We start from the raw sequence: 144,179 nt of genomic DNA, 5'->3' as shown, positions 1-144,179 counted from the left end.
TCCCTGGTGGCACAGTGGTTGAGAGTCCGCTTGCTGATTCAGGGGACGCAGGTTTGTGCCCCGGTCTGGGAGGATCCCACGTGCCGCAGAGCGGCGGGGCCCATGAGCCATGGCCGCTGAGCTTGCGCGTCCGGAGCCTGTGCTCCACAATGGGAGAGGCCACAACAGTGAGAGGTCCGCGTACCGCAAAAAAAAAAAAGTTATGTATGTAAGGGCAATGAGATGTGATTGAACATGGTATATTTGGGACAGAGCGAGAAGTCTGATATGGGTGAAACCAAGAAAGTGGAGATATGTAAAAAGACTGGAGATAAAAGTTGGGACCCTATTATTATATAAAGAGCCTTGTATGGAATCCTAAACATTTTAGAATTTGTTCTGTAGGTTGGTCGTTCCTTGGCTAGCTGCAAAGTAATTACAAAGAGTTTGAAAATTCATATGTACATACAAATATTTTAAATAAACAATTACTAAAGGCACAATAGAGGTTTTTAAGAAGTGAAGTGAGATGAGTAGATTTCTTTTTAAAAATACATTTTGAAGCAATATGGACAGCAAACAAAAGTGGAAAGACAGGAAGCAGGGGGAAATATAGAAGGCAATTGTAAATCTAACTGAAAGATAATGATGACTAGGCTAAGGTGAAAGAGAGTGTTACATATAGATCATGGAAAAGTACTCAGGGACTACGTCATAAAGAGCCCTGTATGACATGCTAAGAGTCTATATGCTATCCTTGAAGTATTGGGGAGCCAGTGAAAGTTTTTGATTGTTTGTTTATATGTTTGGCGACTGAAAAAAAAATGTACAACCTAAAAGTTGAGAATTATGTTTTATTTGGCAGACATACTGAGCACTTAAGTCCAGGAGACAGCCTCTCAGAGAGTTCTAAAGGACTGTTCCCACGAGGTAAGGGAGGAGCCAGGATATGTAGGAGTTTTTGCAAAACAAACAAACAAAAATCAGGTACTTGAACATCAAAAGATTACTGCTAATTAAAGAAAAAAAAAACAGACTTCTTAGCTCTTTTCTATGTATGGGAAAATGCAAGAGTCTGGGCTCATTTAAATCATTCCTTTGTTATGCATCTTAACTATCTAGGGCCAGTATCCTGTTTCTCTCCATCCTAAATGCCCTCAGGGTGCACAGTCTGGGTGCGCAGTCTGCTGGCTTCAGTGGCTGCTGGCTTGATGGCCAACATCTTTCGTTTACTGATGTAACAGGTGACATTCTTTGTCTACATGTTTAAAGGACAAGGGGAGGGGGAGAAGGCAGAAAGAGTTTCCTTTTGAAAGAGTACAAAAAAACAGCAATTATGTATATTCCTACCACTCAGATTTACTCCTAATATTTTGTCCTCTTTGCTTTCAGTGTTTGTTCCTATATATAAACTTCTTTTGTAAAGTCACACAAGCAATACATGAACACAACTGTCCAATAAAAATCACAATGCTAGAGCTAAAAAATATCTTTAATCTACCTTTTACACCCTACTCCTTGGATGTAAATATTTTTATAAATTTAGTAGGAATCCTTCAAGTCTTTTTAAAATATAATTTTAATTACTAATATGTGTATCCTTAGAAAATCTGTAGTATTATTTTTTGTGGTTTTAAAAATTATGTAGGTGATATCATACTTTACGAATCATTCTGGACTTGCTTTAACAATGTTTTGTAGATATATTCATATCAATTGATAAAAGCCTATTTCATTCATTTAAACTTCTGGAACAATATCACACTGTATGGATATAGTGAAATGCATTTATTTCTTCCCCTACTGATGGATATTCAGGATTTTTACAATTTTTCCTTTATAACATCATGTAATGAACATCTTTTTAAATGTGTCTTTGAAAACCAATGAGACTGTTTCTTGAGGGAATATACCTAGAGATTAAATTATATGTTAAGTAGACAGTCATTATTCCATTTTAATGGATAATACCAAATTTCCCTACAAAGCAGCAATAGCAAATTTATCAATTTGCACTTCTACTAGAAGTGTGTGTGTGTGTGTGTGTGTGTGTGTGTATATATATATATATATATACATAGTAGCAATTTTCCCAGGACTTGTCAAATCTTGATATAGCAAGACTTTTCATTTTTTTTTAATTTCACCTACAAAATTATGATATTTTTATTTGCATATGCCTACTTACTGGTTTGTTTTTATGTGCAACAGGATAATATATTGAGATAATTAAGAGCCTGTTACACTCTGGCCCTTCCTCTTGTATCAATAACTTTATATTCCTCCAAATAGGCAGCAGCTGAAAGTTGGAGGGCCAATACAAAATTGTAACAAAGAGTCAAATTTTGAGCTTCTGCTATTCTATGTAGACGTTTATAAATCTATAATAAAAAGAAATATCAGAAAGTCGAAATCCTTTTTTTATTTATAAATACCATGTTTTGTTGAGAAAGAAATGATTCTTCGTGGAATTCCAGAAGATAAATTTTGGACATTAAAAATCTGGAGGACACAGAATCTAGCATTTATGTCATAAACCATAGAGCTCAAGACAACACAGACATAGTTTTCTCCTTGCCTGCCCTAAGGAGATAAAAGTCCAATCAGATATCAAGAGGAGGATATTCAAAGAAAACATGACTACAGCTTAGAAACTGACTTCATGAATAAAGGACCACGTTTTACCCCTCAGCCGATCTGAAAGTAGAGCTGAAGGGGATCAGGTATAGAGAGGGAAAAAGAAAGGAAACCCTACTAACATTTTCACTTATCAAAACTTATTATATTATAGTAATTATAGTAATTAAATTGATGTTGTATCAGAACACACAGGTTTTTACTTTTTTAAAGTTCTTTTCTATCCCAAATATAGTGTTATTTCTTTTTTTAAAATAAATTTATTTTATTTATTTATTTTTGGCTGCGTTTGGTCCTCCTTGCTGTGTGCAGGCTTTCTCTAGTCGCAGCAAGCGGAAGCTACTCTTTGTTGTGGTGTGCAGGCTTCTCATTGCAGTGGCTTCCCTTGTTGTGGAGCACAGACTCTAGGTGCTCAAGCTTCAGTACTTGTGGCACACAGACTCAGTAGTTGTAGCTCGTGGACTCTAGAGCACAGGCTCAGTAGTTGTGGCGCACAGGCTTAGTAGCTCCACAGCATGTGGGATCTTCCCAGACCAGGGCTCGAGCGCTCAAACCCGTGTTGCCTGCATTGGCAGGTAGATTCTTAACCACTGTGCCACCAGGGAAGTCCAAACACACAGATTTTTAAATTAACAGTCTAGAAACTGTCACATGGAACTAAGGATATACAGTGTTGACACTAATATTTATTTAGAGGAAAAGGACTATTCTATAAGCAGTATTTAAATCATTGATTTCAGATGGAAACATTATGTGATTCTGTCCTTCTTATTAAACATACACACACACGCACAATTCCAGATATATGAAAGTCTTATACATGGGGAAAACAAAAAACAACACTTTAAAATATTGGTCTTCTTCAGGATTCTGTTCTTTGATTTCTTTGTACTCTATATAGAACCCATGTATAAGCAGAAGGCGATGATCCAGAAAAGGGGGTTGAAAAGGAATTAATAGAGATAAAGAGAAAGTTTGCCCATGAAGCCCAGAGAAGAGCTTCTAAAAGAGGGAAATTGTGTAATAGAATAAAATAATCAGAAAATACTCAACACAACCCTTGAGCTATGTATGCCTCACAGCTTTAACTATATGTGTCCTTTATAAATTTTACATGTTTGATTCATAAAAGGTACTAGGTGGAAGCATAAGCTGAACAATATTAGTAAAATATTAACTCACAATTACACAACTAGGAACATCCTGTGTCATAGTAAGTTCTCTATAGATTCAGTGATAGGCCAATACAGGATTTTATGCCTAGTGCATGTGCTAGAACAGAGCACAGCAGGTAATAATATGGCAGAGAAAAGTGTGACAAAACAAAGAACTGTGAAGGTAAGAGAAAAGATCATAGATATGTAGGAAATATACTTAACATATAGATGATTGTATTCCCTGAAGAACAGACCAGAATAAAGTGATGAAAAATCAATAAAAATATATAATAGAAAATGAAACATTCTTGTGTTAAAAGAATTGAATGTTCATTTATAAGTGCTGATCTAGCAAGCAAAATAAATAAAAAGAGATCTACCTAGTAAAACTCAGTTTAAAAGTGTTAAGAGAACTGTGGGAAATAATTCAGCATACAAACATAGACATTATGGCTGCCTTAGAAAGACAGGAGAAGGAGAAGAAGCAGAAAGAATATTTGAAGAAATAATGGCTGAAAACTTCCTAAATTTGATAAAAGACATGAATCTACAAAACCAAGAAGCTCTAAGAATTCCACAAATGACAAAGGCAAAAAGATCCATAGTGAATACATAGAAAATCCTAAAGACAACACCAGAAAACTACTAGAGCTCATCTATGAATTTAGTAAAGTTGCAGGACACAAAATTAATATACAGAAATCTGTTGCATTTCTATACACTAACAATGAAATATCAGAAAGAGAAATTAAGGAAACAATCCCACTTACTATTGCATCACAAAGAATAAAATACCTAGAAATAAACCTACCTAAGGAGGTAAAAAACCTGTATGCTAACACTATAAGACACTGATGAAAGAAATCGAAGATGACACAACAGATGGAAAGATATACCGTGTTCTTCAACTGGAAGAATTAATATTGTTAAAATGAGCATATTACCCAAGGCAATCTACAAACTCAATACAATCCCTATCAAAATATCAATGACATTTTATGCAGAACTAAAACAAATAATTTTAAAGTTTGTATGGAAACACAAAAGACCCTGAATAGCCAAAACAATCTTGAGAAAGAACAGAGCTGGAGGGATCATGCTCCCTGACTTCAGACTATACGTCAAAGCTATGGTAATCAAACCAGTATGGTGGGACTTCTCTGGTGGTGCAGTGGATAAGACTCCATACTCCCAATTCAGGGGGCCCGGGTTCAATCCCTGGTCAGGGAACTAGATCTCACATGCATGAGGCAACTAAGAGTTTGCCACAACTAAGGAGCCCTGGAGCCACAACTAAGGAGCACACAACTAAGGAGCCCACGTGCTGCAACTAAGAACCAGTGCAACCAAATAAATAAATAAATAAATATTAAAAAAAAAAACAAAACACTATGGTACTGGCACAAAAACAGACACATGGATCAATGGAACAGGATAGAAAGCCCAGAAAGAAACTCAAGCACTTATGGTCAATCAATCTACAACAAAGAGATTGTTGGTGAGAATAGATAGACGTGAAAATATACAATAGAGAACAGACAGTCTCTTCAATAAATGGTGCTGGGAAAACCGGACAGCTACACCTAAAAAAAAGGAAATTAGAACATTCTCTAACACCATATACAAAAATAAACTCAAACGGACTATAGATCTAAATGTAAGACCAGAAACCACAAAATTTCTTGAAGAAAACATAAGCAGAACACTCTGACATAAAGTGGAGCAATATTTTTTTGATCTGTCTCCTAAAGCAAAGGAAATAAAAGCAAAAACAAATAAATGGGACCTAATTAAACTCTAAACCTTTTGCACAACAAAGGAAACCATTGACACAATGAAAAGACAACCTACTGAGTGGGAGAAAATATTTGCAAATGATATAACTGATAAGGGATTAATATCCAAAATACAAAACAGCCCATACAACTCAACATCACAAAAACAAACAACCTGATTAAAAAATCAGCAGAAGACCTGAATAGACATTCTTCCAAAGAGGAAAAGCAGATGGCTAACAGGCACCTGAAAAGATGCTCAACATGACTAATCGTCAGAAAAATGCAAATCAAAATCATTAAATATCACCTCACACCTGACAGAATGGTTATCATCAAAAAGAACACACAGAGAATGGGGTCAGACTACACCCTTCCAGACCTTGCCCGCTTGCCAAGAGATGTGGTCCAGTAGCTGGAGAAGTGGGGGCCCTGCAGGAACCAAATCGGCAGCTGGTGGCAGACCCTCTCCAGAACCAAGTGTATTGAGAGATTATGCATTCTGTCCAGTCAATGCCATGGATAAGCATCCCCATGGTCTCAGAGTTCCTGCTAGAGGTGAGAGGTTACAGCAAACTATATGACAGCATAGAGGAGTTTCCATACGTATTCCTGAGGGAATAAGAATCTTATGGATCTTCTTTAAAGAACCAATTTCTGCAGAGGGCAGACAGCAGAAGCAAGAAATACAATCCTGCAGCCTGTGGAACAAAAACCACATTCACAGAAAGATAGACAAGATGAAAAGGCAGAAGGCTATGTACCAGAAGAAGGAACAAGATAAAACCCCACAAAAACAACTAAATGTAGTGGAGATAGGTAACCTTCCAGAAAAAGAATTCAGAATAATGATAGTGAAGATGATACAGGACCTCAGAAAAAGGATGGAGACAAAGACCGAGAAATGCAAGAAATGTTTAACAAAGACCTAGAAGAATCAAAGAACAAACAAACATAGATGAACAACACAATAACTGAAATGAAAACTACACTAGAAGGAATCAATAGCAGAATAACTGAGGCAGAAGAACGGATAAGTGACCTGGAAGACAGAATGGTGGAATTCACTGCTGTGGAACAGAATAAAGAAAAAACAATGAAAAGAAATGAAGACAGCCTAAGAGACTTCTGGGACAACATTAAATGCAACAACATTCACATTATAGGGTTCCCAGAAGGAGGAGAGAGAAAGGACCCCAGAAAATATTTGAAGAAATTACAGTCAAAAACTTCCCTAACATGGGAAAGGAAATAGCCACCCAAGTCCAGGAAGCACAGAGAGTCCCATACAGGATAAACCCAAGGAGAAACACGCCAAGACACATAGTATTCAAACTGGCAAAAATTAAAGACAAAAAAAAATTATTAAAAGCAACAAGGGAAAAACGACAAATAACATACAAGGGAACTCCCATAAGGTTAATAGCTGAATTCAAAGCATCCTAAGAGACTACTACAAGCAACTGTATGCCAATAAAATGGACAATCTGGAAGAAATGGACAAATTCTTAGAAAGGTATAACCTTCCAAGAATGAACCGGGAAGAAATAGAAAATATGAACAAACAAATCACAAGTAATGAAATTGAAACTGTGAGTAAAAATCTTCCAACAAACAAAAGTCCAGGACCAGATGGCTTCACAGCTGAATTCAATCAAACGTTTAGAGAAGAGCTAATACCCATCCTTCTCAAACTCTTCCAAGAAATTTCGGAGGAAGGAACTCTCTCAAACTCATTCTATGAGGCCACCATCACCCTGATAACAAAACCAGACGAAGATACTACAAAAAAAGAAAATTACAGACCAATATCACTGATGAATATAGATGCAAAAATCCTCAACAAAATACTAGCACACAGAATCCAACAACACATTCAAAGGATCATACACCATGTTCAAGTGGGATTTATCCGGGGATATAAGGATTCTTCAATATATGCAAATCAATCAATGTGATACACCATATTAACAAATTGAAGAAGAAAAACTATATGATCATCTCAATAGATACAGAAAAAGCTTTTGACAAAATTCAACACCCAGTTATGGTAAAAACTCTCCAGAAAGTGGGCATAGAGGGAACCTACCTCAACATAATAAAGGCCATGTATGACAAACCCAAGGCAAACACCATTCTCAATGGTGAAAAACTGAAAACATTTCCTCTAATATCAGGAACAAGACAAGGATGTTCACTCTCACCATTATTATTCAACATAGTTTTGGAAGTCCTAGCCACAGCAATCAGAGAAGAAAAAGAAATAAAAGGAATACAAATTGGAAAGAAGAAGTAAAACTGTCACTGTTTGCAGATGACATGATACTATACATAGAGAATCCTAAAGATTCCACCAGAAAACTACTAGAGCTAATCAATGAATTTGGTAAAGTTGCAGGATACAAAATTAATGCACAGAAATCTCTTGCAGTCCTATACACTAATGATGAAAAATCTGAAAGAGAAATTAAGGAAACACTCCCGTTTACCACTGCAATAAAAAGAATAAAATATCTAGGAATAAACCTACCTAGGGAGACAAAAGACCTGTATGCATAAAACAATAAGACACTGATGAAAGAAATTAAAGATGATACCAACAGATGGAAAGATATACCATGTTCTTGGATTGGAAGAATCAATATTGTGAAAATGACTCTACTACCCAAAGCAATCTACAGATTTAGTGCAATCACTATCAAATTACCAATGGCATTTTTTATTGAACTAGAACAAAAAAATCTTAAAATTTGTATGGAGACACAGAAGACCCCGAATAGCCAAAGCAGTCTTGAGGGAAAAAAACGTTGCTGGAAGAATCAGACTCCCTGACTTCAGACTACACTATAAAGCTACAGTAATCAAGACAATATGGTACTGGCAAAAAAACAGAAACATAGATCAATGGAACAAGATAGAAAGCCCAGAGGTAAAACCACACACCTATGGTCAGCTAATCTATGACAAAGGAGGCAACAATATACAATGGAGATAAGACAGTCTCTTCAATAAGTGCTGCTGGGAAAAGTGGACAGCTACATGTAAAAGAATGAAATTAGAACACTCCCTAACACCATACACAAAAATAAGCTCAAAATGCATTAGAGACCTAAATGTAAGACCGGACACTATAAAACCCTTAGAGGAAAACATAGGAAGAACACTCTTTGACATAAATCACAGCAAGATCTTTTTTGATTCACCTCCTAGAGTAATGGAAATAAAAACAAAAATAAACAAATGGGACCTAATGAAACTTCAAAGCTTTTGCACAGCAAAGGAAACCATAAACAAGATGCAAAGACAACCCTCAGAATGGGAGAAAATATTTGCAAACGAATCAACGGACAAAGGATTCATCTCCAAAATATATAAACAGCTCATACAGCTCAATATTAAAAAAACAAACAACCCAATCCAAAAATAGGCAGAAGACCTAAATAGACATTTCTCCAAAGAAGGAACACAGATGGCTAAGAAGCACATGGAAATCTGCTCAACATCACTAATTATTAGATAAATGCAAATCAAAACTACAATGAGGTATCATCTCACACCAGTTAGAATGGGCATCATCAGAATATCTACAAACAACAAATGCTGGAGAGGGTGTGGAGAAAAGGGAACCCTCTTGCACTGTTGGTGGGAATGTAAATTGATACAACCACTATGGAGAACAGTATGGAGGTTCCTTCAAAAACTAAAAATAGAATTACCATATGACCCAGCAATCCCACTACTGGGCATATACCCAGAGAAAATCATAATTCAAAAAGACACATGCACCGCAATGTTCATTGCAGCACTGTTTACAATAGCCAGGTCATGGAAGCAACCTAAATGCCCATCAAGAGATGAATGGATAAAGAAGATATGGTACATATATACAATGGAATATTACTCAGCCATAAAAAGGAACTAAATTGGGTCATTTGCTGAGACGTGGATGGACCTAGAGGCTGTCATACAGAGTGAAGTAAGTCAGAAAGAGAGAAACAAATATCGCATATTAATGCATATACGTGGAACCCAGAAAAATGGTACAGATGAACTGGTCTGCAGTGCAGAAATTGAGATACAGATGTGGAGAACAAACGTATGGACTCCATGCAGGGAAAGCGGCGGGGTGGTGGGGGTGGTGGTGTGATGAATTTGGCGATTGGGATTGACGTGTATACACTGAAGTGTATAAAACTGATGACTAATAAGAACCTGCTGTATTAAAAAAAAAGAACATAAATAACAAACACTGGTGAGGATTTGGAGAAAAGGAACCCTCGTACAGTGTTTGTGGGCATGTGAGTTGGTGCAGGCACTGTGGAAAACAGTATGGAAGTTTCTCAAAAAATTAAAAATAGAACTACCATATGACCCAGCAATTCCACTTCTGGGTATATATCCGAAAAAAATGAAAACACTAATTTGAAAAGATATATGTACCCCAATGCTCATAGCTGCATTATTTACAATTGCCAAGACATGGAAGCAACCTACATGCCCATAACAGATGAGTAGATAAAAGAAGATGTGGTATATATATAGAGTGGAATACTACTCAGCCATAAAAAATAATGACATTTTGCCATTTTCAACAACATGAATAGACTTGGAGGGTATTATGCTAAGTGAAATCAGTCAGACAGAGAAAGATAAATACTGTATGATGTCACTTAAATGTGGAAAATAAAAAAGACAACAAACTAGTGAATATAACAAAACAGAAACAGACTCACAGTTATAGAGAACAAACTAGTGGTTACAAGTGGAGAGATGCAAGCAGGGAGGGACAGAGATGCAAGCAGGGAGGGACAACATAGGGGTAGGGGATTAAGAGTATAAACTATTATGTATAAAATAAGCTACAAGAATATATTGTACTACACAGAGAATATAGCCAATATTTTATAAAAACTGTAAATGGGGTATAACCTTTAAAAATTGTGAATCACTATATCGTACACCTGTAACTTATATAATATCAGCCATACTTCAATTTAAAAACAGAAAAGATCCATGAGACACATTATATCCAAACTGTAAAGACAAAGACAAAGAGAATCCTGAAAAGCAGCAAGAGATAAGTGACTCATCATACAAAAGGACTTCTCAATGACATCATCAGCAGATTTCTCAGCAGCATCCATGGAAGCCAGAAGGCAGTGGAATGACATATATAAAATGATGATAAAAGTTATCAAAAAAAGAATTCTATAACTAGCAAAACTATCCTTCAACATATATACACTACCAAATGTAAAATAGATAGCTAGTGGGAAGCAACCCCATAGCACAGGGAGATCAGCTCAGCGCTTTGTGACCACCTAGAGGGGTGGGATAGGGAGGGTGGGAGGGAGGGAGATGCAAGAAGGAAGAGATATGGGGACATATGTATATATATAACTGATTCACTCTGTTATAAAGCAGAAACTAACACAACATTGTAAAGCAATTATACTCGAATAAAGATGTTTAAAAAACAAAAATTATCCTTCAAAAAAAAGTAGAAATTAAGACATTCCTAGATAAAAACTGAGAGAGCACATTGCTACTACACATGCCCTATAAAAAATAAAAAAGACATTCCTTCTGGTGGAAATGAAAGGAATCTAGATGGTAATGTGAAGCCATGTGGAAAAATAAAGAACACTGGTAAAGGTAAGTAGTCTGTAAATACAAAAGCTAGTACTATAGTATGCTTGTAACTCCTCTTTTATACCCTGTATAATTTAAAAGAAAAATGAGTAACACAATCATTACAGATCAATGTTATTGGACACACAATGTATAAAAGTGTACTGTATGAGCAAAATGGTGGCATAGGAATTTCTACCTCTCAACATACCACTCACCCTCCAAGAAATATCAATTTGAACTATCTGTACATAAATACCTTCACGAGAGCAAAATATTTCAGGTGAGAGATTATAGCACCTGAGTGAAACACAGAAATAAAAAAGGACACTGAGAAGCATAGGAAAGATAGAGTCACACTATCTCCATTACCCTCCCCCAAGCCTGGGCAGCCCAGAGTGGAGAGACACTTTCTCTATGGGAAAGTGAAACCTGACGTTAAGAACACAGATCTTAGAGTGAGCCCACACCAGCACCAGACCAATTCCCACAGCCTTAGGTGGCTGCCTGTGGGCTCGCATGAACCTAGGTCCCCAACCACCCTCCAGCAAGCCCAAGCAGTGTCCTAAGCACCAGGCTTCTGGTGGGCTCACATGAACCCAGACTCTGGCTTACCCTAGCACCTACTTACTCTAGCAACCCCAGGCACCTCCCACACCCCAGGCAGCTGACATGCTGACATGACACGGCTTCCTGTGGGCTCCCAGAAACTCAGGCCCTTGTCTCATTCCACATCTGCCAACTCTAGGAGCCATAGGCAGCTCCACTGACACTAGGCTCCTGGTGAGCTCCAGTGACCCCCAAGCTTCGAGCTCACCCCAGTACCCACTGGCTCCATTGGCCCCAGCTTCTACAGCACCAGGATTTTGGTAAGCTCCTGCAAATAGAGGCCCCTATCTCATCCCAGTGCCTGCCCACTCCAACAGCCCCAGGTGGTATCTTTAACAACAGGCTGCCAGTGGGATCCTGTGAATCCACGCCTCCAGCTCACCTCAATGCCTGCCAGTTCCCATGAACCCAGATGGCTTCCACAGCACCAGACTTCCATCATGCTCCCAAGAATCCAAGCATCTATCTTACCCTAGTACCTGATCACTCCAGCAGCCCCAGGAGGCTCCTGCAACCCCAGGCAATTCCAGTAGCACTAGGTTCCAGGTGGGCTCCCTCAAATCCAGGTCCCTGGGTCATCTCAGCTCCTCCCACTCCAATGGCCGCAGGCAGTTCCCACAGCTCCAGGCAACTTTCTTGGATCCAAGCTCTCAGAGAACCCCTGCAAACCCAAACGCCCAGCACACCCAGGCACTGGCCAGCTCTAACAACCCTGGTGGCTCAGTGACCCCAGGTAGCTTCTTTGGCTCTATTCTCTAGGATGGCTATAATCAAAAATATATAAAATAACAAGTGTTGACAGGATGTAGAGAAATTGGAAACATTGTACAACTCTAGTAGGAATGTAAAGTAATGCAGCCACTGTGGAAAACAGTGTGATGGTTTCTCAAAGAGTTCAGTTACCATATGACTTAGCAATTCCACCCCTAAATATATACCCAAATCAATTAAAAATATGTATTAAAACAAATCCTTACACACAAATGTTCATAGCAGCACTACTCATAATAGCCAAAATGTAGAAACAACCCAAATGTGCATCAATGGATGTACAGATAAACAAAAATGTGGTAGATACATACTATGTAATACTATTTAGTAATAAAAAGGAACTATGTACCAGTACATGCTATAATGTAGATGAACCTTGAATGCATTATGTGAAGTTAAAGAAGCCAGACACAATGGGTCTCATTTTGTATTATTTCATCTGTATGTAACATACAGAATAGATAATCCCAAAGAGGCAGAAAGTGGGTTAGTGGTTGCCAGTGCTGGCTGGGAGGATGGGGGAATGGGGAGTGACTGCTTAATTGGTATAGAGTTTATCTTTTTGGGTGATGAAAATATTTTGGAACTTGATAAAGATGGTGGTTGCACATTTTCAGTGAACAAAATGCCACATAATTGTATACATTTTAAATGCTTAATGTCATGTTATGTGAATTGCACCTCAAAAAATTTTTTGAAATGACACTGAAACCAATATCCATAGAAGGAAAGATGGAACTTTTGGTCTTATCCTGATAAAACAAACAAACAAGATCAATATTCTCCAGCAGACTTTAACAGATTGATACAGTGTCAAAACACAATGTTAAAAATTTCCAGAATGCAATCCAAAATTATGTAATATACAACAAAAGGGGAGCAGAAGATGTGATCAGTTCTCAAGGGAAAAGGCTATGTAAAGAAGCCAAGACACAGATTACTCATGATGTAATTAAGAAAGATTTCAAATCAGCTATTATAAGCATTCTCCATGACATAAATGTGAACATTCTTGAAATCAATGTAAAATAAATAAATAAAACTTCTCAGCAGAGAAATAAAAACTACAAAAATAAACTGAAATTTTAGAATAGTAAAATACAATCTTTGAAATAAAATTTCACTACATGAGTTCAATAGCATAGTGAAGATGACAGAGGGAAAAGTAGATGAACTTGAAAATATATCCATAAAATTTATCCTATCTGGAGAACACAGAGAAAGACAATTGAAAAAATGGAGAGAGCTTCAGACCTATGGAACAATATCAAAATGTCCAACATTCATGTCATTGGATTCCCAGAAAAAGAAGAGAAAAAGAATGGTACAGAATAAATATTTGAAGAAATCATGTCTGAAAACTTCCCACACTTTTTTGAAGACATAAATTACAGATTTGAGAAGTTTAATGAACCTCAAAAAGGATAAACTCCAAAGAAAGAAGTTCCTTACATATAATAATCAAATTTCTGGAACCAAAATTAATTTTAAAAAATCACTGAAAGCAGCCAGAGAAAAATTAAACATTACATATATGGAAATAAGGATTTGAGTTACTGTGGACTTCTCACCAGCCATCACAGAGACCAGAAGACAATAGAAAAACACTTTCAAAGTGCTAAGAGAAAAGAAATGTCAACCCAGGTTTCTATATTCAGTCAAAATACCCTTCAGAAGTAAATGTATAATAAAGGCATTCTCAAATAAAGGAAAACTAAAGGAATTTATTGCCAGCAGACACACTTTAGAAGAAAAGCTAAAGAAATTTGAAGGCTGACAGAAAATGACACCAAAAGGAAATTGTAACTTTAGGAATAAAGAAAGAAAAAGAAAAATTGTAAATTTCTTTTTAAAATATATTAGCCTATTTTTTTTACAATACATATGACAGTTAAAAGCAAAAAGTATAACATTGTCCAGTTTGGTTTTCAATGTATTTGAATATAACATTTAAAAATTATAACAAATGGGAGTGGGTGAAGGAACCTAGACAGTAAAATTGCTGTATTTCACATCAAGAGGTAAAATATTTTAACTATACTGTGAAAAGTTGTATTGTACTAACAAGAGTAATGACTAAAGAAATGTACAAATATATAGCCAAAATCCAATTAATGAATTAATGTGGAAAACTAATAAATATTCTAATAATCTAAAAGAGAGCAGGAAAAATTTAACAAAGGACCAAAAAGCAAAAGGGATCAACAGAGAACAAATACTAAAATGATAGACCCAAATCCAAACATACCAATAATTACATTAAATATAAATGATTTAAAGACACCAATTAAAAGACAAAGATTGTCCATTTGGATTTTTTTTAGAAAACAAGACTTTATACAACACTGTCTGAAAAACTTAATTTAAATATTATGATATAGATAAATTAAAAGTAAAAGGCAAGGGGAAATGTACCCTGTAAAAACTAAACAAATTAAAGCTGGATGGGGTATTTTAATATTAGTTAAACTAGCCATCTGAACAAGAAAATTAACCAAGGATAAAGAGGGACATTTCATCATAATAAAAGGGTCAGTTCACCAAGATGCATAACAATCCTAAATGTGTAAAGCACCTAAAAACAAAGCTTTAAAACACATGAAGCAAAAACTGATAAAATGGAAAAGAAAAATCACAAATATACTTGGAAGTATCATGCTCTTATTTTATTAATCTATGAAACATGTGGAAAGAAAATCAGCAAGGACTCAGAAGATCTGACAAATGCTATCAACCAATTTGACATAATTGACATTTTTAGAACACTCAAACCAACAACCCAAGAGTAAGCATTACTTTCAAATACACATGGGTCATTCACCAATGTAGATCATATTCTGGGCCATCAAACAAAGCTTTAAAAAATAAGAGAATTGAAATCATACGAAGTATGTTATTTGACTATAACTGAATTTTAATAAACTCAGTAATAGAAAGATATCTGGAAAAATTCAAACATTTGGAAATTAAACAATACAGTTCTAAATAAACAATGGATCAATAAAAATATCTCAAGGAAAAATAGAAAATTTTTTAGCTGAATAAACAAGAAAATCTGGGTATCAAAATTTGTGGAATTCACCTGAAGCTGTGATTAGATTGAAATGTATAGCATTAAAAGCTTATATTAGCTCATATTAGAAAAGAGAAAATGTCTCAAATCAATTATCTAGAAAAAGAAAACCAAATCCAACCCAAAGTAAGTAGATGTCAGGAAACTGTAAATATAAGAGCAGAAATCGATGAAGTTAAAAAAGGAAAAAACAAGATAGAAAGTCAATGAAACCGAAAGCTGGCTCTTTCAAAAGATCAATAAAATTCATAAATGTCTAGCGTGACTGACCAAGACAAAAAAAGACAAGATACAAACTGATAGGAATGATAGAGGAGCTATCACTCCAGGTCTGACAAACATTAAAAGGATAATAAGTGAATATTATCAGCATAAGTTGAGCACATAGGTGAAATTGACAAATTCTGTGAAAGAGACATACTACCAAAACTCCTTCAGAAATAAATACACTGAATATTCCTATATCTATTAAGAAAATTGAATTCATATTTTAAAACATTCCAACAAACAAAACTTCAAGCCAGGATGCTTTAACATGTGACTTCCAGTAAATCTTTAAATCAAATCACAATAAGACACCACTCCACATCCACTAGAATGGTTATAATTAAAAGGAAAAAAACACAGTAACAAGTAAGTGCTGGTAAGGATACAGATCAAAGGGAAATCTCAGGGCTTCCCTGGTGGCGCAGTGGTTGGGAGTCCACCTGCCAATGCAGGGGATGCGGGTTCGTGCCCCGGTCTGGGAGGATCCCACATGCTGCGGAGCGGCTGGGCCCGTGAGCCATGGCCACTGAGCCTGTGCGTCCAGAGCCTGTGCTCCACAATGGGAGAGGCCACACAGTGAGAGGCCGGTGTACCACAAAAAAAAAAAGGAACTCTCATACATTGCTGGTGGGAATGTAAAATAGTATACAGTCAGCCCTCCATATTCCCAATGCAAAACCCACTGATTCAAAGGGCCAACTGTACTACATCATTTTATATAAGGGACTAGAATATATCTGGATTTTGGTGTCCACATGGGTCCTGGAACCAGTCCCTCATGAATACCAGATGGATGACTGTAATCACTCTACCAGATAGTTTGTTAGCTTCATATGATCCAGCTATTACATTCCTAGATATTTACCCAAGAGACATGAAAAGTTATGTTCACAAAAACCTTTACATGAATATTTATAACAGCCTTATTCATATTCACCAAAACTGAAAAAAATCCAAATGTCCTTCAAGTGGTGAATGGACTACCAGGCTGTGGTATATCCATACAACGGAATACCACTCAGTAGTAAATAGTAGCAAAATACTGATACATTCAACAACAGGAATGAAAGCTAAATTAACTGTGCTAAGTGAAAGAAACTGGACTCATAAGGCTATATATTGTATGCCTTCATTTATATGACATCCTGGAAAAGAAAATACTATAAGGACAGAACAATTAGTGTTGGGGAAAAGATCTATGAATGAGCTCCACAAGGAAATTTGGTGGGTGAGTTATAGAACTGTTCTGTAGCTTGGTTGTGGTGGTAGTGACATAACTCTATTTTTCAATACTCACAGAACTTTATACAAAATGGAGCAAACTTTACTGTACATGATTTTTTTTCTTTTTTTTTTTGCGGTACGCGGGCCTCTCACCACTGCGGCCTCTCCCATTGCGGAGCACAGGCTCCGGACGTGCAGGCTCAGCGGCCATGGCTCACGGGCCCAGCCGCTCTGCGGCACGCAGGATCCTCCCGGACTGGGGCACGAACCCGTGTCCCCCGCATCGGCAGGCGGACTCTTAACCACTGCACCACCAGGGAAGCCCCACTGTACATGATTTTTAAAATAAATTTTTAAGAAGACATAGGGAACATAACAACCAACTGCAAAAAATCAACCTATTTTTGTACCCTGATTTAAACTTTGTTTAAAGTTATACAAAAACTATAAGCAATCAGGGAAATTTGAATACTCACTAGATATTGCATGATATTAAGGAATTAGTGCTATTTTTAAAGTGTGATTATGCTATTGTAGTTATGTTTTATTGTAGCTCTTTTCTTTTAGAAATATTGAAATTTACACAGATTAAATATGATATCTGAGATTTACTTCAAAATAATGGAGGTGTGCTGAGTAGGTGAGGTTCAAATGAAACAAGACTGATTATAAGTTGATAGTTATTGAAGCTGGGGATGAATACATGGGTACTTATAATAATAGCCCCTCTACTTTTGTATCTGTTTGAATTGTTCCAAACTGTTCTAAATCTTTTAGAAAAAGATTTTCTAAAATTATGTTCAGCTTTTTAAGTATATGTTAATGTGTTGAAAACGTGGATAGGGATAGAAATTGTTCTTGATAAAAAGATAAGCAGACAGAGCAAGTTTTAAAAATAAGAAGAGAACCAGCAACTATATCCACATTTTGCTTGAGATGATGGGTAATATGTAAATAACTAACATAAGGCTTTTTGCTCTGAAAGGAAGAGGGAAAATCTTCCAGCCAAAAAGGCAAAAAAGCAAATTATTATTGTGTAATAACAGCTTGGCAAACTGATAACTTTGGTTGCTTGCCTGCAAGAAGGGGAACTAGGTAGCTGGTTGGGGCACAGAGGTAATAGAGAATTTTTCACTATATAGTCTTTTGTGACTTTTGAACTTTCAACTATAAGAATGTATTACTTATTTAAAATTAAGTAAAATTTCAAAAATAAAGAGCAAAAGAAAAGTGGTACACAGGAGACACTGTGGTGGAGTAAATTAAAATATGCTAATATTCTCATCTTATATAGAATAATGTAATAGAAAATGTTTTATTCTTAATATTGACATTTAAGAATTATAGATACAAATATAGTGTTACTGTTTTAAATAGCAATAAGCACTATTATACATAATAATATACAGGAAACAAAGACACAAAAAGATTAAGCACATAATAGAAAACTAAGATTTTTAAAAAGAGGAAAAAGAAACATCAAACAAAGCAAAATTTAAGAAACAAGACTAAATAAAATAATTATTAAAATAGAAGGAATTATTTAACTTCTTTATTGAAGTTGAAGAAACTCCGATTGGAACAAAACCATAAACCCAATGGAAAGATTTGTAAAAGAGATATACATAAAATAAAGTGAATTAGGATAAACTGTATCTACATCTCCATCTTTATCTACATCTCCCTCTATATCTATATCTATCAACAACCATACATACATAAAGATAAACCAGGAATATGCAAATAAGCCAAATGAAACCTTTATCATATACTAAATATTAAATGTGTTTGGGGTATGTGGAGGGTTTTCTCTTCCACATCATTTTTATGGATGTTTGTTCTAATACCAGCACCACATATATCATTGTAGCTTTGGAAATCCTAATTGGAATTGTATTAAATATATACATCTATATCTTTGGGGAGAGAATAGGCATCAGTGCAATATTGTCTTCCCATCCGGAAACATAGAATCTCTGCTTACTCATGTTTCTTTTAATGTACATCCATGGGAGGTCTAATAGCTTTCCTGATAAAGGTTCCTGCACATTTCCTGCTATATTTTTTGCTCTTGTGAATAGGATTTTTTCCCATTATATGTGCTAACTTATTATTGTAGGTATATAATCAAACTTAAATTTTGCCCTATATCTTGCAACTGGAAACTTTACTGAATTCTCTTTTTTTCTATTGATTTTTTTAGATGATTCTCTTTGTTTTACTAGGGAGCAATTTTACAATTGTAAATAGTGATAATTTTGTGTTCTTCTTCGTAATATGTATATTTTCTTCTCCTTTTGTCACATTAGGTAGAATTTCCAGAATAATGAGAAAAAATGAAATGATGGTAGTGATAGATTTTAACAGAAATGTGTTTAATTTTCACCATCAGATAAAAAGTTAGGTATTGACTACAGAAAATTTTATCTTATTATGTAAGTATACTTGTATTCCTAGCTAAGAATTTAGTTATTTGCTTGATTAAATTCAAGAACAGATGGAATATTTTAATTGACTATCTTTTTAATACATTTTATAAAATTATGATGGATTTTATTAATAGATTTCCAAACTCTAAAACACCAATGCCCTTCATAAATATAATCTTCTCATAGTGTGTTACATTCTTAAAATAACCCTGGAAACCATTAGATAAATCATTTGGGATTTTTCCATATATATATTCATAAATAAGATTGGTATTTTTTTTGTTCTGCTATCTTTCTCAGATTTCACTAACAGGGTTATGCTAACGTTGTAAGCATAAATTAAGAAGCTTTCAATTTTGTACTTAACCCTGAAATCGCTTATTTAGGACAAGAATTATTTGTTCCATGGAAGTTTGGGAGGGGTGCAGGAAAAACAAACCTCAATCTTTTATGTACGTCATAACTTGACAGCTTTTCAGTACCTTCAGTGTATTGTTCTTTTGTTCCTGTTTTCCAGTGTTATTGAGCAAGCATTGATCGTTTCTATCTTCTTGCAAAATTTTCAATTTCATCAAGATTTTCAAATTTTAAAATCTTATATCCCAATAATAATTCCTAATCTTAGTAGTTTGTTTCTTTATTTCTTGACTTAATCTGCTTAAACTTTGTATGAGTATGTGTGTGTGTTTCCATGAAAATGGTTTCAGATTTTTTAAATTAATCCTACAACACTTCTGTTTTCTAATTTTAACATCCTTTCCCCTACATTCCATACATTTGTTTTGTTGTTCTTCTAACATCATGAGTTGAGTGCTATTTCATTTATTTTCTTTCTTATGCTGCTTGAATCATTTATAATTATGAATTTATGAGTTTGAATATATATATAACATATAGGGCTTAAGAAGAATAAGGATACATAACAAAGAAATATATAGACATAATTGAGAGAAGAAAGGTAATTTGTCTAAATATAGAGATACAGATATAGAACCATTCATGTGTATACATATTAACATATAATACTACAGATTTTCTATGGCAGGATCTATAAATATTTGGAAGGATAATCACCAAATTCGTAAATGTGGTCACCTCTAGGGAGGGAGAATGGTCTCAGATTTTAGGATGATGCCAAACGGACTTTAAACTTACCTTTAACTTTTGAATTTTCATTACATGTATGATTAAAAATTAATGTTAAAAAGTTATACATTGATCAATAAATTTCTTTTAATTTTAACAAAAATCCAACACCTTTCATGATAAAAACACCCACAAAATTAGAAATAGAAGGGACCTTCCTAAACCTTATAAAGGGCTTGTGTCATACTCAAAGGTAAAAAACTGAAGTCAAATAAATTCAAATTAATACCAGCATTTTTGCTTACAAAATTAACATGTTTTTAAAGTATAATATCTAAACTTGCAAGGGTGAGGGATGTACAGACACTTCAATACCTTGCTGGGGATGTGGAAATTAATGCAACCTTTCTCTTCTAATTATATCAGTTAAAATAATCAAACAATTGACCCATCAATTCCATTTCTAGAATCACCCTAAGGATAGAATTATAAACTTGTACAAAGATTTATGTACCTAGATATTTATTGCAGTATTATTTGTAATCGTAAAATTTAGGGACCACCAAATATCTAAAATTGTAGATAGTTAAATATAGTATGCTCATATGATGCAGCCATATATAGCCATTAGAAAATAATGTTTCTGAAGACTTTTAAATGACATGTTAAAATATTTATGATGTATTCAGTGAAAAATTAGGTTACTAAACAGTATGTATATTATCCCAATTTTATTTATTTATTTTTTACATAAACATTTAAGTACCCCCATTTTATTTTTATTTATTTATTTTTTTAAATTTATTTTTGGCTGTGTTGGGTCTTCATTGCAGCACACAGGCTTTCTCTAGTTGCAGCAAGCGAGGGCTCCTCTTCGTTGCGGTGCGCAGGCTTCCTGTTGTGGTGGCTTCTCTTGTTGCGGAGCATGGGCTCTGGGTGTGCGGGCTCAGTAGTTGTGGCGCATGAGCTCAATAGTTGCAGCTCACAGGCCCTAGAGCCCAGGCTCAGTAGTTGTGGTGCACGGGCTTAGCTGCTCCGCAGCATGTGGGATCTTCCCAGACCAGGGATCGGACCCATGTCCCCTACATTGGTAGGTAGATTCTTAACTACTGTGCCACCAGGGAAGTCCCATATCCCAATTTTATTTAAGAGAGAGAGGAAGAGAAAGAGCACATACTTGTTAATACTTATTATCTTTAGAATTATATATTAATTTTTCTATTCTGCTTACTCTTCTATGTTTTTTAAATTGTATACAATGAACATGTATTAATGTTCCAATGAAAACAAATATGTTAGTTCTAAAAATCAAGTTCACCTAGAAGAACAAAAACAAAAAGTCTTGAAAATGTTCATACTCTTTGACACAACTGATCCAACAATGAAACATCTAAGAATGTGTTCCAATCAGAATTTAGGACCTGTTTATCTAATCAGAGAAGACCACAATGATTTAGGTACAAAGTTGATTGTTACAGTATATTTTATAACAGGGAAATTTAGAAAATTAAGTTCTAACAACACAATATCTATTAAATTAATTATGGTAATCTTCTTCATAAATATCAAGGAATCTTTAAAAGTCATGTTGTAGAAAATATTTAATGCCATTGAAAAATATTCCTCTCATATTATTAAGTGAAAAATTAGGTTATGAACAATATGTAGAGAACAAAACCATTATTGTAAAAAAAAAAGTTCACATTCAATAAAGTTAGGTCCCTAACTATGTGTAAATGTGGAATGTTTTCAAGCTGAAACCACATTGGATTGGGAATGTAGGAAAAAATCAGTCTTACTTCCAGACCTGGCTGGCACATAGTAAGTACTCTAGATTTGTCAAATTACATTCTCTTCCATTCTCTTCCCCCCATTCCCATGTGCTATTACTTACAGACAACTATTGTTGGAAGTTTCTTATCTATTTTTTCAGAGGATTTAGGAGCAAGTGTTGGGGGTAGCATTCCCTGAAGAGGTTTACCATATAAGAGATTCATTTATCATGGAATAAGGATCTCAGAGGGCAAATTAGAAAATATTGAAGTGAGGTCAGCAATGGAAAATACAGTGTAGGTAGAAGGCACAGCATAGTGAAAAAGAGCTAGATATTTGCACTTGGAACAATGCTGAATAATAAGGATGAAACTCATGGTGGGACTGACTCATTCAAGTTGTAAGTTTCAATAGGATGAAGGCTGTCAAAGGCCTGATGAGGCTGGTATATTGTCAACTTTGAATAGCATTCAAATAGAATGTTGCAAAGTTCTGGATTTTCCTCACTGTTAAGTGGCAGGTAGGATCAGACTGACTTTAAAGGCAACCTTAGTATGGAAGAGGCCTCAGTTAAAACCTAGTGGAACTGTAGAATCTTGGAACATTTGAAAAAGAAACTGAGGATGAGATCCTGAAACATAGGAAGATAAATAAGAGAAAATAGTGTCACAAAGGACAAGGAAGAAGAATTTCAAGGAAAGAATGGTCAAATCTGTCAAAAACTACAGAAGTTAAGTAAGATTTAGGTTAAAATTAGGCCACTGAAATAAGGACAGCAAAACAATTTAGTAATATAGAATAAAAATTCAGAACTCCATAAATCTACTAAAATGGTGAATTCACAAGATATTAAAGTCAGAAAGATGTGTTTTGTGCTGTTTTTATGGTTTTCCTATCTTTTGAACCAAAGGCTTATCCAAAAGAGTAAATACAATTGTCAAACTTTTATAGAGGTTTGAAATTATTAGTATTTTTAAGTGTGCTTAGTCTCATTTTTTCACTGAAGGTCAAACAAATAAAAGTCAGCCACTGACAAGGTTGAATTGTCCCATCTTGTAAGCAAACCTTTGCCTGGAATTTTACTTTGGCAAGCCAAAAGGTCTTCTTTTGCAGAGTCTTAGGTCCCCTTTCTAAAGAAAAGAGGGTCATCCTGAGTATATTCCTCCCACAGTCATTTATTTTCTCTCAAGCCAACTGGATGCTTCTCTGTCAGAGGGCTCCATATTTCCATCCAAAGGAATTATAAACACATTTTAGGGGTAAAGCAGATGTTGCTTTTTATAAATGCAGATGTTACTTTAAATCGATGTGCTTGTAACAATTATAACTTTCATCTGTATTCTTAAATTCTGGACTACAATTATTGAAAGTCCTATCAGAGATTACTTTATTCCTTTTATCATGCCCTTTCTACTTCTGCTGTTAATTTTACCATATCTCATCAAATGCTAAGATTTAGACTGATAGACTTTTTTATATGAAAAAAAGAATGACTCTTTAATCTTTAGCTAACAACGTTTATTGTTAACCCTGAAAAGATATTATATGTAGTGTTATATTATTAAGGATACAAATTATCCCTTGGTCCTCACACTTATTATATCTATCCTTTCTGAAGAGTTGAATCTCCAATCCTGCAATGACTTCAATTTTTTTTTGCATGACATAAACTGTCCATCTTCATATTGTCATCCAGTCCTTATGTTCCTCTTTAGTCTCATCTTGGCCTCTACTGCACTGGCATCTTCTATCTGTATGAAATCAGGCTACTTAAAACTCCACAAATGTGATATTGTAAGCAGCTCTTTTGCCCCTTTCCTGTCTGCCTATTTCTGTTCCCCTTAAACCTTAATTTAAAAAACGAGATCACTAGGTAACATTTAACTCCTGACTTATGCTCTACTAAATGCACACAATACCTTGCCTAACTTGTTGATTCTTTCCCTAGATTAAAAGAAGTAGGAATGAAGAATTAAGTAGTTAAAAATGACTAGCTCTCTACCTTCAGTAGCTCCCTTAGCAATCCTGCAGGCAGACCACGCAGATGAGATAACATCTGAAGAAAGATCATGAGAAGTCAGCCAGCCTGAATGCAATAAAAAATGACACAGAACCTAACCTTCTGCCTCAATGATTAACTGAGATTACTTCCCCTTTTTTTACCTTTAAAAACTAAACAGAATCTTCAGAGTTGGTTTTGGGACATGAGTCCACCTTCTCCTCAGATTGCTGGCTTTCCGATTAAAGCAACTTTCCTTTCTACCAACACTTGCCTCTCGACTATTGGCTTTTGAGCAGCAAGCAGCTGAACGTGAGTTCAGTAACAATATTATCTCTCATGCCTTGAACTTTGAACAAACTATTTTCTCAACCACAAATGCCCTTTCCTCAGATCTTCAACTAACTAATCCATACTATTTTATTATAAGTCAGTCTGGGAATCATTTATCCTGTAAACACTCTCTGTCTCTCTGTCTCTCTCTGTCTTTGTCTCTGTCCCTGTCTGTCTGTCTGTCTCTCTCTCTCCCCCCACCCTTTCCTCCAACGTTGAGTTAGGTAGCTCTACATTGTATCCCCATGTGCTCCTATTGCATGTATCATCCTGCATTAGAATTTTTTAACCAACTCTGTTGAGATATTATTTACAGAAAATAAAATAAACATTTTAAATATACAGTTTAATGAGTTTTGACAAGTGTATATGTCTGTGTAATCACCACCTCAATTAGGATATAAAAGCATTTCCATCACCCAAAAAAATTCTTTCATGCTCATGTCTCTTTTGCAGTCAATCCCACCCACATAGGCAGACACTAATTTTATTTCTATGAACATAATTAGTTTTTCTAATTCTAGACCTTTGTGTAAATGAAATCACACAGTATGTGCTTTTTTTGAGGTTGACTTCTTTTGCTTGTCATGATGTTTTTAAGACATCCATATTGTTGCATGATTTGGAGGTTATTCCATTTACAGCTATGCCATGTTTTGTTTATCTATTTACCTGTTGACGGAAATTTGGGTTGTTTCCAGTTTGAGGCTATTATGAAAAAAACTGCTATCAACATTTGCACATAAATCTTTGTGTGGATATATGTTTTCACTTCTCTTGGGTAAATAACTAGGAATCAAATTGCTGGGTCACATGGTACCTATATGTTTAATTTTATAAGAAACTGCCAAACTATTTATAGTGTTTGCTCCATTGTACATTTCCACCAGCAGAGTAGGAGTGCCCCAATTGCTCTATATCCCGGACAACGCTTGGTATGGTCAGATTTTTAACTTTTGCCATACCAATGAATGCAAAGTATTATCTCATTATAGTTTTAATTTTCATTTCCTTGATGACTAACAATGTTCAACATCTTTTCATTTGCACTGGAATTTCTTTCTTTACATGTTTAGAAAGTCAGCACCTCATCTCTGAAAGAATTTGACTTTTGAATCAAAAATCCATGTGTGAATCCCAAGCCTGCCATTTGAAGTAATTTGATCTCGGGCCACTATTCAACCTGTCTAAGCTACGGTCAATTTATCTGTAAAATGGGGATAACACCATCTCACAGGTAGATCTCACAGGTAGATAATATATATGAGGTGCCTAGAACAATGCCTGTTACATAGTAGACCTCAATAAATGGTAACTAAGATTATTATTGCTAAAACCATTTAGAACCCTTACCAGTTTCCCTTCCCAGGCAATAGTCAAAGCTGCAGAAAGCTATAAGCCTTACCTCTAATCATGTTGTTGTAGCTCAGGGATTTGCTCTACAATCCCTTATCCCCTGATTTCCTCTACAGTTTTCAAACTTCAAATTTTTAATGATTTCCTCAGTTTCTGTCCCACTGCCTCACTAAAATGTATATTCCATAAGGGAAGCAGTACATCTGTATCATATACCTCTGTATCCTCAACAGTTAGAACAATACAATAAATACTTGCTGAAAGAAGAAAAGAATGAACATCTGCATCCACTCTCTGTGTCTCACTTCTATGCACTGACACACACATTGGTTGATCTGTCTGGTTTTCAATTTTAATTTCGCCAGGAGGCAAGAGATGCTTTCTTTTGTAATTGCCCGTGGGTAAGTCATTCCTCACTGCCATCCAGCTTAGAAACTCTAAAAACACTGCACCCTAGCCTAAATCAACATTTTAGGCTCATGCTTATCTGGAAGAAGGCAAGAGTTGTAGCCACAATTCTCTGATCACTCATTTCAAAATGGCTTTTGTTCCTTCCTATCACTGGGCTCCTGACCTAAAGAATTCCATCCACAAGCTGTAGTAAGCTCATGAGCATAATTGGCTTCCGTACAATATGGAATTGTGGTTAAAAAAAAAGAAGAAGAAAAAAGAAAAAATGTGGGCTGTGGCATGGGATGAACCTATGGTAGAGACAAAACACTACCCCTTATTTGCTATGTGACTTTTGGCAAGTTACTTAATTCCTCTCAGCAAATCTCTCCTCTTAATGTAGGTAAAATAATCAGATAATACATATCTGATTAGCATACTCCCCACCTCATAAGTAAGCTTTCAGTAAATGTCAGGGGTGATTTCTTTCAGGAAGAACTGTTTGAGCTGAGTTTGAAAGATGAGTAGGAGGTGACTAAGAAAAGAGTGGAGGAAGTGCACTATAGGCAGAGGGAACAGTATGTGCAACAATAAGTATGGGGTGACTCTTCTCCAGTGTACTCTTCTACAAGTGAAAAATAATGTTTGGCAACAAGTAATTGTGTTATATATCCTAATAGAGTTTATTCAGATTGAGTTGATAATAGCCATAGAGGTATCTGGCAACTTTGTGAAACAAGCCCTAATCCAGCACATCCAATTAGGAGTATTAGACACTTACTAAGAACGTCAGCAAAACCAGTTCCATGAGACTACATTAATAGAGCTCGACTTGGTGTTACTTTAAAGAAGCTGAAGCTATCCACTGCAAATTGCCTCTATTTCTTCTTAGTTCTCAGCCTCTTTGGCCAGAGACTCACAATTATTGATATTTCCTGAAAAACCCATACTCGCTACTCATATCAGAAATCTGTAACCAGTACAAACAGTATCTCCCAGCAGACACCAACATTTTTGCCATCTTAGGACAGGGCTCCTTGCATCTTGGTGATATATTCTCATACACGAAGGTTAAAGAATTTCTCTAAATTGCGTGTATGACCACAAAACCCGTCTGGTGCCAGAACCAACATATTTGCCAAATAGGCCTATTCCATAGGCCTATTTCATGGCCAGGGCCTTTCACTAGTATATAGATATCAACTGTTCATAAGAACCATTACCATGCCATGGCAAGATCGTCTTCTTTCAATTTTATCTACATTATAATGAAGCTACTATTTGAGAATGATAGCATTTCAGGTGATTTCTTATCTCCTGTATAGCATTTTTAGTGGTCTTCATAAAACTAGATCTCTGAAGTGTCTGTAACTTTGCCAGTGTCTAGAATGGTGGTAAGTGGAAAACGGCCTTCCATGTACTCTTTGATATGTCCTATATTGCCATTTGGTCTGTGCAAAGCCCCAACCTTCTTCCAGAAATTAATAAAAGAGTTCTCGTACGACAAGGAGTTCCACCAAAAGAGGTGAACTCCTGAAGATTTTATAGAGTTTGACTCTCTGAAGATGGGAAAACCTTGTTCAGAGTACCCAACATGGGTTTGTAAAATGAATCAGTGATATAAGGATGGATGAATACATGTATGGATGGGTGGATGAATACATGTATGTATGTACGGATAAATGAATGGAAACAAAGGAAAAATAATTAGGCTATAACTATAACATGAAATTTTTAAGTTGTCTATATATCAGGTTATTTTTGAGCACTTACTATATGCAGGCACTATTGTAAATCCTTTATATGTATTATCTCATTTAATCTTCACAACCACCAAATGTACTAAATGCTAGTAGTAGTTATATAGCTAAAGAAACTGAGACTCAAAGAGACCAGTAATTTTCTTGAAGTCACTCGGATTATTAAGTGGCAGAACTGGCATATGATCCCAGGCATTTTGGCTCCAGATCTTAATTTCTTAACCTCTAGTACAACTCCTTTAGTTCATAATACATTTGCAAGAATGTATTATTTTAGTAAGAAGAGGTAGTATATCGAAATATGACCACATGATGAGGAGAAAGAGGTAGAGTCTCAAATTTGGGGGAAAATGTAGAAGCAAAGAAAACATTTAAAACATAAAATTATCCCTATGAGAGAAATGGTACTTGATGTTCAGGGGCTCAGACTTTAGGATCCCTACAAACCTGATACTAATTCAAATTCCAGATCTGGTACTAATTTAGCTTTGCAACCTTGAGCAAACTAGCAAACCTCTCTGTGTTTCAGTTTCCTCAACTGTAAAATGTGGGTAACATTATAACTCACATTAAATGGCAGTTGAGAAGATTAGATAATGCAAATAAAGCCTATAATGCAGTGTCTAGGGCATAGCAAGAACTCAATCATGTTAGCTATATTATATTATTATAGTCATTATTATTACTATTCTATTTTCTCAATTGCACAATAAGAATGGAAACGGCAAATTACTTTGACATTTCACGATAGCTATAATATTTGGCATGGTGTTGACATATCTTAAAATTCAGGACAAATGAAAATTAATTCAACCTCAAGGAAGACAAAGAGCAAACTAATCAAGATGATCTAATGAGGATGGGACTATTTTAATTCTTAAGTAAACAGAAAATAACAATATGTGCTAATTCTGAAAACAAAACAGTGGCAGATTAAAATTAAGCATATTTATCAGAAGCCTATAGATTTGTTAAGGAGCCATCATCATTCCTTAAAGGTCTACCTTCTCATCAACGGGGACTTTAAAGGCCTCATTAATATCCTAATGCAAGATATCAGCTACAACAACACACAGGTATACATATATCCCACTCAAACTTAGAAGATGGATACTTATCTAGGAATCATCATAAACAAGAATGCCCACTATGTCCAGGCAAAGTTGCTGTATTCTAACTTTCACCAATCATAACCCGGACTCTGGCATTTAATTAATGTACAGGTTGCTGGTTACATGGCAAGTTTAATTTGAGATTTTTGATCATGTAATATCTAACAAGGAACACTTTAGAGAAGCACAGTTAAACAGAGGAGTCATGGATTTTTCTGCTTGTATTGTTTCAGGTGCCACAGAAAATCAGCAAATCCATGACACACCAGGCAGTAAGGCAGTATGTGTCAGGCAGGCAGCCAGAGACCAAGAACAGGATCCAGAGCCAGAGATGGGGATGGGTGGAGGGCAGGTCACGAGCAGATCAAGCAGCCTCTTAGGAACAAGTGTGAGCATGATCTGGACAAGCAGTGAGTCATGGCAAAACAGGCAAAGTAATCTACTTTGCAAGTAATCTACTTCAGGATCCTAAGGAAAGGGGAGGAGGCCAGCAGGGAGGTGATGGGATAGGGGGACCCTGGAGGGTGAGGGGATCGGCGTAGATGCTGAAAACCAAAAGCAGAACGGGAACAAATTACAAATGGAGAATGCAGCCGCATTGCGTCAGAATCAAGTGGACTTTGGCAGCTAAGGCAGCTCGCAGTTCCAGCTTCAGCTGTTCTCCTTCCTCTCCTGCCACGGGAATCTGGCCTGAGGGCTTGCAGCGGAGTCAATGGAAACAGCTGGCTAAGTGAAGAGCGTGGGGGTGAAGAGCTGAAAACAGTTCCTTCAAAGAAAGAGTATGTTTTGCTTATAAAGGAAATTAGAAATGTGCTAAACGAGGTATTTGAATATGAATGAAGTATTTGGGTATTTAAATACCCAAAAGAAAATCATTCCATAGCAAGAATGCCTAAACTTAAAAAGATTTAACAGAACACAAGCACACACTTCAGTAAATGAGTTAATAAACCATATAGCTAAACATGCACTTCGATTCATGCCTCTGTCTAGAAGCCTCCCAGTCATCTCTCACTCTTTCTAAAGGGCAGAGAGCTGTTTAACAACCCTTCAGTGTTCCAGGCAGCAAACAGGCTCTCAACTATTAATGGAAAAGCTGCCAGAAGCCAGACATACCTGGGAACAGATGAAAGGTTTCGTTTGTTCACCTTCAATGTTACACTAGTTCCCACTCAGGACCTCTGAGCACATTACTGGAAATTTTAAAAACACACAGTTACTGGTGTGAAGAAGTTTCTGAACACATACAAAGCACACATTCAACAAGAAAGTCCACCTGAAAATCCTGTGAGGGCAAAACTGGATTGGAACATTACATACAGCATGCCTGTTCTTTTTACAAAGACCAAAGCAAGTTCAAAGACTCAGAAACTTTCTTGAAAATGATAGAAACGTTATGGTAAATTAGGTTTCATCTTGCATGCCAAATCCAACTGATTGGTAGTGGCTTCCTGAAGCCCTGTATACCTGATTAAATTAGTGATGTCTGCCGCAGCCCAGGGAGGAAGGAGATATTCACCATTGTTTACAAGTCTGTCTTGCTTTGAGGCCATCTGGGCATATACTGCTTTCTATCCTAGAGGTGCACACTGGCAGTCTGTGGGCTGGGTTCACACTGAAGATGTGCTTTGGCCCTCACAGTATTTTTTTAATTAGTTGCTGATATTTAAAAATGGGAGATTTCATATTTTTTAAAGGATTCGAATTTTCTTTTAAAAATGGAAATTTCTAGCAATTTTAGACCTATCTTCCCAAATGGCAACTGTCACCTGGAGTTGAGTAGCAGCTGCCTCCTTTAGATGGGATGTCCTCTCTTAAATTTGCCTTCTTTTTTTTTGTTTGTTTGTTTTGCGGTACGCGGGCCTCTCACTGTTGTGGCCTCTCCCGCTGCGGAGCAACAGGCTCCGGACGCGCAGGCTCAGCGGCCATGGCTCACGGGCACAGCTGCTTCGCGGCGTGTGGGATCCTCCCGGACCGGGGCACGAACCCGTGTCCCCTTCATTGACAGGCGGACTCCCAACCACTGCGCCACCAGGGAAGCCCCAAATTTGCTTTCTTTAATTCGTTTACATTGCTAGTCTGGCTTCTGAAGGATATGCGTTTGTGACTCCCTGCTCTATCCCTCTGTGTTACTGTTACTTAATCAAGCTCCTCCAAGTTAATGGAGAACTTTGAGTTTCACTGTGTCCTTTTCCACTTCAATTCTGTCGTTAACCAGGATGACTTTAACTCCTTGGTCTCACAGTTGCTGGATTTGCTCAGCTTCAATAAGTCCCACCTCCACTTTGGCAACCCACCCTTCAGCAACAGAAATCTCCTACCAAAACTGAGCAGGGCCCTGTGGGGCTCCTGGGCACGAAAGTTTTTCTGTGTCCCCTGTTTTTTGATTACAGGAAATAGGCTTCAACCAGCCTCCATGACCCTCCCTGAGTTCGAAAGGGTAGGTTCAAACAGTTGCTAATCAGGGAAGGAAGGGGGATGCAGAAACGAAGGAGGAGAAATCAAGAAACAATAGTGCAGCCTTAGGGACAGGATCCCGGTTCCACCTCAAGGGATACACACAACAGTATCTTCGAGCTGTTTTGCAGATACTGAAACCCCCACCAGATGAAAGAAGTTAACTCTAGGCTTCCTATATGCACGGAGACCCCAGACCGGTTGGAACCAGAAGGTTGATGATGCTGACTCTTGATGACCTCACCACCAACCAATCAGAAGAATGTCCACAAGCTGATCACGCCCTCTTTGACCTATTATTATAAAATCCCTCACTACCCCCTCCAGGTCGGGACACACAGTTTTGAGGGCATTATCCTGCTGTGGCCCCCTTTGCCTGGCAAAGCAATAAAGCTTTTCTTTTCTACTTCACCCAAAACTCTGCCTCTAAGATTCAATTCAGTACTGGAATACAGAGGCCAAATTTCGGCTACACTACCTTCAAAAATGCTCAATTCCAATACTCAAGTTTTTTGTTTTTGTGTTTCCTTTTGTTTTACCATAACCTCATATTAGTGTCTAAAGACACTGCAAATTCCACATGTCTCGAACTGAATTCCTCTCTCTCCAGTTCTGACTTCCCTCTCCATTAATGACATCAATATCTACCCACTCTCTCAAGCCAGAGATGTATGAGTCATTCTGAAGGTCCATCCTTCTCTTCCTCACCCAAGTCCTAAAATTCCAGATCTTAAATGTAAGCAGTACAGGGAGAAACAGTGAAGATACCATCTTGGCAATAAGAGAAACAAGATCATCTTGTGAAACCTAATTGTAATTTGGCCCTGGGGAATCTGTTCTCCCATAAAGTTCCTACTTGAAATTTCTGAAATATAAATCTGATCATATCACTTCCCTTCAATGACTACCCTGTAAATTTCGGAATAAAGGTAAAACAGTAATTTAGAGTGCAGGCCCTTCCTGAACCAGTCCTTACCACCACTGCTAGTTCCACTTCGTGCCTCTTCTCCACGTGCCCTCTATGCATTAGCCATACGGAACTGCTTGCACTTTCCTGAATGTATTGCACTGTTTCATATCTGTACTTTCACTCATGCTGTTCCCTCTGCTTAGAGTTAGTCCATATTCCTAATCTATTTTTTTTTCCCCCGTTGTCTGCTGGCTAACTCTAAACCTTTACTTTAGAGTTAAGTTTGGTAGAACTAAGTTTATCAGTTCTACCAAACTTAACTCAAACATGAGCTCCTCCAAGATTTCCCTGACTCTTGAAGGGGAGCAGAAATTGCCACCCCAAAATACATCTCTTTATCCTAAGGATTGTTTTAAGTTGATTATTTTTAAGAAACAGGAGACACCGGGAAAGCTCTGAAAACTGAGTAGAAGTTATTCATTTGTAAGAGACATTTACATTTATAAGGGAAATTTCCATTTTTAAGGGTGTCTCCTCCTCTGTCCCAGGAAAAGGAGGATGACTAAGTCTCTGGAAGCTCTTATCAATGGAGAAGGCAATGACCTAAATCTGCATAACAACCTTACTCTTGTTTACTGTGTTCTTCCCAATAGCCCGCTGTAACTGGCTCCCCCATCCCCCAACATCTTCTTCTGTCTTTAGCTGGAGATGGTATTTAATGTAATGGCTTGGGTCATTTCAGGGAGTTAGTTTCCCTGGGTACTTCCCATGCATAAAAGAGGTACGTATGTTATTAAACTTATGCTTGTTTTTCTCCTGATAATCTGTCTTTTTATTTCAGGGGGGTCTCAGTCAAGAATCTAAAAGGGTAAAGGGAAAATTATTTTTCCTCCTGCTTTTCTGCACCCTCAGTACTCTGTGTATCTTTATTCTAGCACCTTATCACACTGACTTAAGAATATTGATTTACTTATATGATTCTTCTATCAGACTGTAAAGTCTCAAAGGCAGGGATTGATTGATATTTATTTCTGCATCTCTAGTGCCTAGTACATTATTTACTACATAGTAGATGCTTAATTAATATTGGATAAATAAAAAATGAAGGAACAAATGAATCAAAAGTTAATTAGGGAATAGAAGAGACTAAAAATTGATGATGCTATGATTTCTTTTTTACACTAATGTCAAGTTTATATCTTAATTAGGAGCTTTTGTTTCAGTTATGTACATGTGGGAGGTAATTGAGGCTTTATAAGAATTTATACCTCTGGTCACCTTCGTGTTACTTTATCATGAGTTAAGTTAGACTGTACTTTGCATAATTGAAGTGCTACATGACTAGATGCTGATGGGTCCTTTTAGGGTGAGTAGGCTACATTATGTCACCAAGAATTTCTCTTTCATTTGCCAATCCTCTACCATCTTACAAAGAAAGTCACTGCAAACCGTGCCCCAGCCACCATGCCTCAGGGACTCTTCTGCCACTGCTCTGCCTGCGTTGCCTCATCTTGTTCATTCTTGCTGCTATTTACAGCTGCTACTTTAATAGAATGAGCCAATCAGGCTCCCCAAGCAAGGTGAGAAAAGTTTTCCAGAGGAGCAAAATAATTGTTAAATCACAGGCTCTGCTGATCAAAATCACTTCTAACCTCACTCAAAAGCCTCCTTTTGTGCCTGGAACAAATTTAAATAGTTGTGCTTCTGCTCCCTTTACTACACATTCCCCCCCATACCCTACCTCCAAAATCAACACCTTCTTGCCAATGAATAGCCTAATTCAGACCTCTCCTTTCCTTTTCAGTGAATGGGTCAAGAAGTACACTCTGCTCCCTTCCTGCCTGTTCTTAGGCTACTGTGCACTGTCCAAATATGCTATAAGCCCTGCCCAGAATGAGAATGTGGTATATGTCTAGGGAGGGAAGTTTATCATTGTTATGCAGCCATTTATTATCTATATATATTATCTATAATTATCTCTAATAAAGAGGCCCTGGACTATTCCTCTTACAACACAGGTGAGCCTCATCAGCCCACAGTACGCACAAGCTACCTGTCACACACTGACAAAAATCCAGTCTAGTGACTCAGCCCTTCAGAATGTGCTAGCTTATCATTTCTGCATTACCTTGGGTGTGGCTTGCCTTCCTACACTTATTTATGTGCTCCTAACTGTAACATAAGTATTTTCAGAAGGTGTTTCTGTTAAAAAAAAAAATTAGGCATTCTACTGCCAAATAGTCATATCTACTATTTCCATAAATCACATGAATATTTTTGCCAGTACTTTTTAAAGCCAGTACATTCATCCACCTGACTGCCCGTTACAATGTTTGATTAGATCACACTGTGATGTTCTTTTACTCTGAGTTATTTAATACCCTTAAGATTTCAAGAATTGCATCTGAGCAAAAACTCCCTGTTGACATATCTTTGTATTAATACCTTAAAATGCTCTTCTTAAACAAATCAATTTAATCACTCTAGTAACCATGAAATCTTTCTTTTTGCATTTTCAAATCTCTATTCCAAAATTTTTGATTTAATCTCTATTCAGATATTATAAATCCCCACGAGTCTTCAAAATTCTCAAATATCACCAGTCACTTTACAAAGCCAATCAATTACATTGAAGCCATAGGGAAACATTTTTTTACAAGTATCTGTAAATATTCTCGCAAATGTTCCTGAATATATTTAGATCTAGATGGATAATTCAAGCTGAAATATGCAGCCTATTAAAGCTAAATGCTTTTCATGTTAAATTTAGGCCACGACCAAATCACCAAGCTTGCTAATTAGATTTTCTGTAGTTTGATCAAACTAGAGAGTTCAAATCTTAATGCTAACTAAATTGTCAGAATTCGTTCCCTTTTTAGCAATTTGATTGATGTGAGAAATTTAAATCTGAACAGAAAAATGAGTTCTGAAAAATCCCCCATTTTATGTTTTCCCATCTAATAAAAATCACATGTCTCTTCTTCAGGCAGAAGCAACTGAAGTGGCCTCCCAAGTCATCTGATCCTCAAGTTTACCTAAGCAGAGATATGTGCTTTTCAAAGCTCCAGTTCCTGGAACTATGTCTGTACATTGGCTGGGCTGTGTCAATGGAGGGAAGGCATAGGAGAGGAACTGTCCTGAGCTGTTTCATGTCAACAACTGGGTCTGGCTCAGGACTTTATCAGCACCCTGCTGCCTTTCCAACTAGCAATTTAAGATGAATAGGAGGGAAATTCCCCGGTGGTCCACTGGTTAGGACTCCGTGTTCTAACTGCCAAGGGCCTGGGTTCGATCCCTGGTCAGGGAACTAAGATCCCACATGCTGCGCAGCACAGCCAAATAAATAAATTAATTAAATAAATAAAATGAAATACATCTTTAAATATATATATATGAATAGGAGGATATCCACACAGCCATGGCTTCTATTCTACCTGCTGCTGCAGACAGGTTATTCACTATTGCCTTCTTCTGGCATGTTTGGCATTCGGGTTGGGACCTGACAAGCTATTTCCTGAGTGCGGATGACCAACTTCAGTTGAGTGTGACAAATATTTTATAAATTCTATATTCCTTTCAAGAATCATTGTGAAAATAAACCACCCCTCACCCCTATCATTTTATTTTGACAATAAGATGCTTTGTTGAGTAAAGAAACTTAAGCTATTTTAAAACTGTCAATGAGTAATTTAGTAACTCTTTATAAATGTTGGTTCCCAAGACTCAGTTATATCATACAGCATACACATCTGGAGCAGCATACATATAAATGGATTCAAAGCTAATGGTGTATAAATTAACCCTGGGTTCATTTTTGTGCTGCTAAACACTAGTGCTTGAATAATTGCATAAATCATGAGTCAAAAGAGGCATTTCTCTCTAGTCAATTATTAAAACAAAAACTTCCAGAGAGGCCTGAGAGCATATGCTGCCTTCATACTATCCCAGGAAGGAGGGCTAGAACCACTGTGAGAAGAGTACAGCCAGAGCAAAGAAAATTGGGGCCAGGCCCTGAACATAGCCACCAAACATAGGGCAGGATATAATACTCCCGGAAAAACGAAAGGGCATGGTTGTCTTAGAGGCTCTAAGTTTGGAGCAAATCATAATCTGTCCCTTCCTGTACTCCCCCTTCTCAAGCACATCCAGATTAGATTGACCAGTTAAAACATCAAGGTCAATTCAAGGGAAAGGTGATATCAGCATCTGTACCCTATATAAATATGAAGAGGGGCACAAATGGCTAGTAGCCTCACAAACTTTGGGGGAGGCTTAAAAGTCTGCATCTGTCACAAGCACTCCCAGATGATCCAGATGCAGGGGGTCCACAGGCCATGCTTTAAGAAGCACTGCCTCAGAGAATAATAAAACCATAATAATCATAGAATCCTAGAGGTAGAAGGTCCCCAGAGACTATCAAATCACTTCCAACAGTCAGAGCCCGACAAAGAAAATGATGTGGGCCACCTTTGGGAGGTAGTAAACAGCCTATCACTGAAGGTGTTCCAGCAGAAACTCAATAACTACTTAGCAGGAATATTGTAATGGGATTTCACATACCACATAGGGAAGTTAGGCTATGTGATCTTTAGGAAAATTTCAAGTCTGAGATTATATTATTTCTAGCTCTGGGAAAAGTCAGAAATCCCATTCCCAGAAGTAGAAATAATACTAAGATATGTCCCAACCTATCAGATCATGGGGGTGATGTTTAAAAAAAAGACAAAAAAAGTTTAAACTAAAATAATGCCAAATGTTCTGAAAAATATTCTGAAAAACTATGTGCTGAGAGTCCATGGAGAGAGAGTCTAGAGGAAAGAGGTTTCTTGGTCTAATTTGAAGGAGCAATAGAAGGAAAGTTACTATGGATAAGTACATCTGACCTATATCTGACAAGCTTAAGTGCTTGATACTAGTCCTCACCTGATTTCATCATGGGGCAAAGGTTAGAAAATAGAATGGCAAGAGATAGAGAATAAGTAGGAATGGCAGCGGGGAAAAATAACACTAGCCCACAAAGTAAATCACTAATGAAAATATTCTATATACGATATCTGTTCGGGAAGGGGCTGAAGGGGCTGCAGCACAACACCCACATTTAATAATTCAAGCAATTATGTGCATACATGAGCACTTCTAACTTGGGGCAAGATTCCTGGGGCCACGGTAGTTGCAATAGTTATTAAGCTCTTCCTAGTACTCAGAGTAGTGAAAAGGTATAAAGAGGTTGGAAACTAGCATTTATGAAGCACTTCCTGTATTCTGGGATTTCTACTTTGACATGCCATTTAATCCACACAACAGCCCTATGAGATAAAGAGCATGCTCATGCCCTTTTTACACATGAGAAAACTGTCTCAGAGACACAAGAACTAGTAAATGGCAGGAATTGAACCCATGATTCTCTGGTTCTAAAATCCATGCTTCTGCCACCACCTCAGTGTCTCTTACATTTAACGTGCACATTAAAATTGCCTGAGGAGCTTTTCAAAATTGGCACTGCCCAGACCCCACTCCCAGAGACTCTGATTCAATTGTCTATCTGAGAGGAGGGGGGAGATGGTCATCAATATATGTTTCATAACATACATAGAAAAAATGCATAAAACAAATGTACAGTTGTGTGAATCAGTGGTCCATTTCCTTTTTTCTTTTTTTTTTTTTTGCTGTGTAGTAGTTTAGTTGTATGGATGTACCACAATACTTTTTTTTTTTTTTTTTGGCTGTGCCGCAGCTTGCAGGGCCCTAGTTTCCCCGACCAGGGGTTGAACCCCGGGCCCCTGGCAGTGAAAGCACGGAGTCCTAACCAGTGGGCCGCCAGGGAATTCCCTCACAATACTTTTAACCATTCACTGGTTGATGCACAGTTTGGGGCAAATATGAATAAAGCTGCTAAGAACATTCTTATACATGCTTTTTGATGAACATAGGCCCTTATTTCTAGGCTTGAAACCATGCATTATCTAGCAAAGCAATAGCACCCTCAAGAGGATAAAGACTGGTTCCTGGGGAGGCGAAAAACTCTTAGATATTATAGTGATTTGTGGCCCTCTAAAAGGCCCCAGTTCATAATAAACCAATATACACTATATCTGGAGTATTAAAATTTCATGGTGGGGTGGGCATGATAAGGACAAATTGTCTAAAAAGGTTCTTGGAGGATGATAATGAAAAAAGATTGGGAGACACTGCTTTATACCTAAAAGTGAAATTGCTTTGTATGTATATGTTCAACTTTAGATATACTACCAAAGAATTTTCCAAAATGGTTATATTTTTAAAGCACCAGAGGAGATTCTAATGTATATGCAGGCTTGGCCTTGACTACACCTATCTGTCACTGCCTGTTCTGAATAAGGAAAGAACAAGAGAAAAGCATTCTCCAAAAGTGATTGTTTTTCAACAATATTTTTAAGGTGCTATATTGACATGATTGTTTCTAAGTCTTGAGATACAGAAGAGGTAGTCAAGTATTGTCTAAAAAACTGCTTACTCCCCTACCAGCTAATACCACATGCACTCCCATACAAGCCCACCCTTCGGTACCCTCCCTCTGATGTTAGAAACAAGGCAGGCTTCTGAACCTCTGCCTTCCCACTGGGCTTATTTTTATCACCTGAAGCTGGGCCTTTCCTCCAGCATCTGCCCCATTCCATATTATCTCAGGTTCTAGCCTCACCTAAATGTAAATTTTCTGTGTCCCAAAGTGTATTACTGGTAAAGGGTCAAGGCTGCCTTGTACTTCCTGAGTCTCAGACCAGTTCTGCATGTGAAATTCTGTCCCCTTAACTGAATTCTAATTTATATTCTTTTTTTTTTAACTTCAATCATTCTTTGGCAAAGACTAGTCCTTTGTTTTATTAATTAATTTATTTATTTTTGCTGTGTTGGGTCTTCGTTTCTGTGTGAGGGCTTTCTTTAGTTGTGGCAAGCGGGGGCCACTCTTCATCGCGGTGTGCGGGTCTCTCACTATCGCGGCCTCTCTTGTTGCGGAGCACAGGCTCCAGACGCGCAGGCTCAGTAGTTGTGGCTCACGGGCCTAGTTGCTCCGCGGCATGTGGGATCCTCCCAGACCAGGGCTCGAACCCGTGTCCCCTGCATTAGCAGGCAGATTCTCAACAATTGTGCCACCAGGGAAGCCCTGTAATTTATATTCTTAATTTGAATGTCATGAATGTTTCTTTTGGACCGTCCTATGTTCTTTATTTTCTAGACATGGCTACATCTAGACAATCAAATAATACCCTCTAATAAAGAAATAATCATTTTACAATTACAAAATCTTTATTTAAAAAGGAATCAGTCTTTGCTTTCCCACTACATTTAGAAGATGACTAAACTTCGACAGATGCTGAACTGAAATATTTCGAACTGAAGCATTTTGGGGACAGTAATTGGAAAAAAGCAAGTTTTCTTCACCACTGGCTGCCTCGCTAATTCCAAGCTCCTACAGAAATAACTCTGTGTGTGTGTGTGTGTGTGTGTGTGTGTGTGTGTGTGTTGTGTGAGGAGAATGGGGCCTCTGTAGCTCAGGTAGCCAGATAGCACTACCATTGCTACAAGTTTAGCAGGACTCTGTTACCGAGTCCAAGCTCACTCTGCTCGCCGCATGATGACAGGCCAGTAAATAGGAGATGAGGTGCTGAGGCAAGGAATACGACTTTATTCGGAAAGCCAGCAGATCGAGAAGATGGTGGACTAGAGTCCCCAAAAAACATCTTATTGGAGTCTGGATGCCAGTATATTTTATAGAACAGAGAGGGAGAGGCGGTGAGGAAGTAAAGTAAAAAGGGTCATCAGTCTTGCTGGAATGGCCAGCCTCGGTGAGGGGATGTGTTAATTTCTTCTTTTCTGCAGCCATTCACAGGTGGACAGGGTCAGATTGTCTCCCTGTGAGCTAAACAGAGGCACTTTAACATTCAGGCAGAGGGGCAGGGTTCCCTGAGGCAGGCCATTATATATGATTATAATAACAAAAGCAACAAAAAGCAAAGGTTAAAGTCAAAGGAATAGATCCAACATGGAGTCAAAATTGGCTCTTCCCTGTTACATAACTACAGCATAGTCATTAACTCTCAGTGACTAATGAACATATGAAGGAATGTAAATTTTGTTAGCTTCCATTATGTCCTCCAGCACAGATTAATCCTCTCAAGCATATCTAGACTTCCAGAGCCTCTGGACCAAGCAGAAGGACCGGGATTCCCTGGAAAGAAAATATTGGCTCAGAGTAGGAAGGATGGAAAAAACAGGTCCACTTTGAAAAGTTGCATTTTTCAGTCGAGTAAAAGTGAATCATGAGCTCCCTCTAGTGACAAAAGGAGAGTAGTCACCAGACTATTTTTGAGTTCCTTTTTTTTCCTTTTCAACAAGCTAAGGGTAAAAATGTTCATACTTATCCTTAGCAACTAAACACACACACACACACACACACACACACACACACACACACAGAGCATATGTATATGTCTCTCTTTGTTTCTTTATGACCAGACCACAAGACTGTTCGGAGCAAAACCAGAACACAGACAAATTATGGATGCCATAATTTGGATATCAGCTACATATGCACTAATTGCTTTATTGCTAAGCATAGCCAGCCTTATAAAATATTAAAACCTTGGGGACTGGACAACTCGTTGTTTGGTAAAATGGTATCTGAAAGAAGAGGAAATATGATTTTCTTGCTGTTGAACTAAATGAATTTACATTGATGGATGAGCTTTTATGAAATGCCTGGAATCAGATTATACTACAGATTTTCTTCTTGTTTCTCCTGTATCCACTAAGTGCTTTCTATTGGACAGTGTTTTCCTCTCCATATTGTTTTAAAAGTTATGATTTTTAAATGTTCTATGGTTTTTGCCCTTAAGAATCATGTGCATGTTTATTTTTCTTAATTTCTTAAAGGTATTAATACCTATAACTTCTCCCTAATAAAATAAGAAGTTCAGCATGCTCTCAAATTAATTTGGTCACATCTCATCTCCATTATGTTAACATTGTCTATAATTTTAGTTACGGGTTATGATAAATATACATTCATTTTTTCCTTCCCTTTAGTCCTGGAATTATTTTTATTTTCTTTTTAAGATATAAATAAACTTAGCAAAGAAATTTGATCCTCTTAACTTGCTATATTTCTAGAACTATCATTTGGATTTTTTTCTATTCTCATTTGAGGGCTTCAAAGATCAAGTTTTCAATGTGGGTTCTTGTGTAGCAGACCCTGTAAGGCCGAGTATCCCAAAGAATATTTTTATCATTCCTTCACATTTGAATAACAATTTAGCTAGGTAAAAAGTTTAGGCTCAAAGTTCTTTTCCTCAATATTAAAAAATGATAGCTCCATTGCTTTCTTGTATCCAGAATACTATTGAAAAGTTGGATATCAGTCTAACTCTAATTCCTTTATTGTTGATCTATTTTTTCTTTCTGGCTCATTTTTAGGATGGTTGGCTTTTTTTTAACTAACACTATTTACATTTTAGAGCAGTTTTAGTTTTACCTAAAAATTTAGTGAGAAGCACAGAATTCTCATATATCCCAACATGCCCCCCCACACACATACACACACAGGTACCCTTATTATTAACGTTTTATAACAGTGTGGTACATTTGTTATAATTGGTGAGGCAATATTGATACATTCAAATTCATGTACATGAGGGTTCACTCTTGTGTTGGAAATTCTATTGATTTTGAAAAATGCATAGTATTATTCGCCCTTACAGTATCATACAGAATAGTTTCACTGCCCTAAAAATCTAATGTGCTCCAAATATTCATCCCTCCCTCCCTGTCCCCATTGCCATCATCATCACTATCACCATGAAAATCAATATCATCATCATCACCATAGCTATCATCATCACCACCATAACCATAAACATCATCTTCATCATCATTATTACCATCACCATCACAATTATCAATATTATCATCTTCTTCATCATCAAAAGAATCTTCGTAATAATCACAGTCATCATCTTCATCACCATCAGCAGCAGCAGATCACCATCATCATTCACATAAGCATCAGCAGCATCATTATCATGATCATCAACATCACCATCATCTTCATCAGAACCATCACCATCCTCATCATCATTGCCCCACACCATCATCTTCATTATCATTGTCACCATCTGTTATGAACTGAATTTTGTCCCCCAAATACATATGCTGAAGCCCTAAACTCAAATGTGATTGCATTTGGAGATAGGGCCTTTAAGGAGGTAATTAAAGTCAAACGAAGTCATAAAGTTGGGGCTCTATTCCTATTGGATTTGTGTCCTTATAAGAAGAGGAAGAGACACTAGATCTCACTTTTCCCTGTCATGCACAAAGAAAAGATCATGTGAGACACAATGAGAAGGTGCCGTCTGCGAGTTGAGGAGAGAGTCCTCACAATAAACCAACCCTGCTGGCACTTTGATCTTAGACTTCCAGCCTCCAGAACTATTAGAAAATAAATTTATGTTGTTCAAGCTATCCAGTCTGTAGCATTTTGTTACAGCAGCCCAAGCAAATAATCCAACATTATAATCATCTTTACCATCTAAACCACCATAATTATCACTTGCATCATCAGCACCATCACCATTTTCTTAATCACCATCATCATCACTTTTATCATCATCTTCATTATCACCATCATTATCATTACTGGAATCATGACCATATTTATCATCTGTATTATTACCATTTTCATCACTATCATCATCAATCACCATCATCTTCATATGTATCATCCTCACCATCCTCATCCTTACCATTACCAGCATAGTCATCATCACAATCTCCATCATCTCCATCATCTCCGTAATTATCACCATCAAAATCATCATCATCATCACCATTATCTTTATTATCACAGCCACATCTGCAAAGCACAATAAAGTAAAGCGCAATAAAACAAGGTATGCCTATATCAGGAAAACAATACAAGAATAAAATGAGAAGTTCAACAAAGAGATAGAAAACATTAAAAAGAAACAGAAATTTAGGAACTGATGAATACAATGACTGACCTAAAGAATTCAATAGAGAGCTTTGACACCAGACTTGAACAAGCAGAAGAGAGAATCAGTGATCTAGAAGACAGGTCAATTGAACTTATTCAATCAGAGAGGCAAAAAGAAAAATGAATGAAAATGAAAGAAATAAACATATGGGACTTATGGGATACCATAAACAGAAATATATGCATCACTGGAATCTGAGAAGAAGAAAGGGAGAAAGGGAATCTGAGAAGAAGAAAGGGAGAAAGGGTAGAGAGCTTGTTTTTTTTTTAATATTTATTTATTTGGCTGCATCGGGTCTTAGTTGTGGCACATGGGATTTTCATTGCGGAATTCGGGATCTTTCGTTGCAGCATGTGGCCTCTTCGTTGTGGTGCACAGGCTCTCAAGTTGTAGCATGTGGGCTCTAGAGCACGTGGGCTTAGTTGCCCTGCGGCATGTGGGATCTTAGTTCCCTGACCAGGGATCGAACCCATGTCCCCTGCATTCGAAGGTGGATTCTTAACCACTGGAACACCAGGGAAGTCCCTAGAGAGCTTATTTAAAGAAATAACAGCTGATGCACCCAGTACAGGAGCACCTAAATATATAAAGTAAATATTACCAGACCTAAAAGGAGAAATAGAAAACAATATAATCATAGTATGAGACTTTAATACCCCACTTTAATCAATGGATAAATGATTCAGACAGAAAACCAATAAGGAAACATTGGTCTTAAACCACACATTAGACCAGATGGACTTAAAAGACATATACAGACAATCCATCCAAAAGTAACATAATACACATTCTTCTCATGCACACATGGAACATTCTCCAAGATAGATCATATGTTAGACCACAAAAAAAGTCTTAATTAATTTAAGAAAATTGAAATTATATTAAGCATCTTTTATGACCAAGATGGTATAAAACTAGAAATCAGTTATGAGAAGAAAACTGGAAAACTCACAAATATATGGAGATTAAACAACATGCTACTGAACAACCAATGGATCAAAGAAGAAACAAAAGAGAAGTCAAAAAATACCTTGAGACAAATGAAAATGGAAATACAACATACCAAAACTTATTGGATGCAGCAAAAGCAGTTTTAAGAGGGACATTCTTAGTGGTAAACATCTACCTAAAGAAACAAGAAAGGTCTCAAATGAACAACCTAACTTTATACCTCAAGGGCCTAGATAAAGAAGGAAAGTAAGCCCAAAGTTAGTAGAAGGAAACAAAGATCAGAGCAGAAATAAAAGAGACTAAAAAGGTAATAGAAAAGATCAATGAAACCAAGAGTTGGTTTTTTAAAAGATAAACAAAATTTAAAACATTTACCTATACTCACCAAGAAAAACAGAGAGAGGACTCAAATAAATAAAATCAGAAATGAAAGAGATGTTACAACCAATAACAGAGAAATACAAAAGATCATAAAAGACTACAATTATACACCAACAAATTGGACAAGCTAGAAGAAATGGACAAATTCCTATAAACATACAACCTTCTAAGACTGAATCATGAAGAAATAGAAAATCTGAACAGACTATTTACTAGTATGGAGATTGAGTCAGGTCAGTAATCAAAAACCTCCCAATGAATATAAGTCCAGGACCAAATGGTTTTACTGGTGAATTCTACCAAACATTTAAAGGAAAATGAATACCAATCTTTCTCAAACTCTTCCCAAAAAACAAGAGGAAGGAACACTTCCAAAATCATTCTATGAGACCAGCATCACCCTGATACCAACACCAGACAAAGATATAACACGAAAAAAATTTACAGGCCAATATCACTGATGAACATAGATGCAAAAATTCTCAACAAAATATTAGCAAACCAAATCCAACAATACATTAAAAGGATCATACACCATGATCAAGTGGGAAGAAGACAATGAGGACACTGAGGTGTTTTGTCCTAGCCAGGCAGCTCCTTTCTGCATTTCAGGTTGACACAGGAAATCTCACAAAACCCACCCACCTTCAACTGGTGGTAGGGGTTGGGGTGGGGCAGAAGGTTAATGCTGGGCCCTAACTTTAATCAACCTCCTCTATCTGGGGACTCTATGCACTCTATGAATTATGATTACAGATGGCAGTATTGTGCACTGGGACCAATGATTCCACTTATCACAGGCATTGTCACAATTTTTATTTCTGACTTACTCAAGCCTGCTTCTCTATGCATGACATCATATTAGAGGTTGTGACCACCTGTAGTTTATTATTTGCCCCACAGTTGCTTTTCCATCCCCTTTCACACCTTCCACTGCTACCTGTTTTATCACGGAAGTCTTTCTTCTTCTGCAAGTCAACCCCTTGTTTATTTACCATGTCTCTCAGTTTGTTCCTACTATTGATGGACAATGTTCATTACGCTCTGTCTATTTCACAAATGCACTGACCACTGTGTGCAGGCCAATGGAAGAATACTTTATCTTCTGGGGTTCCTACCTTTGATCATTTCCTTATGACCTAAGAACTAACTTCAGCAGGCTCTCAAAATGAAGGGAGTTACTGACAAAGACTCTCCCCTTGGCCAAACTTAGTCAGGTTCCTCTGAGCCCTCTTTTCAACTATGCCTTGACCTTGGCCCCAGTCCTGTCTTTGGCCTGCCTGGCCCAATTTTAGCAAGAATCCTGCTAAGTCAGTTTAGAGAGAATCCCCCCACACTTGATATCTGATCAAATTCCTCATCCCCCACATTTGATGTATAAGTCCTTGGCCTGCCATTAGCAAGAATCCTGTTAGGTCTGTTTAGCAAGAATGCCCCTACTTTGATACTGCCTCTTAGTAATTTTCTATCCACTGATCCTCTCACCCTTCTCCTTGGCTATTCCCACATGTCCTTCTTATAGTCAGAGATGAGCCCACTCTCTCTCTCCCCTATTGCAATACTCTTACTGCAATAATTTTGAATAGTCTTCCTCACCATTTTAACAAGTGTCAGAATACATTTTCTTTAACACTATGCTCTGTTGGTACAGAATCTGCTCTTGAGTATGGGCCTTCTACTATCTACTTGGGACTTTATTGATCATATTGAGTGGTTAGAGTGACAACTAGGGTGCTACTGATTATAGGTGATCAGGGAAGGCTTCTTTGACATGATATTTGAACAGATACTTGATTAGAAAGAACAAATTAATTTGCTTCATGTGCATGTTGGCATCTGTTAATTGTATTTTTTCATTCAAGGTTTTTCTGATTCTTCATATGATAAGTGATTTATGATTGTAACCTGGACATGCAGGTGTTATGTTCTGAGTGTCCAGATCATATTTACATCTTATATTCTAGCAAGCAGTTTAGATTTAGCCCTCTGGTTATAGCCCACTTTTGTGGGCTAAGTTTCAAATGGCAGTTTGGTTTTCACAGGCCTTGAAAAGCTATTCTACTCTGCTTCATCTGTTTGCTACCTAGAGGGCAATCTGAAAACCTGGGCAGGATTTCAATTTCTTATACAGGTCATGTGGGGGTTCTACCAGGATGCTATATATATATATATATATATATATATATATATATATATATATATATATATATGTTGAAAAATTCCTTTCTCCAGCTCCTTCCTTGACTCTCCAGCACGATATAAGTTTAAGGTATACAGCATAAAGACTTGGCTTACATACATCACGAAAGGATTATCATAGTAAGTTTAGTGAATATCCATCATGTCATATAAATACGAGATTAAAGAAATAGAAAAAATATTTTTTCCTTGTGATGGGAACTCAGGATCTACTCTCTTAACAACTTCCATATATAACACACAGCAGTGTTAATTATATTTATCATGCTGTACATTACATCTCCATATTTATCATGCTGTACATTACATCTCCAGTACTTGTTTATCTTATAACTGGGAGCTTGTACCTTTTGATTACCTTCATCCAATTCCCCCTCCCTCCACACCCTGACTCTGGTAACCACAAATATGATCTCTTTTTCTATGAGTTTGTTTGTTTTTAAAGTGTAGTTGACCTATAACACTATGTTAGTTTCTGTTACACAACACAGTGATTCGAAATTTCAAAATGATCACCAAGATAAGTCTAGTTACAATGTCACCATACAAAGATATTACATAGTTATTGATTATATTCCCCACACTGTTACATTTCATACCCATGACATTTATTTTGTAAACGGAAGCTTGGACCTCTAAATCTCCCTCACCAATTTCTTTCCTCCTGGACGCTTCGTTCCCTCTGGCAACCACCAGTTTGTTCTCTACATCTATAACTGTTTCTGTTTTGTCATGTTTGTTCATTTATTTTGTTTTTTAGATTCCACATATAAGTGAAATCATACAGTATTTTTCTTTCTCTTTCTGACTTACTGCACTTAGTATGGTAATCTCTAGGTCCATCCATGTAGCGGCAAATGGCATTATTTCATTCTTTATTATGGCTGAGTAATATTCCATTTTATATATATACTACATCTTCTTTATCCATTCATCCATTGATGGGCACTTAGGTTGCTTCCAGATCTTGGTTATTGTAATGGTGCAATGAACATAGGGATGTGTATATCTTTTCAAATTACTGTTTTTGTTCTCTTCAGATAAATATCCAGGAGTGGAATTGCTGGATCATATGGTAGTACTATTTTTAAATTTTTGAAGAATCTTCACACTGTTTTCCATAGTAGCTGCATCAATTTACATTCTCACCAACAGTACACGAGGGTTCCCTTTTCTCAATATCCTCGCCAACACTTGTTATTTGTTGTCTTTTTGATAATAGCCATTCTGACAGGTATTAAGTGATATCTCACTGTGGTTTTGATTTGCATTTCCCTGATGGTTAGTGATATTGAACAGAATTTCAGGTTCCTGTTGTCCATCTGTATGTCTTCTTCGGAAAAATGTCTATTCAGCTCCTCTGTCTGTCTTTTATTCTGGTTGTTTGGGGTTTTTTGATATTGAGTTGTATGAATTATTTGTATATTTTAGATATTAACCCTTTATCAGATATATTGTTTGAAAATATCTTCTCCAATTCAATAGATGGGTGTTTTGTTTTGTTAGTTTTCGTTGCTGTGCAAAAGCTTTTTAGTTGAGGTAGTCACATTTGTTTATTTTTGCTTTTGTTTCCCTTGCCTGCGGAGACATATCCAGAAAAATATTACTAAGACCGATGTCGAACAGTTTACTGCCTATGTTTTCTTCCAGAAGTTTTGTGGCTTCAGGTCTTGCATTCAAGCCTTTAATCCATTTTTAATTTATATTTGTGCATGGTGTGAGAGTTTGATTATTTTGCACATAGCTGCCCAGTTTTCCCAACACCATTTACTGAAGAAGCTGTCTTTTCGTCATTGTATGTTCTTGCCTCCTTTGTCACAGATTAATTTCCCATGTAAGTGTGGATTAATTTCTCAGCTCTCTATTCTGCTCCATTAATCTATGTTTCTGTTTTTGTGCCAGTACCATATTGTTTTGATTACTGTAGTTTGTAGTACAGTTTGAAATCAGGGAGTGTGATACCTCCAGCTTTGTTCTTTCTCAAGATTCTTTTGGCTATTTGGGGTCTTTTATGCTTCCATACAAATTTTAGAATTATTTGTTTGAGTTCTGTGAAAGATGCCATTGGTATTTTAATAGGGATGGCATTGAATCTGTAGATTGCCTTGGGTAGTATGGTCATTTTAACAATATTAATTCTTCCAATCCATGAACAAGGTATATCTTTCCATCCTCAATTTCTTTCATCAGTGTCTTATGGGTTTCCAAGTACATATCTTTTACTTCCTTAGATTTATTCAAAGGTATTTTATTCTTTTTCATGTGATTTTAAACAGGATTGGTTTCTTAATTTCACTTCCTGCTAGTTCATTGTTAGTGTATAGAAATGCAACAAATTTCTGTATATTAATTTTTTATCCTGCAACATTTCTGAATTCATTGATATGTTCTAGTAGTACATGATATGTATAGTATCATGCATCTTGTCCTTTCCAATTTGGAATACTTTTACTTCTTTTTCTTGTCTAATAGCTGTGGCTAGGACTTCCAATACTATGTTGAATAGGAGTGACAAGAGTGGGCATCCTTGCCTTGTTCTTTTCTTTTTTGCAGTACGTGGGCCTCTCACTGCTGTGGCCTCTCCCATTGCGGAGCACAGGCTCCGGGTGTGCAGGCTCAGCAGCCATGGCTCATGGCCCCAGCCGCTCCGCGGCATGTGGGATCCTCCCAGACCAGGGTACGAACCCGTGTCCCCTGCATTGGCAGGCGGACTCTCAACCACTGCGCCACCAGGGAAGCCCCTTGCCTTGTTCTTGATCTTAGAGGAAATGCTTTCAGCTTTTCACCACTGAGTATGTTAGCTGTAGGCTTGTCATATGTGGCCTTTATTATGTTGACGTATGTTACCTCTATACGCACTATGTTGAGAGTTTTTCTCATAAATGGATGTCGAATTTTGTCAAAAGCTTTTTCTGCATCTACTGAGATGATCATATGATTTTTGTTCTTCAATTTGTTAATGTGGTTTATCACATTGATTGATGTGCAGATATTGAACTATCCTTTCATCCCTAGGTGAAATCCCACTTGATTATGGTATATGATCCTTTTAATGTATTGTGGAATTTAGTTTGCTAATACTTTGTTGAGAATTTTTGCATCTGTGTACATCAGTAAAATTGGCCTGGAATTTTCCTTTTTTGTGATATCTTTGTCTGGTTTTGGTATCAGGGTGATGTTGGCCTCATAGAATGAGTTCAGAAGCATTCTTTCCTCTGCAATTTTTTGGCATAATTTGAGGAAGGTAGATGTTAACTCTTTTCTAAATGTTTGGTAGAACTCCCCTTTGAAACTGTCTGGTCCTGGAATTTTGTTTGTTGGGAGTTGTTTTATTTCTGATTCAATTTCACTACTCAAAATTGGTCTGCCCAAATTTTCTATTTCTTCCTGATTCAGTCATGGGATATTGTACATTTCTCAGAACTTGTCCATTTCTTCTAGGTTGTCCATTTTATTGGTGAATAACTGTTCACAGTATGTCTGTGGTATCAGTTGTATCAGTTGTCTGTGATTTTATTGGTTTGAGCCCTCTCTCTTTTTTCTTGATGAGTCTGGCTAAAGGTTTATCAATTATTTTTTTTTTGTCTTTTCATAGAACCAGCTCTTAGTTTCATTGATATTTTGTATTATTTTCTTAGTCTTTATTTTATTTATTTATGCTCTGATCTTTATGATTTCTTTCCTTCTACCAATTTTGGGTTTGCTTGCTCTTCTTTTTCTAGTTCCTTTAAGTGTAAGGTTAGGTTGTTTATTTGAGATTTTTCTTCTTTCCTGAGGTAGGCTTGTATCACTATAAACTTTCTTCTTAGCACAGCTTTTGCTGCATGCTATAGATTTTGGATCATGTCTTTTCATTTTTCTCCAGGTATTTTTCACTTTATTCTTCAATTTCTTCAGTGATCCATTAGTTGTTTTAGTAGTGTTGGGTTGAACAAAATGTTTGTTCAGGTTTAAGATGTTATGGAAAAACCCAAACAAACTTCTTATCCAACCCAATATATTGTTTAGCCTCCATGTATTTGTGTTTTTGCAGTTTTTTCCTTTTAGTTGATTTATAGTCTTATAGCATTGTGGTCAGGAGAAATGCTGCATATGATTCCAATTTTCTAAATTTGCCAAGACTTATTTTTTGGCCTAGCATGTGATCTATCCTGGGGAATGTTCCATATGCACTTGAAAGGAATGTATATTCTGCTGTTTTTGGATGGAATGTTCTATATATATTTATTAAGTTCATTAACTCTAATATGCCATTTAAGGCCAGTGTGTCCTTATTGATTTTCTGTCTAGATGATCTATCCGTTGCTGTAAGTGGGATGATAAGTCCTCTACTATTAGTAACTTTGTGTTACTGTCAGTTTCTCCCTTTATGTCTGTTAATATTTGCTTTATGTATTTAGGTGCTTCTATGTCAGGTGCTTACATATTTACAATTGTTATATCTTCTACTTGGATTGATCCCTTGAATATTACATAATATTCTTAGTTTTAAAGTGTATTTCAGGGACCTCCCTGGTGGCACAGTGGTTAAGAATCCACCTGCCAATGCAGGGGACACAGCTTCAATTCCTGGTCCTGGAAGATGCCACATGCTGCGGAGCAACTAAGCCCATGCACCACAACTACTGAGCCTGCAAGCCACAACTACTGAGCCCACGTGCCACAACTACTGAAGCCTGCACACCTAGAGCCTGTTCTCCGCAATAAGAGAAGCCACCACAATGAGAAACCTGTACACCACAATGAACAGTAGCCTCCGCTTGCCACACCTAGAGAAAGCCCGCGTGCAGCGACGAAGACCCAACGCAGCCAAAAATAAATAAATAAATTTATACAAAAAAACTTTATAATAAAAAAACAAAGTGTATTTCATCTGATATAATTATTGCTACCCCAGCTTTGTTTTCATTTCCATATGCATGGAATAACTTTTTCCATCCTCTCTCTTTCAGTGTGTCTTTAGATCTGAAGTGAGTCTCTTGTAGGCAGCATATACATGGGCCTTTTTTTTTTTTTGTATCCATTCAGCCACTCTATGTCTTTTTGTTGGAGCATTTAGTCCAGTTACTTTTAAAGTAATTATTGATAGGTATGTATTTATTGCTACTTGTTCATTGTCTTATGGTTGTTATTGTATTTCTTTTCTGTTCCTTTCTTTTTCTGTTGCTCTCTTCCCTTGTGATTTCATGACTATCAAATGTGTTGTGTTTGGATTCTGTTCTCTTTTTTGTCTATCTATTATAGATTTTGGTATGTGGTTACCATGTGTGTGTGTGATTATTTTAAGTTGTTGACCTCTTAATTTCAAATGCATTTTAACTACAACCCTGTATTTGTATTCCTCTCCCTTACAATTACTGATTTTGACATCATATTTTACATCATTTTGTTTTGTGTATGCCTTAACTAGTTATTGTGGATATAGATGACTTTACTACTTTTGTCTTTTAAACTTCCTACTAGCTTTGGACATGGTTTATTTACTACCTTTATTGTATATTTGCCTTTACCAATGAGCTTTTTTTCTTTAATAATTTGCATATTTCTAGGTGTGGCCTTTTCTTTTGCACTTAGAGAAGTCCCTTTAACATATCTTATACACCTGGTTTAGTGGTATTGAACTCTTAGTTTTTGCTTGTCTATGAAACTTTTCATCTCCCCATCAAATCTGAATGAAAGCCAGCCTGGTAGAGTATTCTTGGCTGTAGGTTTTCTCTTTCATCACTTTAAATATATTGTGTCACTCCCTTCTAGCCAGCAGAATTTCTGCTTAAAAGTCAGAGGATAGCCTTATGGGAGTTTCCTTGTTCGTAACTTGTTGCTTTTCCCTTGGGGCTTTTAATATTCTCTCTTAATCTTTAATTTTTGCTGTTTTAATTACAATGTGACTTGGTGTGGTCACCTTTGCATTGATCCTATTTGGAACTCTAGGTGCTTCCTGGATCTGGATGTCTGTTTCCTTTCCCAGGTTATGGAAGTTTTCAGCTATTATGGCTTCAAATATGTTCTCTGCACCTTTCCCTCTTCTCCTTCTGAGACCCCCTATAATGTGAATGCTATAATGTGACAACACTTGATGTTGTCCCTGAGGTCTCTTAAACTGTCCTAATTTCTTTTCATCCTTTTTTCTTTTTTCTGTTCAGCTTCAGTGATTTCCACTACTCTGTCTTCCAGCTCCTTGATCCATTCCTCTGTATCATCTAATCTACTGTTGATTCCTTCTAATGTATTTTAAAATTTCAGTTATTGTATTCTCCATCTCTGCTTGGTTCTTCTTTATATTTTCTCTTTGTTAAAAACTTCTAACTTCTCACTCTTTTCATCCAATCTTCTCCTGAGTTCTTTGAGCATCTTTATGTTCATTATCTTGAACTCTTTACTGCATAGATTGCTTATCTCTACTTCACTTAGTTCTTCTTCTGGGGTTTTATTTTGTTCCTTTGTTTAGAACATATTCCTCTGTTGCCTCATTTTGCCTAATTTGCTGTTTTTATTTCTATTTATTTGGTAGGTTGGTTATATTTCCCAACCTTGGAGAAGTGGCCTTTTGTAGATGTTCTATGCATCCCAGCAGTGCACCCCTCTGGTCACCAGAGCTATATGCTCTAGGGGTGTCCCTTATGTGGGCTCTGTGGGTCCTTCTGTTGTGGCGAGCTGACTACTCTGTGAGATATGGTAGACTTGGCTGGCCCTAAGTATGGTTGGTTGCCAGGCCCTACCTTGTGCAGAGGCTGCCAGCCACTGGTGGACAGGGCCAAGTAATGAGACAGATGGCTTCAGAGCCCTAGGGGTACCAGGGCAAGTGCTGGTCCACTGGTGACCAGAGACAGGTTCCAGGTTGGGTGGCTGCAGGGCCAGGGGTTCCGAATCTAGTGTTGGCCTGCTGGTGGGTAGATCCAGGTCCCAGGGTCTCTGGCTGCAGGCCCTGGGGTCCTCAACATTGGTGTCAGGCTGTGGGTGGGCGGAGCTGGGGAATCAGGTGGTCCTGGGGCTCGTGCATGCCCAACTGATGAGTGAGGCTGATCCCAGGGCTAGGGCCAGGCAGCAGTATACTCCTCTCTGGTGGGCAGAGCTGGGTCCTGGGGTCTCTGGCTTCAGGGGTGGATGTGGGTTCAAGGGGTCTTAAGGTGACTGGCCTGCTGGTACGTAAGGCTGTGTCCATATCCAGCTACTTGCTTGGCCTGAGCTGTCCCGGTATTGCTATCTTCAAGAGGGTGGGTGGGGCTGGGTGCCAACACTAATAAGCTAGAGGGAGGATTCCAAAATGATGCTTGCCAGCACCAGTGTCCACGTGGTAGAACAAGCTCCCAAAAATGGCTGCTGCCAGGTTCTATGTCCCCAGGGTGAGCTCCAGTTGCCTCCTGCCTCTCTGGGAGGCTTTTCAAGATCCGCAGGTGGGTCTGACCTAGGCTCCTTTCAAATTACTGCTTCTGGATACAAAATTAATGCACAGAAATCTCTTGCATTCCTATACACTAATGATGAAAAATCTGAAAGAGAAATTAAGGAAACACCATTTACCATTGCAACAAAAAGAATAAAATACCTAGGAATAAACCTACCTAAGGAGAAAAAAGATCTGTATGCAGAAAATTATAAGACACTGATGAAAGTAATTAAAGATGATACAAACAGATGGAGAGATATACCATGTTCTTGGATTGGAAGAATCAATATTGTGAAAATGACTATAACACCCAAAGCAATCTACAGATTCAATGCAATCCCTATCAAATTACCAATGGCATTTTTCACAGAACTAGAACAAAAAATTTCGCAATTTGTATGGAAACACAAGAGACCCCAAATAGCCAAAGCAATTTTTTCTTTCTTGAGAAAGAAAAACGGAGCTGGAGGAATCAGGCTCCCTGACTTCAGACTATACTACAAAGCTACAGTAATCAAGACAGTATGGTACTTGCACAAAAACAGAAATATAGATAAATGGAACAGGATAGAAAGCCCAGAGATAAACCCATGCACATATGGTCACCTTATCTTTGATAAAGGAGGCAAGAATATACAATGGAGGAAAGACCCACCTCCTAGAGAAATGGAAATAAAAACAAAAATAGGGCTTCCCTGGTGGCGCAGTGGTTGAGAGTCGGCCTGCCGATGCAGGGGACACAGGTTCGTGCCCTGGTCTGGGAAGATCCCACCAGCCGTGGAGCGGCTGCGCCTGTGAGCCATGGCCACTGGGCCTGTGCGTCCAGAGCTTGCTCTCTGCAACAGGAGAGGCCACAACAGTGAGAGGCCCGCGTACCGCAAAAAAATAAATAAATAAATAAACAAATGGGACCTAATGAAACTTAAAAGCTTTTGCACAGCAAAGGAAACCATAAACAAGATGAAAAGACAACCCTCAGAATGGGAGAAAATATTTGCAAATGAAGCAACTGACAAAGGATTAATCTCCAAAATTTACAAGCAGCTCATGTAGCTCAATATTAAAGAAACAAACAACCCAATCCAAAAATGGGCAAAAGACCTAAATAGACATTTCTCCAAAGAAGATAGACAGACTGCCAACAAACACATGAAAGAATGCTCAACATCATTAATCATTAGAGAAATGCAAATCAAAACTACAATGAGATATCATCTCACACCAGTCAGAATGGCCATCATCAAAAGATCTAGAAACAATAAATGCTGGAGAAGGTGTGGAGAAAAGGGAACCCTCTTGCACTGTTGGTGGGAATGTAAATTGATACAGCCACTGTGGAGAACAGTATGGAGTTTCCTTAAAAAACTACAAATAGAACTACCATATGACCCAGCAATCCCACTACTGGGCATATACCCAGAGAAAACCATAATTCAAAAAGAGTCATGTACCAAAATGTTCATTGCAGCTCTATTTACAATAGCCCGGAGATGGAAACAACCTAAGTGTCCATCACCAGATGAATAGATAAAGAAGATGTGGCACATATATACAATGGAATATTACTCAGCCATAAAAAGAAACGAAATTGAGCTATTTGTAATGAGGTGGATAGACCTAGAGTCTGTCATACAGAGTGAAGTAATTCAGAAAGAGAAAGTCAAATACCGTATGCTAACATATATATATGGAATTTAAGAAAAAAAATGTCATGAAGAACCTAGGGATAAAACAGGAATAAAGACACAGACCTACTAGAGAATGGACTTGAGGATATGGGGAGGGGGAAGTGTAAGCTGTGACAAAGCGAGAGAGAGGCATGGACATATATACACTACCAAACGTAAGGTAGATAGCTAGTGGGAAGGAGCCGCATAGCACAGTGAGATCATCTCGGTGCTTTGTGACTGCCTGGAGGGGTGGGATAGGGAGGGTGGGAGGGAGCGAGACGCAAGAGGAAAGAGATGTGGGAACATATGTATATGTATAACTGATTCACTTTGTTATAAAGCAGAAATTAACACACCATTGTAAAGCAATTATACTCCAATAAAGATGTAAAACAAAACAAAAATAAATAAAAAATAAAAATATGCTGAAAAAAAAGAAAAAAGCCAAATGTTCTTGGGGCTCATCTTCCTGGTACAGGACACCTGGGCTGGAGAGCCCAATGTTGGGCTCACGCCTCTTGCTCCTTGGGTAGAACCTCTGCAATTGTAATTATCCTCCCACTTGTGGGTCACCCACTCAGGGGTACAGGTCATGACTATATCACATCTCTGCTCCTCCTACCCATCTCAGTGTGGTTCCTTCTTTATAACTTTAGTTGTAAAAGATATTTTCTACTAGTATTCTGGTCTTTCTCATCAATAGTTGCTCTGTATATTGTTGTAATTTTGATGTGCCTATGGGAGAAGGTGTGCTAAGGGTCTTCCTACTCCACCATCTTGGTCACTTCCTGTGGTAAGCTTTTTAAAAAATACATTGTTTGATGATGATTAAGCAAAACAATACTCACGAAAAAGGCACTTTACTATACCATATACAAAATAATTAGGTTATTGTCACCACAGAATGTTGTCACCTATTCTACACTATAAAAATTTAAATCTCAATAGTAAACAGCATTATCTTAAGAACAAAAATAACTAAGATGACAAGGGTCAATAATTTTTAAAAAAGCACTTACATTATAGTACTTAAATATGATAATGGAATCAAAATTGCTTTTCATTTAAGGTTGCGTTTTCCATATTACTGTAGTGGGATGAATGGTGACCCCCCAAAAGATAGGTCCACATCTTAATCCCCAGAATCTGTGATTACCTTATATGGCAAAAGATGTGATTAAGTTAAGGATCTTGAGAAGAGGCACTTATTCTGGATTATCTGGGTGAGCCCTAAATGCAATCCCCTTATTAAAGAGAGGTAGAGGGAGTTTACAGACACAAGGCGGATAAGGCAATGTGAAAGTAGAACAGAGAGAGATGGTGCCACAACCCAAGGAATGCCAACAGCCATCAGAAGCTGGAAGAAGCAAGAAAGAGATTGTCCCTAGAGCTTCCAGAGGGAATGTGGATCATGCAACACTTGACTTTGGACTTCTGTATTCCAGAACTGTGAGAGATAAGTTTTTGTTGTTTTAAGATACCCAGTTTGTAGTAATTTGTTATGGCAGCCTCAGGAAAGTAGTACAATTATCCTTGTACAATTTTATTGTTTCTTCTTTGCCTTCTACATGAATTTCATATTCCCTATGTAGTTTCCAATTATTGAAATACTATACTGAAAAAGGAATATAAGATGGTGAGTTCAGAAAAGAAAGCAAATGAGTCAGCAGTTTTATTCTTTCCTATAGACAGGTATGCAGTTATTTTGCACATTAATCACCAATGGCTAGAGGATGCCATAAACCCTAGTCAATGTTTTACCTTTGAACATTTGATTCTCTTCATGGAGAATCATGTCATAGGGTTCAAGAATCAATCCATAGAGTTCAGGTTTATGCATTTATTTATACTTCATTCCTTAAGTTGAAGCAAGAGGTCCCCAAACAAAGGTAGTGATGGAGGAAGAGGTCCTTGAACAATGATGATGATGGTGATGGTTTACCAAAGGAATTGGAGGAGAAGGAGCAAATCCTGCGGATAGAAGTAGCACTAGTAGAGCTGGTGGTGGGGATGGCCCTCCATCTGTCTGTGGATGTGGCAAAAGATGTCCTGAAATTTATAGGTAACCTGAGGGCCCATACTCCTCTAATATAAATAATCCAATGTTCAAATGCTTGCAATAAAATATGCAGAGATTTTACACTACTTATTAATTTATCAATATTCAAGGACTTTACAGTACATGCAAAAGAGTTGTACAGATGTTGGATTAACATGCTAAACTCTACACAATGACTACTTCTGCTAGTACTCTAATGCTAGGAGAGTTGGCATCCTCATCAAAACTTTGTGAAATACTATTCCAAAATTGAAAAATTAGATTTCATAATAAACATATGCAAAGAAATACTCTATCTGGCCTGGACCTGTTAGACTAGTTGGTTCAAATATGGATAATTAATAGAAGGTCATGGTTTGATCCCTTTGAGGGCTAATTAGCTTTACACAAAGTATCTGTCTCACAGTGCCAATAATCTAGCTGTCTTCTAATAACATAAGTAATATCCCTTGCATAGCACTATATGTTATCAAAGTTTTTACATCTATTATCCTTTTTTTCTTTTTGGCCATGCTGCACAGTTTGGGGGATCTTAGTTCCCTGACCAGGGATCAAACCCCAGGCCCATGGCAGTGAAAGCACTGAGTCTTAACCACTGGACCACCAGGGAATTCCCTATTATCCTTTTTAATCCTCAGTATAACCCAGTAATGTAGGTAAGGCAAGTAATTTCATTTTACTGTTTATAGACGACAAAACTGAGACTCCAAAAGTTTGTGACTGGTCAAATGTCACAAATTTAGTGTAAAACATGATTAGGATTTGAATGCAGTTCTTCACATACCTAATTCAGTTCCCTTTCTACTATAGCAGACTACCTGCCCATGAATGTATGTCATTTGTCATGAGCTAAGGAAAGAACCTAGGTGAATGCCCTAATTTGGGAAGTGAAAAAAAGGGAGAGTAACTGACTTCTTAGAGATGTGAAAAGTGAAGTAGGAAGATGGAGGAAAAAATGAAAGCTTTACCGAAAAATTAACAAATATTACAGATACAGTAAAGCAAAGTTAGGCCAGGAAAAGGTCAGCAGATTAGGTCATTTGGAGTTCACTGTTGAGTTTTTACATAACCTTTCAGTAGAATGGTAGAAACAGACCAATTCAAGCAACAAACACCTATTGAGGATCCACTATGTTAAGATGCAATCATAGGCTTCCCTGGTGGCGCAGTGGTTGAGAATCTGCCTGCCAATGCAGGGGACACGGGTTCGAGCCCTGGTCTGGGAAGATCTCACATGCCACGGAGCAACTAGGCCCATGAGCCACAACTACTGAGCCTGCGCGTCTGGAGCTTGTGCTCCACAACAAGAGAGGCCCGCGCACTGCGATGGAGAGTGGCCCACACTCGCCACAACTAGAGAAAGCCCACGCACAGAAACGAAGATCCAACATAGTCAAAAATAAATAAATAAATAAAAGTTTTTAAAAAATGCAATCATCACATTCTGAATATTCTCTTCAAACATAAGCCATCTTGAGGAGAGTACTTAATCAGTTGTAAAGTGTAGACTACTTAATAAAGATTTTAAGTATACATGAAAGCTTTCCTCAAAGAGAATGTAGGTGGGAATGTAAAGTTGATAGGTTTTGAAATGATGGTAGTCAAGATTATGGAAGTCTACAAAAGCTTTTGGGATCATTAAAGTAATTGAAGATTTTCTTCATGAAAGGAAATGTAGTTCTGACAGTTAATTTTATGTGTCTACATGACTGAGCAACAGGGTGCCCAGATGTTTCATCAAACATTATCCTGGGTGTTTCTGTGAGGGTGTTATTGGATGAATGAGATTAACATTTGAAGTGGGAGACTGAGTAGAGCAGATTGCCCTCCCTAATGTGGGTGGGTCTAATCCAATCAGTTTAAGGCCTGATTACAACAAAATTACTGATCCTCCAACTAATAAGACAGAATTCTTCCTGTCTAACTGCCTTTAAACCAGAACATCATCTTTTTTCATGCATTAGGACTCGAACTGAAACATTGGCTCTTCCTAGGTCTCAAGAGTGCTGGCCTTCCAACTATAAACCATTGGCTTTCATGGTTCTCAGGACTTTGGATTCAGACTAGAACTACACCGAAGGCTCTCCTGTGTCCCCAGCTTGCCAACTCACCCTGCAGATCTTGGGACTTGCCTGCCACCATAATCATGTGAGCCAATTCATATATATATATATATATATATATATATAAAAATCCTATTGGTTCTTTTTCTATGGAGAACTGAAAGTAATACAAAAGGGGACGCAAGTTTTCAAATTAAAATGAAAATTTCCTCTCAAAAACAGTTTTGCTTGTATAATACATTGTCACAAAATATTTAGGCAAATTTAAAAAAACTAATGCTTGAGTCTTTCCACACATGGAAATGATCTGTCTTAGGAAATCAGATTTGTAAAGTTATTTAAACTAAAATGTTGATATACAAGAAAGTCTGTTACTGGTCATGTTTTCCTTCCATTTAAAAGGTAATTTTCTATCACATCTTGACATGATAGAATATATATCTAGTTTCATTACTTGGGTTCAGCTTGCTGGAATTCCGTTCCAAGCTCTTTGATCTTTTCTTCCTTTTTTGGCATCTTATTTTGAGCTTAGGTTCAGGCTCTGAATTCTTCATTTATCTGCAACGATCATCACCATAAACACACACTTGATAACATATAATTTCCTGAAAGCATTAAACAATAGTATGTATAAAGTAAATGGAACATTCTTTGCTTCTTTAATTCCCAGTCTTTCACTCATGATTATTTTCGTGAAAATTTAAAACCACTGTGTGGGGACGGGGCTAGTGCTGGTGGTGGTAGTGGTAGAAATGAAGAAATATGCCCTCAACCCAAGGCAAACAACGCCATTTTCAGCGCTGGAAAAGAAAAATTATAAAACATTTTTAAATGGGTGGGCCACGTTTTTCTTCAAGTATCATGGACATTTTTATTGTTTACTGATGAAGATTAGATCTTAATAATTTATGCTGTTTTTTCATGTTATATACCATGTATTTAAGTTTCATCAATTGGAAAATGAAGGCTAAGGATAAGCTGTCAGTTCGACTTCTTAAATATATTTAACCTTGAAAAGAGATCACACTTCTAGAACATTCAAATCGATGCACATTAACACAAATTATAATCATTCTTTTTCATTCTTAATTTTCTAGCTTCCTAAAAGATGTGCACCACGAAATCAGACAGTAGAATGATATTTGCCGTAACGGCATTCTCCTTGAGATGGCAAATCAAAACACTTGTCTAAAATGTTATGAGATGGAATGTGAGAGGTTAAAATCCAGTGTTAAGCCAGAGACATCAGCTGAATGGTGGACATTCTTCTGCAGTGCCCTACCAAAACTCCTATCTCATTCAAGCCTCTAAGCAAGTCCAAACAAGCCTGCATACTTAGCATGAACACTTCTTAAGTGCAGCTAAGGAAAGACATCTTATTTCACCTTTGCTGCAAGGTCACCTCAAGTCATTTTAGAAAGCTGGAGCATATCCCAATAATGCTACTTCTATTTCTAAGAGTGACAGATCATGTGGAACAATAAAAATTACATTAACTGTTAGTAAATGTTCATTCTTAGAGTATGTTTGAACTTCAGAAATTATAAAAGGCATTCAGATCCAAGTCTGAAGAAAGAGTGGGTGAGCAGTACGGGGTCAAACCTGAAATACTCCTTAATAATTGTTTTATCCATTCATACCCGAATCCCTGGAAAATGTGCCACAAGTGGCTGATCCAAATCTTCTCTAGTTTCATTAAATGTCAAACCCTCCCCAGAGCTTTCATGATCAATCAGTGATCTGATTTCCGAGTTCCCTGAGAAGTCAGCTTGTTCAGCTTCACTACTCTCCGTGTCATGATTTCTCTGAATCCACATTCCCATCTTCCCTCCTGAAATTAGCTTCTCCTCGTGGGCTTCTTCAGCATAGTGCCTACACAAGCACACTGTCCACAACTTCCTAATGTAAATGTTCCATTGCTACCTTTGCAGAGAGGCACACAATCTTTCTGCTTGTAATTTAAAATCAACCACACATAGAATCGGAATCACACAGGTCTGAAATATGTGAGTGGGAAGAGCCTTCGTAGAAGTCCACTGATCCTTATCCTCCACTTTTAACGATGAAGAAGCTAAAATGCAAGGATGTGACTTACTTAAAGCCACAGCCAGGTAGTAGCATTGCTGAGATAAGATCTTACTGCTTATCATTCTATAACTAACTTCTTTTCTTTTTTTTTCTGTTTAATGTTGAGCCTTCTTTTAATTTATTTATTTTTATTTTTGGCTGTGTTGTGTCTTTGTTTTTGTGCGAGGGCTTTCTCTAGTTGTGGCAAGCGGGGGCCACTCTTCATCGCGGTGCGCGGGCCTCTCACTGTCGTGGCCTCTCTTGTTGCGGAGCACAGGCTCCAGATGCGCAGGCTCAGTAGTTGTGGCTCACGGGCCTAGTTGCTCTGCGGCATGTGGGATCTTCCCAGACCAGGGCTCGAACCCGTGTCCCCTGCATTAGCAGGCAGATTCTCAACCACTGCGTCACCAGGGAAGCCGCTCTTTTTTTTTTTTTTTTGCTTTATATTGCTTCTTTAAATGACAGAACAAGAGAGGAATACAAATAGTCATTGGGAGAACATACATGGTTTCATTCTAAATGTTGGTGAAGAGAATAAAGCATCAAACAAACACTACAATGACTTTGTTATTATTTTTCAGTGCTCCTTTCCCCAAAATATATCCTTACAGAAAATTTTCGCAGATAGATTGTCACAATTTGCTCCAGTCCTGTGTGACTGGTCAAAGTGCCTAAAACTAAGTGGATTCTAAGATTCTCAAAGTGAGTGTTGAATGTGCTACTTAAAATAAGAACATTGGATATATAAAGGTCTATTAATCACAAAGCATGCATTTTTTTCACCAATATAAGTGAAAGCTTCATGCAAATGTGATGCTCAAGTTGTTAGAATCTATTCTAGTGACAGAAAAAGCAAAGGCATGTCTTCAGAAACCCTTAAGTAACCTGTGTTGCTCTGTGATGCTGGAGTGATAGACGAAAAGGGATAATTTAATCTCCATGAAAACAGTTTTGAAGAAATATGAAAGCACTTTAGTTTCTTGTCAGACAGATGAAAACTAGAAATACATCCTATGAATCTTTAGTATAGTAAAAAGAAAAGGCATGAAACTTTGGGTAGCACCTAGTATAACTGTAGCTGTGCTTTCATGAAACAAGCAAAAGACAATCTAGGTATTTACAAAGCTGGCAATGGGGCTTCCCTGGTGGCGCAGTGGTTAGGAATCCGCCTGCCAATGCAGGGGACACGGGTTCGAGCCCTGGTTCAGGAAGATCCCACATGCTGCAGAGCAGCTAGGCCCGTGCGCCACAACTACTGAGCCTGCGCTCTAGAGCCGGTGCTCCGCGACGAGAGAGGCCACCGCAATGAGAGGCCCGCGCACCGCAACTAAAAAAGAAAGCCCTCGCGCAGCCACGAAGACCCAACGCAGCCAAAAATAAATTAATAAATTACTTAATTAAAAAAAAAAGGCTGGCAATTGCTCAAAAGCATTTGTGTAAGACATTAACATTAAAAGACAACCTCAACTTTCACCAAATCTACATGAGTTAGCAATATCCTTTTTAAAATGTTTAGTAGACAATCCGAAGAAGCTGAATGAGCTCACTTTAAGCAGAGAGCGTGGGGGGACTTGGTGTTTGTTGCTATCAAGAAGGCTGACTTTAGAGACCACAGAACGTAGAACTAGATAGCCATCTCACACACCTCCAAGGAACTACTCACTGTAAGGAAGTGAAAGTTGAAGGAACCCAGTGCGGATGTATTGAGGTTGATTGCTTCTAATCATATCTAATCTAACTTCATTTCATTTGTCACTTTAATATAATATGGCTAGTGTTTTTCTTCAATATGTATTAAGGGTGAAGAGGAAGGAACAGTAGATTACACAGTAAGTTTATTTTATTAGGAAAAAGAAATTTCGGAGGTTATGCTTTGGGTCCAGAAGTATAAAGTAGTTTATAATTGAAACAGTATTTAAAAGGTTTTGCAAAAGAGAAAGAAGAGGATATGAGGTTAAATTAAAACTGTTTTGGGCTTCCCTGGTGGTGTAGTGGTTGAGAGTCCGCCTGCCGATGCAGGGGGCACGGGTTCGTGCCCTGGTCCGGGAGGATCCCACATGCCGCGGAGCGGCTGGGCCCGTGAGCCATGGCCGCTGAGCCTGCATGTCCGGAGCCTGTGCTCCGCAACGGGAGAGGCCACAGCAGTGAGAGGCCCGCATACCACAAAAAAAACCCCAAAAACTGTTTTAATCGAACATTTAATGATCCTTATCATTTAAAAAATTCCAACTGCTGTTTTTATCTTCTTCCAATTTGACTAGTACATACAAGAATTAGGAAAGGAGCCTCTTTATCTCCGAATTAGAAGGGACGCCAAGAAGAATCCAAACAAACAGGCCTTGCTAAATGACTCCCCATTTACTACAATTACCTTATTTTCCTTAATCTATCATATTCCTCCATGACTGTACACTCTTCATCACACCTAGCATAAGATACACAAGTCTAACCATTTGCTCATGAAGGATCCCATGTCACATAAAACTTATAAATTTGTACACCTTTCTTCTGTTAATCTGTTTTTATCAGTTTCATTTTCAGACCTAGACAGGGACCCTAGGAAGGATGAAAAAATACGTTTTCCTTTCTTACAATACATAACATTGACCATTTTCTGGATACAGTGGACTTGCTGATCATGTGGTCACTCTATGTTTAACTGTTGGTGGAAGTGCCGAACTGCTTTACACAATGTCCGCACCATTTTACATTCCCACCAGCCAGTGTATGAGGGGTTCAGTTCCTGCACATCCTTATTACACTTCTTATTTTCCATTTTTAAAATTACAGCTGCCCTGGTAGACGTGAAGTGGTGTCTCTTGTTATATTGATGTTGATTTCCCTAATGACTAATGACGCTGGACATCTTCTCTTGCCCTCAGTGGCCATTTGCATGGAGAGAGCAATGGATTTGCAGCATAAGACCCCCCCCATCCCCACCCCCCCTCCCTCCGCCCCTTGTGTGTGTGAACCACTCCCGGTTCACAATGGCAAAGCCACGTAGCCTCTTTGGACCTCGATTTCCTGGCACAATGAGTAGTTATTGCATCTGTGTTCATCCAGGGAATGGAGACAGAAAAAAGACTTTGACTTGCATCTCTGCATGGAGAAACAGCCACTGCTCCCCAGAGTGAAGGAGAAGAAACTGACAGAGGAATCCAGAGGGCCAGCTGAGATCCAGAGCCCAGGGATTGGTCAGGTAATTCCGCGTGGGGAGGAGGTGGAAGCTCTCTTCAGTTTCCACCCTCAAGAAGGAGGGCAAGTTGCGGCAGAGCATGAAGCCCTCCCCTCACTCCCTAGGAGTTGAAGGCAGCTGCGCTTTGTGAGATTCCCTGTGTTGACCTGAAATGCAAAAAGGCAGCTGCCTGGCCAGAACTAGGCACCTCAGGGTCCTCACTGTCCTCCTCCCTTCTGCCCCGGAAATTCCCACCAGCTCTGCCCAAACAGCAGGGAATGGGTGAGAAGAGGGGCTGTGAGTCAGAGCCTGAGCCAAGGCTGGGACTAGCCGGACAGCAGGTTGTCTTGGGGGGCCTGGGCCCGTGCAGGTCCTCGGTGGGGGAGCAGAGTGGAGGCAGGAAATCCTGAGGAGTTAGGGGCAGTCAGCAGGCCAGTTGTGCTGCCCTGGGGTCGTTGCAGAGCCCATGGATTTCTTTTAAGTGTTTCTTGGAAGGGTGGTTACACTGGGGAGTAGATCTGGGCAGGGCTGACTTCAGTTCTCCCTTGAAAAACTTCTGTATTTCTGGAGATGTTTTTTCTTAAGAAATAACCAAGCAAGAATTACATTTGTCAACGGAAATAAAGAGTTAACAAAAACATCTTCACAGCCTCGACTGTTTTAGTCACCAAAAAGCTGCCGGTTACCCACGATCCTAGAGACAATTGTTTCTAAAGATCTTTCTTTGAATCTCTCTCCCGTGCTCTCTCTCCTCCGCTGCACCCCTCTGCAGGGAACAAGGTACTGGGTGGATACAAGCCCCAATTTAACACCCCTCATCTCTGAGTGGCGGCATCACCTGTCATCTTCCTCTTCCTCTCTATGCTACGTGTGTCTCCTTGATGTGAACGTTATTTCTCTAGAGGAGCGTGCTCCTTTTCTCAACAGGAAAAAATAAGTCAAGGCACCCGCCAGGCAGGAGAAGCCTGCGAGTCGTTGCGACTCCTTCGGACCCAGCACATCTCCACCCACCTAGGCGGTGTGGACACCACCTGCAGCAGCCCCGGAAAACCGCTTCAGAGGCGCTGGCTTCCTAGCAGGTCCTTGGCAAAGAGCGGGAGGTGACGGGGCGCAGGGCGTGCCTGCTCTTGGGACTCTGCCCCTCACCTGAGGAGGGAGCAATTCAAGTATTAATAACCTCAAGCATATGAAGGATACAAACTCGTCACGTCGTTTGCAAGTGTACTTAAACTTCTTTCCTCTAAATAGTTTTGCGACTGTTGAACGGTAAAATTTCCGTTTTACTGTTCCTTCGCATACATCGTTGGCGGCAGGGACCCTACAAGGGGGACAAGTTGGTTCTCCCGAGCAGAGAGCAAAACGCCTGAGGTTTCCTCTCAGACTTTCCCAAGCTCACCTCTCCCACCTCTCGCCACCTGGGACCAATTGAGGATGTCCCACCCCTCCCCTGGGCGGGGCCAACACCGAGGAACCCGTATTCCCACCCCTCCTCTCCCCCTCCCCTCCCGCCGCGCCCCACCACCCGGGCTTCTCCTAGGAGACGCGGACGACAGAGGGCGGGGGGTCGTCTACGCGGGGCCACGCAGGCGCCGCTTTACGGCAGGGGTGGGCGTGGGGCGCAGTCGAGTCCCGCCGGCCCCCGCGCGAAGTTCAGAGTTGACCGGGTGTTTCCCGCTGGAGCGTGGTCTCAGCCAGGTGGGTCCCCTCAGCCTCCTTCGTTTCCTTTCCCTGACGCGGGGCGACGCGGGGCCGGGGGCTGGGCACCGTCCGGCAGCCTTTCTGATCCCGGGGACCCTCCCCGTCCTCTAGCGTCTGGGCAGCCTATGCCTGGCGTGCGACGTCGGCCAATGGTGGCTGCATCCTGGCCGGCTCGCGGGGAGGCGGGGACGGGCCGAGGGGGCGCCGCGTGGGCCCGGCCGGGGTCTGGAGTTTAGGCGAGGCTGGCTGAGCGTGGGCGCCGGGATTGTACCGCCGCCTGAGTTCTGTGCCCTGGCGCCAGTAGGGAGAGCGTCCAAGTAGAGCCCTTCGGGAAGCGGTTCTCTGTGGCCAGAGGGCGGGGCGGGCAGGAGGAGAGTGCGGGGCCGCCAACTCCTTCTCCCTTCCCTCCCCATTTACGCGGCCGCAGGAGGGTCGGCTTGGTTGGGTGGGATTGAGTGCGCTGCCGACAGGGACTGGGCTCCCCGGAATGTATCCCTAGAGAAGTAACATTTCCTTTCATGAATTTTTGACCTAAAAAACTTCTAGCTCCATTTTCACGTGTGCATTTAACCACGTGGAAGAATAAACCCCCAAATTTTCAGGGTCTCTCTGCAAGTGATAGGAATACTGGTGCTTTATGTTTTTATTTATTTACAGTTCTGTGCAATAACAGGAGTCCTTTTATTAATGAAAGAAGCAATGAAGCTTTTTAAAGAAATAATTTCAGGTTATCAAAGATAAAAGTTCATGGTAATAATACAAAATGTGAATAAGGTGAGCAAGCTGTATGTGGACAAAAAACTCCAAAAGAAAAAAACCGCAGGTTTTTTTTATGACACCGTTAAGGGTGCGGGTTCGTGCAAATGCCTGTTTCTTGTTACTGATAATTGGCAGCAGGTTGGCCTTATTACCAAAATTTAAAAATTCGAAGAACTTCCGTAGAGATTTGATGGCATGAGAGGGCAATCGAAATTAAAGGGTTAGGGATTTTCATATAAAGGACTGTACTTTGTTTACAGTGCGATTATAACCATTTCATGGGTAAAGGGGATTTGAGACAAGTCAGACTCGAGAGGTGAGGAAATGGTAGGTAATACAGGCCCCTCTGAAAGGGCAGGTCTTGGTTGGGAACTCATACTTTGTATGAAATTATACAGTAGTGTAGTAGTTTTTGTTTGTATTTCCCTTTATATGTGCGGCTGGGGAATCTTTTTGTATATTTAAGGGCCTTTTGTGGCTCTTTTTCTGTGAACTAGTAATGTCTTTCTCTTGGTTGTTACTCTTAAACGATATCTAGAAGCTTGCTCTCTGTGTTAGGAAGACTACTGCTGTGAATTAAATATTTTTTCCCGTTTATCAATGCTTTTCTAACTTCGATTATGCTTTTTTCGTTAGCATGGTAAATTTTAGGTGTTCACATTTATCCTCTTTTTTTTTTAATGGATTTTTGGGTCAGACGTACAAAAGGCTTTTCCTGCTCCCGAGCTATAAAGGAATCTTGCCTGTTATTTCTTCTAGTAGTTGTGTGCTTCTGTGCATTGTACCTTTAATTCTTGGATCCCTGTACAGTTCATCGTGGTTTATTGTGAGAGGTGTGGAACTATGAGCCTATTCTAGATGGGTATCACTTTGTCCCAAGGCTGTCTATACTCATTGATTTGGGAGGCTGCCTCAGTGTATACTAAATTCTTGTATGTCTTCAGGTCTATTCTTGAACTTTGTGTTCTATATATTTTCACATGTGGTATGACTAGTTCTCTCATAACATGGCTATTCATTGTCATAACGCTCTTGGATATCTCTGCCTGTTTGTTTTCCCTTATTAACAGTGGAAAATAACAAAGTGTTCAAAAGCCTTTTGGATTTTCTTTGGGATTAGAATGGATTGATTGATTAACTGATGAAGAATTGTTATGTTCTTGAGTCTAAGTCTGTTTATCCGAGAATGTAGTACATCTTTCATCTTGTTTAAGTCTACTTGTCTGTCCTACAGGAATTTTTAACTTTTCCTCCTGTAGATTTTCATGTGTGTATTAACATTACCCTAAGCATATAATCTTTCATCATTGATAATTTAAAATCCTGTAAACTTTGTTTCTAACTGGATATTTATTTATGGAATTGGCTTATAAAAAGCATTCGTAAAGCACTTGATTGTCAGGACTTTCGTTAATTTTCTCGGTTTCAGTGAATGGTATATTTTCCATATTCTAATCAACCCTTCGAAAGGTTAGAACTTTGTGAAACGTACCCCTCCGAGTGTTGGATTTTTGAGCACTGGGTGGGTAAAGTCGGGGGAAAAGAAGTTAAAAATCAACATCTCTGAAATGTTTTCCCTCTTACGCGCACTGTTGCAGAGTCAAGTATCACTAATTTTTTAAAGCACCTCGTTATAGGGATACCGAAACCCTTGATTTCCCTTTTTTTACACACTTCTAAGATTTCTAAACATTTTGCAAGTTAATGTTAAGTGGAAAGGATGCTGAGATCCTCCTGTTTATTAAGCCAGTGACTAGGCCCTGACCCACACAAACTCCCTACCCAAGGCTGTGAGCAAGGTGATATAACTGTGGCCTTTTTTTTTTTTTTTTTTTGCGGTACGCGGGCCTCTCACTGTGTGGCCTCTGCCCATTGCGGAGCACAGGCTCCAGATGCGCAGGCTCAGCGGCCATGGCCCACGGGCCCAGCCGCTCCGCGGCACGTGGGATCCTCCCGGACCGGGGCACGAACCCACGTCCCCTGCATCGGCAGGCGGACTCCCAACCACTACACCACCAGGGAAGCCCTAACTGTGCCCTTTTCACCAAAGTTAACACCTGGACATATAAAGAGGCCTGTCTGCTTGAGGTCCCAGGTGTCTTTCCAAACAGGAGGAACTTGAAATCAATGGGAAACAAGGAATTAGGGGCTCAGTTGATTATTATGGACAAGAAGTATTGAAAACAGACTTTGATCTGGTGATTCCAGAAGAGGATGAATATCTCAATAAATGTATAATGAAAGGGTAGAGACATCCTTCCCAATACATAACAAGATGGGCTTAAGAAACTCTGGAGATTAAGACCCAGACATTATTAAAAGGGTCAAAACAAAACACCTGTAATATATTTGCATTACCCTTCCTTTGCATTGCCTAGTGAAAGGGATAAACATCTTCTCTATTGAAACAAAAGGTTACCAAATACTGATGATTTTCTTCTGGAAAGACTTCTTCCACTGATATTATTTGTTCTTTTATGACGCAGAGACTCTACATTAGTGATTGGATGGGTGGGTGGTGGAAGCCATAAAATGTTTTTAAAAAGGAAATGCTAGACTTGGCATTACCTGAAGATAGGGCTTTTTATACACTGTTCTAGAGCAATTTATATTTAATTCCTGGCATTGTGTTAAACAGTGGTAAACAGAGTGACCCTCCACCAACACTGGTTACTTTGGTGTCTCTGATATGGAATCTGCCTCCTCTAGACTGACCTGTGTGTAAAACCATCAGGCTGGCCTCTCTGTGACTCTAGACTGTACCTCAGCTAGCACTAGTAAGCAGGGGCTAGGACCACGTGTGGTGCACCTGCTGAGGTCTCTTGCCCTACTCCAGTGCTAAAGACACAGGAACGGATAGGGAATAGGTTCAGATCCACTGCTAGCTACCTGGATGAGGATCCTTTCCTTTTCTGGCCAGAAGGCGGGCTAAGAGGACCAAAGAGGGATGAGGCTCTGCTCATCCACATGTGGAAGTGCTACCCAAATTTGGCCAAAATGGTGAGCCGCCATGTTGGCGGCAGGTTGGACAGGGGTTGGTGTATTTTCCCCCTCACAAAAGGCACAAGAACAGGTTTACGAGATGGGGGACTAGTGGTGAGGAAGGGCAGGATGGCATTTCTGGTGCAATACTGCCATCAAGAGGAACTCATTCCCAGATGCCAAGCACACTGCGCAGAGACGCCACAGAAACGGGGCCCCGCAGGATGGAGGGCCAGAGTTTGAGGCGCGCCCCTCTGAAGTGGCCGGGTTGATGAGCCATCCTGCCTTTGGCAGGTTGGGCAGAGGTTGGCATTTCGTTTTTCCCTCGGCAAAGGGCAGAGGGAGAGGGCCTGGGGGAGGGGAAGGGGCAGGGCAGGTTGGCATTCGTGGTGCAGTAGTGCCATCAAGAGGAACGGGTCCGCCGATCCCGCGAACCCTGTACCCGTCCCTTCCTGGGGAGGAGTGACGAAGGATCGAAGTCGGGAACACTGGACAGTGGCCCCGGGAAGTCAAGGGCTCCGCCTGGGAAGGGGCGGGAAGCGTGGCCCAAGGCCCGGCGGTGCCGTGGACGCTCCAGAGACGGGCAGTGGCACAAGGCGCACAGCCCGGCCGCCTGGCGTGTGGGGCTACAGGAAGTGGAGTCTCGGTGGACCCTGGTGGCCGCCACGTCTGGGCGGGACTGGAGGAAGCTGCTCCGAAGGAGGCCGGGCCGCGGTTCTGCGGGCATTTGGCCGCGTGTCCCTTCCCCTCGGCGCCAGAGGAGGTTCGGCCTAGGCGGGCCCAGGGCCCCGGAAGCCTCTCGCGGCCCAGCCAGAGACCACCGCGGGCAACGGGAGTTCCGCCGCCCTTGGCGGCAGCGGCCGAGGCGGGCCCACCGACCTTCTTGTGTCCAGCTCAGAGACGACACGTGGAGCCTGGCTACCCGGTGCCGAGGGCGGCCGAGGCCCAGCGAGAGCTGGCAGTCCGAGTCCAGAAGGGGACGGCGCTCGCGGGACGCAGGAGCCACCGCAGGAGGAGGCCTTCACCTGAGCCGAAGAGTCCAGTCAGTCGGTGGCTGCGCTGCCGTCTCGCGCGGTCTCCGGGATGGTGGCCCAGGCCTGACCTGGCCTGTCCCGAGGGCTCCCGGACGGGGCTCTCGGAGAGGAGAGGGCAGGACACGAGAGGAGAGGAGAGGAGCTGAGCAGAGCCCCGCCGAGTGGACCCCCGGGCCGTGCATTTGCAGCAGGCTTCAGCTTTCTCCCCACGAGGCCCTGAGCCTCAGTTCAGCGATGAGAAGGAAAGGCCCCGGCTTGCATTGCGGCCTGGCCCTCCGGGTCTCGGCCCTGTGCTTGCACCTGCAGCCCAGCCAGGGAATCAAGGGGAAGGCGTCTGAAGAAGCTGCCTGAAGCTCACCTCTGATGGACTGAGAGGAACGCCTCCCCTGCCCCCCTTGACCACCCTCTCCCCCATGACCAGCACTCGTCCAGCTTGTCTGCCAAGGCCGGGAACGAGGTGCATACTCCTGGGCACGCGGCGGTGCCTTCAAGTCCCCGGCCGACCCGATAGGCCGCTTCTGGAGCAAGCTGTGCGGTGGCCCGTTCCTGCCCTTTGGCCCAGCTCTTATCTGCCGGGGCGGGGGTGCGTGGTGGGCTGGTGTGTGTGTGGGGGTCCGGTCCCGGGGCGGGGTGCGGTGTGGGGGAGGGCTTCCGACTGGGAGCAAGTCTCCAGGCTGGACCCCTCCCTCCCTCCACACGTACCCCTCCTGGAAGGGCGCCGAAACCCTCCCCGCGCCCCTCTCCTTTCGCGCCTGTGAGTCGCCCGACACGTTGTCAGGCCATCTTACGTGGGCAGAGCCTTTCCTTGGGGCCGGGTCCTGAGGTAGCTAGGCGCTCTGACTGGTGGCCCGCCGCAGGTGCTCTCAGCGTGCCCCTCTGGCCGGGGCCAACGGCGGCACCTGCAGAACGTGGAGCCGCTTGTGAAAACTCCCAGGAGTCTTCCCCAAACGAGAGGACCCCCGGGTCGTCCACGGGGAGGGAGGCCGAGGAATAGGGCGTCCCCCGGCCGCAGAGTTCCTGTTCCCGAGGTGAGCTCGGGTGCGGAAAACGGACCTGGATCCCCTCGCTGCGGACGGTGCCGTCCCTCTCTGCGTACCGATCGATCGTGGCCCACTTGGCGTCCCATCGCCAGTGGGTCCTGGGTACCCTGTGTCCTGCGGCACAGGAAGGGCCTCACGGGATGCGGTGGGGCCTGGGATCCGGACTCTCCATGGCGGGAGCAAGAAGTACAGAAACCGAAACCCAGATCCAACTGCGAGAGGGTGGAACGTGCACAGCGCCCCTGCATTGCTCTTCCTCGTCTGCGTCTGGGAGCAAGCACTAACGAGGACACGTTCTCCGGGCTGTCTGCAGGGTGCTGCCCCCGACAGGGGACCGGGCGGCCACCTCCTCCCCTTTCCCCGTGGTCCACGGTGGCTGGGCCCGGGGCCTCCGCCGGGGCACCGGCAGCGGGTCCTGGGTCCCCGGTGGCCCTGAGACCCCAGGGACCCCACTGGCCGGCCTCGCTCCTGCAGGGAGGGCCAGGATCCAGGGGCCAGATGCCCTGGGGTGGGAGCTTCAGCTCCCTGTTCCTGAACATGGCGGCTGCCGAGGCCACGGCCCCGAGGGTGGGGAGCGCGGCGGGCCTGGCAGCCAGGGGCTCCTCGGTGGGCGAGCCCGGCCCCGAACCCCACCGCGTGTGGCTTCCACACCTACCGCGGAGGCGTGCCGGGCGGCCAGGTTCGGCCCGGGAATGCTCCCAGTGCTCCGAAGCCAGCCCTCCTCCCCGTCACGGGCCTTCCCCACGGTATGCACAGGCAGGGGCTGGAGGCCGTGCTGAAAAAGCTTCCGCTTGATGGCACTGTTGCTCCAGAAATGCCCAGCGCCTTCGCGAGCGTGGCCTCTCCCTCCGCCCTTTGCGGATCAAAAAAGGCCCAGGGAAAAAGGCCCAGGGAGGCCCAAGAGCCACCCAAGCCTTCCGAGTGGGGGGGGGGGGACCTACTGGGGTGTTGGGGGAGGCGGTGTCTCTTCCTTTTGGGGCTTCTCCTTGGCAGTAGGAGCGCACAGGTAAAGACCTCCCAAGGAATCCGTGCCTCGGTGGGTCCATCTCCACACCCCTCTGGGAGGGGTCTGGAGTCCACGTTGCCTGGCCCACAGGTCCTGGCGACCGGGACCCTGTCATGTCTGCACACCTGGGGACGGGCATCCACCTGGGTCGTGTCGGGCAGGACCCTGGCTCTCTCAGGACATTGATTCAGAGACAGAGGTGGCACAGGGACCTGGGTTCCTCGTCTTCCTGCGTGGTTGCCTCTCTGCTGTTCTCATCCCGCTACGTGAACTGGCTTAAGGGCTCAGGAGCAGGCCCGAGAGGGTCTAGGCCACTGTGGCAGCGGGAGGCACTGACGGGGACCCAAGGGAGCTGGGGCACATTGCCCCTGCTCAGCTCCAGGGGCGTCAGGCGGTCACTCTGCCACGGAGTGCCCGGGGTCGGGGGTGCAGGGAGGTGGTTTGGAGTTGCTGGGACAGGTGTACATCCCGGCGGCTCCCCTCCATCCGCACAGACAGATGACCCTGGGGAGGGCCATCAGTTCAGTAGACCCTTCTGGGGAGCTCTCCATGGGAGTGTGTCTGTACTCTCGCCTCAAACCCCCCCGGACTCGTTCGTCGGTTCATTCACTCGTTCCCTGCTCCACTCGTTCATTCGTAAGCCCGCAGGTACACGAACGTGTGCGTGGGCGCGCGTGCGTATCACGTGTGCGTCGTGCGTAAGCTCGTGTACGTGCGCCTATAGAGCGTGTACAAAAGGTCCCTTCTCTCGTACTTTCTCCCTGTAACCGCCTCGGGGGTGCCGCTGTGGATAGAACTTTCTCCCGGTGAAAGCCAAAGCCCTGGCCGTTGCTCGATGGCCGCTCCCAAGTTGTCCCCGTCTGCGGAGGGAAGCACGCGTCATTTCTGCGTGCGTATGTGTGCTCCCGGGGTTGAATGCAGGTGGGGGCAGCGGGCCGCAGAGGGCTGTGTGCATGTCGCCTGCTCCCCGGCCCCAGCAGGCTCAGGTAGCGATAGGTAGTCTTCTGCCTTTTCGGCTGCTCTCACGGCGCTATAGGCGTGCCGTGGCGTCGGCGCGTCTGTGCGGAGTCGACGTCGTGTCCTGCTAGGTCCCCTCCGTTTCTTTTCGGACAGCTGCCCAGGGTAGGGTGCCCTTGTCTGTGCCCGGAGGCAGGAGCGTAGGGTGTCTCACGTGCCCCTCCTCTTTGGACGCTAGGCTTCCGCCTTGTTCCTTCCTCTCCTCTTCTGTCTCCCACGGAAGTGGCTCTGAGGCGCGGGCCACCGAGTCTGTCGTTACCAGGGTGTGGGTGAGCGTGACCAGGGTACGTTCTCCGGCGTCGGCGTCCACCCAGAGGAGAGGAGCAGGGTAGATCTCACGTGGGCCACGTCCCAGAGCACGTGCCCTTTATGCCCGGAAAGTACGTGCGGTGGACCTTTGTGCGGCCAGAGGGGAGACGAGTGGGTGCCCCTTTACCCACGCGTCCTAGGAACTGCTGGGAAGTTGTGGAGGACGCGCGCGGGCTTGCCAAGATACCTGGGGGTGTCCCGCCATAGTCCCACGTGTGCAGAGCCGAGGAGACAAGCTCCGCGCCTGTCAACGCCAGGGTGTGATGGCTGTGCTTCCCGCCGGAAGGAGATTTAGGGGGAATGACGGGATCAAGGTTTTCACTGGACGCGCTTCTTTGTGTACAAACTGCTTCTGTCTAACGACCCCCCCTGCCCCGGCTGGCATCCGTGCCATTTCCGAAGGACGCGTGGAGTTGATTCTTCACGCTTGCGCCTCGTTTGGAAGTTTTTGGTTGGCCCGGGGGTGCCGGTACACTCGAGTAGGAACCGGAGGCACTCTCTCTCGAGGTTGTGCGGGCGGGGGTGTACGCGGACCCCCCCAGCCCCCCGTTCACCGGCACCGTGGTGGTCCCACACTGAGTGATGGGCGTTCGGTTCTCTCTCGTTGCAGAGGAGGCAGAGCGGAAGGAAAGGAGGAAGAGGGAAACCGGGGACGTCGGTCATCTCCAGGCGCTGGTGTTCTGGGTGAGTGCGTGCTCTTTTGTTCTCTCCCCTTCCCCCGTCCGAGATAGTCTATTTCATCAGAGGAAAAAGTCAGTGATTCTGCTAGTTCAGCAAGGCTCAAGAAGGAGGGACTCCCAGGTGGGATCGTGGCACGGGGACACTGGTGTACTGTGCCGGAGTTCCTGGCCACGGTAGGAAAGGCTCTCGAGTCAGATCCTGACTGGGGGGCCGGAAGAAAGAGGTGCGTGGACGAGCATCTGTGTACGGTTACCCTAGGTGATCGGTGCGTAGCATTTGAGGTCCGTGCCCTGCGGGGGCGGGGAGAGTGGAAAGGGATCGGGCCCGGGCCGCTTGCACCGGCACCAGGGCCCGGTCTGGGCTCCAGCCTCCGTGAAGCCAACCGCCCGTGACGTGATCACTCGGCGCCCCACCTCACCCCCGAGAAGCAGCAGTGCCAGCCCAGCCCGACGTGGGGGCCGGCGGTGGGGAGACCCTTTGAGGGGGAGCCAGGCCTCGTGGGCTTTTTGCCTCCTGTGCTCTGAGTGGAGCCCGTGATAGCCGTTCCTCCCGTCCTCTCCTGATCGCTCTTGGGCCCGGCTCTCTCCGCCGTGGCCCTCCACCAAGCCAGGAAGGACTCGGGGACGTGCCCTTGCGGGATGATGAAGAGGGGGCGCCCGCTGGGCGGCGTGGAGGCTTGGCACGGGGCAGCCCTCTGTGGGGCTCCTTGCACTCCCCAAGTCTGCCTCTTGACAAACCAAGGAACTTGACAGTGTGGGGCCTTCCGGGAGGTGTACGTCCCCTTCTTCCGTGTGGGACATGTCGCCTGAGTGGGTGCGTGACCGGCAGCCGGAGGTGTTTTCTTTCTGTCTCTGTTTCTCCCTTCTCCTTCCTGTCTTCTGTTGAAACAGTCTTGCCGGGAGGAGGACGCCTCCTACCCTGGCTCAGAGTAATTGAAGGCTTCTCCAGGCGGGCTGGTGAGCGTGTGGCGCCGTGGTTTAGCGAGGGGTCGGCGGCGCGGCTGACGTTCCGTGGTTAGCGAAGGGCGGAGGCAGGGTTCGAGCAGCAAGGGCAGCGTGGCATTTCTGGGGTGACACTGCCTTCCAGAGGACCCTGTTTGGCCATCCCAAGAGCCCTTCACGGTAATATCTGGGCGTCGAGTCAAGTCCTCCGGCGTGGGGCGTGGGTCCCGGAAGACGTGCACTCAGCACGGCGGGGCTCTTGCGGCTTTTCTTTCCTCGACGCACCTCAGTACCGCGGCTTGAAAGAATTGCCAAGGCCCGGAGGCGCAGCAGATTCGGAGTCAGAGAAAGAGAGGAAGGCGTGCTGAGACAAAAGCCAGGGAAAAGGAGAGAAGATGCGATCCCGTCCCGTCCCGTCCCGTCCCTCCGGTTCTTTTCAGCACGGAGGAGGCGTGGTGCTTCCCGAGGCGGCGGTGGACCAGAGCTCTCTTCTCTTTCCAAGGCCTCGTGTCCGCGGAGCACTTGGCATCCAGAGTGTGTTCCTTCAGCCAACATGGGTGGGGCCGGTGGCGGCAGTGCCCCCAGTGGCCCACCCCGCCCTCCACCCAAGTCAGTGCGACCAGGCAGGCGCTGAGAGGGTACTTAAGGGCAGGAACCTGTGTCTAAACCACATTCGCCAGTGCACCGCAAAGAAACTAAAGAGGAGTCCGCGGTGGCTCCCAGTCGCTCCGAGGTGTAAAGCACAGCGAGTTGGCGGGAGCCTACACCCACCCACACACCCACCCCGGGGGTGTCTTCCCATCCCTGGCCTTCCCCTGGGCGGTGTCAGGAGACTGACCCGCTCCGGCGTCTCTGGGGCAGCGCCCGGCGGCCCTCCCGACGGACCCGTGCGTGCCACCGTCCACGCCTGGACACCAAACCCCACTGCCACCCTCCCGCCCCCGGGCCGCCGCGGGAGAAGAGCCAGGTCCTCGGGGGAAGTCCATCGTCTTGGCCTAGGAGGCCGAGCTCGTCCCGCACCGCGTCTGTGCCTGTGGGCTGCCGGCCCTTTGCTTCGTTCGGGCTGCTTGCCCCTCGGTGACTGGTGAGAAGGTGCCTCGCCGGGCACCGGCCAGACGTGACTGGATCTCTGTGCTCACGCTCAGAGTGTTTCCCGAGGCGTTAGGCAAATGTGGGCTGCTAAAGACACAGCTGCCGGTCCAACGGCTGGGTGCCTGGATGGGGAGTCATAACGGCAGGCTAAGAGGACCCCACAGAGACGAGGCCCCGCAGGATGCAGGGCCAGAGTTTGAGGCGCGCCCCTCTGAAGTGGCCGGGTTGATGAGCCATCCTGCCTTTGGCAGGTTGGGCAGAGGTTGGCATTTCGTTTTTCCCTCGGCAAAGGGCAGAGGGAGAGGGCCTGGGGGAGGGGAAGGGGCAGGGCAGGTTGGCATTCGTGGTGCAGTAGTGCCATCAAGAGGAACGGGTCCGCCGATCCCGCGAACCCTGTACCCGTCCCTTCCTGGGGAGGAGTGACGAAGGATCGAAGTCGGGAACACTGGACAGTGGCCCCGGGAAGTCAAGGGCTCCACCTGGGAAGGGGCGGGAAGCGTGGCCCAAGGCCCGGCGGTGCCGTGGACGCTCCAGAGACGGGCAGTGGCACAAGGCGCACAGCCCGGCCGCCTGGCGTGTGGGGCTACAGGAAGTGGAGTCTCGGTGGACCCTGGTGGCCGCCACGTCTGGGCGGGACTGGAGGAAGCTGCTCCGAAGGAGGCCGGGCCGCGGTTCTGCGGGCATTTGGCCGCGTGTCCCTTCCCCTCGGCGCCAGAGGAGGTTCGGCCTAGGCGGGCCCAGGGCCCCGGAAGCCTCTCTGGGCCGCGGTGCGGCCCAGCCAGAGACCACCGCGGGCAACGGGAGTTCCGCCGCCCTTGGCGGCAGCGGCCGAGGCGGGCCCACCGACCTTCTTGTGTCCAGCTCAGAGACGACACGTGGAGCCTGGCTACCCGGTGCCGAGGGCGGCCGAGGCCCAGCGAGAGCTGGCAGTCCGAGTCCAGAAGGGGACGGCGCTCGCGGGACGCAGGAGCCACCACAGGAGGAGGCCTTCACCTGAGCCGAAGAGTCCAGTCAGTCGGTGGCTGCGCTGCCGTCTCGCGCGGTCTCCGGGATGGTGGCCCAGGCCTGACCTGGCCTGTCCCGAGGGCTCCCGGACGGGGCTCTCGGAGAGGAGAGGGCAGGACACGAGAGGAGAGGAGAGGAGAGGAGCTGAGCAGAGCCCCGCCGAGTGGACCCCCGGGCCGTGCATTTGCAGCAGGCTTCAGCTTTCTCCCCACGAGGCCCTGAGCCTCAGTTCAGCGATGAGAAGGAAAGGCCCCGGCTTGCATTGCGGCCTGGCCCTCCGGGTCTCGGCCCTGTGCTTGCACCTGCAGCCCAGCCAGGGAATCAAGGGGAAGGCGTCTGAAGAAGCTGCCTGAAGCTCACCTCTGATGGACTGAGAGGAACGCCTCCCCTGCCCCCCTTGACCACCCTCTCCCCCATGACCAGCACTCGTCCAGCTTGTCTGCCAAGGCCGGGAACGAGGTGCATACTCCTGGGCACGCGGCGGTGCCTTCGAGTCCCCGGCCGACCCGATAGGCCGCTTCTGGAGCAAGCTGTGCGGTGGCCCGTTCCTGCCCTTTGGCCCAGCTCTTATCTGCCGGGGCGGGGGTGCGTGGTGGGCTGGTGTGTGTGTGGGGGTCCGGTCCCGGGGCGGGGTGCGGTGTGGGGGAGGGCTTCCGACTGGGAGCAAGTCTCCAGGCTGGACCCCTCCCTCCCTCCACACGTACCCCTCCTGGAAGGGCGCCGAAACCCTCCCCGCGCCCCTCTCCTTTCGCGCCTGTGAGTCGCCCGACACGTTGTCAGGCCATCTTACGTGGGCAGAGCCTTTCCTTGGGGCCGGGTCCTGAGGTAGCTAGGCGCTCTGACTGGTGGCCCGCCGCAGGTGCTCTCAGCGTGCCCCTCTGGCCGGGGCCAACGGCGGCACCTGCAGAACGTGGAGCCGCTTGTGAAAACTCCCAGGAGTCTTCCCCAAACGAGAGGACCCCCGGGTCGTCCACGGGGAGGGAGGCCGAGGAATAGGGCGTCCCCCGGCCGCAGAGTTCCTGTTCCCGAGGTGAGCTCGGGTGCGGAAAACGGACCTGGATCCCCTCGCTGCGGCCGGTGCCGTCCCTCTCTGCGTACCGATCGATCGTGGCCCACTTGGCGTCCCATCGCCAGTGGGTCCTGGGTACCCTGTGTCCTGCGGCACAGGAAGGGCCTCACGGGATGCGGCGGGGCCTGGGATCGGGACTCTCCATGGCGGGAGCAAGAAGTACAGAAACCGAAACCCAGATCCAACTGCGAGAGGGTGGAACGTGCACAGCGCCCCTGCATTGCTCTTCCTCGTCTGCGTCTGGGAGCAAGCACTAACGAGGACACGTTCTCCGGGCTGTCTGCAGGGTGCTGCCCCCGACAGGGGACCGGGCGGCCACCTCCTCCCCTTTCCCCGTGGTCCACGGTGGCTGGGCCCGGGGCCTCCGCCGGGGCACCGGCAGCGGGTCCTGGGTCCCCGGTGGCCCTGAGACCCCAGGGACCCCACTGGCCGGCCTCGCTCCTGCAGGGAGGGCCAGGATCCAGGGGCCAGATGCCCTGGGGTGGGAGCTTCAGCTCCCTGTTCCTGAACATGGCGGCTGCCGAGGCCACGGCCCCGAGGGTGGGGAGCGCGGCGGGCCTGGCAGCCAGGGGCTCCTCGGTGGGCGAGCCCGGCCCCGAACCCCACCGCGTGTGGCTTCCACACCTACCGCGGAGGCGTGCCGGGCGGCCAGGTTCGGCCCGGGAATGCTCCCAGTGCTCCGAAGCCAGCCCTCCTCCCCGTCACGGGCCTTCCCCACGGTATGCACAGGCAGGGGCTGGAGGCCGTGCTGAAAAAGCTTCCGCTTGATGGCACTGTTGCTCCAGAAATGCCCAGCGCCTTCGCGAGCGTGGCCTCTCCCTCCGCCCTTTGCGGATCAAAAAAGGCCCAGGGAAAAAGGCCCAGGGAGGCCCAAGAGCCACCCAAGCCTTCCGAGTGGGGGGGGGGGGACCTACTGGGGTGTTGGGGGAGGCGGTGTCTCTTCCTTTTGGGGCTTCTCCTTGGCAGTAGGAGCGCACAGGTAAAGACCTCCCAAGGAATCCGTGCCTCGGTGGGTCCATCTCCACACCCCTCTGGGAGGGGTCTGGAGTCCACGTTGCCTGGCCCACAGGTCCTGGCGACCGGGACCCTGTCATGTCTGCACACCTGGGGACGGGCATCCACCTGGGTCGTGTCGGGCAGGACCCTGGCTCTCTCAGGACATTGATTCAGAGACAGAGGTGGCACAGGGACCTGGGTTCCTCGTCTTCCTGCGTGGTTGCCTCTCTGCTGTTCTCATCCCGCTACGTGAACTGGCTTAAGGGCTCAGGAGCAGGCCCGAGAGGGTCTAGGCCACTGTGGCAGCGGGAGGCACTGACGGGGACCCAAGGGAGCTGGGGCACATTGCCCCTGCTCAGCTCTAGGGGCGTCAGGCGGTCACTCTGCCACGGAGTGCCCGGGGTCGGGGGTGCAGGGAGGTGGTTTGGAGTTGCTGGGACAGGTGTACATCCCGGCGGCTCCCCTCCATCCGCACAGACAGATGACCCTGGGGAGGGCCATCAGTTCAGTAGACCCTTCTGGGGAGCTCTCCATGGGAGTGTGTCTGTACTCTCGCCTCAAACCCCCCCGGACTCGTTCGTCGGTTCATTCACTCGTTCCCTGCTCCACTCGTTCATTCGTAAGCCCGCAGGTACACGAACGTGTGCGTGGGCGCGCGTGCGTATCACGTGTGCGTCGTGCGTAAGCTCGTGTACGTGCGCCTATAGAGCGTGTACAAAAGGTCCCTTCTCTCGTACTTTCTCCCTGTAACCGCCTCGGGGGTGCCGCTGTGGATAGAACTTTCTCCCGGTGAAAGCCAAAGCCCTGGCCGTTGCTCGATGGCCGCTCCCAAGTTGTCCCCGTCTGCGGAGGGAAGCACGCGTCATTTCTGCGTGCGTATGTGTGCTCCCGGGGTTGAATGCAGGTGGGGGCAGCGGGCCGCAGAGGGCTGTGTGCATGTCGCCTGCTCCCCGGCCCCAGCAGGCTCAGGTAGCGATAGGTAGTCTTCTGCCTTTTCGGCTGCTCTCACGGCGCTATAGGCGTGCCGTGGCGTCGGCGCGTCTGTGCGGAGTCGACGTCGTGTCCTGCTAGGTCCCCTCCGTTTCTTTTCGGACAGCTGCCCAGGGTAGGGTGCCCTTGTCTGTGCCCGGAGGCAGGAGCGTAGGGTGTCTCACGTGCCCCTCCTCTTTGGACGCTAGGCTTCCGCCTTGTTCCTTCCTCTCCTCTTCTGTCTCCCACGGAAGTGGCTCTGAGGCGCGGGCCACCGAGTCTGTCGTTACCAGGGTGTGGGTGAGCGTGACCAGGGTACGTTCTCCGGCGTCGGCGTCCACCCAGAGGAGAGGAGCAGGGTAGATCTCACGTGGGCCACGTCCCAGAGCACGTGCCCTTTATGCCCGGAAAGTACGTGCGGTGGACCTTTGTGCGGCCAGAGGGGAGACGAGTGGGTGCCCCTTTACCCACGCGTCCTAGGAACTGCTGGGAAGTTGTGGAGGACGCGTGCGGGCTTGCCAAGATACCTGGGGGTGTCCCGCCATAGTCCCACGTGTGCAGAGCCGAGGAGACAAGCTCCGCGCCTGTCAACGCCAGGGTGTGATGGCTGTGCTTCCCGCCGGAAGGAGATTTAGGGGGAATGACGGGATCAAGGTTTTCACTGGACGCGCTTCTTTGTGTACAAACTGCTTCTGTCTAACGACCCCCCCTGCCCCGGCTGGCATCCGTGCCATTTCCGAAGGACGCGTGGAGTTGATTCTTCACGCTTGCGCCTCGTTTGGAAGTTTTTGGTTGGCCCGGGGGTGCCGGTACACTCGAGTAGGAACCGGAGGCACTCTCTCTCGAGGTTGCGCGGGCGGGGGTGTACGCGGACCCCCCCAGCCCCCCGTTCACCGGCACCGTGGTGGTCCCACACTGAGTGATGGGCGTTCGGTTCTCTCTCGTTGCAGAGGAGGCAGAGCGGAAGGAAAGGAGGAAGAGGGAAACCGGGGACGTCGGTCATCTCCAGGCGCTGGTGTTCTGGGTGAGTGCGTGCTCTTTTGTTCTCTCCCCTTCCCCCGTCCGAGATAGTCTATTTCATCAGAGGAAAAAGTCAGTGATTCTGCTAGTTCAGCAAGGCTCAAGAAGGAGGGACTCCCAGGTGGGATCGTGGCACGGGGACACTGGTGTACTGTGCCGGAGTTCCTGGCCACGGTAGGAAAGGCTCTCGAGTCAGATCCTGACTGGGGGGCCGGAAGAAAGAGGTGCGTGGACGAGCATCTGTGTACGGTTACCCTAGGTGATCGGTGCGTAGCATTTGAGGTCCGTGCCCTGCGGGGGCGGGGAGAGTGGAAAGGGATCGGGCCCGGGCCGCTTGCACCGGCACCAGGGCCCGGTCTGGGCTCCAGCCTCCGTGAAGCCAACCGCCCGTGACGTGATCACTCGGCGCCCCACCTCACCCCCGAGAAGCAGCAGTGCCAGCCCAGCCCGACGTGGGGGCCGGCGGTGGGGAGACCCTTTGAGGGGGAGCCAGGCCTCGTGGGCTTTTTGCCTCCTGTGCTCTGAGTGGAGCCCGTGATAGCCGTTCCTCCCGTCCTCTCCTGATCGCTCTTGGGCCCGGCTCTCTCCGCCGTGGCCCTCCACCAAGCCAGGAAGGACTCGGGGACGTGCCCTTGCGGGATGATGAAGAGGGGGCGCCCGCTGGGCGGCGTGGAGGCTTGGCACGGGGCAGCCCTCTGTGGGGCTCCTTGCACTCCCCAAGTCTGCCTCTTGACAAACCAAGGAACTTGACAGTGTGGGGCCTTCCGGGAGGTGTACGTCCCCTTCTTCCGTGTGGGACATGTCGCCTGAGTGGGTGCGTGACCGGCAGCCGGAGGTGTTTTCTTTCTGTCTCTGTTTCTCCCTTCTCCTTCCTGTCTTCTGTTGAAACAGTCTTGCCGGGAGGAGGACGCCTCCTACCCTGGCTCAGAGTAATTGAAGGCTTCTCCAGGCGGGCTGGTGAGCGTGTGGCGCCGTGGTTTAGCGAGGGGTCGGCGGCGCGGCTGACGTTCCGTGGTTAGCGAAGGGCGGAGGCAGGGTTCGAGCAGCAAGGGCAGCGTGGCATTTCTGGGGTGACACTGCCTTCCAGAGGACCCTGTTTGGCCATCCCAAGAGCCCTTCACGGTAATATCTGGGCGTCGAGTCAAGTCCTCCGGCGTGGGGCGTGGGTCCCGGAAGACGTGCACTCAGCACGGCGGGGCTCTTGCGGCTTTTCTTTCCTCGACGCACCTCAGTACCGCGGCTTGAAAGAATTGCCAAGGCCCGGAGGCGCAGCAGATTCGGAGTCAGAGAAAGAGAGGAAGGCGTGCTGAGACAAAAGCCAGGGAAAAGGAGAGAAGATGCGATCCCGTCCCGTCCCGTGCCGTCCCTCCGGTTCTTTTCAGCACGGAGGAGGCGTGGTGCTTCCCGAGGCGGCGGTGGACCAGAGCTCTCTTCTCTTTCCAAGGCCTCGTGTCCGCGGAGCACTTGGCATCCAGAGTGTGTTCCTTCAGCCAACATGGGTGGGGCCGGTGGCGGCAGTGCCCCCAGTGGCCCACCCCGCCCTCCACCCAAGTCAGTGCGACCAGGCAGGCGCTGAGAGGGTGCTTAAGGGCAGGAACCTGTGTCTAAACCACATTCGCCAGTGCACCGCAAAGAAACTAAAGAGGAGTCCGCGGTGGCTCCCAGTCGCTCCGAGGTGTAAAGCACAGCGAGTTGGCGGGAGCCTACACCCACCCACACACCCACCCCGGGGGTGTCTTCCCATCCCTGGCCTTCCCCTGGGCGGTGTCAGGAGACTGACCCGCTCCGGCGTCTCTGGGGCAGCGCCCGGCGGCCCTCCCGACGGACCCGTGCGTGCCACCGTCCACGCCTGGACACCAAACCCCACTGCCACCCTCCCGCCCCCGGGCCGCCGCGGGAGAAGAGCCAGGTCCTCGGGGGAAGTCCATCGTCTTGGCCTAGGAGGCCGAGCTCGTCCCGCACCGCGTCTGTGCCTGTGGGCTGCCGGCCCTTTGCTTCGTTCGGGCTGCTTGCCCCTCGGTGACTGGTGAGAAGGTGCCTCGCCGGGCACCGGCCAGACGTGACTGGATCTCTGTGCTCACGCTCAGAGTGTTTCCCGAGGCGTTAGGCAAATGTGGGCTGCTATAGACACAGCTGCCGGTCCAACGGCTGGGTGCCTGGATGGGGAGTCATAACGGCAGGCTAAGAGGACCCCACAGAGACGAGGCCCCGCAGGATGCAGGGCCAGAGTTTGAGGCGTGCCCCTCTGAAGTGGCCGGGTTGATGAGCCATCCTGCCTTTGGCAGGTTGGGCAGAGGTTGGCATTTCGTTTTTCCCTCGGCAAAGGGCAGAGGGAGAGGGCCTGGGGGAGGGGAAGGGGCAGGGCAGGTTGGCATTCGTGGTGCAGTAGTGCCATCAAGAGGAACGGGTCCGCCGATCCCGCGAACCCTGTACCCGTCCCTTCCTGGGGAGGAGTGACGAAGGATCGAAGTCGGGAACACTGGACAGTGGCCCCGGGAAGTCAAGGGCTCCGCCTGGGAAGGGGCGGGAAGCGTGGCCCAAGGCCCGGCGGTGCCGTGGACGCTCCAGAGACGGGCAGTGGCACAAGGCGCACAGCCCGGCCGCCTGGCGTGTGGGGCTACAGGAAGTGGAGTCTCGGTGGACCCTGGTGGCCGCCACGTCTGGGCGGGACTGGAGGAAGCTGCTCCGAAGGAGGCCGGGCCGCGGTTCTGCGGGCATTTGGCCGCGTGTCCCTTCCCCTCGGCGCCAGAGGAGGTTCGGCCTAGGCGGGCCCAGGGCCCCGGAAGCCTCTCGCGGCCCAGCCAGAGACCACCGCGGGCAACGGGAGTTCCGCCGCCCTTGGCGGCAGCGGCCGAGGCGGGCCCACCGACCTTCTTGTGTCCAGCTCAGAGACGACACGTGGAGCCTGGCTACCCGGTGCCGAGGGCGGCCGAGGCCCAGCGAGAGCTGGCAGTCCGAGTCCAGAAGGGGACGGCGCTCGCGGGACGCAGGAGCCACCGCAGGAGGAGGCCTTCACCTGAGCCGAAGAGTCCAGTCAGTCGGTGGCTGCGCTGCCGTCTCGCGCGGTCTCCGGGATGGTGGCCCAGGCCTGACCTGGCCTGTCCCGAGGGCTCCCGGACGGGGCTCTCGGAGAGGAGAGGGCAGGACACGAGAGGAGAGGAGAGGAGCTGAGCAGAGCCCCGCCGAGTGGACCCCCGGGCCGTGCATTTGCAGCAGGCTTCAGCTTTCTCCCCACGAGGCCCTGAGCCTCAGTTCAGCGATGAGAAGGAAAGGCCCCGGCTTGCATTGCGGCCTGGCCCTCCGGGTCTCGGCCCTGTGCTTGCACCTGCAGCCCAGCCAGGGAATCAAGGGGAAGGCGTCTGAAGAAGCTGCCTGAAGCTCACCTCTGATGGACTGAGAGGAACGCCTCCCCTGCCCCCCTTGACCACCCTCTCCCCCATGACCAGCACTCGTCCAGCTTGTCTGCCAAGGCCGGGAACGAGGTGCATACTCCTGGGCACGCGGCGGTGCCTTCGAGTCCCCGGCCGACCCGATAGGCCGCTTCTGGAGCAAGCTGTGCGGTGGCCCGTTCCTGCCCTTTGGCCCAGCTCTTATCTGCCGGGGCGGGGGTGCGTGGTGGGCTGGTGTGTGTGTGGGGGTCCGGTCCCGGGGCGGGGTGCGGTGTGGGGGAGGGCTTCCGACTGGGAGCAAGTCTCCAGGCTGGACCCCTCCCTCCCTCCACACGTACCCCTCCTGGAAGGGCGCCGAAACCCTCCCCGCGCCCCTCTCCTTTCGCGCCTGTGAGTCGCCCGACACGTTGTCAGGCCATCTTACGTGGGCAGAGCCTTTCCTTGGGGCCGGGTCCTGAGGTAGCTAGGCGCTCTGACTGGTGGCCCGCCGCAGGTGCTCTCAGCGTGCCCCTCTGGCCGGGGCTAACGGCGGCACCTGCAGAACGTGGAGCCGCTTGTGAAAACTCCCAGGAGTCTTCCCCAAACGAGAGGACCCCCGGGTCGTCCACGGGGAGGGAGGCCGAGGAATAGGGCGTCCCCCGGCCGCAGAGTTCCTGTTCCCGAGGTGAGCTCGGGTGCGGAAAACGGACCTGGATCCCCTCGCTGCGGCCGGTGCCGTCCCTCTCTGCGTACCGATCGATCGTGGCCCACTTGGCGTCCCATCGCCAGTGGGTCCTGGGTACCCTGTGTCCTGCGGCACAGGAAGGGCCTCACGGGATGCGGCGGGGCCTGGGATCGGGACTCTCCATGGCGGGAGCAAGAAGTACAGAAACCGAAACCCAGATCCAACTGCGAGAGGGTGGAACGTGCACAGCGCCCCTGCATTGCTCTTCCTCGTCTGCGTCTGGGAGCAAGCACTAACGAGGACACGTTCTCCGGGCTGTCTGCAGGGTGCTGCCCCCGACAGGGGACCGGGCGGCCACCTCCTCCCCTTTCCCCGTGGTCCACGGTGGCTGGGCCCGGGGCCTCCGCCGGGGCACCGGCAGCGGGTCCTGGGTCCCCGGTGGCCCTGAGACCCCAGGGACCCCACTGGCCGGCCTCGCTCCTGCAGGGAGGGCCAGGATCCAGGGGCCAGATGCCCTGGGGTGGGAGCTTCAGCTCCCTGTTCCTGAACATGGCGGCTGCCGAGGCCACGGCCCCGAGGGTGGGGAGCGCGGCGGGCCTGGCAGCCAGGGGCTCCTCGGTGGGCGAGCCCGGCCCCGAACCCCACCGCGTGTGGCTTCCACACCTACCGCGGAGGCGTGCCGGGCGGCCAGGTTCGGCCCGGGAATGCTCCCAGTGCTCCGAAGCCAGCCCTCCTCCCCGTCACGGGCCTTCCCCACGGTATGCACAGGCAGGGGCTGGAGGCCGTGCTGAAAAAGCTTCCGCTTGATGGCACTGTTGCTCCAGAAATGCCCAGCGCCTTCGCGAGCGTGGCCTCTCCCTCCGCCCTTTGCGGATCAAAAAAGGCCCAGGGAAAAAGGCCCAGGGAGGCCCAAGAGCCACCCAAGCCTTCCGAGTGGGGGGGGGGGGACCTACTGGGGTGTTGGGGGAGGCGGTGTCTCTTCCTTTTGGGGCTTCTCCTTGGCAGTAGGAGCGCACAGGTAAAGACCTCCCAAGGAATCCGTGCCTCGGTGGGTCCATCTCCACACCCCTCTGGGAGGGGTCTGGAGTCCACGTTGCCTGGCCCACAGGTCCTGGCGACCGGGACCCTGTCATGTCTGCACACCTGGGGACGGGCATCCACCTGGGTCGTGTCGGGCAGGACCCTGGCTCTCTCAGGACATTGATTCAGAGACAGAGGTGGCACAGGGACCTGGGTTCCTCGTCTTCCCGCGTGGTTGCCTCTCTGCTGTTCTCATCCCGCTACGTGAACTGGCTTAAGGGCTCAGGAGCAGGCCCGAGAGGGTCTAGGCCACTGTGGCAGCGGGAGGCACTGACGGGGACCCAAGGGAGCTGGGGCACATTGCCCCTGCTCAGCTCCAGGGGCGTCAGGCGGTCACTCTGCCACGGAGTGCCCGGGGTCGGGGGTGCAGGGAGGTGGTTTGGAGTTGCTGGGACAGGTGTACATCCCGGCGGCTCCCCTCCATCCGCACAGACAGATGACCCTGGGGAGGGCCATCAGTTCAGTAGACCCTCCTGGGGAGCTCTCCATGGGAGTGTGTCTGTACTCTCGCCTCAAACCCCCCCCCGGACTCGTTCGTCGGTTCATTCACTCGTTCCCTGCTCCACTCGTTCATTCGTAAGCACGCAGGTACACGAACGTGTGCGTGGGCGCGCGTGCGTATCACGTGTGCGTCGTGCGTAAGCTCGTGTACGTGCGCCTATAGAGCGTGTACAAAAGGTCCCTTCTCTCGTACTTTCTCCCTGTAACCGCCTCGGGGGTGCCGCTGTGGATAGAACTTTCTCCCGGTCAAAGCCAAAGCCCTGGCCGTTGCTCGATGGCCGCTCCCAAGTTGTCCCCGTCTGCGGAGGGAAGCACGCGTCATTTCTGCGTGCGTATGTGTGCTCCCGGGGTTGAATGCAGGTGGGGGCAGCGGGCCGCAGAGGGCTGTGTGCATGTCGCCTGCTCCCCGGCCCCAGCAGGCTCAGGTAGCGATAGGTAGTCTTCTGCCTTTTTGGCTGCTCTCACGGCGCTATAGGCGTGCCGTGGCGTCGGCGCGTCTGTGCGGAGTCGACGTCGTGTCCTGCTAGGTCCCCTCCGTTTCTTTTCGGACAGCTGCCCAGGGTAGGGTGCCCCTGTCTGTGCCCGGAGGCAGGAGCGTAGGGTGTCTCACGTGCCCCTCCTCTTTGGACGCTAGGCTTCCGCCTTGTTCCTTCCTCTCCTCTTCTGTCTCCCACGGAAGTGGCTCTGAGGCGCGGGCCACCGAGTCTGTCGTTACCAGGGTGTGGGTGAGCGTGACCAGGGTACGTTCTCCGGCGTCGGCGTCCACCCAGAGGAGAGGAGCAGGGTAGATCTCACGTGGGCCACGTCCCAGAGCACGTGCCCTTTATGCCCGGAAAGTACGTGCGGTGGACCTTTGTGCGGCCAGAGGGGAGACGAGTGGGTGCCCCTTTACCCACGCGTCCTAGGAACTGCTGGGAAGTTGTGGAGGACGCGCGCGGGCTTGCCAAGATACCTGGGGGTGTCCCGCCATAGTCCCACGTGTGCAGAGCCGAGGAGACAAGCTCCGCGCCTGTCAACGCCAGGGTGTGATGGCTGTGCTTCCCGCCGGAAGGAGATTTAGGGGGAATGACGGGATCAAGGTTTTCACTGGACGCGCTTCTTTGTGTACAAACTGCTTCTGTCTAACGACCCCCCCTGCCCCGGCTGGCATCCGTGCCATTTCCGAAGGACGCGTGGAGTTGATTCTTCACGCTTGCGCCTCGTTTGGAAGTTTTTGGTTGGCCCGGGGGTGCCGGTACACTCGAGTAGGAACCGGAGGCACTCTCTCTCGAGGTTGTGCGGGCGGGGGTGTACGCGGACCCCCCCAGCCCCCCGTTCACCGGCACCGTGGTGGTCCCACACTGAGTGATGGGCGTTCGGTTCTCTCTCGTTGCAGAGGAGGCAGAGCGGAAGGAAAGGAGGAAGAGGGAAACCGGGGACGTCGGTCATCTCCAGGCGCTGGTGTTCTGGGTGAGTGCGTGCTCTTTTGTTCTCTCCCCTTCCCCCGTCCGAGATAGTCTATTTCATCAGAGGAAAAAGTCAGTGATTCTGCTAGTTCAGCAAGGCTCAAGAAGGAGGGACTCCCAGGTGGGATCGTGGCACGGGGACACTGGTGTACTGTGCCGGAGTTCCTGGCCACGGTAGGAAAGGCTCTCGAGTCAGATCCTGACTGGGGGGCCGGAAGAAAGAGGTGCGTGGACGAGCATCTGTGTACGGTTACCCTAGGTGATCGGTGCGTAGCATTTGAGGTCCGTGCCCTGCGGGGGCGGGGAGAGTGGAAAGGGATCGGGCCCGGGCCGCTTGCACCGGCACCAGGGCCCGGTCTGGGCTCCAGCCTCCGTGAAGCCAACCGCCCGTGACGTGATCACTCGGCGCCCCACCTCACGCCCGAGAAGCAGCAGTGCCAGCCCAGCCCGACGTGGGGGCCGGCGGTGGGGAGACCCTTTGAGGGGGAGCCAGGCCTCGTGGGCTTTTTGCCTCCTGTGCTCTGAGTGGAGCCCGTGATAGCCGTTCCTCCCGTCCTCTCCTGATCGCTCTTGGGCCCGGCTCTCTCCGCCGTGGCCCTCCACCAAGCCAGGAAGGACTCGGGGACGTGCCCTTGCGGGATGATGAAGAGGGGGCGCCCGCTGGGCGGCGTGGAGGTTTGGCACGGGGCAGCCCTCTGTGGGGCTCCTTGCACTCCCCAAGTCTGCCTCTTGACAAACCAAGGAACTTGACAGTGTGGGGCCTTCCGGGAGGTGTACGTCCCCTTCTTCCGTGTGGGACATGTCGCCTGAGTGGGTGCGTGACCGGCAGCCGGAGGTGTTTTCTTTCTGTCTCTGTTTCTCCCTTCTCCTTCCTGTCTTCTGTTGAAACAGTCTTGCCGGGAGGAGGACGCCTCCTACCCTGGCTCAGAGTAATTGAAGGCTTCTCCAGGCGGGCTGGTGAGCGTGTGGCGCCGTGGTTTAGGGAGGGGTCGGCGGCGCGGCTGACGTTCCGTGGTTAGCGAAGGGCGGAGGCAGGGTTCGAGCAGCAAGGGCAGCGTGGCATTTCTGGGGTGACACTGCCTTCCAGAGGACCCTGTTTGGCCATCCCAAGAGCCCTTCACGGTAATATCTGGGCGTCGAGTCAAGTCCTCCGGCGTGGGGCGTGGGTCCCGGAAGACGTGCACTCAGCACGGCGGGGCTCTTGCGGCTTTTCTTTCCTCGACGCACCTCAGTACCGCGGCTTGAAAGAATTGCCAAGGCCCGGAGGCGCAGCAGATTCGGAGTCAGAGAAAGAGAGGAAGGCGTGCTGAGACAAAAGCCAGGGAAAAGGAGAGAAGATGCGATCCCGTCCCGTCCCGTGCCGTCCCTCCGGTTCTTTTCAGCACGGAGGAGGCGTGGTGCTTCCCGAGGCGGCGGTGGACCAGAGCTCTCTTCTCTTTCCAAGGCCTCGTGTCCGCGGAGCACTTGGCATCCAGAGTGTGTTCCTTCAGCCAACATGGGTGGGGCCGGTGGCGGCAGTGCCCCCAGTGGCCCACCCCGCCCTCCACCCAAGTCAGTGCGACCAGGCAGGCGCTGAGAGGGTGCTTAAGGGCAGGAACCTGTGTCTAAACCACATTCGCCAGTGCACCGCAAAGAAACTAAAGAGGAGTCCGCGGTGGCTCCCAGTCGCTCCGAGGTGTAAAGCACAGCGAGTTGGCGGGAGCCTACACCCACCCACACACCCACCCCGGGGGTGTCTTCCCATCCCTGGCCTTCCCCTGGGCGGTGTCAGGAGACTGACCCGCTCCGGCGTCTCTGGGGCAGCGCCCGGCGGCCCTCCCGACGGACCCGTGCGTGCCACGCCTGGACACCAAACCCCACTGCCACCCTCCCGCCCCCGGGCCGCCGCGGGAGAAGAGCCAGGTCCTCGGGGGAAGTCCATCGTCTTGGCCTAGGAGGCCGAGCTCGTCCCGCACCGCGTCTGTGCCTGTGGGCTGCCGGCCCTTTGCTTCGTTCGGGCTGCTTGCCCCTCGGTGACTGGTGAGAAGGTGCCTCGCCGGGCACCGGCCAGACGTGACTGGATCTCTGTGCTCACGCTCAGAGTGTTTCCCGAGGCGTTAGGCAAATGTGGGCTGCTATAGACACAGCTGCCGGTCCAACGGCTGGGTGCCTGGATGGGGAGTCGTAACGGCAGGCTAAGAGGACCCCACAGAGACGAGGCCCCGCAGGATGCAGGGCCAGAGTTTGAGGCGCGCCCCTCTGAAGTGGCCGGGTTGATGAGCCATCCTGCCTTTGGCAGGTTGGGCAGAGGTTGGCATTTCGTTTTTCCCTCGGCAAAGGGCAGAGGGAGAGGGCCTGGGGGAGGGGAAGGGGCAGGGCAGGTTGGCATTCGTGGTGCAGTAGTGCCATCAAGAGGAACGGGTCCGCCGATCCCGCGAACCCTGTACCCGTCCCTTCCTGGGGAGGAGTGACGAAGGATCGAAGTCGGGAACACTGGACAGTGGCCCCGGGAAGTCAAGGGCTCCGCCTGGGAAGGGGCGGGAAGCGTGGCCCAAGGCCCGGTGGTGCCGTGGACGCTCCAGAGACGGGCAGTGGCACAAGGCGCACAGCCCGGCCGCCTGGCGTGTGGGGCTACAGGAAGTGGAGTCTCGGTGGACCCTGGTGGCCGCCACGTCTGGGCGGGACTGGAGGAAGCTGCTCCGAAGGAGGCCGGGCCGCGGTTCTGCGGGCATTTGGCCGCGTGTCCCCCCTTCCCTTCGGCGCCAGAGGAGGTTCGGCCTAGGCGGGCCCAGGGCCCCGGAAGCCTCTCTGGGCCGCAGTGCGGCCCAGCCAGAGACCACCGCGGGCAACGGGAGTCCCGCCGCCCTTGGCGGCAGCGGCCGAGGCGGGCCCACCGACCTTCTTGTGTCCAGCTCAGAGACGACACGTGGAGCCTGGCTACCCGGTGCCGAGGGCGGCCGAGGCCCAGCGAGAGCTGGCAGTCCGAGTCCAGAAGGGGACGGCGCTCGCGGGACGCAGGAGCCACCGCAGGAGGAGGCCTTCACCTGAGCCGAAGAGTCCAGTCAGTCGGTGGCTGCGCTGCCGTCTCGCGCGGTCTCCGGGATGGTGGCCCAGGCCTGACCTGGCCTGTCCCGAGGGCTCCCGGACGGGGCTCCCGGAGAGGAGAGGGCAGGACACGAGAGGAGAGGAGAGGAGCTGAGCAGAGCCCCGCCGAGTGGACCCCCGGGCCGTGCATTTGCAGCAGGCTTCAGCTTTCTCCCCACGAGGCCCTGAGCCTCAGTTCAGCGATGAGAAGGAAAGGCCCCGGCTTGCATTGCGGCCTGGCCCTCCGGGTCTCGGCCCTGTGCTTGCACCTGCAGCCCAGCCAGGGAATCAAGGGGAAGGCGTCTGAAGAAGCTGCCTGAAGCTCACCTCTGATGGACTGAGAGGAACGCCTCCCCCGCCCCCCTTGACCACCCTCTCCCCCATGACCAGCACTCGTCCAGCTTGTCTGCCAAGGCCGGGAACGAGGTGCATACTCCTGGGCACGCGGCGGTGCCTTCGAGTCCCCGGCCGACCCGATAGGCCGCTTCTGGAGCAAGCTGTGCGGTGGCCCGTTCCTGCCCTTTGGCCCAGCTCTTATCTGCCGGGGCGGGGGTGCGTGGTGGGCTGGTGTGTGTGTGGGGGTCCGGTCCCGGGGCGGGGTGCGGTGTGGGGGAGGGCTTCCGACTGGGAGCAAGTCTCCAGGCTGGACCCCTCCCTCCCTCCACACGTACCCCTCCTGGAAGGGCGCCGAAACCCTCCCCGCGCCCCTCTCCTTTCGCGCCTGTGAGTCGCCCGACACGTTGTCAGGCCATCTTACGTGGGCAGAGCCTTTCCTTGGGGCCGGGTCCTGAGGTAGCTAGGCGCTCTGACTGGTGGCCCCCCGCAGGTGCTCTCAGCGTGCGCCTCTGGCCGGGGCCAACGGCGGCACCTGCAGAACGTGGAGCCGCTTGTGAAAACTCCCAGGAGTCTTCCCCAAACGAGAGGACCCCCGGGTCGTCCACGGGGAGGGAGGCCGAGGAATAGGGCGTCCCCCGGCCGCAGAGTTCCTGTTCCCGAGGTGAGCTCGGGTGCGGAAAACGGACCTGGATCCCCTCGCTGCGGCCGGTGCCGTCCCTCTCTGCGTACCGATCGATCGTGGCCCACTTGGCGTCCCATCGCCAGTGGGTCCTGGGTACCCTGTGTCCTGCGGCACAGGAAGGGCCTCACGGGATGCGGCGGGGCCTGGGATCGGGACTCTCCATGGCGGGAGCAAGAAGTACAGAAACCGAAACCCAGATCCAACTGCGAGAGGGTGGAACGTGCACAGCGCCCCTGCATTGCTCTTCCTCGTCTGCGTCTGGGAGCAAGCACTAACGAGGACACGTTCTCCGGGCTGTCTGCAGGGTGCTGCCCCCGACAGGGGACCGGGCGGCCACCTCCTCCCCTTTCCCCGTGGTCCACGGTGGCTGGGCCCGGGGCCTCCGCCGGGGCACCGGCAGCGGGTCCTGGGTCCCCGGTGGCCCTGAGACCCCAGGGACCCCACTGGCCGGCCTCGCTCCTGCAGGGAGGGCCAGGATCCAGGGGCCAGATGCCCTGGGGTGGGAGCTTCAGCTCCCTGTTCCTGAACATGGCGGCTGCCGAGGCCACGGCCCCGAGGGTGGGGAGCGCGGCGGGCCTGGCAGCCAGGGGCTCCTCGGTGGGCGAGCCCGGCCCCGAACCCCACCGCGTGTGGCTTCCACACCTACCGCGGAGGCGTGCCGGGCGGCCAGGTTCGGCCCGGGAATGCTCCCAGTGCTCCGAAGCCAGCCCTCCTCCCCGTCACGGGCCTTCCCCACGGTATGCACAGGCAGGGGCTGGAGGCCGTGCTGAAAAAGCTTCCGCTTGATGGCACTGTTGCTCCAGAAATGCCCAGCGCCTTCGCGAGCGTGGCCTCTCCCTCCGCCCTTTGCGGATCAAAAAAGGCCCAGGGAAAAAGGCCCAGGGAGGCCCAAGAGCCACCCAAGCCTTCCGAGTGGGGGGGGGGGGACCTACTGGGGTGTTGGGGGAGGCGGTGTCTCTTCCTTTTGGGGCTTCTCCTTGGCAGTAGGAGCGCACAGGTAAAGACCTCCCAAGGAATCCGTGCCTCGGTGGGTCCATCTCCACACCCCTCTGGGAGGGGTCTGGAGTCCACGTTGCCTGGCCCACAGGTCCTGGCGACCGGGACCCTGTCATGTCTGCACACCTGGGGACGGGCATCCACCTGGGTCGTGTCGGGCAGGACCCTGGCTCTCTCAGGACATTGATTCAGAGACAGAGGTGGCACAGGGACCTGGGTTCCTCGTCTTCCCGCGTGGTTGCCTCTCTGCTGTTCTCATCCCGCTACGTGAACTGGCTTAAGGGCTCAGGAGCAGGCCCGAGAGGGTCTAGGCCACTGTGGCAGCGGGAGGCACTGACGGGGACCCAAGGGAGCTGGGGCACATTGCCCCTGCTCAGCTCCAGGGGCGTCAGGCGGTCACTCTGCCACGGAGTGCCCGGGGTCGGGGGTGCAGGGAGGTGGTTTGGAGTTGCTGGGACAGGTGTACATCCCGGCGGCTCCCCTCCATCCGCACAGACAGATGACCCTGGGGAGGGCCATCAGTTCAGTAGACCCTCCTGGGGAGCTCTCCATGGGAGTGTGTCTGTACTCTCGCCTCAAACCCCCCCCCGGACTCGTTCGTCGGTTCATTCACTCGTTCCCTGCTCCACTCGTTCATTCGTAAGCACGCAGGTACACGAACGTGTGCGTGGGCGCGCGTGCGTATCACGTGTGCGTCGTGCGTAAGCTCGTGTACGTGCGCCTATAGAGCGTGTACAAAAGGTCCCTTCTCTCGTACTTTCTCCCTGTAACCGCCTCGGGGGTGCCGCTGTGGATAGAACTTTCTCCCGGTCAAAGCCAAAGCCCTGGCCGTTGCTCGATGGCCGCTCCCAAGTTGTCCCCGTCTGCGGAGGGAAGCACGCGTCATTTCTGCGTGCGTATGTGTGCTCCCGGGGTTGAATGCAGGTGGGGGCAGCGGGCCGCAGAGGGCTGTGTGCATGTCGCCTGCTCCCCGGCCCCAGCAGGCTCAGGTAGCGATAGGTAGTCTTCTGCCTTTTTGGCTGCTCTCACGGCGCTATAGGCGTGCCGTGGCGTCGGCGCGTCTGTGCGGAGTCGACGTCGTGTCCTGCTAGGTCCCCTCCGTTTCTTTTCGGACAGCTGCCCAGGGTAGGGTGCCCCTGTCTGTGCCCGGAGGCAGGAGCGTAGGGTGTCTCACGTGCCCCTCCTCTTTGGACGCTAGGCTTCCGCCTTGTTCCTTCCTCTCCTCTTCTGTCTCCCACGGAAGTGGCTCTGAGGCGCGGGCCACCGAGTCTGTCGTTACCAGGGTGTGGGTGAGCGTGACCAGGGTACGTTCTCCGGCGTCGGCGTCCACCCAGAGGAGAGGAGCAGGGTAGATCTCACGTGGGCCACGTCCCAGAGCACGTGCCCTTTATGCCCGGAAAGTACGTGCGGTGGACCTTTGTGCGGCCAGAGGGGAGACGAGTGGGTGCCCCTTTACCCACGCGTCCTAGGAACTGCTGGGAAGTTGTGGAGGACGCGCGCGGGCTTGCCAAGATACCTGGGGGTGTCCCGCCATAGTCCCACGTGTGCAGAGCCGAGGAGACAAGCTCCGCGCCTGTCAACGCCAGGGTGTGATGGCTGTGCTTCCCGCCGGAAGGAGATTTAGGGGGAATGACGGGATCAAGGTTTTCACTGGACGCGCTTCTTTGTGTACAAACTGCTTCTGTCTAACGACCCCCCCTGCCCCGGCTGGCATCCGTGCCATTTCCGAAGGACGCGTGGAGTTGATTCTTCACGCTTGCGCCTCGTTTGGAAGTTTTTGGTTGGCCCGGGGGTGCCGGTACACTCGAGTAGGAACCGGAGGCACTCTCTCTCGAGGTTGTGCGGGCGGGGGTGTACGCGGACCCCCCCAGCCCCCCGTTCACCGGCACCGTGGTGGTCCCACACTGAGTGATGGGCGTTCGGTTCTCTCTCGTTGCAGAGGAGGCAGAGCGGAAGGAAAGGAGGAAGAGGGAAACCGGGGACGTCGGTCATCTCCAGGCGCTGGTGTTCTGGGTGAGTGCGTGCTCTTTTGTTCTCTCCCCTTCCCCCGTCCGAGATAGTCTATTTCATCAGAGGAAAAAGTCAGTGATTCTGCTAGTTCAGCAAGGCTCAAGAAGGAGGGACTCCCAGGTGGGATCGTGGCACGGGGACACTGGTGTACTGTGCCGGAGTTCCTGGCCACGGTAGGAAAGGCTCTCGAGTCAGATCCTGACTGGGGGGCCGGAAGAAAGAGGTGCGTGGACGAGCATCTGTGTACGGTTACCCTAGGTGATCGGTGCGTAGCATTTGAGGTCCGTGCCCTGCGGGGGCGGGGAGAGTGGAAAGGGATCGGGCCCGGGCCGCTTGCACCGGCACCAGGGCCCGGTCTGGGCTCCAGCCTCCGTGAAGCCAACCGCCCGTGACGTGATCACTCGGCGCCCCACCTCACGCCCGAGAAGCAGCAGTGCCAGCCCAGCCCGACGTGGGGGCCGGCGGTGGGGAGACCCTTTGAGGGGGAGCCAGGCCTCGTGGGCTTTTTGCCTCCTGTGCTCTGAGTGGAGCCCGTGATAGCCGTTCCTCCCGTCCTCTCCTGATCGCTCTTGGGCCCGGCTCTCTCCGCCGTGGCCCTCCACCAAGCCAGGAAGGACTCGGGGACGTGCCCTTGCGGGATGATGAAGAGGGGGCGCCCGCTGGGCGGCGTGGAGGCTTGGCACGGGGCAGCCCTCTGTGGGGCTCCTTGCACTCCCCAAGTCTGCCTCTTGACAAACCAAGGAACTTGACAGTGTGGGGCCTTCCGGGAGGTGTACGTCCCCTTCTTCCGTGTGGGACATGTCGCCTGAGTGGGTGCGTGACCGGCAGCCGGAGGTGTTTTCTTTCTGTCTCTGTTTCTCCCTTCTCCTTCCTGTCTTCTGTTGAAACAGTCTTGCCGGGAGGAGGACGCCTCCTACCCTGGCTCAGAGTAATTGAAGGCTTCTCCAGGCGGGCTGGTGAGCGTGTGGCGCCGTGGTTTAGCGAGGGGTCGGCGGCGCGGCTGACGTTCCGTGGTTAGCGAAGGGCGGAGGCAGGGTTCGAGCAGCAAGGGCAGCGTGGCATTTCTGGGGTGACACTGCCTTCCAGAGGACCCTGTTTGGCCATCCCAAGAGCCCTTCACGGTAATATCTGGGCGTCGAGTCAAGTCCTCCGGCGTGGGGCGTGGGTCCCGGAAGACGTGCACTCAGCACGGCGGGGCTCTTGCGGCTTTTCTTTCCTCGACGCACCTCAGTACCGCGGCTTGAAAGAATTGCCAAGGCCCGGAGGCGCAGCAGATTCGGAGTCAGAGAAAGAGAGGAAGGCGTGCTGAGACAAAAGCCAGGGAAAAGGAGAGAAGATGCGATCCCGTCCCGTCCCGTGCCGTCCCTCCGGTTCTTTTCAGCACGGAGGAGGCGTGGTGCTTCCCGAGGCGGCGGTGGACCAGAGCTCTCTTCTCTTTCCAAGGCCTCGTGTCCGCGGAGCACTTGGCATCCAGAGTGTGTTCCTTCAGCCAACATGGGTGGGGCCGGTGGCGGCAGTGCCCCCAGTGGCCCACCCCGCCCTCCACCCAAGTCAGTGCGACCAGGCAGGCGCTGAGAGGGTGCTTAAGGGCAGGAACCTGTGTCTAAACCACATTCGCCAGTGCACCGCAAAGAAACTAAAGAGGAGTCCGCGGTGGCTCCCAGTCGCTCCGAGGTGTAAAGCACAGCGAGTTGGCGGGAGCCTACACCCACCCACACACCCACCCCGGGGGTGTCTTCCCATCCCTGGCCTTCCCCTGGGCGGTGTCAGGAGACTGACCCGCTCCGGCGTCTCTGGGGCAGCGCCCGGCGGCCCTCCCGACGGACCCGTGCGTGCCACCGTCCACGCCTGGACACCAAACCCCACTGCCACCCTCCCGCCCCCGGGCCGCCGCGGGAGAAGAGCCAGGTCCTCGGGGGAAGTCCATCGTCTTGGCCTAGGAGGCCGAGCTCGTCCCGCACCGCGTCTGTGCCTGTGGGCTGCCGGCCCTTTGCTTCGTTCGGGCTGCTTGCCCCTCGGTGACTGGTGAGAAGGTGCCTCGCCGGGCACCGGCCAGACGTGACTGGATCTCTGTGCTCACGCTCAGAGTGTTTCCCGAGGCGTTAGGCAAATGTGGGCTGCTAAAGACACAGCTGCCGGTCCAACGGCTGGGTGCCTGGATGGGGAGTCGTAACGGCAGGCTAAGAGGACCCCACAGAGACGAGGCCCCGCAGGATGCAGGGCCAGAGTTTGAGGCGCGCCCCTCTGAAGTGGCCGGGTTGATGAGCCATCCTGCCTTTGGCAGGTTGGGCAGAGGTTGGCATTTCGTTTTTCCCTCGGCAAAGGGCAGAGGGAGAGGGCCTGGGGGAGGGGAAGGGGCAGGGCAGGTTGGCATTCGTGGTGCAGTAGTGCCATCAAGAGGAACGGGTCCGCCGATCCCGCGAACCCTGTACCCGTCCCTTCCTGGGGAGGAGTGACGAAGGATCGAAGTCGGGAACACTGGACAGTGGCCCCGGGAAGTCAAGGGCTCCGCCTGGGAAGGGGCGGGAAGCGTGGCCCAAGGCCCGGCGGTGCCGTGGACGCTCCAGAGACGGGCAGTGGCACAAGGCGCACAGCCCGGCCGCCTGGCGTGTGGGGCTACAGGAAGTGGAGTCTCGGTGGACCCTGGTGGCCGCCACGTCTGGGCGGGACTGGAGGAAGCTGCTCCGAAGGAGGCCGGGCCGCGGTTCTGCGGGCATTTGGCCGCGTGTCCCTTCCCCTCGGCGCCAGAGGAGGTTCGGCCTAGGCGGGCCCAGGGCCCCGGAAGCCTCTCGCGGCCCAGCCAGAGACCACCGCGGGCAACGGGAGTTCCGCCGCCCTTGGCGGCAGCGGCCGAGGCGGGCCCACCGACCTTCTTGTGTCCAGCTCAGAGACGACACGTGGAGCCTGGCTACCCGGTGCCGAGGGCGGCCGAGGCCCAGCGAGAGCTGGCAGTCCGAGTCCAGAAGGGGACGGCGCTCGCGGGACGCAGGAGCCACCGCAGGAGGAGGCCTTCACCTGAGCCGAAGAGTCCAGTCAGTCGGTGGCTGCGCTGCCGTCTCGCGCGGTCTCCGGGATGGTGGCCCAGGCCTGACCTGGCCTGTCCCGAGGGCTCCCGGACGGGGCTCTCGGAGAGGAGAGGGCAGGACACGAGAGGAGAGGAGAGGAGCTGAGCAGAGCCCCGCCGAGTGGACCCCCGGGCCGTGCATTTGCAGCAGGCTTCAGCTTTCTCCCCACGAGGCCCTGAGCCTCAGTTCAGCGATGAGAAGGAAAGGCCCCGGCTTGCATTGCGGCCTGGCCCTCCGGGTCTCGGCCCTGTGCTTGCACCTGCAGCCCAGCCAGGGAATCAAGGGGAAGGCGTCTGAAGAAGCTGCCTGAAGCTCACCTCTGATGGACTGAGAGGAACGCCTCCCCTGCCCCCCTTGACCACCCTCTCCCCCATGACCAGCACTCGTCCAGCTTGTCTGCCAAGGCCGGGAACGAGGTGCATACTCCTGGGCACGCGGCGGTGCCTTCGAGTCCCCGGCCGACCCGATAGGCCGCTTCTGGAGCAAGCTGTGCGGTGGCCCGTTCCTGCCCTTTGGCCCAGCTCTTATCTGCCGGGGCGGGGGTGCGTGGTGGGCTGGTGTGTGTGTGGGGGTCCGGTCCCGGGGCGGGGTGCGGTGTGGGGGAGGGCTTCCGACTGGGAGCAAGTCTCCAGGCTGGACCCCTCCCTCCCTCCACACGTACCCCTCCTGGAAGGGCGCCGAAACCCTCCCCGCGCCCCTCTCCTTTCGCGCCTGTGAGTCGCCCGACACGTTGTCAGGCCATCTTACGTGGGCAGAGCCTTTCCTTGGGGCCGGGTCCTGAGGTAGCTAGGCGCTCTGACTGGTGGCCCCCCGCAGGTGCTCTCAGCGTGCGCCTCTGGCCGGGGCCAACGGCGGCACCTGCAGAACGTGGAGCCGCTTGTGAAAACTCCCAGGAGTCTTCCCCAAACGAGAGGACCCCCGGGTCGTCCACGGGGAGGGAGGCCGAGGAATAGGGCGTCCCCCGGCCGCAGAGTTCCTGTTCCCGAGGTGAGCTCGGGTGCGGAAAACGGACCTGGATCCCCTCGCTGCGGCCGGTGCCGTCCCTCTCTGCGTACCGATCGATCGTGGCCCACTTGGCGTCCCATCGCCAGTGGGTCCTGGGTACCCTGTGTCCTGCGGCACAGGAAGGGCCTCACGGGATGCGGCGGGGCCTGGGATCGGGACTCTCCATGGCGGGAGCAAGAAGTACAGAAACCGAAACCCAGATCCAACTGCGAGAGGGTGGAACGTGCACAGCGCCCCTGCATTGCTCTTCCTCGTCTGCGTCTGGGAGCAAGCACTAACGAGGACACGTTCTCCGGGCTGTCTGCAGGGTGCTGCCCCCGACAGGGGACCGGGCGGCCACCTCCTCCCCTTTCCCCGTGGTCCACGGTGGCTGGGCCCGGGGCCTCCGCCGGGGCACCGGCAGCGGGTCCTGGGTCCCCGGTGGCCCTGAGACCCCAGGGACCCCACTGGCCGGCCTCGCTCCTGCAGGGAGGGCCAGGATCCAGGGGCCAGATGCCCTGGGGTGGGAGCTTCAGCTCCCTGTTCCTGAACATGGCGGCTGCCGAGGCCACGGCCCCGAGGGTGGGGAGCGCGGCGGGCCTGGCAGCCAGGGGCTCCTCGGTGGGCGAGCCCGGCCCCGAACCCCACCGCGTGTGGCTTCCACACCTACCGCGGAGGCGTGCCGGGCGGCCAGGTTCGGCCCGGGAATGCTCCCAGTGCTCCGAAGCCAGCCCTCCTCCCCGTCACGGGCCTTCCCCACGGTATGCACAGGCAGGGGCTGGAGGCCGTGCTGAAAAAGCTTCCGCTTGATGGCACTGTTGCTCCAGAAATGCCCAGCGCCTTCGCGAGCGTGGCCTCTCCCTCCGCCCTTTGCGGATCAAAAAAGGCCCAGGGAAAAAGGCCCAGGGAGGCCCAAGAGCCACCCAAGCCTTCCGAGTGGGGGGAGGGGGACCTACTGGGGTGTTGGGGGAGGCGGTGTCTCTTCCTTTTGGGGCTTCTCCTTGGCAGTAGGAGCGCACAGGTAAAGACCTCCCAAGGAATCCGTGCCTCGGTGGGTCCATCTCCACACCCCTCTGGGAGGGGTCTGGAGTCCACGTTGCCTGGCCCACAGGTCCTGGCGACCGGGACCCTGTCATGTCTGCACACCTGGGGACGGGCATCCACCTGGGTCGTGTCGGGCAGGACCCTGGCTCTCTCAGGACATTGATTCAGAGACAGAGGTGGCACAGGGACCTGGGTTCCTCGTCTTCCTGCGTGGTTGCCTCTCTGCTGTTCTCATCCCGCTACGTGAACTGGCTTAAGGGCTCAGGAGCAGGCCCGAGAGGGTCTAGGCCACTGTGGCAGCGGGAGGCACTGACGGGGACCCAAGGGAGCTGGGGCACATTGCCCCTGCTCAGCTCCAGGGGCGTCAGGCGGTCACTCTGCCACGGAGTGCCCGGGGTCGGGGGTGCAGGGAGGTGGTTTGGAGTTGCTGGGACAGGTGTACATCCCGGCGGCTCCCCTCCATCCGCACAGACAGATGACCCTGGGGAGGGCCATCAGTTCAGTAGACCCTTCTGGGGAGCTCTCCATGGGAGTGTGTCTGTACTCTCGCCTCAAACCCCCCCGGACTCGTTCGTCGGTTCATTCACTCGTTCCCTGCTCCACTCGTTCATTCGTAAGCCCGCAGGTACACGAACGTGTGCGTGGGCGCGCGTGCGTATCACGTGTGCGTCGTGCGTAAGCTCGTGTACGTGCGCCTATAGAGCGTGTACAAAAGGTCCCTTCTCTCGTACTTTCTCCCTGTAACCGCCTCGGGGGTGCCGCTGTGGATAGAACTTTCTCCCGGTCAAAGCCAAAGCCCTGGCCGTTGCTCGATGGCCGCTCCCAAGTTGTCCCCGTCTGCGGAGGGAAGCACGCGTCATTTCTGCGTGCGTATGTGTGCTCCCGGGGTTGAATGCAGGTGGGGGCAGCGGGCCGCAGAGGGCTGTGTGCATGTCGCCTGCTCCCCGGCCCCAGCAGGCTCAGGTAGCGATAGGTAGTCTTCTGCCTTTTCGGCTGCTCTCACGGCGCTATAGGCGTGCCGTGGCGTCGGCGCGTCTGTGCGGAGTCGACGTCGTGTCCTGCTAGGTCCCCTCCGTTTCTTTTCGGACAGCTGCCCAGGGTAGGGTGCCCTTGTCTGTGCCCGGAGGCAGGAGCGTAGGGTGTCTCACGTGCCCCTCCTCTTTGGACGCTAGGCTTCCGCCTTGTTCCTTCCTCTCCTCTTCTGTCTCCCACGGAAGTGGCTCTGAGGCGCGGGCCACCGAGTCTGTCGTTACCAGGGTGTGGGTGAGCGTGACCAGGGTACGTTCTCCGGCGTCGGCGTCCACCCAGAGGAGAGGAGCAGGGTAGGTGTCACGTGGGCCACGTCCCAGAGCACGTGCCCTTTATGCCCGGAAAGTACGTGCGGTGGACCTTTGTGCGGCCAGAGGGGAGACGAGTGGGTGCCCCTTTACCCACGCGTCCTAGGAACTGCTGGGAAGTTGTGGAGGACGCGCGCGGGCTTGCCAAGATACCTGGGGGTGTCCCGCCATAGTCCCACGTGTGCAGAGCCGAGGAGACAAGCTCCGCGCCTGTCAACGCCAGGGTGTGATGGCTGTGCTTCCCGCCGGAAGGAGATTTAGGGGGAATGACGGGATCAAGGTTTTCACTGGACGCGCTTCTTTGTGTACAAACTGCTTCTGTCTAACGACCCCCCCTGCCCCGGCTGGCATCCGTGCCATTTCCGAAGGACGCGTGGAGTTGATTCTTCACGCTTGCGCCTCGTTTGGAAGTTTTTGGTTGGCCCGGGGGTGCCGGTACACTCGAGTAGGAACCGGAGGCACTCTCTCTCGAGGTTGTGCGGGCGGGGGTGTACGCGGACCCCCCCAGCCCCCCGTTCACCGGCACCGTGGTGGTCCCACACTGAGTGATGGGCGTTCGGTTCTCTCTCGTTGCAGAGGAGGCAGAGCGGAAGGAAAGGAGGAAGAGGGAAACCGGGGACGTCGGTCATCTCCAGGCGCTGGTGTTCTGGGTGAGTGCGTGCTCTTTTGTTCTCTCCCCTTCCCCCGTCCGAGATAGTCTATTTCATCAGAGGAAAAAGTCAGTGATTCTGCTAGTTCAGCAAGGCTCAAGAAGGAGGGACTCCCAGGTGGGATCGTGGCACGGGGACACTGGTGTACTGTGCCGGAGTTCCTGGCCACGGTAGGAAAGGCTCTCGAGTCAGATCCTGACTGGGGGGCCGGAAGAAAGAGGTGCGTGGACGAGCATCTGTGTACGGTTACCCTAGGTGATCGGTGCGTAGCATTTGAGGTCCGTGCCCTGCGGGGGCGGGGAGAGTGGAAAGGGATCGGGCCCGGGCCGCTTGCACCGGCACCAGGGCCCGGTCTGGGCTCCAGCCTCCGTGAAGCCAACCGCCCGTGACGTGATCACTCGGCGCCCCACCTCACCCCCGAGAAGCAGCAGTGCCAGCCCAGCCCGACGTGGGGGCCGGCGGTGGGGAGACCCTTTGAGGGGGAGCCAGGCCTCGTGGGCTTTTTGCCTCCTGTGCTCTGAGTGGAGCCCGTGATAGCCGTTCCTCCCGTCCTCTCCTGATCGCTCTTGGGCCCGGCTCTCTCCGCCGTGGCCCTCCACCAAGCCAGGAAGGACTCGGGGACGTGCCCTTGCGGGATGATGAAGAGGGGGCGCCCGCTGGGCGGCGTGGAGGTTTGGCACGGGGCAGCCCTCTGTGGGGCTCCTTGCACTCCCCAAGTCTGCCTCTTGACAAACCAAGGAACTTGACAGTGTGGGGCCTTCCGGGAGGTGTACGTCCCCTTCTTCCGTGTGGGACATGTCGCCTGAGTGGGTGCGTGACCGGCAGCCGGAGGTGTTTTCTTTCTGTCTCTGTTTCTCCCTTCTCCTTCCTGTCTTCTGTTGAAACAGTCTTGCCGGGAGGAGGACGCCTCCTACCCTGGCTCAGAGTAATTGAAGGCTTCTCCAGGCGGGCTGGTGAGCGTGTGGCGCCGTGGTTTAGCGAGGGGTCGGCGGCGCGGCTGACGTTCCGTGGTTAGCGAAGGGCGGAGGCAGGGTTCGAGCAGCAAGGGCAGCGTGGCATTTCTGGGGTGACACTGCCTTCCAGAGGACCCTGTTTGGCCATCCCAAGAGCCCTTCACGGTAATATCTGGGCGTCGAGTCAAGTCCTCCGGCGTGGGGCGTGGGTCCCGGAAGACGTGCACTCAGCACGGCGGGGCTCTTGCGGCTTTTCTTTCCTCGACGCACCTCAGTACCGCGGCTTGAAAGAATTGCCAAGGCCCGGAGGCGCAGCAGATTCGGAGTCAGAGAAAGAGAGGAAGGCGTGCTGAGACAAAAGCCAGGGAAAAGGAGAGAAGATGCGATCCCGTCCCGTCCCGTGCCGTCCCTCCGGTTCTTTTCAGCACGGAGGAGGCGTGGTGCTTCCCGAGGCGGCGGTGGACCAGAGCTCTCTTCTCTTTCCAAGGCCTCGTGTCCGCGGAGCACTTGGCATCCAGAGTGTGTTCCTTCAGCCAACATGGGTGGGGCCGGTGGCGGCAGTGCCCCCAGTGGCCCACCCCGCCCTCCACCCAAGTCAGTGCGACCAGGCAGGCGCTGAGAGGGTGCTTAAGGGCAGGAACCTGTGTCTAAACCACATTCGCCAGTGCACCGCAAAGAAACTAAAGAGGAGTCCGCGGTGGCTCCCAGTCGCTCCGAGGTGTAAAGCACAGCGAGTTGGCGGGAGCCTACACCCACCCACACACCCACCCCGGGGGTGTCTTCCCATCCCTGGCCTTCCCCTGGGCGGTGTCAGGAGACTGACCCGCTCCGGCGTCTCTGGGGCAGCGCCCGGCGGCCCTCCCGACGGACCCGTGCGTGCCACGCCTGGACACCAAACCCCACTGCCACCCTCCCGCCCCCGGGCCGCCGCGGGAGAAGAGCCAGGTCCTTGGGGGAAGTCCATCGTCTTGGCCTAGGAGGCCGAGCTCGTCCCGCACCGCGTCTGTGCCTGTGGGCTGCCGGCCCTTTGCTTCGTTCGGGCTGCTTGCCCCTCGGTGACTGGTGAGAAGGTGCCTCGCCGGGCACCGGCCAGACGTGACTGGATCTCTGTGCTCACGCTCAGAGTGTTTCCCGAGGCGTTAGGCAAATGTGGGCTGCTACAGACACAGCTGCCGGTCCAACGGCTGGGTGCCTGGATGGGGAGTCGTAACGGCAGGCTAAGAGGACCCCACAGAGACGAGGCCCCGCAGGATGCAGGGCCAGAGTTTGAGGCGCGCCCCTCTGAAGTGGCCGGGTTGATGAGCCATCCTGCCTTTGGCAGGTTGGGCAGAGGTTGGCATTTCGTTTTTCCCTCGGCAAAGGGCAGAGGGAGAGGGCCTGGGGGAGGGGAAGGGGCAGGGCAGGTTGGCATTCGTGGTGCAGTAGTGCCATCAAGAGGAACGGGTCCGCCGATCCCGCGAACCCTGTACCCGTCCCTTCCTGGGGAGGAGTGACGAAGGATCGAAGTCGGGAACACTGGACAGTGGCCCCGGGAAGTCAAGGGCTCCGCCTGGGAAGGGGCGGGAAGCGTGGCCCAAGGCCCGGTGGTGCCGTGGACGCTCCAGAGACGGGCAGTGGCACAAGGCGCACAGCCCGGCCGCCTGGCGTGTGGGGCTACAGGAAGTGGAGTCTCGGTGGACCCTGGTGGCCGCCACGTCTGGGCGGGACTGGAGGAAGCTGCTCCGAAGGAGGCCGGGCCGCGGTTCTGCGGGCATTTGGCCGCGTGTCCCCCCTTCCCTTCGGCGCCAGAGGAGGTTCGGCCTAGGCGGGCCCAGGGCCCCGGAAGCCTCTCTGGGCCGCAGTGCGGCCCAGCCAGAGACCACCGCGGGCAACGGGAGTCCCGCCGCCCTTGGCGGCAGCGGCCGAGGCGGGCCCACCGACCTTCTTGTGTCCAGCTCAGAGACGACACGTGGAGCCTGGCTACCCGGTGCCGAGGGCGGCCGAGGCCCAGCGAGAGCTGGCAGTCCGAGTCCAGAAGGGGACGGCGCTCGCGGGACGCAGGAGCCACCGCAGGAGGAGGCCTTCACCTGAGCCGAAGAGTCCAGTCAGTCGGTGGCTGCGCTGCCGTCTCGCGCGGTCTCCGGGATGGTGGCCCAGGCCTGACCTGGCCTGTCCCGAGGGCTCCCGGACGGGGCTCCCGGAGAGGAGAGGGCAGGACACGAGAGGAGAGGAGAGGAGCTGAGCAGAGCCCCGCCGAGTGGACCCCCGGGCCGTGCATTTGCAGCAGGCTTCAGCTTTCTCCCCACGAGGCCCTGAGCCTCAGTTCAGCGATGAGAAGGAAAGGCCCCGGCTTGCATTGCGGCCTGGCCCTCCGGGTCTCGGCCCTGTGCTTGCACCTGCAGCCCAGCCAGGGAATCAAGGGGAAGGCGTCTGAAGAAGCTGCCTGAAGCTCACCTCTGATGGACTGAGAGGAACGCCTCCCCCGCCCCCCTTGACCACCCTCTCCCCCATGACCAGCACTCGTCCAGCTTGTCTGCCAAGGCCGGGAACGAGGTGCATACTCCTGGGCACGCGGCGGTGCCTTCGAGTCCCCGGCCGACCCGATAGGCCGCTTCTGGAGCAAGCTGTGCGGTGGCCCGTTCCTGCCCTTTGGCCCAGCTCTTATCTGCCGGGGCGGGGGTGCGTGGTGGGCTGGTGTGTGTGTGGGGGTCCGGTCCCGGGGCGGGGTGCGGTGTGGGGGAGGGCTTCCGACTGGGAGCAAGTCTCCAGGCTGGACCCCTCGCTCCCTCCACACGTACCCCTCCTGGAAGGGCGCCGAAACCCTCCCCGCGCCCCTCTCCTTTCGCGCCTGTGAGTCGCCCGACACGTTGTCAGGCCATCTTACGTGGGCAGAGCCTTTCCTTGGGGCCGGGTCCTGAGGTAGCTAGGCGCTCTGACTGGTGGCCCCCCGCAGGTGCTCTCAGCGTGCGCCTCTGGCCGGGGCCAACGGCGGCACCTGCAGAACGTGGAGCCGCTTGTGAAAACTCCCAGGAGTCTTCCCCAAACGAGAGGACCCCCGGGTCGTCCACGGGGAGGGAGGCCGAGGAATAGGGCGTCCCCCGGCCGCAGAGTTCCTGTTCCCGAGGTGAGCTCGGGTGCGGAAAACGGACCTGGATCCCCTCGCTGCGGCCGGTGCCGTCCCTCTCTGCGTACCGATCGATCGTGGCCCACTTGGCGTCCCATCGCCAGTGGGTCCTGGGTACCCTGTGTCCTGCGGCACAGGAAGGGCCTCACGGGATGCGGCGGGGCCTGGGATCGGGACTCTCCATGGCGGGAGCAAGAAGTACAGAAACCGAAACCCAGATCCAACTGCGAGAGGGTGGAACGTGCACAGCGCCCCTGCATTGCTCTTCCTCGTCTGCGTCTGGGAGCAAGCACTAACGAGGACACGTTCTCCGGGCTGTCTGCAGGGTGCTGCCCCCGACAGGGGACCGGGCGGCCACCTCCTCCCCTTTCCCCGTGGTCCACGGTGGCTGGGCCCGGGGCCTCCGCCGGGGCACCGGCAGCGGGTCCTGGGTCCCCGGTGGCCCTGAGACCCCAGGGACCCCACTGGCCGGCCTCGCTCCTGCAGGGAGGGCCAGGATCCAGGGGCCAGATGCCCTGGGGTGGGAGCTTCAGCTCCCTGTTCCTGAACATGGCGGCTGCCGAGGCCACGGCCCCGAGGGTGGGGAGCGCGGCGGGCCTGGCAGCCAGGGGCTCCTCGGTGGGCGAGCCCGGCCCCGAACCCCACCGCGTGTGGCTTCCACACCTACCGCGGAGGCGTGCCGGGCGGCCAGGTTCGGCCCGGGAATGCTCCCAGTGCTCCGAAGCCAGCCCTCCTCCCCGTCACGGGCCTTCCCCACGGTATGCACAGGCAGGGGCTGGAGGCCGTGCTGAAAAAGCTTCCGCTTGATGGCACTGTTGCTCCAGAAATGCCCAGCGCCTTCGCGAGCGTGGCCTCTCCCTCCGCCCTTTGCGGATCAAAAAAGGCCCAGGGAAAAAGGCCCAGGGAGGCCCAAGAGCCACCCAAGCCTTCCGAGTGGGGGGGGGGGGACCTACTGGGGTGTTGGGGGAGGCGGTGTCTCTTCCTTTTGGGGCTTCTCCTTGGCAGTAGGAGCGCACAGGTAAAGACCTCCCAAGGAATCCGTGCCTCGGTGGGTCCATCTCCACACCCCTCTGGGAGGGGTCTGGAGTCCACGTTGCCTGGCCCACAGGTCCTGGCGACCGGGACCCTGTCATGTCTGCACACCTGGGGACGGGCATCCACCTGGGTCGTGTCGGGCAGGACCCTGGCTCTCTCAGGACATTGATTCAGAGACAGAGGTGGCACAGGGACCTGGGTTCCTCGTCTTCCCGCGTGGTTGCCTCTCTGCTGTTCTCATCCCGCTACGTGAACTGGCTTAAGGGCTCAGGAGCAGGCCCGAGAGGGTCTAGGCCACTGTGGCAGCGGGAGGCACTGACGGGGACCCAAGGGAGCTGGGGCACATTGCCCCTGCTCAGCTCCAGGGGCGTCAGGCGGTCACTCTGCCACGGAGTGCCCGGGGTCGGGGGTGCAGGGAGGTGGTTTGGAGTTGCTGGGACAGGTGTACATCCCGGCGGCTCCCCTCCATCCGCACAGACAGATGACCCTGGGGAGGGCCATCAGTTCAGTAGACCCTCCTGGGGAGCTCTCCATGGGAGTGTGTCTGTACTCTCGCCTCAAACCCCCCCCCGGACTCGTTCGTCGGTTCATTCACTCGTTCCCTGCTCCACTCGTTCATTCGTAAGCACGCAGGTACACGAACGTGTGCGTGGGCGCGCGTGCGTATCACGTGTGCGTCGTGCGTAAGCTCGTGTACGTGCGCCTATAGAGCGTGTACAAAAGGTCCCTTCTCTCGTACTTTCTCCCTGTAACCGCCTCGGGGGTGCCGCTGTGGATAGAACTTTCTCCCGGTCAAAGCCAAAGCCCTGGCCGTTGCTCGATGGCCGCTCCCAAGTTGTCCCCGTCTGCGGAGGGAAGCACGCGTCATTTCTGCGTGCGTATGTGTGCTCCCGGGGTTGAATGCAGGTGGGGGCAGCGGGCCGCAGAGGGCTGTGTGCATGTCGCCTGCTCCCCGGCCCCAGCAGGCTCAGGTAGCGATAGGTAGTCTTCTGCCTTTTTGGCTGCTCTCACGGCGCTATAGGCGTGCCGTGGCGTCGGCGCGTCTGTGCGGAGTCGACGTCGTGTCCTGCTAGGTCCCCTCCGTTTCTTTTCGGACAGCTGCCCAGGGTAGGGTGCCCCTGTCTGTGCCCGGAGGCAGGAGCGTAGGGTGTCTCACGTGCCCCTCCTCTTTGGACGCTAGGCTTCCGCCTTGTTCCTTCCTCTCCTCTTCTGTCTCCCACGGAAGTGGCTCTGAGGCGCGGGCCACCGAGTCTGTCGTTACCAGGGTGTGGGTGAGCGTGACCAGGGTACGTTCTCCGGCGTCGGCGTCCACCCAGAGGAGAGGAGCAGGGTAGATCTCACGTGGGCCACGTCCCAGAGCACGTGCCCTTTATGCCCGGAAAGTACGTGCGGTGGACCTTTGTGCGGCCAGAGGGGAGACGAGTGGGTGCCCCTTTACCCACGCGTCCTAGGAACTGCTGGGAAGTTGTGGAGGACGCGCGCGGGCTTGCCAAGATACCTGGGGGTGTCCCGCCATAGTCCCACGTGTGCAGAGCCGAGGAGACAAGCTCCGCGCCTGTCAACGCCAGGGTGTGATGGCTGTGCTTCCCGCCGGAAGGAGATTTAGGGGGAATGACGGGATCAAGGTTTTCACTGGACGCGCTTCTTTGTGTACAAACTGCTTCTGTCTAACGACCCCCCCTGCCCCGGCTGGCATCCGTGCCATTTCCGAAGGACGCGTGGAGTTGATTCTTCACGCTTGCGCCTCGTTTGGAAGTTTTTGGTTGGCCCGGGGGTGCCGGTACACTCGAGTAGGAACCGGAGGCACTCTCTCTCGAGGTTGTGCGGGCGGGGGTGTACGCGGACCCCCCCAGCCCCCCGTTCACCGGCACCGTGGTGGTCCCACACTGAGTGATGGGCGTTCGGTTCTCTCTCGTTGCAGAGGAGGCAGAGCGGAAGGAAAGGAGGAAGAGGGAAACCGGGGACGTCGGTCATCTCCAGGCGCTGGTGTTCTGGGTGAGTGCGTGCTCTTTTGTTCTCTCCCCTTCCCCCGTCCGAGATAGTCTATTTCATCAGAGGAAAAAGTCAGTGATTCTGCTAGTTCAGCAAGGCTCAAGAAGGAGGGACTCCCAGGTGGGATCGTGGCACGGGGACACTGGTGTACTGTGCCGGAGTTCCTGGCCACGGTAGGAAAGGCTCTCGAGTCAGATCCTGACTGGGGGGCCGGAAGAAAGAGGTGCGTGGACGAGCATCTGTGTACGGTTACCCTAGGTGATCGGTGCGTAGCATTTGAGGTCCGTGCCCTGCGGGGGCGGGGAGAGTGGAAAGGGATCGGGCCCGGGCCGCTTGCACCGGCACCAGGGCCCGGTCTGGGCTCCAGCCTCCGTGAAGCCAACCGCCCGTGACGTGATCACTCGGCGCCCCACCTCACGCCCGAGAAGCAGCAGTGCCAGCCCAGCCCGACGTGGGGGCCGGCGGTGGGGAGACCCTTTGAGGGGGAGCCAGGCCTCGTGGGCTTTTTGCCTCCTGTGCTCTGAGTGGAGCCCGTGATAGCCGTTCCTCCCGTCCTCTCCTGATCGCTCTTGGGCCCGGCTCTCTCCGCCGTGGCCCTCCACCAAGCCAGGAAGGACTCGGGGACGTGCCCTTGCGGGATGATGAAGAGGGGGCGCCCGCTGGGCGGCGTGGAGGCTTGGCACGGGGCAGCCCTCTGTGGGGCTCCTTGCACTCCCCAAGTCTGCCTCTTGACAAACCAAGGAACTTGACAGTGTGGGGCCTTCCGGGAGGTGTACGTCCCCTTCTTCCGTGTGGGACATGTCGCCTGAGTGGGTGCGTGACCGGCAGCCGGAGGTGTTTTCTTTCTGTCTCTGTTTCTCCCTTCTCCTTCCTGTCTTCTGTTGAAACAGTCTTGCCGGGAGGAGGACGCCTCCTACCCTGGCTCAGAGTAATTGAAGGCTTCTCCAGGCGGGCTGGTGAGCGTGTGGCGCCGTGGTTTAGCGAGGGGTCGGCGGCGCGGCTGACGTTCCGTGGTTAGCGAAGGGCGGAGGCAGGGTTCGAGCAGCAAGGGCAGCGTGGCATTTCTGGGGTGACACTGCCTTCCAGAGGACCCTGTTTGGCCATCCCAAGAGCCCTTCACGGTAATATCTGGGCGTCGAGTCAAGTCCTCCGGCGTGGGGCGTGGGTCCCGGAAGACGTGCACTCAGCACGGCGGGGCTCTTGCGGCTTTTCTTTCCTCGACGCACCTCAGTACCGCGGCTTGAAAGAATTGCCAAGGCCCGGAGGCGCAGCAGATTCGGAGTCAGAGAAAGAGAGGAAGGCGTGCTGAGACAAAAGCCAGGGAAAAGGAGAGAAGATGCGATCCCGTCCCGTCCCGTGCCGTCCCTCCGGTTCTTTTCAGCACGGAGGAGGCGTGGTGCTTCCCGAGGCGGCGGTGGACCAGAGCTCTCTTCTCTTTCCAAGGCCTCGTGTCCGCGGAGCACTTGGCATCCAGAGTGTGTTCCTTCAGCCAACATGGGTGGGGCCGGTGGCGGCAGTGCCCCCAGTGGCCCACCCCGCCCTCCACCCAAGTCAGTGCGACCAGGCAGGCGCTGAGAGGGTGCTTAAGGGCAGGAACCTGTGTCTAAACCACATTCGCCAGTGCACCGCAAAGAAACTAAAGAGGAGTCCGCGGTGGCTCCCAGTCGCTCCGAGGTGTAAAGCACAGCGAGTTGGCGGGAGCCTACACCCACCCACACACCCACCCCGGGGGTGTCTTCCCATCCCTGGCCTTCCCCTGGGCGGTGTCAGGAGACTGACCCGCTCCGGCGTCTCTGGGGCAGCGCCCGGCGGCCCTCCCGACGGACCCGTGCGTGCCACCGTCCACGCCTGGACACCAAACCCCACTGCCACCCTCCCGCCCCCGGGCCGCCGCGGGAGAAGAGCCAGGTCCTCGGGGGAAGTCCATCGTCTTGGCCTAGGAGGCCGAGCTCGTCCCGCACCGCGTCTGTGCCTGTGGGCTGCCGGCCCTTTGCTTCGTTCGGGCTGCTTGCCCCTCGGTGACTGGTGAGAAGGTGCCTCGCCGGGCACCGGCCAGACGTGACTGGATCTCTGTGCTCACGCTCAGAGTGTTTCCCGAGGCGTTAGGCAAATGTGGGCTGCTAAAGACACAGCTGCCGGTCCAACGGCTGGGTGCCTGGATGGGGAGTCGTAACGGCAGGCTAAGAGGACCCCACAGAGACGAGGCCCCGCAGGATGCAGGGCCAGAGTTTGAGGCGCGCCCCTCTGAAGTGGCCGGGTTGATGAGCCATCCTGCCTTTGGCAGGTTGGGCAGAGGTTGGCATTTCGTTTTTCCCTCGGCAAAGGGCAGAGGGAGAGGGCCTGGGGGAGGGGAAGGGGCAGGGCAGGTTGGCATTCGTGGTGCAGTAGTGCCATCAAGAGGAACGGGTCCGCCGATCCCGCGAACCCTGTACCCGTCCCTTCCTGGGGAGGAGTGACGAAGGATCGAAGTCGGGAACACTGGACAGTGGCCCCGGGAAGTCAAGGGCTCCGCCTGGGAAGGGGCGGGAAGCGTGGCCCAAGGCCCGGCGGTGCCGTGGACGCTCCAGAGACGGGCAGTGGCACAAGGCGCACAGCCCGGCCGCCTGGCGTGTGGGGCTACAGGAAGTGGAGTCTCGGTGGACCCTGGTGGCCGCCACGTCTGGGCGGGACTGGAGGAAGCTGCTCCGAAGGAGGCCGGGCCGCGGTTCTGCGGGCATTTGGCCGCGTGTCCCTTCCCCTCGGCGCCAGAGGAGGTTCGGCCTAGGCGGGCCCAGGGCCCCGGAAGCCTCTCGCGGCCCAGCCAGAGACCACCGCGGGCAACGGGAGTTCCGCCGCCCTTGGCGGCAGCGGCCGAGGCGGGCCCACCGACCTTCTTGTGTCCAGCTCAGAGACGACACGTGGAGCCTGGCTACCCGGTGCCGAGGGCGGCCGAGGCCCAGCGAGAGCTGGCAGTCCGAGTCCAGAAGGGGACGGCGCTCGCGGGACGCAGGAGCCACCGCAGGAGGAGGCCTTCACCTGAGCCGAAGAGTCCAGTCAGTCGGTGGCTGCGCTGCCGTCTCGCGCGGTCTCCGGGATGGTGGCCCAGGCCTGACCTGGCCTGTCCCGAGGGCTCCCGGACGGGGCTCTCGGAGAGGAGAGGGCAGGACACGAGAGGAGAGGAGAGGAGCTGAGCAGAGCCCCGCCGAGTGGACCCCCGGGCCGTGCATTTGCAGCAGGCTTCAGCTTTCTCCCCACGAGGCCCTGAGCCTCAGTTCAGCGATGAGAAGGAAAGGCCCCGGCTTGCATTGCGGCCTGGCCCTCCGGGTCTCGGCCCTGTGCTTGCACCTGCAGCCCAGCCAGGGAATCAAGGGGAAGGCGTCTGAAGAAGCTGCCTGAAGCTCACCTCTGATGGACTGAGAGGAACGCCTCCCCTGCCCCCCTTGACCACCCTCTCCCCCATGACCAGCACTCGTCCAGCTTGTCTGCCAAGGCCGGGAACGAGGTGCATACTCCTGGGCACGCGGCGGTGCCTTCGAGTCCCCGGCCGACCCGATAGGCCGCTTCTGGAGCAAGCTGTGCGGTGGCCCGTTCCTGCCCTTTGGCCCAGCTCTTATCTGCCGGGGCGGGGGTGCGTGGTGGGCTGGTGTGTGTGTGGGGGTCCGGTCCCGGGGCGGGGTGCGGTGTGGGGGAGGGCTTCCGACTGGGAGCAAGTCTCCAGGCTGGACCCCTCCCTCCCTCCACACGTACCCCTCCTGGAAGGGCGCCGAAACCCTCCCCGCGCCCCTCTCCTTTCGCGCCTGTGAGTCGCCCGACACGTTGTCAGGCCATCTTACGTGGGCAGAGCCTTTCCTTGGGGCCGGGTCCTGAGGTAGCTAGGCGCTCTGACTGGTGGCCCCCCGCAGGTGCTCTCAGCGTGCGCCTCTGGCCGGGGCCAACGGCGGCACCTGCAGAACGTGGAGCCGCTTGTGAAAACTCCCAGGAGTCTTCCCCAAACGAGAGGACCCCCGGGTCGTCCACGGGGAGGGAGGCCGAGGAATAGGGCGTCCCCCGGCCGCAGAGTTCCTGTTCCCGAGGTGAGCTCGGGTGCGGAAAACGGACCTGGATCCCCTCGCTGCGGCCGGTGCCGTCCCTCTCTGCGTACCGATCGATCGTGGCCCACTTGGCGTCCCATCGCCAGTGGGTCCTGGGTACCCTGTGTCCTGCGGCACAGGAAGGGCCTCACGGGATGCGGCGGGGCCTGGGATCGGGACTCTCCATGGCGGGAGCAAGAAGTACAGAAACCGAAACCCAGATCCAACTGCGAGAGGGTGGAACGTGCACAGCGCCCCTGCATTGCTCTTCCTCGTCTGCGTCTGGGAGCAAGCACTAACGAGGACACGTTCTCCGGGCTGTCTGCAGGGTGCTGCCCCCGACAGGGGACCGGGCGGCCACCTCCTCCCCTTTCCCCGTGGTCCACGGTGGCTGGGCCCGGGGCCTCCGCCGGGGCACCGGCAGCGGGTCCTGGGTCCCCGGTGGCCCTGAGACCCCAGGGACCCCACTGGCCGGCCTCGCTCCTGCAGGGAGGGCCAGGATCCAGGGGCCAGATGCCCTGGGGTGGGAGCTTCAGCTCCCTGTTCCTGAACATGGCGGCTGCCGAGGCCACGGCCCCGAGGGTGGGGAGCGCGGCGGGCCTGGCAGCCAGGGGCTCCTCGGTGGGCGAGCCCGGCCCCGAACCCCACCGCGTGTGGCTTCCACACCTACCGCGGAGGCGTGCCGGGCGGCCAGGTTCGGCCCGGGAATGCTCCCAGTGCTCCGAAGCCAGCCCTCCTCCCCGTCACGGGCCTTCCCCACGGTATGCACAGGCAGGGGCTGGAGGCCGTGCTGAAAAAGCTTCCGCTTGATGGCACTGTTGCTCCAGAAATGCCCAGCGCCTTCGCGAGCGTGGCCTCTCCCTCCGCCCTTTGCGGATCAAAAAAGGCCCAGGGAAAAAGGCCCAGGGAGGCCCAAGAGCCACCCAAGCCTTCCGAGTGGGGGGAGGGGGACCTACTGGGGTGTTGGGGGAGGCGGTGTCTCTTCCTTTTGGGGCTTCTCCTTGGCAGTAGGAGCGCACAGGTAAAGACCTCCCAAGGAATCCGTGCCTCGGTGGGTCCATCTCCACACCCCTCTGGGAGGGGTCTGGAGTCCACGTTGCCTGGCCCACAGGTCCTGGCGACCGGGACCCTGTCATGTCTGCACACCTGGGGACGGGCATCCACCTGGGTCGTGTCGGGCAGGACCCTGGCTCTCTCAGGACATTGATTCAGAGACAGAGGTGGCACAGGGACCTGGGTTCCTCGTCTTCCTGCGTGGTTGCCTCTCTGCTGTTCTCATCCCGCTACGTGAACTGGCTTAAGGGCTCAGGAGCAGGCCCGAGAGGGTCTAGGCCACTGTGGCAGCGGGAGGCACTGACGGGGACCCAAGGGAGCTGGGGCACATTGCCCCTGCTCAGCTCCAGGGGCGTCAGGCGGTCACTCTGCCACGGAGTGCCCGGGGTCGGGGGTGCAGGGAGGTGGTTTGGAGTTGCTGGGACAGGTGTACATCCCGGCGGCTCCCCTCCATCCGCACAGACAGATGACCCTGGGGAGGGCCATCAGTTCAGTAGACCCTTCTGGGGAGCTCTCCATGGGAGTGTGTCTGTACTCTCGCCTCAAACCCCCCCGGACTCGTTCGTCGGTTCATTCACTCGTTCCCTGCTCCACTCGTTCATTCGTAAGCCCGCAGGTACACGAACGTGTGCGTGGGCGCGCGTGCGTATCACGTGTGCGTCGTGCGTAAGCTCGTGTACGTGCGCCTATAGAGCGTGTACAAAAGGTCCCTTCTCTCGTACTTTCTCCCTGTAACCGCCTCGGGGGTGCCGCTGTGGATAGAACTTTCTCCCGGTCAAAGCCAAAGCCCTGGCCGTTGCTCGATGGCCGCTCCCAAGTTGTCCCCGTCTGCGGAGGGAAGCACGCGTCATTTCTGCGTGCGTATGTGTGCTCCCGGGGTTGAATGCAGGTGGGGGCAGCGGGCCGCAGAGGGCTGTGTGCATGTCGCCTGCTCCCCGGCCCCAGCAGGCTCAGGTAGCGATAGGTAGTCTTCTGCCTTTTCGGCTGCTCTCACGGCGCTATAGGCGTGCCGTGGCGTCGGCGCGTCTGTGCGGAGTCGACGTCGTGTCCTGCTAGGTCCCCTCCGTTTCTTTTCGGACAGCTGCCCAGGGTAGGGTGCCCTTGTCTGTGCCCGGAGGCAGGAGCGTAGGGTGTCTCACGTGCCCCTCCTCTTTGGACGCTAGGCTTCCGCCTTGTTCCTTCCTCTCCTCTTCTGTCTCCCACGGAAGTGGCTCTGAGGCGCGGGCCACCGAGTCTGTCGTTACCAGGGTGTGGGTGAGCGTGACCAGGGTACGTTCTCCGGCGTCGGCGTCCACCCAGAGGAGAGGAGCAGGGTAGGTGTCACGTGGGCCACGTCCCAGAGCACGTGCCCTTTATGCCCGGAAAGTACGTGCGGTGGACCTTTGTGCGGCCAGAGGGGAGACGAGTGGGTGCCCCTTTACCCACGCGTCCTAGGAACTGCTGGGAAGTTGTGGAGGACGCGCGCGGGCTTGCCAAGATACCTGGGGGTGTCCCGCCATAGTCCCACGTGTGCAGAGCCGAGGAGACAAGCTCCGCGCCTGTCAACGCCAGGGTGTGATGGCTGTGCTTCCCGCCGGAAGGAGATTTAGGGGGAATGACGGGATCAAGGTTTTCACTGGACGCGCTTCTTTGTGTACAAACTGCTTCTGTCTAACGACCCCCCCTGCCCCGGCTGGCATCCGTGCCATTTCCGAAGGACGCGTGGAGTTGATTCTTCACGCTTGCGCCTCGTTTGGAAGTTTTTGGTTGGCCCGGGGGTGCCGGTACACTCGAGTAGGAACCGGAGGCACTCTCTCTCGAGGTTGTGCGGGCGGGGGTGTACGCGGACCCCCCCAGCCCCCCGTTCACCGGCACCGTGGTGGTCCCACACTGAGTGATGGGCGTTCGGTTCTCTCTCGTTGCAGAGGAGGCAGAGCGGAAGGAAAGGAGGAAGAGGGAAACCGGGGACGTCGGTCATCTCCAGGCGCTGGTGTTCTGGGTGAGTGCGTGCTCTTTTGTTCTCTCCCCTTCCCCCGTCCGAGATAGTCTATTTCATCAGAGGAAAAAGTCAGTGATTCTGCTAGTTCAGCAAGGCTCAAGAAGGAGGGACTCCCAGGTGGGATCGTGGCACGGGGACACTGGTGTACTGTGCCGGAGTTCCTGGCCACGGTAGGAAAGGCTCTCGAGTCAGATCCTGACTGGGGGGCCGGAAGAAAGAGGTGCGTGGACGAGCATCTGTGTACGGTTACCCTAGGTGATCGGTGCGTAGCATTTGAGGTCCGTGCCCTGCGGGGGCGGGGAGAGTGGAAAGGGATCGGGCCCGGGCCGCTTGCACCGGCACCAGGGCCCGGTCTGGGCTCCAGCCTCCGTGAAGCCAACCGCCCGTGACGTGATCACTCGGCGCCCCACCTCACCCCCGAGAAGCAGCAGTGCCAGCCCAGCCCGACGTGGGGGCCGGCGGTGGGGAGACCCTTTGAGGGGGAGCCAGGCCTCGTGGGCTTTTTGCCTCCTGTGCTCTGAGTGGAGCCCGTGATAGCCGTTCCTCCCGTCCTCTCCTGATCGCTCTTGGGCCCGGCTCTCTCCGCCGTGGCCCTCCACCAAGCCAGGAAGGACTCGGGGACGTGCCCTTGCGGGATGATGAAGAGGGGGCGCCCGCTGGGCGGCGTGGAGGTTTGGCACGGGGCAGCCCTCTGTGGGGCTCCTTGCACTCCCCAAGTCTGCCTCTTGACAAACCAAGGAACTTGACAGTGTGGGGCCTTCCGGGAGGTGTACGTCCCCTTCTTCCGTGTGGGACATGTCGCCTGAGTGGGTGCGTGACCGGCAGCCGGAGGTGTTTTCTTTCTGTCTCTGTTTCTCCCTTCTCCTTCCTGTCTTCTGTTGAAACAGTCTTGCCGGGAGGAGGACGCCTCCTACCCTGGCTCAGAGTAATTGAAGGCTTCTCCAGGCGGGCTGGTGAGCGTGTGGCGCCGTGGTTTAGCGAGGGGTCGGCGGCGCGGCTGACGTTCCGTGGTTAGCGAAGGGCGGAGGCAGGGTTCGAGCAGCAAGGGCAGCGTGGCATTTCTGGGGTGACACTGCCTTCCAGAGGACCCTGTTTGGCCATCCCAAGAGCCCTTCACGGTAATATCTGGGCGTCGAGTCAAGTCCTCCGGCGTGGGGCGTGGGTCCCGGAAGACGTGCACTCAGCACGGCGGGGCTCTTGCGGCTTTTCTTTCCTCGACGCACCTCAGTACCGCGGCTTGAAAGAATTGCCAAGGCCCGGAGGCGCAGCAGATTCGGAGTCAGAGAAAGAGAGGAAGGCGTGCTGAGACAAAAGCCAGGGAAAAGGAGAGAAGATGCGATCCCGTCCCGTCCCGTGCCGTCCCTCCGGTTCTTTTCAGCACGGAGGAGGCGTGGTGCTTCCCGAGGCGGCGGTGGACCAGAGCTCTCTTCTCTTTCCAAGGCCTCGTGTCCGCGGAGCACTTGGCATCCAGAGTGTGTTCCTTCAGCCAACATGGGTGGGGCCGGTGGCGGCAGTGCCCCCAGTGGCCCACCCCGCCCTCCACCCAAGTCAGTGCGACCAGGCAGGCGCTGAGAGGGTGCTTAAGGGCAGGAACCTGTGTCTAAACCACATTCGCCAGTGCACCGCAAAGAAACTAAAGAGGAGTCCGCGGTGGCTCCCAGTCGCTCCGAGGTGTAAAGCACAGCGAGTTGGCGGGAGCCTACACCCACCCACACACCCACCCCGGGGGTGTCTTCCCATCCCTGGCCTTCCCCTGGGCGGTGTCAGGAGACTGACCCGCTCCGGCGTCTCTGGGGCAGCGCCCGGCGGCCCTCCCGACGGACCCGTGCGTGCCACCGTCCACGCCTGGACACCAAACCCCACTGCCACCCTCCCGCCCCCGGGCCGCCGCGGGAGAAGAGCCAGGTCCTCGGGGGAAGTCCATCGTCTTGGCCTAGGAGGCCGAGCTCGTCCCGCACCGCGTCTGTGCCTGTGGGCTGCCGGCCCTTTGCTTCGTTCGGGCTGCTTGCCCCTCGGTGACTGGTGAGAAGGTGCCTCGCCGGGCACCGGCCAGACGTGACTGGATCTCTGTGCTCACGCTCAGAGTGTTTCCCGAGGCGTTAGGCAAATGTGGGCTGCTAAAGACACAGCTGCCGGTCCAACGGCTGGGTGCCTGGATGGGGAGTCGTAACGGCAGGCTAAGAGGACCCCACAGAGACGAGGCCCCGCAGGATGCAGGGCCAGAGTTTGAGGCGCGCCCCTCTGAAGTGGCCGGGTTGATGAGCCATCCTGCCTTTGGCAGGTTGGGCAGAGGTTGGCATTTCGTTTTTCCCTCGGCAAAGGGCAGAAGGAGAGGGCCTGGGGGAGGGGAAGGGGCAGGGCAGGTTGGCATTCGTGGTGCAGTAGTGCCATCAAGAGGAACGGGTCCGCCGATCCCGCGAACCCTGTACCCGTCCCTTCCTGGGGAGGAGTGACGAAGGATCGAAGTCGGGAACACTGGACAGTGGCCCCGGGAAGTCAAGGGCTCCGCCTGGGAAGGGGCGGGAAGCGTGGCCCAAGGCCCGGCGGTGCCGTGGACGCTCCAGAGACGGGCAGTGGCACAAGGCGCACAGCCCGGCCGCCTGGCGTGTGGGGCTACAGGAAGTGGAGTCTCGGTGGACCCTGGTGGCCGCCACGTCTGGGCGGGACTGGAGGAAGCTGCTCCGAAGGAGGCCGGGCCGCGGTTCTGCGGGCATTTGGCCGCGTGTCCCTTCCCCTCGGCGCCAGAGGAGGTTCGGCCTAGGCGGGCCCAGGGCCCCGGAAGCCTCTCTGGGCCGCGGTGCGGCCCAGCCAGAGACCACCGCGGGCAACGGGAGTTCCGCCGCCCTTGGCGGCAGCGGCCGAGGCGGGCCCACCGACCTTCTTCTGTCCAGCTCAGAGACGACACGTGGAGCCTGGCTACCCGGTGCCGAGGGTGGCCGAGGCCCAGCGAGAGCTGGCAGTCCGAGTCCAGAAGGGGACGGCGCTCGCGGGACGCAGGAGCCACCGCAGGAGGAGGCCTTCACCTGAGCCGAAGAGTCCAGTCAGTCGGTGGCTGCGCTGCCGTCTCGCGCGGTCTCCGGGATGGTGGCCCAGGCCTGACCTGGCCTGTCCCGAGGGCTCCCGGACGGGGCTCTCGGAGAGGAGAGGGCAGGACACGAGAGGAGAGGAGAGGAGCTGAGCAGAGCCCCGCCGAGTGGACCCCCGGGCCGTGCATTTGCAGCAGGCTTCAGCTTTCTCCCCACGAGGCCCTGAGCCTCAGTTCAGCGATGAGAAGGAAAGGCCCCGGCTTGCATTGCGGCCTGGCCCTCCGGGTCTCGGCCCTGTGCTTGCACCTGCAGCCCAGCCAGGGAATCAAGGGGAAGGGGTCTGAAGAAGCTGCCTGAAGCTCACCTCTGATGGACTGAGAGGAACGCCTCTCCCGCCCCCCTTGACCACCCTCTCCCCCATGACCAGCACTCGTCCAGCTTGTCTGCCAAGGCCGGGAAGGAGGTGCATACTCCTGGGCACGCGGCGGTGCCTTCGAGTCCCCGGCCGACCCGATAGGCCGCTTCTGGAGCAAGCTGTGCGGTGGCCCGTTCCTGCCCTTTGGCCCAGCTCTTATCTGCCGGGGCGGGGGTGCGTGGTGGGCTGGTGTGTGTGTGGGGGTCCGGTCCCGGGGCGGGGTGCGGTGTGGGGGAGGGCTTCCGACTGGGAGCAAGTCTCCAGGCTGGACCCCTCCCTCCCTCCACACGTACCCCTCCTGGAAGGGCGCCGAAACCCTCCCCGCGCCCCTCTCCTTTCGCGCCTGTGAGTCGCCCGACACGTTGTCAGGCCATCTTACGTGGGCAGAGCCTTTCCTTGGGGCCGGGTCCTGAGGTAGCTAGGCGCTCTGACTGGTGGCCCGCCGCAGGTGCTCTCAGCGTGCCCCTCTGGCCGGGGCCAACGGCGGCACCTGCAGAACGTGGAGCCGCTTGTGAAAACTCCCAGGAGTCTTCCCCAAACGAGAGGACCCCCGGGTCGTCCACGGGGAGGGAGGCCGAGGAATAGGGCGTCCCCCGGCCGCAGAGTTCCTGTTCCCGAGGTGAGCTCGGGTGCGGAAAACGGACCTGGATCCCCTCGCTGCGGCCGGTGCCGTCCCTCTCTGCGTACCGATCGATCGTGGCCCACTTGGCGTCCCATCGCCAGTGGGTCCTGGGTACCCTGTGTCCTGCGGCACAGGAAGGGCCTCACGGGATGCGGCGGGGCCTGGGATCGGGACTCTCCATGGCGGGAGCAAGAAGTACAGAAACCGAAACCCAGATCCAACTGCGAGAGGGTGGAACGTGCACAGCGCCCCTGCATTGCTCTTCCTCGTCTGCGTCTGGGAGCAAGCACTAACGAGGACACGTTCTCCGGGCTGTCTGCAGGGTGCTGCCCCCGACAGGGGACCGGGCGGCCACCTCCTCCCCTTTCCCCGTGGTCCACGGTGGCTGGGCCCGGGGCCTCCGCCGGGGCACCGGCAGCGGGTCCTGGGTCCCCGGTGGCCCTGAGACCCCAGGGACCCCACTGGCCGGCCTCGCTCCTGCAGGGAGGGCCAGGATCCAGGGGCCAGATGCCCTGGGGTGGGAGCTTCAGCTCCCTGTTCCTGAACATGGCGGCTGCCGAGGCCACGGCCCCGAGGGTGGGGAGCGCGGCGGGCCTGGCAGCCAGGGGCTCCTCGGTGGGCGAGCCCGGCCCCGAACCCCACCGCGTGTGGCTTCCACACCTACCGCGGAGGCGTGCCGGGCGGCCAGGTTCGGCCCGGGAATGCTCCCAGTGCTCCGAAGCCAGCCCTCCTCCCCGTCACGGGCCTTCCCCACGGTATGCACAGGCAGGGGCTGGAGGCCGTGCTGAAAAAGCTTCCGCTTGATGGCACTGTTGCTCCAGAAATGCCCAGCGCCTTCGCGAGCGTGGCCTCTCCCTCCGCCCTTTGCGGATCAAAAAAGGCCCAGGGAAAAAGGCCCAGGGAGGCCCAAGAGCCACCCAAGCCTTCCGAGTGGGGGGGGGGGGGGGGACCTACTGGGGTGTTGGGGGAGGCGGTGTCTCTTCCTTTTGGGGCTTCTCCTTGGCAGTAGGAGCGCACAGGTAAAGACCTCCCAAGGAATCCGTGCCTCGGTGGGTCCATCTCCACACCCCTCTGGGAGGGGTCTGGAGTCCACGTTGCCTGGCCCACAGGTCCTGGCGACCGGGACCCTGTCATGTCTGCACACCTGGGGACGGGCATCCACCTGGGTCGTGTCGGGCAGGACCCTGGCTCTCTCAGGACATTGATTCAGAGACAGAGGTGGCACAGGGACCTGGGTTCCTCGTCTTCCTGCGTGGTTGCCTCTCTGCTGTTCTCATCCCGCTACGTGAACTGGCTTAAGGGCTCAGGAGCAGGCCCGAGAGGGTCTAGGCCACTGTGGCAGCGGGAGGCACTGACGGGGACCCAAGGGAGCTGGGGCACATTGCCCCTGCTCAGCTCCAGGGGCGTCAGGCGGTCACTCTGCCACGGAGTGCCCGGGGTCGGGGGTGCAGGGAGGTGGTTTGGAGTTGCTGGGACAGGTGTACATCCCGGCGGCTCCCCTCCATCCGCACAGACAGATGACCCTGGGGAGGGCCATCAGTTCAGTAGACCCTTCTGGGGAGCTCTCCATGGGAGTGTGTCTGTACTCTCGCCTCAAACCCCCCCGGACTCGTTCGTCGGTTCATTCACTCGTTCCCTGCTCCACTCGTTCATTCGTAAGCCCGCAGGTACACGAACGTGTGCGTGGGCGCGCGTGCGTATCACGTGTGCGTCGTGCGTAAGCTCGTGTACGTGCGCCTATAGAGCGTGTACAAAAGGTCCCTTCTCTCGTACTTTCTCCCTGTAACCGCCTCGGGGGTGCCGCTGTGGATAGAACTTTCTCCCGGTCAAAGCCAAAGCCCTGGCCGTTGCTCGATGGCCGCTCCCAAGTTGTCCCCGTCTGCGGAGGGAAGCACGCGTCATTTCTGCGTGCGTATGTGTGCTCCCGGGGTTGAATGCAGGTGGGGGCAGCGGGCCGCAGAGGGCTGTGTGCATGTCGCCTGCTCCCCGGCCCCAGCAGGCTCAGGTAGCGATAGGTAGTCTTCTGCCTTTTCGGCTGCTCTCACGGCGCTATAGGCGTGCCGTGGCGTCGGCGCGTCTGTGCGGAGTCGACGTCGTGTCCTGCTAGGTCCCCTCCGTTTCTTTTCGGACAGCTGCCCAGGGTAGGGTGCCCTTGTCTGTGCCCGGAGGCAGGAGCGTAGGGTGTCTCACGTGCCCCTCCTCTTTGGACGCTAGGCTTCCGCCTTGTTCCTTCCTCTCCTCTTCTGTCTCCCACGGAAGTGGCTCTGAGGCGCGGGCCACCGAGTCTGTCGTTACCAGGGTGTGGGTGAGCGTGACCAGGGTACGTTCTCCGGCGTCGGCGTCCACCCAGAGGAGAGGAGCAGGGTAGGTGTCATGTGGGCCACGTCCCAGAGCACGTGTCTTTATGCCCGGAAAGTCTGTGAGGTCGGCCTTTCTCTGGATAATGACAGTACTGCTGGTGCCCTTTTATCTGAGTGAAATAGATGTTCTATGTTTTTATTTGTGGTTGTTGATGTCTGCTTGTTAGATATTCATGTATATTGCACCAATGTCACACTGGTTAAAGTTGGAACTTATTGAGTACAGCGCCTTTTGTTCTGTTGGAGTTTACCGCTTACTTTGCCAAGAAAACTGTGTTTTATCCTTATGAGCCTATGTTCGGGCCTGCTGCCTTCTTATCTGTTGGTGGGATATAGGAATGACTGATAATCATATGGGGCTTTTTTGTTCGGTGTGATTAAAATGTTCTATAATTGACTTAGAAGAGGAGCGTTTAAGTTTGTGATTCTAGTAAAAAGTATGTAATCTCTCACTTTAAACAAGTGAATCGTAGGGTATATTTTGCTGTATTTTTACAGAATTCCAAATGTGTAAACATGTTTATTGAAAAAGAAGAAACTTAAATCAAGTAGTTAACCCTTTACTAAAGAACAGGAAGAGATCCACAAAGTAAACCGCAAGCTAGCAGAAGGAAGACAGTTATTAAGATTAACGCAGCTTAAACCTAAGTGTCCACCAACAGATGAATGGATCAAGGAAATGTGTATATATTTACAGTGGAACATTATTCAGCCATAAGAAAGAATGAACTCTTGCATTTGTGGTAACATGGATGGGACCTCAAGGGCATTATGCTGAGTGGAATAAGACAGAGAAAGATAAATAGTGTACGATCTCACTTACATGTGGAATCTTACAAAGAAAAAAATGATAACAAGAAGAAAAAGCAAGGCCACAGATGCAGAGAACGGATTGGTGGTTGTCAAAGACATGGAGTGGGCGATGGGCAAAATGCGCAAAGGGGGTCCAAAGGCACAGACTCCCAGTTATAAGGTATATAAGTCATGGAGATGTAAGGTATAGCATGGTGACTATAGCTACCAATACTGCGTTGCATATTTAACAGTTGAGAGAGTAGATCTTAAAGAGAGTAGATCTTAAAGATCTTAAGAGTAGATCTTAAAAATTCTCATCACACACAAAAATTTGTAACTCCGTGGTGATTGGTCTTAACTAGAGTTATCATCATTTTCAGAAAGTATAGAAATGTCAAATTATTATGTTTTACACCTGAAAATAATGTAATGTTGTTTGTCAGTTATACCTAAAAAAAATGTCCTGTGCAGTAAAAAAAGAAACAAAAAACTAAAAAAACAAAAATTAATGTAGCTTACATGAAGTATAGAATAGAGGAAAAATGAATGAGAAAATTGACAGCTGAAAAGATAAGTGCATTTTATTATTTATTTATTTTGGCTGCGTTGGGGCACTGGCTTTCTGTAGCCGTGGCAAGCGGGGGCTGCTCTTCGTTGCGGTGCGTAGGCTTCTCATCGTGGTGGTTTCTGTTATTGCAGAGCACGGGCTCCAGGCATGCGGCCTCAAGTAGTTGCAGCACACAGGCTCAGTAGTTGTGGTTCGCGGGCTCTAGAGCCCAGCCTCAGTAGTTGTGGCACACGGGCTTAGGTGCTCCGCGGCATGTGGGATCTTCCCGGACCAGGGATTGAACCCGTGTCCTCTGCACTGGCAGTCGGATTCTTAACCACTGCGTATTTTTACTTGCGTTAAGTACTTAACCCAAGTGTTTTTGTGTTTGTGAGTGGCTTATTTCACTTGCATTTTGTCCTCAAGTTTTATCCATAGTTTTCCATGTCACAGGACTTACTTCCTTTTAAGGGGTGAATAATATTCAGTTTTCTGTACATGTCATATTTTCTTTATCCATCCACCTGAAGACCAACTTGGAGTCTTAAGAGGATACTGGTACATTTCCTAAGTGAAAGGGAACTTGTAGGAATTTCCTAGATAGGGAAAGCTTAAGGGGAACTTCGGCGTGACTGGATTGGGTGACATTTTAAGTTTTGCTTAAAGTTAAAGTTTTTTTCGTATATAAAGTCTAAACAAACTGTTTGAGAGACTGAAATCGCTTTAGCTCTGAAGAGAAGGGACACCAGCTCCTTCCAGCTGTAAGGCATTCTTTGGTGGACTGAAAATATAGCAGAAGTGTTTGAGGATTCATCCTCATGACAGGTAGCTGTCCCATAGGGAACCTCATCATGACACTTTAAGTAATTGACAAGAATTGCAGTCAGCTGTCCATATCCGTGGGTTCCACATCCACAGATATGGAACTCGCGGATACAGAGGGCTAGTTGTAAAGGATATGAGTATCTGCCGATTTGGGTATCCACAGGCTTCCTGGAACCAATCCCCCATGGATACTGAGGGCTAACTGCATTGAGACACTGTACTGAAAGAGCAACATAAGATGGTGAGCTCACAGTGGAAAGCTAAAGAGTCCAGAGTCATATTCTCTACAATTATACCATACTTGTACACAGCTGTGCAGTTATTTGCATGTTAATGACAACCTGTGACTAGATGTCAAAAACCTTTAGTTAGAATTTTGCCTTTAACCATTTGATTCTTTTTCCTTGGAGAATCAAAGTCATGCACTTCAAGAATCATTTCATGGAGGACAGTATTTTTGTGTTTGTGAGTGGCTTATTTCACTTGTATTTTGTTCTCAATTTTTATCCATATTTTTCCATGTCTCAGGACTTTCTTCCTTTGAAGGGATGAATCATATTGCATTTTCTGTATATCTCATATTCCATCCATCCCCCTGAAGACCAACATTTGGGTTGTTTCCCCCTATTCACTATTGTGAATAGTGCTGCTAGAAACATGAGTTTGCAGATATCTCCTGAAGACACTGCCTTCAAGTATTTTGGATATGTATTTAGAATCTGTATTACTTGGTCATATGGATCTGATATACTGGTTTCCATAGTGGTTATTCCGTTTTTTAATCCTAGAAGCAGTGCACAAGGGTTTGAATTTCTGTACATTCTCATCTATATCCGTATTTTGTTTTATTTTGATAGTAGCTATGTTAATGTGTTGGAGGTGACATCTCATTTTGCTTTTGATTTGCATTTCTCTAGAGATCATTGATGTTAAGCACCTTTGCATTTTCTGGTTGGCCATCTGTATTTATCTTTACAGAAATGTCTATTTAAAGTCCTGCTCATTCGTTAATCAGGTTTTTGTTTTCAAGTTTTTAAGTTTGTAGGAGTTTTTTGTATATTTTAGATAATAACACCTTATCAGATATGTGATTTCCATGTAGTTTCTTCTATTCTGTAGATAATCTCTTCACTCTGTTGATTGTGTCCTATGATTCGTTTTAGTGTGATGTAGTCTCATTTGTCTATTTTTGCTCTTGTTGTGTTGACAAAACTCCCAACTTTTAGGTTGTGCCTAAGTTTTATTGTGGGATCTTAGGACTATAGCCTGGGAGAGAGACTCTCAGAGAGCTTTTAAGGAACTGCTAAAGAAGTAAGGGAGGAGCCAGGACATAAAGGACTTTTTTTTTGCTGGAAAAAACATTTAAACGATTACTGTTAATCACAAAAAACAGACATCTGAAGTTAATGATTTTAGTACTTTTCTATGTATGGGAAGATGCAAGAATCTTGGCTCACTGAAATTATTCCTTATCTTCATTATCTAGGGCCAGTTTCCAAAGTGCAGAATGCTTCCTGTTTTTCTCCATCCTGAATTTCCCTCAGGGTGCACCTTCAAGGGGTGGTTGCAGTGGCTGATGGCTTGATCCCTGTAGAACTGGAATGGTGGGCAACATTCTTTGTTTAGTGGAATGGCAGGCAACATTCCCTGTCCACAGCTGCCTGTGCTTCTCATGTCATATCCAAGAAATTCCAAAACTACTGTCAAGAAAGTTTCACCTGTTTTCTTCTATGAGTTTTATAGTTTTTCTTATATTTAGTTCTTTTATATATTTTCAGTTAATTTTAGTATATGGTATCTTTCTTTTGTATGTGGTTATACAGTTGGCCCAGTAGTATTTGTTGAAGGGACTGTTTTGCCATTGAGACGTATCGGCACCCTTTCGAAAATCATTTGGTCATATACAAGATGGTGTTTTCCGGGCCCTCTAGTCTTCTCCATTGGTCTACATGTCTGTCTCATGCCAGAACTACACTGCTTTGATTAGTGTAACGCCTTTTTGTTTTAAGTTTTGAAGTCAGGAAGTGTGAGACCTCCAACTTTGTTCATTTTCAAGACTGTATATTTGGAGGTCCCTTGAAATTACTTATGAATTTTAGAATTTTTCTATTTCTGTAAAAAATGCTGTTGGGATTTTGATAGGGATTGCATTAAATGTGTAGATAGCTTTGGGTACTATTGACATCTTAACAATATTAAGTCCTCCAATCCATGAATAGAGGATATGTTTCCATACATTTGTGTATTCTTTGAAGTCCTGTCATCAGTGTTTTCTTGTTTTCATGTATGTCTTTCACTTCTTTGGTTGTATTTATTCCTCAGTAGTTTATTCCTTTTGTTCTTAAATTTTTATTTCTTTAAAAAACTTAATTGTTTCATTATCCTCTTATTTCATAGATCTATAAACAGATAAAAACAGTCAGTATTTTTCCCATCACTTGCAGAAAGACCCTAAAAGTTTGGGGTTTGCTTTTTCATACTATTCACACACATGGAAATGGAGCTGTAACTTTAGGTTAAAAATTCATCCCTATGCCCTATACTGTTAGAAGTTTTTAGAACTGATGGTTGCCTAAGTTTAAAATCATAATTGAAATTCCTAGTTTGTCTTAAAAAAGATCCCAGCACAGGGACTGATTGAAATGATCGAAAGAGCCTCCTCCAAATTCCAGTGCCCAGTAGTAAACAGAGCCTGGTTATTTAACCTGTTTTTTTTAAAACCGTGTATAAATGACCAACAGGACATGGGTATCTGAATATACACAGCAAACAATGTATATGCATATAGCAGATTTTACACTTATTTAATTTGTATAAATGTGCCACTTTGGCATAAGGATTATTTTAAGGTGAAGCGCAAATACAAAGAAGTAGATACAAGAAAAACTTCCTGCCCTCCCCTTATTTGCCTAAAAGCAGGACATAAATTTTCAAAGGTGTCCCTCCTCCCTTTTCAACCAGGAAGGAAAAGTTAATCCCTGGAAAAAACATTAGACCTTCTCAATTTGGAAACAGCACCAGAGGAATCTACATAAAAAACTTTACCAACTAGCCCTTATCTACATTAGTTTCCCATATATTTCCCTTGTTACAATTGGCGCTCTAGAAATTTCAAGGTTCTTTTTCATTATCACTTCTCTAAACATGTATTGTTCTTTTGCTAAAATACTATGTAAACTCAAGTTCTAACCAAACCTTTTATTCAACTCTGGGGACTTCCATGTGTCACAAGTGATACACATGTTAGTAAACTTGTTTTTCTCTTGTTAATCTCTCTTTTGTTATAGTGGCCCCAGATAAGAACTTGGGAAGGGTAGAAAGGTAATTATTTTTCCTTCCTTGCATTGGGCAAATGATATCTGCAATGTCTGTCATGGAACAATAAGTGGAAAACTTTACTATTCACCATTCACAGAACTATTTAGAGCTAAAAGAAGTTTAAACAAGTACACTTTCAAAAGATGTTGTTAGGAGCTTCCCTGGTGGCGCAGTGGTTCGGGGTCTGCCTGCCGATGCAGGGGACACGGGTTCGTGCCGCGGTCTGGGAGGATCCCACATGCCGTGGAGTGGCTAGGCCCGTGAGCCATGGCCGCTGAGCCTGCGCGTCCGGAGCCTGTGCTCCACAACGGGAGAGGCCACAACAGTAAGAGGTCCACGTACTGGGGAAAAAAAAAAAAAAAGATGTTGTTAAGTTGGTATCACTCATAAGCCTGAGGTTATGCTAGCCTTAGTTGCTCCCATCCCAGGTGAGAAGGTCCCAAGAACAGGCACTGCCTGTGCTTTATCACCTCCCGCTCTTTGCCAGGGACCCAGCGCCCCTTCCACAGCCTTCCCAGGGCTGGTGTAGGTGGTGTCCACACCACCTAGGTGGGTATGGGTCACAGTGACTTGCAGGTTTTTTTCTGCCTGACTGGTACCTTTATTTATATTTTCCTTCGTTTTGGTGAAAAGAAAATGCTCTTCATGAAAAGTAAGGTTTGCATAATGGAGATAGTGTAGTATAGAGGGGAAAAGGAAGTTAATCACTGAAGCCACCACGCAGAGATAAGAAGTGTTAATTTGGGGCATGTATCATCGCAGCAGGTTGTTCCCTGAGGACACAGAGAGAGAGATGTAAATAAAGATCACTTAAAAACGACAGTCTAAGGAGCTGCCTAGACCGTTGAACAATGTGGGGGTTAAGGCTGCTGACCCTCCCTGCAGTTGAAAATCCGTCTATTACTTACAGTCAGCCTCTGTGTATGTGGTTCCTCTGTATCTATGGTTTTGTATCCATGGATTCAACCAACTTTGCATCCTGTAGATTGTAGTATTTACTACTGTGAAAAATATCCATGTATAAGTGGACCCACACAGTTCAAACCCGTGTTGTTCAAGGGTCCACTGTATTGGGTTACTCAACAACTGACTGTAAGGATATTTTTGATTCTATTTCCATTGACAAATATAATCCTTACTTCATTATTTTTTAAGGAAAAAAAAACCCATCTTCACTATTACAGAAGACTGAAATCACCCCTGTCCAGATCCACTCCCCAGTGTAACCACCCTTAAAAGAAACACTTCTTGGGGCTTCCCTGGTGGCACAGTGGTTGAGAATCTGCCTGCCAATGCAGGGGACACGGGTTCGAGCCCTGGTCTGGGAAGATCCCACATGCCGCGGAGCAACTAGGCCCATGAGCCACAACTACTGAGCCTGCGCGTCTGGAGCCTGTGCTCGGCAACTAGAGAGGCCGCGATAGTGAGAGGCCCGCGCACCGCGATGAAGAGTGGCCCCCGCTCGCCGCAACTAGAGAAAGCCCTCGCACAGAAACAAAGACTCAACACAGCCATAAAATAAATAAATAAATTAAAAAAAAAAAAAAAGAAACGCTGCTTTTAAAAATCCATGGGCTCTGCATCAACCACACAGCAGCACAACTGGCCTGCTGACTGCCCCTAACGCCGCAGAATTTTCTGCCTCCATTCTGCTCCCCCACTGAGGACCTGCACAGGCTGTCCAGCTACTTCCATCCTTGTCTCAGGCTCTGAATCACAGCCCCTTTTCTCACATATTCTCTACTTTTTGGGCAGAGGTGGTAGAAATTTCCAGGGCAATGTTACCGAATCAGGTTTCTTTGCCCAACGTGAAGCAAATCAAACACTAAGATGCCAAGGTTTGCAGCAGAGAAAGAGCTTATTCGTGAAGCAGCCAAGTGCGGGGACTGGAGAACAAATTTCAAAACTGCCTCCCTGAAGGCCAGGGACTCAGGATAGAGGATAAAGAAGCAGGGTGGTCTGAAGAGTGGGGAAAGCTGATTGGAGGTAAGAAGAAGGTGAGTAATCATTCTGCACAGGCACAAGTGAACTACATGCTGCTTTGTGGGACGCATGTTCAGAAAATGGTGGTGTCAGCATGATCTGAGGGTGGAGTTTTTGGCCCTCTGACACCAAAAAGTCATCCATCAGACACTCGCGCAGGCCCGGTGGTCTTGACCCATTTGAACTGCTTAAGACTCGCTCCAAGTTCCTGAAAATCTAAGCAACCCATAGTCAGAGGTGTTGTCTATAGGGGGTGGTTAAAGGAGTCTTGTGATATACTGTCTAAGCTGCGTGAAGCTTGCAGGGTATGCAATTTGCAAGAACAATTAAGATGAGCTTGATTGGTGAAGGCAGGTTACACAGTATTATTTATTAAGCAAGTTATAGTTTAAGGGTCTAAATGATGACTGCCCTCGATTTCAATAAGAGGAAGGAGGACAACAAGGGCCCTGAGGTGCTCAGTTCTGGCCAGGCAGCTGCCTTTCTGCATTTCAGGTCAACACAGGAAATCTCACAAAGCCCAGCTGCCTTCACCTGGTGGGGAACGTGTTGGGTGAAAGTGTTCATGCTCTGCCGCAACTTGCCCACCTTGTTGAGGGTGGACAGTAAAGAGAGGTTCCACCTCCTCCACAGATGGAATTACCTAACAAAGCCTTCACCTGTGAGTCTCACTATGGATTGATTCCTCATTATTTTTCCAGGTTCTTCACCTTGGGGAATAACGGCAATTCCCCCATGAAAAGAAGCAACTCAAAGCCTTTTTTCTGTCCCTGTTCCCTTGACAGACACAGATTCAATAAGTACTCATTGTGCCAGAAAACCAAGGTCCACAGAAACTAGTGGTTTTGCCAGGGTGAACCAGGGTGCCACAGGATGGATTCACACACACGTGGCTCTCAGGCTGCCAATCCCTTACTCTTGTAGGAAATGAAAAAAACATTTTTCCCTACCCTTCTAACTTCTCTACTGGGATTCCAGTAACAAGAAACAGATTAACAAGACAAAAAGCATACAAATGTGTTTAATGTAAATGTATGTGACTCAGGAGCCTGCATAAGAAAATGAAGACCTGAAGAAATGGATAAACCTGAGTGTTTTTATGCTTAGGTTTGATAAGAGTGAAAAATCATGGAAGCTCTGATAGGGACAGAGTATGAGTTAAGTGTAGTAAAATGGGGGAAATTTAGCAAGTCCTGTTCATTCACATTCCTCTGTGTCCCTTCTAATTCAGAGATAAGAATGCTCCTTTCTGCCAGGTAAAGGGAGGGCACTGCTCACATGAGGGTTTATGACCGGCTTCAGAGGAAGATCAAAAAGTCCTTGCAAATGCCATTTCTCAAATTCCTCCAGCTTAAAATATTCAATATGCCAATATGCCTGACCTCATCACTCTATGAAAATGACCAATAAGTACAAGAGAAGATGCTCAACATCATTAATCATTATGGAAATAGAAATTAAAATCACAAGGAGATAGCATTTCATACCTACGAAGGTAGCTATAATACAGTTAAATGGGACATGAATGTTTTCATGGGGCATTAGGGAATAACTGTAACCTTTGTTCAATGCAGTGATGGTGTATTTTGGGCATTTTTAAGACCTTATCTGTTACAGGATATGATACATTAGATCATATGGAGTGTATAACTTAGGATTTATGGGTGAAGTCAATATGTTTGAAATACTGTAGCAAAACAAAAACAATTAGAAAGTGGTTATTTTTGAAGCTGGTGGGTGAAGGGGTTCAGAATATGTCACCCCAAAATATGCCACTTTGGCATGTGGATTCTTTTGAGCTAAGCAACCAAATCCCAACAGAGGCAGGAGAAACTCTTTACCTCTTCCAAAGGACATTTACATTTATAAAGAAAATTTCCATTTAGAGCCACACTTCCGGAGATAACTTTTGTGAAATTCCCATTTCTATGTAAGTAATTAAAATTGGTTTTTTTCCTCCTCTTAATCTAATTTAAATTTCTGAAGGCCAAGTGTAGAACTTAGAAGTGTAGAAGTTTTCTCCTCCCCTATAGTGGGTAAGTGGAGTTATGTTCCATCTAATTTGCTTAAAATTATCTATGAAAAGCGTATACGAGAATGACAAGAAAAACTATGCCAACCGAAACTGATAATCATATTTTGAGTATGTTATTGAATCATATGGGTGAAAACACCAAGCTAAAGGAGTTGATTCTGGTTTCATTTACAGAGCTGTAATTGGTTGTGTCTCCATTTAGGGCTGGAAACAGGTGGCTTTTGTTTTAAGTATTGTAGAATTATTCAACCACTTCATTAAAGCGTAGGGTATCTATTTTTAATGATCTCTTGTGTGAGAATGTAAATACGGGGAGGAGATTCTGAAAGATGCACACTGTACAGGTAACAGGGTCAGCTCTGGGAATGGCATGAACATTAGGGCTGGTGGCCAAAGGTGACTTTCATCATTTGCTGAGCACCTACTATGTGCCAATGATGAGCACCTACTATGTGCCAGATACTAGTGTTCTTCATGCTGGAAATATAGACACGAAAGAGACCTAAAGTCCTTGCTTACATGGGGCTCACATCTAGTGGGGGAGACTGAAAGGTAAGCTCAATGAGACCCACGTGTATTATAATGATGCGTGCTGTGCAGCACATGAAGGCAGGGAAGGGGAATAGGTCGGGGGAGGGATCTTCACCTGCAGGTAGGTTGTATGGAGAAGGCCTCACTGAGAAGGGGACATAAAGACCTGAAGGAAGAGACGGGGTGGGGGTGGGGGACCCTGTGGAGATTTGGGGGATGATCCTCTGAGGATCATATCCTGTGTGCCTCTTACTAATGTTATGCTGTTAAATCATTTAGACACTTACAAATAGTCATTGACCCTCCAGTTTTGAAGCAGGAGGCGCTGTGGTGTATTCTGTTTGGAATTGGTCAGGGTTAGGGCCACAATTACCTTGATGAGGATATGATTGAAGACCTTAGCCACTTTGAATAAATTGAGGTTCTAGCCATGCACACTAGTGTGTGCTCCTATAAAATGGATCTTTTTGGAATATGTGTAGAGATTGGTCCCTACAGAGCATCTTACTGAAGTGGCTCGGTCCACTTCTGTAAGTTGTTTAGCTATGTGACTGACAGTGCTGAACAAAACCCAAACGTGGAAATCAATCAATTATAAGTGGGAGAACATTTCTGTATCTGTGGATCTGTAGGTCTGACCGTTTATTTATTTATTTCACTAACCTCAGGGACAGTATGTTAGGGAAGCAGAAAGGCTGATCAGTATCTCTGACCATGAGCCTCAATGCCAGCAAATTACCATATGAAGTGACCAAATGGTCACAGTGGATTACATCACAGTGGGTTTGCAGTATAAAGTCCAGACCATCTGTAGCTGTAGGCTTATTTCTCCTAAGGGTAGGCAGTGGCTGCATGGGTTTCTTTTGCAGAACTAGAAAAAGGCTGCTGTGTTTTTGTTTTGTTTTGTTCTTTTGTTTTTTACTTTTTTCATGCTGAATTCTTAGGGAAATTAATCTGTATCTGTGGCCAAGGTATTCAACAATACTTTCTTTCTGTTTCAGGTCACAGTTTGGTAAGAAGATCAAAGGGCACTATCAACAGCTCATGCACTGCCTTGGTGTGAACCCAGAGTTCAAGCACAGACGAAGATCAGACACTGACTTCACACTTCTGATAGGTACGCAGTACAGCCCTCAGTTGTGCTTTGATTCTGTTTCCCCCTTCTGTACAATAGGCTCCCCTCTCAAGGCAGGTCTCTCACCGAATTTCCTCTTGTTAGTGTCTGGCTAGCACCGCGTCCAGGTATACTCAGTCGCTGTAATTGTTCATCGTGATGATCAGGAGAGCTCTGCCGGTGCAATTCAAATATCAACCTATTTGGTAAGTTCCAACACCCCCAAACTCAGTTTAAACTCGAAGCCCAGAAAAGGCCATTATTACTAGAGCCGATTTCACACATCTGATAGGTATGGAACATAACTCCCAGGTGTACTCTGTGTCTTACCCCCTTGCTTTTTACAAAGGTGACTTTCTGAATTGTTTTAATCCAGTTTATACTGGTGCCATGGAGGCACGTTCTTCATGCTCAAGACTGAGCAAAGGCAGGGTTATTTCAGTACCTTTTAAAGCTATAAAAAATAGCCCGACACTTTCATAAACCCTAGAGCTAGGAGAGAATTTGAGGGCATCCTGTTTGGCCCCTGGATTGCTGAGAAAAGGAACTTCTGTCATCCTACACTGGAATCTCTGAGAAGGATGATGTGAAACTTCTCATGTGAAATGTACCTTGCTATATAGCGCCTCCTAGTTTAAGAAGTTTTTTTTATACCTTATTGAAATCTCTACTGGGAAGGATCCAGCATACACTCATTTGTTGTACAGGAGGAAAACTAGAGCTGTCAAATGCCAATTCTGTAGTACTCTTCTGGTCTACAGCACAGGGCAGGCTCAGTAATATTGAAAGAGGAATAGCTTATTATTGTTTATGATGTATTGTTCTTCTGTGATTTTAACAGTAATGCACCCATAGGTGATTTAGAAAGTTATACAGGTTTCATGGGGGAGTCATAAGGGACTGTTTCCAGTAGTTGTGCTGGCTGATCTCCTCTTATGGACCATACCATTGGCATGCTCTCCTGTTGGTGTGGGTGAGTGGGTCAGGGTTCAGCAGACATTGGCTTCATGTGCTGTATGCCAACTTTTTATAACGACTATGTTCTGTGAATCAGCAGTTGGGGCAGGGAGAGATGAGGGGCCCAGAGAGGGTGGTCAGCATCATAATCCCCTTATGACCTCATCAACCTGCCACCTCTGATTTTGAACACATCCTTGTACTTCTCCAGGTTTTGATATCTCTAACTAATTTCCGGGTAAATCAATGAAAAGTTCCTACATCTTTATGATCAAGAGGCTGATGAATACTGTGGAAATTAATTTTTTTTAAATGCATATCTGTACATACATACACAAATTAGCAGCTACTTCAGGAAGTTTAAGGAAACCTATGGACCTCTCTTAAGAGCACCTAGACTTAGGGAGTTCACTGTTTCTTCCAATTTCACACACCTGTGATTTTAGTGCCTTCCACCATTCAAATCGTATCAGGCCCCTGCCTGACGTTCTCCAATAATTTCCCATTGAAATTAGAATGAAACTATTTACCAAGCATGGCCAGCAATGAACAAGATCAGGCTACTCTTTGCCCTGATCACTCAACCTCTTTCCTCCTTGATTACTTTGCCCTAGACACACAGGTATGTTCCTTTGGAGCTTTATTAATAGGAGTATAATAGGCAGAAGATAAACGTCCCTGTTTACAGTGTACACCTTGATAACTATTGACATATGTTCTGCGTGAGAGATGATCAGCACACTCAGAATAATGAACACATCCATCACACCCAAAAAAAGGTTTTGCTTCCTTGGTATGTATAGTAATGAGAACTACATTTTGCTCCAAAGAGGTTCTCTAGTTATTTATCTCATGCTTAACTAGGGATAATTTATTATTAAGCAAATTATGTATGTCGGAAAACAACTTGCTCCTGGTGTACTTGAATGTACCTGAGAAACTTCTTTCCTTATGTTTTTGATACTTTATGCCCCAGGTCGAATGTTACCGAAGTACAGTCTTTCACAGGAATCTCATATTGATGAGTGTTATTATATATTCTCCTATTAATGCTTTTGTCTAAGGTATTTTGAATGTTAATCATAGTAAATTTGAAGTCCCTGGCACATTTCCACCCATAACAAATCATGAAAGAAATTTTATAGAATCCTGTACTCATAAAAGTTGAAAAATAATGGAATCATTTTTAAATCGTAAGAGTGTGCTTAAAATGTATTCCTGGATGCTTGGTTATGGTCCTCAACAAACCTAATGTTGAATTCAGTAAGTTAGCTAAGGAAAGAGTATGTGGTAGCTTATGATTTATGTGTGGGATAGGCCAGTTTCTCTTTAATGGCAATAGACATAAAATAATGGTCAATGTTATGTATTGTAAGAAAGGAAAAAGTATTTTTTCAACCTTCTTAGTGTCCCGGCAAGGTCTGAAAATGAAACTGATAAAAACAGATTAACAGAAGAAAGGCGTACAAATTTATAAGTTTTATGTGTCATGGGATCCTTCATGAGCAAATGGTTAGACTTGTGTATCTTATGCTAGGTGTGATGAAGAGTGGACAGTCATGGAGGAATATGATAGATTAAGGAAAATAAGGTAATTGTAGTGAATGGGGGGTCATTTAGCAAGGCCTGTTTGTTTGGATTCTTCTTGGCGTCCCTCCTAATTCGGAGATAAAGAGGCTCCTTTCCTAATTCTTGTATGGACTAGTCAAATTGGAAGAAGATAAAAACAGCAGTTGGAATTTTTTAAATGATAAGGATCATTAAATGTTAGATTAAAACAGTTTTAAGAGAGTCCACCTGCCGATGCCACGGGTTCATGCCCCGGTCCGGGAAGATCTCACATGCCGCGGAGCGGCTAGGCCCGTGAGCCATGGCCGCTGAGCCTGCATGTCCGGAGCCTGTGCTCCGCAACGGGAGAGGCCACAGCAGTGAGAGGCCCGCGTACCGCAAAATTAATTTAATCACATATCCTCTCCTTTCTCTTTTGCAAAACCTTTTAAATACTGTTTCAATTATACACTACTTTATACTTCTGGACCCAAAGCATAACCTCCGAAATTTCTTTTTCCTAATAAAATAAACTCACTGTGTAATCTACTGTTCCTTCCTCTTCAGCCTTAATACATATTGAAGAAAAACACTAGCCATATTATATTAAAGTGACAAATGAAGTTAGATTAGATATGATTAGAAGCAATCAACCTCAATACATCCGCACTGGGTTCCTTCAACTTTCACTTCCTTACAGTGAGTAGTTCCTTGGAGATGTGTGAGATGGCTATCTAGTTCTATGTTCTGTGGTCTCTAAAGTCAGCCTTCTTGATAGCAACAAACACCAAGTCCCCCCACGCTCTCTGCTTAAAGTGAGCTCATTCAGCTTCTTCGGATTGTCTACTACACATTTTAAAAAGGATATTGCTAACTCATGTAGATTTGGTGAAAGTTGAGGTTGTCTTTTAATGTTAATGTCTTACACAAATGCTTTTGAGCAATTGCCAGCCTTTTTTTTTTTAATTAAGTAATTAATTTATTTTTGGCTGCGTTGGGTCTTCGTGGCTGCGCGAGGGCTTTCTTTTTTAGTTGCGGTGAGCGGGGGCTACTCTTCATTGCCGTGCGCGGGCCTCTCATTGCGGTGGCCTCTCTCGTCGCGGAGCACCGGCTCTAGAGCGCAGGCTCAGTAGTTGTGGCGCACGGGCCTAGCTGCTCTGCAGCATGTGGGATCTTCCTGAACCAGGGCTCGAACCCGTGTCCCCTGCATTGGCAGGTGGATTCCTAACCACTGTGCCACCAGGGAAGCCCCATTGCCAGCTTTGTAAATACCTAGATTGTCTTTTGCTTGTTTCATGAAAGCACAGCTACAGTTATACTAGGTGCTACCCAAAGTTTCATGCCTTTTCTTTTTACTATACTAAAGATTCATAGGATGTATTTCTAGTTTTCATCTGTCTGACTAGAAACTAAAGTGCTTTCATATTTCTTCAAAACTGTGTTTTTCATGGAGATTAAATTATCACTTTTCCTCTATCACTCCAGCATCACAGAGCAACACAGAGGCTATTTAAGGGTTTCTGAAGACATGCCTTTGCTTTTTCTGTCACTAGAATAGATTCTAACAACTTGAGCATCCCATTTGCATGAAGCTTTCATTTATATTGGTGAAAAAAATGCATGCTTTGTGATTAACAGACCTTTATATATCCAATGCTCTTATTTTAAGTAGCACATTCAACACCCTAATAGCTGCTATATCAGAAAAGGAACAGAAATAGGTCTGAGAAGAACTACATTCAAATCCTAATTATGTGTCAAATCACGATCAGTAACATAAACATTTATAGCGTGTCTTGTCTTTCCACTTCTATAAGCAGTGAGGTGAAACTACTTACGCTACCTACATTACAGGGTTATAATGAGGACCAAAACTGAAGAAAAAATTTGGATAAGCATTATTCCTATGAAAATGGATAAATTACTAGTATTAGAAAGCAGTGAAGTGAAACTACTTACCCTACCTACATTACAGGGTTATAATGAGGACCAAAACTGAAGAAAAAATTTGGATAAGCATTATTCCTATGAAAACGGATAAATTACTAGTATTAGAAAGCAGTGAAGTGAAACTACTTACCCTACCTACATTACAGGGTTATAATGAGGACCAAAACTGAAGAAAAAATTTGGATAAGCATTATTCCTATGAAAATGGATAAATTACTAGTATTAGAAAGCAGTTTTGGTCAGTGCTGCTGTAAGACACTCTTTGTACCCCCTTAGGGACCAGAGGAGAATGCTAACTGTTCTAGCGGTAGTCATTGTGTAGTGTGTAAAATGCTCATCAAATATCTATATAAGTCCTTTGCATACACTGTTAAGTTCTTGAATGCTGAATAGTAATAAATAAGAAGTGTATACTCTATTAAAAAAAAAACTGCAAACGTCTATTGCTGTGTATTCTGGACTGCATATTCTGTTGCAAGCATGGACTCACAGGTTGCTCATCAATTCCAGGACCACCTCCACTGCGTCCACAGGCAGGTGGAGGGCCATCCCCACCACCAGCTCTACCAGTGCAACCTCGACCCACAGGAGTTGCTCCTCCTCCTCCAACTCCGTTACCTCTACTAAGTGGTATACCATATTCACCACCATTACCTTTTTTGGGGATCTCCTGGTTTAACTTATGAAGCAGAAATATAAACCTGACCTCCATGAAATGATTCTTGAACTGCATGACTTTGATTCTCCAAGGAAAAAGAATCAAATGGTCAAAGGCAAAATTCTAACTAAAGGTTTTTGACATCTAGTCACAGGTTGTCATTAACATGCAAATAACTGCACAGCTGTGTACAAGTATGGTATAATTGTAGAGAATATGACTCTGGACTCTTTAGCTTTCCACTGTGAGCTCACCATCTTATGTTGCTCTTTCAGTACAGTGTCTCAATGCAGTTAGCCCTCAGTATCCATGGGGGATTGGTTCCAGGAAGCCTGTGGATACCCAAATCGGCAGATACTCATATCCTTTACAACTAGCCCTCTGTATCCGCGAGTTCCATATCTGTGGATGTGGAACCCACGGATATGGACAGCTGACTGCAATTCTTGTCAATTACTTAAAGTGTCATGATGAGGTTCCCTATGGGACAGCTACCTGTCATGAGGATGAATCCTCAAACACTTCTGCTATATTTTCAGTCCACCAAAGAATGCCTTACAGCTGGAAGGAGCTGGTGTCCCTTCTCTTCAGAGCTAAAGCGATTTCAGTCTCTCAAACAGTTTGTTTAGACTTTATATACGAAAAAAACTTTAACTTTAAGCAAAACTTAAAATGTCACCCAATCCAGTCACGCCGAAGTTCCCCTTAAGCTTTCCCTATCTAGGAAATTCCTACAAGTTCCCTTTCACTTAGGAAATGTACCAGTATCCTCTTAAGACTCCAAGTTGGTCTTCAGGTGGATGGATAAAGAAAATATGACATGTACAGAAAACTGAATATTATTCACCCCTTAAAAGGAAGTAAGTCCTGTGACATGGAAAACTATGGATAAAACTTGAGGACAAAATGCAAGTGAAATAAGCCACTCACAAACACAAAAACACTTGGGTTAAGTACTTAACGCAAGTAAAAATACGCAGTGGTTAAGAATCCGACTGCCAGTGCAGAGGACACGGGTTCAATCCCTGGTCCGGGAAGATCCCACATGCCGCGGAGCACCTAAGCCCGTGTGCCACAACTACTGAGGCTGGGCTCTAGAGCCCGCGAACCACAACTACTGAGCCTGTGTGCTGCAACTACTTGAGGCCGCATGCCTGGAGCCCGTGCTCTGCAATAACAGAAACCACCACGATGAGAAGCCTACGCACCGCAACGAAGAGCAGCCCCCGCTTGCCACGGCTACAGAAAGCCAGTGCCCCAACGCAGCCAAAATAAATAAATAATAAAATGCACTTATCTTTTCAGCTGTCAATTTTCTCATTCATTTTTCCTCTATTCTATACTTCATGTAAGCTACATTAATTTTTGTTTTTTTAGTTTTTTGTTTCTTTTTTTACTGCACAGGACATTTTTTTTAGGTATAACTGACAAACAACATTACATTATTTTCAGGTGTAAAACATAATAATTTGACATTTCTATACTTTCTGAAAATGATGATAACTCTAGTTAAGACCAATCACCACGGAGTTACAAATTTTTGTGTGTGATGAGAATTTTTAAGATCTACTCTTAAGATCTTTAAGATCTACTCTCTTTAAGATCTACTCTCTCAACTGTTAAATATGCAACGCAGTATTGGTAGCTATAGTCACCATGCTATACCTTACATCTCCATGACTTATATACCTTATAACTGGGAGTCTGTGCCTTTGGACCCCCTTTGCGCATTTTGCCCATCGCCCACTCCATGTCTTTGACAACCACCAATCCGTTCTCTGCATCTGTGGCCTTGCTTTTTCTTCTTGTTATCATTTTTTTCTTTGTAAGATTCCACATGTAAGTGAGATCGTACACTATTTATCTTTCTCTGTCTTATTCCACTCAGCATAATGCCCTTGAGGTCCCATCCATGTTACCACAAATGCAAGAGTTCATTCTTTCTTATGGCTGAATAATGTTCCACTGTAAATATATACACATTTCCTTGATCCATTCATCTGTTGGTGGACACTTAGGTTTAAGCTGCGTTAATCTTAATAACTGTCTTCCTTCTGCTAGCTTGCGGTTTACTTTGTGGATCTCTTCCTGTTCTTTAGTAAAGGGTTAACTACTTGATTTAAGTTTCTTCTTTTTCAATAAACATGTTTACACATTTGGAATTCTGTAAAAATACAGCAAAATATACCCTACGATTCACTTGTTTAAAGTGAGAGATTACATACTTTTTACTAGAATCACAAACTTAAACGCTCCTCTTCTAAGTCAATTATAGAACATTTTAATCACACCGAACAAAAAAGCCCCATATGATTATCAGTCATTCCTATATCCCACCAACAGATAAGAAGGCAGCAGGCCCGAACATAGGCTCATAAGGATAAAACACAGTTTTCTTGGCAAAGTAAGCGGTAAACTCCAACAGAACAAAAGGCGCTGTACTCAATAAGTTCCAACTTTAACCAGTGTGACATTGGTGCAATATACATGAATATCTAACAAGCAGACATCAACAACCACAAATAAAAACATAGAACATCTATTTCACTCAGATAAAAGGGCACCAGCAGTACTGTCATTATCCAGAGAAAGGCCGACCTCACAGACTTTCCGGGCATAAAGACACGTGCTCTGGGACGTGGCCCACATGACACCTACCCTGCTCCTCTCCTCTGGGTGGACGCCGACGCCGGAGAACGTACCCTGGTCACGCTCACCCACACCCTGGTAACGACAGACTCGGTGGCCCGCGCCTCAGAGC

The 144,179-nt window shown here is 48.9% G+C and overlaps 1 protein-coding gene across 1 annotated transcript; it reads left to right on the top strand.

The window, feature by feature from the left end:
- Positions 1-42,559: 42,559 nt before the first annotated feature.
- Positions 42,560-139,863, top strand: LOC307180639 (uncharacterized protein; the record flags this gene model as incomplete). The annotated part of the gene is made up of 10 exons (XM_079911005.1): positions 42,560-42,734; positions 67,245-67,402; positions 76,163-76,236; positions 83,256-83,329; positions 90,335-90,408; positions 97,421-97,494; positions 104,498-104,571; positions 111,584-111,657; positions 118,661-118,734; positions 136,193-139,863. 10 exons carry the CDS (start codon positions 42,560-42,562, stop codon positions 136,419-136,421), a joined length of 1,080 nt encoding a protein of 359 aa, XP_079767131.1. The 3' UTR covers positions 136,422-139,863.
- Between the last annotated feature and the right edge of the window lie 4,316 nt (positions 139,864-144,179).

This window comes from Stenella coeruleoalba (assembly GCF_951394435.1).
Source record: "Stenella coeruleoalba genome assembly, chromosome: X".
Lineage (NCBI taxonomy): Eukaryota > Metazoa > Chordata > Mammalia > Artiodactyla > Delphinidae > Stenella > Stenella coeruleoalba.
This window is presented reverse-complemented; position numbering and strand designations above follow the sequence as displayed.